Genomic DNA, 123,592 nt, shown 5'->3' on the forward strand with positions numbered 1-123,592 from the left:
CAGGGCATGAGCGTGCTGCAGGAAGGGGATTAGAGCGGGGAGTGTCCGGCCCCGTCTCCTCCCTGCTGCCGTGGCAGCTACCAGTGGGCATCCCCGCCATCCCCCTTTCCTGCAGCATTTTGCAGATCCTGATTTATTTTTTAATTAAAAACCAAGCGCTGACATCCCTGTGCCCTGCAATTTTATTTCTGCGGGGACACCGGGGGACACAACCTGCTCTCGGCAGGGGAGCGTGGCAGCACCAGGAGCGGGCGAGCCCCAAGCGCCGGCAGGAGATGCGGCTGCATCTGGGGCTCTCCTGTAACTCATCCCAAGCAGCTTACACCAATGCTTTATGGATTTATTTTGGAAGCATTTCCGGATCCTTGAAGCCCCAGTTCGAGCCCAGTCCGCCCCAGCACTGCCCTTCTTTGCAAGACCAGGCAGCACCCCCAGCTCTGCAGCTTGAAGCTGGCCCCTCTCGATGCTGTCTGAGCATTGGCCGTGCTCGCACCGCAGGACCCGTCGGACAAAACCCGGCACGAAGCTGCCTTCAGACCGAGGGGCCGTATGCCAGCAGGTCCCGGTCACTGCTTCAGGCGGTCACAGCTCGCGACAGCCTTAAGGCCGCTGCTCTCTGCGGGGACACGAGCCCATTTCGGGTGCGGTGACCTCGATCCTCTCCAGGATCAGCACCCCAGGAGGTCCTGTCCTGCTGCCTCACAGTGGCCTGAGCCCCATCGCATTGCTGCTGCTGTGGGGCAGCCGGGGAGCTCCAGCAGTGCCACGGGGACCTGGCTGTCCCCAGGAAGCCACCCCACCAGGGCTGCCAGAGAGCCTGGAGCTGGCTGCAGGCAGGCGGAGGAGCAGCGTGCAGCCCATGCCGGGCACCGCCTTCCCCTGGCTTCAGGGCGCTTCAGGTTTTACTAAAAAAAACAAGAACTGCCCCCCGCCCCCCGCCCTGCGGCCCCCCGGTGACGTCCCCAGAGGCCGGGGGGCGAAGGTTTCCCACAGCGTTTCGGGCAGCCGGAGCAGAAGGAAGCTGGGGTTTGAGCTGGGGCCACCAGCCCAGCGAGGGGCTCGTCAGTGCCGTGGCACGGAAACGATCGCTGCTTCCTTTCTTTTTTTTTTTTTTTCAGCCGTGTCGACTAAAGCAACGCAACCATGCCCCCGTCCGCGGCCAGCGTTATCCAGCAGCCCCGGGGCACCGCGCAGAGCCAGCGATGCACCAGCTGGAGCCCAGCGAGGGCACAGCACAAGCAGAGGGCAGCGCCCGGCCCCTTGTCCTGGGCACAGCGGGCTCCCCGACTCCCACACCGGCTCGGAGCAGAAGCAGCCTCCCCCGCAGGGTGCGGGCGCAGAGCGGAAGAGCCTGGCGTATTTACGGGTCGGGGAAGCCAGCGAGTCGCGGGGCCGGCTGCCGTCAGCCTGCATGTGCCCGTGCCCCAGCCGCGGGGGACGAGGGACAGGGCCCTGCACAACGTGGCTGCAGGGCAGAACGGCGGTGGCACGGCTCTGCCCCAAGGGACACACACCGGGACCCAGCCTGGCTGCGGTGCCAAGGTGGGAGGAGGCGTCCCCAGCTCAAGGGACGTGTTTCCTGGGAACAGAAGCAGCTCCTCAAGTCCCTCCTTCGCTTAGGATCAGGAGTTTCTCCAGCTGGCACGAACGCAGCACACGTGGGAAGAGGGAGGAGAGGCCGGGAGGGCTCTCAGCCCGCTCCCGTTTCACTATGCCCCTCCGGCACAGCCCTCGGCCACAGCCCCACATCCCTGGTGCTCAGGAGGGGAACACCCTGAGCACCCTGCCACCGCCTTCTGGAAAGGGCCTGGCTCCAGCTGGGGGGCTGGACTCCGCAGCAGGAAGATGGCTGGGCGGCTGCGCTGGGACAGAGCCCGCTACCAGCCCGCGTGGAGTGGCAGCAGAGCCGTGCAGCCCCGCTCTCCGTGCTCCTTGGAGCTGGCCAGAAGTTACTTGGGGCAGCAGGAGGGCTTGAGAAGCGTTGCCGCGCGGCCAGGCTCGCTGCAGCAGGCTGCAAGAAAGCCAAGGCGGCCAAGACGACAACTATTTACGTAAAAAATTGTGGCGTTGAAGACAAAAACAAGGGGTAGAGACCTAGCCCAGCGCTAACATGGTGCTGGCAGTGGCTCCACCTCCTCTTCAGGCTCCCACCCCCAGGCTGCACCTCGCGGGCCTGACCCCCAGCAAGCTGTTCACGTTACACCGGGACGAGCCACCCTGCCCCGCGTCGGGCCCCAAGGACAGGCAGGAGGGCACCAGCTGTCCTGTCCCCAGGGCGGCCGCGCAGCCTGCGCAGCCACGGCAGCCCAGCAGTTTTATTGCGGAAGGAGCATTAAAAAGCCCTTGACAGAACCAGGAGCCTCTCCCTAGGAGGGAAGCCCCCGGGCACGGCCCCTCCACCTGCTCCCCAGCGCTGCGCGGGCCAGTCCTAGCCCTAGGGAGCTATTGCACTCTCTTGTGCGGGCGGCCAGAGGACTGCTCTCGCTGCTTGGGAGCGATTTCTAGCACTGGTTTGGCTCCGCTGCCAGCTGAGGTGACGTCCTCAGCAGAGAGGGGCTGGATGATGTGGCCTGCCCGGGTGATGACGCGGGGGGCGGTCAGCTTCTGGAAAGCACGCTGTGTGTTCCACGTGGAGCCCACGGGCGTCCGGATGCTCTGCTCGAACTGCTGGTGCCTCACGAAGGGGAAGGGCAGCTCGCTGACCTGCAGGGAAACAGCACAGCGGGGGTAGCACCACCAGTGACCTGGCCCAGCACCCTGGCGCTGCCTTCTTCCCACGCTGACACCGATTCCAACCGCACCACAGGCAGCTTGCACCATGCACCCAGTCCCCCGTCCTGCCGACCTCCTCGCTCCACGCTCCAGGACAGGTGGCCCAGCAGCACTCAAGGAACAGACCTGTAAATTCCCCCCCTACCACTGCGCTCAGGGTTGTCAGAGCTGGAAATTAAAGTCCCTTCAGAGGCGGGGATTCAGGAAGTTTAGGGGACGGGCCACATGCCAGGCCAGCCCAGGAGCCGGCGCGGCACCCACCTGATGTGCCGCCGCATGGATGTTGCGCTGCTCGCTCATGATGACGTGGGGCAAGTGCTGGTCCTTCCTGGGAGGTGCTGGGGGGGGCTTGATCAGGAACCTGCCGGGGGCAGACGAAGACGTCAGGCCCTGGAGCTGGGCTGAAGCACGCTGCCGCAGCCCGTGCGCGCTTACCGTTTTATTTTCTTGGCGCTGGGCTTCAGCCCGGTGCCTCCCCACTCGCCCCAGCCCGGCAGCACCAAGTTCACCGGCTGGGGCTTCGCGTCCCGCTCCGCCTTGCTCTTCTCCCGGTGGAAGTCGGCAACTACGTCATCCCCGGCAAAGGCCTCGGTGATCACCCCCCGCTGGTCGATGCCACCCTCCTGTGGAGACAGGAGTCAGTGCCCGGCAGCCAGCCGGCTCCTGGCCCAGGAGGACCGGGCCCGTCCCGCTCACCTCCTCCTCCATGACCACGGGTAGGCTGGGGCACTGAATCTCCTGGGGCTTTCCAGACAGCACGGACCGCAGGCTAATCATTTTCTTCTCGGCTGTCGGTTTCTTGGCAGGCCGGGCCCCAGCTCTGCCTTTGTCCTGCTGGTGTGCTCGCTCTTCTGCTCCCGCAGCCGCTGGCTTCTCCTGCTCCTCCAAGGGCTCCTTGGAGGCCAGAGCCTCGACGTCCTCCATCGTCTGCACGCGGTCCAGCTGCTCTGACAGCAGGGTCTCCTCCTGGGCCTGGGGAGGCGGCTCGATCCCTGCACTCACCTGCTCCTCGTCACAGATGGGGTGCACGGAGCTGTCCCCCGGAGGGTCAGAAACTGCCTCCGTCTCATCAGTGCCTGTGCATCAAGGCAACAGAGAAGAAAACAGCCACCCCATGAGCAGGGAGGGAAGAAAGCAGGGCAGCTGTAAGAAAACACAGCCCTCGCGACCCACCGCGCATTTGCCCAGCCCTGCAGCGCATCAGACATCGCGCGGGGCTGCGAGCTCCTCACCGTGCTGCTCAGGGCTCCCTGCCCGCCGCTGCCGCGCGTGCCGTTTCTGCTCAAAGTCTTGTAGCAGGGCCTCCTCCTCCGACACCTCCTCTTCCTCCTCCGACATCTCCTCCTTGCTCTCTACAGCACCAGGCACTGCAGCGTCTTCAAGACCTTCTCGCACCTCAGGTTCCTTGGCTGGGTCACTGGGCTTGCCCAGCATCCAGGGATTTGCTCTGCTGGCACCCGCAGGGACGGTCACAGACGTGAGGTCCTCCTCAGGCACATCACCTGGCTCCTCCTCGGGCAGCTCCACCCGCACCTTCTGCATCAGCTCCTTGTTCCTGGCCAGCTGCTCCTGCATGGCCTTGCGGGCCTGGGAAAGGATTGAGACAATTCTAACACAGGCCAGAAACGACGTGTCCGCTTTCTTTGCCCCACCTCAGCTGTTCTCCCCTTCCCCAAGCTCCATCTCACCTCCAGGTCGTACTTGGCCATAATGGCCCTGGAGCGGGCCCATTTCCCCTTGTTCTGGTGCTTGAGACTCATCCGCTCCTGAGGCAGAGGAAGAGGAAGCATCACAAAGAGCACCCCCAGCGAGGGCGAGTTCCCAAGGGATGAGGGAGAGGCAAGCGAGCAGCACCTCCATCCGGAGCTGCTCCAGCTCCTCCAGCTTTGCCAAGGCGGCCTCAGGGTCCGACTTCTGCAGCAGCTCAAACTCCTTCAAGGCCTTGCGCCTCTTGCTTTTCTTCAGCACGCGGTGGTACCTGCGGCACGAGGGGGCAGGCACTGAGACCTCCTGGCGCGAGCACCCAGCCTCCTCTTTAGGAAGGCAGTGCCGTTTCGGGCGGCACAGCTTCCCGGCAACGTTTCAGCTGGACGCTCGGCCTTCCTCCGCCCTTCAGCTGTCCCCACGCACCGGGCCCCAGCGCCCCGAGCCCAGCAACGTCAGAGTCTTACTTCTTGCTCTTGATCTTCTTCTCTCGCCGAGCCTTGGCTTCGTAGTAGGACTGCAGGACCCGAGCCTTCTGCAGCTCTGCTCGCCGCCGCCGGGCCTGCCAGGGAGCGCAGCGTAAGGGCAAGCGCAAAGGAAGAGGCCACCACGGCCAGCACAGGAGTGAAAAAAAAAAAAGAATCACCCACCTCCTCCAAGCTCATTGCCTGCAGCGAGGCTTTCTCCTGCGGCGTCAGCAGCGGGTCCGTGATGGGCTGCTGCGTTTTGTGGAGCAGTCCGAAGATCTCCTGCTCCAGGGGAGTTCGTGGCTGTCGGTGGGACAGATCGCACAGCAAGACAGGATGAAACAAGGAGCAGTGCAGGAGCCAGCACCCCCACAGATCTCCCCATCCCTTCCGATGCTCGAGCAGGCCCATGGGAGGGCGCAAGCAAGCAGAAGTCCCAGGCCCCACAACGCCGTGTCCAGATGAACCGAGAGGGAGCTCCGGGCGGAGGAAGTGGTGCTTGTTAAGCTAGGAGCCTGGTGGGATCTGACCTTGCCCTGACCTGGGAAAGCTCTCCAGGGGTGGGAGCCTCTCCTGCCAAGCAACACGGCCCGCACGGGAACTCGGATTCAAAGCCCAAAGCATGACCGAGACTTACAGGTGGGCACTATTTGGCAACCTAATTCCCTCCTCCACCTCCAGAGGTGGCTGAGGCCCGTGAGCAAGCACCTGGCTCAGCGCAGAGACGGGGCACCAGCAGGCTCAACCCACGCGCTGAGCGCTAAGGAGCGGGGAGGAGAAATGCACCCGAGGGGTGAGAGCCCCCACCTTCCATGCCGAAACCACTTGCTCCAGGGGGGCAACCGCCACGAGCTCCTGCTTCAGAGGGAAAACCAACTGCTCCGCTCGGCGGTTCTGCAGGACCACCGGCTGCCATTTGCCAACGTCTTTGGAGGTCTTGACGTAGGCAGCCTCCCTCACGACCTGCAGACGGGAGCGAGAAGGGAAAAGGGTGAGTAGAGAAGCTGACCTGCAGAACGAGGAAAGCCAGGCAGCCTTAGAGAGAAGTAGGCGGCACCCGGGGGCTCAATCCAGCCGCCCCTTACGGCTGGAACTTCTTCCCCCTGCTGCCCGCCACCCGCGCGGACCCGCGTACCCTCTCCCGCTCCTCCTTGCTGAGGGGCAGCTCCACGGCCTTCTTCTGCTTCGCTCTGCTCAGCTCCTTCTTCACGCTGCTCAGGGCGGACTGGGCACGGATGGGCTGCAGGAGCTCAGCCAGGACCAGCTTCTCCCCGGCACCTACGTGAGGTCATCCCGCACATCGACACGGACACACCGCGACCGAGCCGGGCAGCGTTCCGAGCTCTGGTGCCGTTTGTTACGGGCCGCGACGCCTTCAGCCCGAACAGCCAGCGCGGCACCTCCCCGGGCGGCCTCCTCCGCCCGGCCTGGAGAATCCGACCACCTCCCGGGGGGCGAAAACCTGGGGGGAGCCCCGAGCCCCCGGAGGGGCCCTCACCTTTACAGCTGACGTTGAACTCGGACGCCTGCGCGCTGGCCTCGGAGCGCTCCGCCAGCCTCCGCCTGCGGGAAAAGCGAATAAAGCAGAGGGCGGGAGGTGAGAGAGCTCCTCGAGCGCTGCCGCCGGCGGCTCCCCGTGCCGCGGCCGAGGCGGAGGAGCCCGGGGCGGCGGGAGGGGGGCGAGGCGGGGCTGGGGGCTCACCGCTTCCGCCCGGACAGGGCGCTGACCGCCTCCAGGAGCTGCCGGTGCCGCCGGTCGCCATCCTCCGGGCCCTGCTAAGCGGCGCACGCGGTCGCGAAGGCCGGGACCGCGCGGCCTGGGCCCGGCCCCGGCCCCGATCCCAACCCCGGTCCCGGTCCCGGCCCCCGCCACCGTGCCACCCCGGAGCCCGGCGCTGCCGGTCCCGCCGCCGCCGCTCACCTCCTCCTCGCCGCCGCTGCCCGCCGCCTCCACGCCCAGCCACTCCTCCGCCATGGCACCGGAAGCGCGCCGACGGGCCGCCGAGCGGCGCCGCTTCCGCCCCGGCCCGACGCCGCCGCCCGCCAAGCTTCCGCCCGGCCCGTGACGTCACGGCTGCCGGGGCAACGGGGCCGTGCCGCGGCCGGACCGGGGCGGGGAGGAGGAGGGGGCGGGGCCTCAGCTGCTGAGCGACACCGCGCTCCGCCAATGGGCGCGCGAGGAGCGGCGCGGGCGGGCCAATGGCGGCCGAGCCCTCTCCCCCGGCGGCGGCGGCGGCGGCGGCGGCGCGGGGCGTGGCGGCCCCTCCCGCGGCGCTGGGGCAGGAGCGGCGCGGCCCGGCCCGCACCGGCACGGGGGTGAGCGCCCCCCCGCCCCCCCCCTCCCCCCTTTCTCCCTCCTCCCGGTGCCGCCCGGCGGGGCCGGTGCTGGCCGCGCCCTGTCCCCCCCCCTCCCCGTTCCCCTTTCCCCGTTCCCCGTTCCCCGTTCCCCGTTCCCCGTTCCCCTCCCCGTTCCCGGCGGGTTGCCATGGCGACCCCGGGGGGGCTGCGGTTGCCACGGCGACCCCCCCCCCCGCTGAGCCCCGTGCTCTCCTCCCCGCCCCCCCCCCCCCTCCCTCCCGCAGCGCCCAGCCCAGCCCGGCCCAGGCGGGCCCCGAGGATGCCGGGGGCAGCGGAGCGGCGGCGGCGGCTGCGGCGGTTCCCGGCCGAGCGGCGGCAGCAGCCCCAGTGACGGCCCCGCCATGTCGGTGCTGGTGGCGAGGAAGAAGAAGAAGAAGGTGGTGCGGAGATGGGAGAAGCTGCCCGGCAGGAACACCTTCTGCTGCGACGGGCGCATCATGATGGCCCGGCAGAAGGGCATCTTCTACCTGACGCTCTTCCTCATCCTCGGCACCTGCGCCCTCTTCTTCGCCTTCGAGTGAGTCCCCGCGGCGCTTCTCCCTCGCCCTTCGGCAGGGGTTTGGGGCGAGGCCGGGCCCTCACGGGGCTCCGGGCCCCCCCGGGACGCCGGGCCCATGGTCACGGAGCGGTCCAGGGACCCGCGGCCCGAGCACCTCCCTGCGTGGAGCCACCCGGCTCGGGGAGGCGACGCTGCCGGGGAAGCAGTGCAGCCGAAGGCACGGAGCCTGCTGGCACGGGGAGGGGGGTGAGTGCTGGTCCCGCCGAGCTGGCAGCCGCTGGGCAACGCGCTGCGGCGATGCTGGGCTGAAGCAGCCCCTTTTCTGCTCGAGGCCGGGCGCCCGGGGAGGCCCTGCCTGCCCCTTTAGGTCAGGTCTGGTCCCGGGTCGGCAGCCTGGGGGGCTGCAGCCGAAATCCCAGGTGCTCCCAAAAGAGCAGGAGCTTCCCCATAACTCTCCCGGCTCCTTGAGTTGCTTGGAGAAGCGAGCTACCAAAAAACGGGAAATCGCAAGGCTTCGGCTAATAGTGCTGGTGTTGTGGGGAGAGGGCAGGCCAGCCCCTTTTTGCCCGGTCCGGAGATGGGTCAGCCTGAACGACAACGAGACTTCCCTCCCTCGGTCTCCGTCAGCATGTTTGTTTTGATCTTGGGGAGGCGAAGTCCTCAGTGGTGTTGGGTAACACAAAGGCTCTTTAAGCCAGGAAGGCAAAAGGAAGAACCTGCTGGCTGGTTAAGCCCTGGTTTTTCCTCCAGGTCTATAAAGCACTCAGCACGTGCGCTGGCCTCCGAGGCATCTGCCCCAAACCAGGGAAGTTGTCTCTGCTTCCTCTGGTCCAGCATCGCCCTCCTTGCTAGCGGATACTGCTGGCAGCCTCGCAAAGGGCTTTCTGGAATGCCCTGCGGAGGCCTGCCACGTCCCAGCAGAAGCAATGAGGTGCATAACGTCAGGTACAAGACTGGTTTTTCTGCTTAGTCGTTGTGTAGCTTCGCAGACGGGCGTCATGCAACCGTAACGCAAGGTGTTGGGGTTCCCCAGCTTGAAGAGCCAAAATTATCCCTGACTCAGCCTGAATTCACGGGTAAGAAATGACACTGCTGTTTGTTTGTTTTATTTCACATCCGAAAAATGGCACTCAGGCTTCCTGCCTTGCAGGAATGAGTGTTACCACTCCAGAAACGCTCGTCGCGAGGGATAATTGCTCGCGCTCCCTGCGGAGCCTGTCCTCGTGGGACAAGCGGAGCCGCGTCCCGCTCTGCCCTGTCTGCCCTCGCCGCTGACCGCTGCAAGCCCCGCTGCGGTTTGTGGGGCAGCGGGAACCGAGCCTGCGTTCCCAGCCCCGGCAGCGTGACGGAGCTGTGCGTCGGGGAGCAGAATCGTCTGTGATTTTGGGTTGTTTGCTGATGAGTGGTTTTGACTGGGGAGGTGAGGGAAAGGTTGGAGAAATCTGAAATGCTGACTTGATGGTCTCAAGGCGCTGTGTCTTAATGCTTCCTGTCTGAGCGAGGTAGCTTTGTTGTGAAATTGCTTGTTTGTGGGTTTTTGAATTTGGGGTAGGAATGAAACGCTGTCTTCCAAACCAGAAACGCTCCACAAACGGTGCTGAGAAGACAGTCGGCTCGGCTGCTGGAGGCCTGGCTACCCTTTGTGCCTTCTGCCTGCGTCAGGGTGCTGTTGCATGAGGGTCTTGGCTTTAATCTTTTTGCCGGGCGTGTTACCCGTTCACTTCAGCTTGTGGCCATTTCTTTGGCGTTTGCGCCGAAATTCAGTTTTCCCCTGTGAAGTTTGTTCCACGAAGGAACAATTTGGGTCGTTAGGATTTGGTTCTGGAGAGCAGCAGACGGGTGGGTGGAGGAGTCCTTTCAATCCTCGTACGCTAACTGCAGGGGTGCCTGTGTTTTCAGTGCCTGTTCCATTCAGCTGAATCACTTGCGCAGTCACACCTTGTCTAAGCAAGGCTCGGGGATGCCTCAAGCCAGCAAATGCCTCGCCGCGCGACGCGAGCCAGCGACGGCTTGCTCCTCGCCCTCCGGGCTGCGCCGGCCCGGCTCTGATTACAAACGCCCTCGCCGTAGAGCCGGTGGTGACTGGCATCGCACGTCACGAGATAAGCTGCCGCGCTCCTCGCTGACGGAGTCCTCCCGGCCGCGAAATGACAGCCTCTCTGTTGTGGCTGCCGCTGGCGGCTCCGGTGCTGCCGCCTGATCTGCCGCATCTCTGCTTAAACGCTCCGAAGCCAGCTCGGCCCCGTGTGCGGGAACCTGGCTGTTTTTCTTCTCTCCGCCTCGGAGCTGCGGTCTTGGAGTCGCATCCGTGCCTCTGTCGGGGAGCGGAGGAGGCCCCGAGGACGGACCCAGCTGCTGGCGCCGTACCTGGAGGTCGGCTCCTCCCTCCCCGATAAAGCAGAGGCGCTGCGCTGGCTTCTCGGGACGTGCCCGGCAGCCTCCGAGCGCTCTGCCCAAGGGCGCCTCTCGCCACCACCCCGGCAGAAAGCGGCTGCTTCAAGGCTGAGGCTGGTCCCCGAGGCCTGGGTTTAATTGGGTCTGCTCTCTGACCGTAACTGTGTCACGTGAAATCGTATTTAATAGCCCGTTAGCGTCGTTTTACACGTTTATTGGGTGCATAGGCTGTTGTGTGAGGGCGCTCAGCTGTCTCACCGTGCCCGTGGTGTCTGGACACGATGAGAAGCCCTGGTGAAATCGCTGTGGGACGGAAGATGAGGGGCTGGGGTATCCCCTCTCTGGCTGCCGGGGGTTTCTCTTTCCAGTTTGCCAGTGCAGCTGTAGCGGCTCTCCTGAAGTGACAGGCACTCGCTTCTCCAAAGCGGCCGCGAGAGAACTCCATTTCTTTTGTCTTCAGCTTTTCGACACAAGCGAGACGTTTGTAAATGTTACAGGCAAGATAGTGCCTACGATGCCAGGCTCCTGGCTGCACGAGGGGGCTGCTGTTTGCTTTTCCAATAACCAAGCGCGTGTATCTTTTTTTTTTTTCTCTCTACATCCTTAGCTATGTAGAGATTGAATTTTGTTTGTTTTCTGATAAATCGGAAAACCTAGGCTGACCCTTTGTGCGACTTCGCCTTCTGATTAATTTTCTTTCCTAAACCCCAAAGCTTTTGCACTAATAGGAAGTGCTCGTGAGATGCCTTTTGTCTCTGCGTAGGTCCGTTTCAGACGTCGTCAAAAGCTGCACAGAAGCCGATCGGTGCTTCTTCTTATTTCTTCTCTTGATAGAGTCGAGCTTGTTGGCACCCAGAGCTGGTTCTGTGCACAGTGGCTGCTCCCGTGCTTTTGGGCTGTCTGCCCTTTCTCTTGCACTGTACAGGAGGCATCTTTGCTCTCCCTGCTGCGTCCGTGCAGGTCCGGGTTCTGCCAGCTCAGAAACACGCGGTGCGCTTGGGCTGGGTCCGTAGCGAGCGTTTTCCACGTCGCTGCCGATCGGTGGGGACGGACCCTGCCCACAGCTCTGGCTGAGCCCGAGCGTAGCTCGGTGAAGGGGCCCCGAGCCTGCGGCACTGCAGTGCAGCCGTTACGCAGGTTTTCGGAGGATGGGGTTTCCACGCTGACAGTCGGCACGTCAGCTCCTGGAAGTCTTCCCAGGGCTGGGAGTTGCAGGTGACTCTGAGCGCTCTGGTGAGGGTTAGATGGTTGGTGAGGGTATTTCTTTGCTTTGACAGCGTTCAGGGTGAGCACGTGGTGTGGGTGTGCGTTGGTTCGTGGAAGTTAAACGGGTGATTTGCAAGCGAGGTATAAATGAACGTCACGCCAGAGCTTGTGCTGAGCCCTGGAGGGACCCAGAGGTGGGATGCCCGGCCTGGTGGTCCCGGCCGAGTCCTGTGCTGCTCAGCGCTGGCGCGTTCATTTTCCCCTTCCCCTGGACTTTGCTTAACGTGCTGGGTACAGCAGAGCTTCCAGTGGCCTCAGAAGCTTCAGCAGAGCAGTCCGCGCTCCTTGCACTCGCTGCACCTCCGTCTGTTGCTTCTTGCTGCTCCCCCCTTCCCCGTTGTAATGATCCCTTTGTCTGAGCCTCCCCCCTCCCCCCGTCGTGCATTGTGATAGTGCTGTTGTCTGATATTAGACGGCAAAATGCTCAAGAGCACAGATATCGCCCTGGGAGGGGAGGAGGAGCAATATCCTCACATCCCAACAGTGTGTCTCTGTTGGTGCTCAGCTCTCCCAAACAATGGATCTTTAAAATATCAGCTCCTCAGCAGTGTAAATGAATTACTGCGCTTAATCACTTTGCAGACGAGGCGTAGAACGAAGACTCCAGGGCACTCCGGATACCTGAGGTTGCTTCTTTTTCCTCCTGAGCCGGGGGCCTGGCCTGCCCCGTGCCTGTGCCGCAGTGGAAGAGCCGGAGAGAGGCTGGAGAATGCCGTTTCCCTTGCCACAGCGGAGAGGACAATCGTGCGCTCGTCTTCTGTCTCCTAAAACTGCAGGCTTCTTCCCCTTCCCGCACCACGCTCCGCAGTGCAGTAGCGTCAGCCTGGAGGCTCCTCTCGCTGTGCCTGGGGGCGCGTGTGCCTCCCCAAAGGGCTGGTTTCTTTGCAAAGACGCCCAGGGAGCGGGGCACGTCCCATGCTGGCGCTCGTCTGCAGGCCATGCAGGGGCTGATCCCGTTTGTTCTCAGGTGCTGCTGCGTAAAGCTTTCGGGTCTGTGCCTGGCAGAGCACACCCAGAGCGGATCGCGTGCTCGAAGGTAATAAATCTCTTTGCTGGTGGCACGCTGAAGAAACTTCTGAAGGTGTCAGCGTGTATCTGAGGCTGGGAGCCCTGGCATGGTTTCAGCTCAGCTTTAACGCAGTTCACGAATCCTTTTTCTAAGCCTGTAATGTGTTCCTGTTGTTACAGCGGTTATAAAAGCCGGCATGTCAGCTGAACAAGGGTCAAGTTGCAGCCCTTGGAGGCAGACCGTGCACAGCTTTTGCGGGAATAAACCATATTCCTTCCCAAAACGGGATCCAAGGTTGCTGTTTAATCGCTGGCTGACTTGCAGCTCGCTAGCTAGACTTTGTCCTTACAGAGGGAAGGCAAAGTTATCTTAGGCTGCGTTAAGGCGGTAAGCCCAGCCCTCTGACTGTTCAGCCTGGCTTTGCAAAAGGAGAGAGCGCTTTGCACGTGGACGGCTCCAAGGGTTGTGTTGTTCTGAGTAACTGCGGCGTTTGTAGTGTCTAAAATTAACCACGGTGGTTTGGGGGACGGGCCCCGTGCCTCGCAGTGGCCAAAGTATACCGTAGTGTATGGCCCGGGGCGTGCGCGTGTGTGGTCTCTCTACTTCGTTGCACACAGAGGATAGTTGCTGGAGTCAAGCAACAGCAAATTAAAGTCCGGTGAGCCGTCCTGCAGTGGGTGGTGAGTACGCAGAATTTGTTGCTGCAAAGGAAGCAGTTGGAGCTAGAAACTTCAGAGAAGCTGTGGGTGTGAAGGCTATCCAGAATTAAACAGTTAATGCTATGGATGTCGTAGAAATCCCCCTGTTTAGGATGACAAGTCCACTGCGGAGGATAATCCTGTGTCGTTCACCAGAGCAGCCTTATGCTTTCCTGGAGAACAGCAGTGGATGGGAGCAAGGGTCTGGGCTGGGTCCGTCTCTGCGGACTCAGAGGCATCAGGAGGAAGCTGAAGAAATGAGATGTGCGAGGAGAGGTGGAATTCCCGAGCGTGGGGGGGTTCAGGCGGGGTTAAACCAGAGGAAAGCTGTGTAAGACCGTCACCCCATCATAAGCAGGGTTTTCTAAAGAAACCGAGGTAAAAATTTGTTTTTTATTGGCCTGATGCCACTCTAAACCATGACTTCTGTACGGGCCTTCTGCGTGGCCTGTGCTGAAGTGCCCATGGAGACATTTATGGGTGTCCAGGAGTATCATGGGGCATAATGAGATTATTCTCCTTTGTCTCTTTGTACCACCTCAATCAACAGGATTATCAACATGAATTTCTCCTCGGGCCTTTCTGTGTTTATAAACTAAACAGTCTTCAGGCTGAGTGTCCTCTTAAGCTGATGTTATCTTGAGGCAGGCGTGGGAAGAGACTTCCCGCTTCATCTGGAGCTTTTGAGTCCTGTGCCTCAGAAAAGCCGAAGGAAGCCTGACGTTTTGTTGCACACGCACGTTGCACTTGTACGTGACCATTGCTGAGAAGCACAGGGTGCGGTTAATCCGTGGCAGGTACTTTCTGTGGCACTGGATGCTGCCCGTTGAGGGGACAGCCAGAGATTCCCACCGCTCCGGTCCATGCCCTCTGGCTCTGGTGGTGGGTTCTCAGACAAGGCTTTGGTGCTTCTCCTTTAGCTGCGTCCTTGGCAGCTGCTGCCGTGGATGTCTTCTAGGCAAGATCCCTCTAGCTGGCTGGTTGCGTTTCTGTTGTCACCTGCGACTCTGAGCAAGACAGGAGCTGGAAACAAAATGAAATGCTGGAACATATACCGTGTTCTGGCTGGTTCAAACCGTGGTACTTCTCTGGTCTTAGCCGGCTGCTAGAGTTGCCCCAGCGATGTTGCCCTGTGGTGGAGGGATCAGAAGGAAGCGTTGAGCAGCCTGTCTTCTGCAGGTGTCACGGGGCTCAGAAGAGTCTGCGCTCTGATGTCTTGCCAGGGTTTTAGACCCTGGCGCAGGCAGGCCTTGCTGAGGTCTGGTTGATTGCCTCCTGACGTTCCTTTACAGGTGTCGGTACCTGGCAGTCCAGCTCTCTCCAGCCATCCCCGTGTTTGCAGCAGTTCTCTTCCTGTTTGCCATGGCCACGCTCCTGCGGACGAGCTTCAGTGATCCCGGGGTGATCCCGAGAGCCCTGCCCGATGAGGCGGCCTTCATTGAGATGGAGATTGGTGAGTGCTGCAGCTGAACGGGTGGTGGCTGGAAAAGCCTTGGTGGTTTTGGTATAGTCTAGATTCTCTGCAGAGCCTTTTTGTCCCTGTTGGGGGGCACGACCCCCAAAAGTGGGAATGGCCCCAAACTGAGCATCTTACTGCCTACTGGCTAATTCTGCTTGGCCGAGTCTCAGCTGGTACAATGTTCCTTTCCGGGAACCTTTTCATGCAGTTTTCTCTCTTGTAGCTGTGTACATACAAACTCAGTTTGCTCTTGGTAAGGGGTGCAGGAAGCTTGACGCAGGCCCTTTGGTCCAGCAAGGAGAGAGGATGTTTGGTGGATCCAGGTCTGCTTGTTGTTTTGGTGGTTTTTTTTCTCCCCTTACGCTCCTGAAAGCTCTGGCACCTCATTTCCAAGTTCCAAGCTGCCAAGTTGGCTCTGGAGTGTGTGAGCAGAGGTGTAGCCACTGGCTCTAGACCCAGCAGGCTCTGATCCATCTGGTAGAAAAAGCAAGGAGGAGAGTTGTAGCTCTCGTCCTGTTGTGTTGTAGCAGCAGGTCTGATCTCTGCTTGGTTCCCTCTCTCAGAGGCCACAAATGGGACCGTGCCGCAGGGTCAGCGCCCGCCCCCGCGGATTAAGAACTTCCAGATCAACAACCAGATAGTAAAGCTGAAGTATTGCTACACATGTAAGATCTTCCGTCCGCCCCGTGCCTCTCACTGCAGCATCTGTGACAACTGTGTGGGTGAGTAGAAAGGGCTGGGGCTGTTCCTGCAGCTGGGTGCTAGGTGAGAGCCTTTGGAGGAGAGCAAGCGAAGAGCTGCAGCAGGTCTCGCTCCGTATCCTGCCTCATACTGCGCATGCTTCCAGCAGCGATGGAGGAAGTCCAGAATGGTGTTGTCTGAACAGATGGGGACGGCCTGCCTCATCTTAAGCCCAAGGAGCTTGAGATTTGCTCAGAACCTGAAGCCAGATGGTTCGTCTTTGCCAGCATCTCTTTGGCAATAGCTGGTCTAATATAAGTCTAAATTATCCGTGTAAATGCAGAGTCCACTTCTGAGTTTCACTGACCTGCTGGCCTTGCTGGGCTAGAGGATTCCAGTGGAGAGCTGCAGCTTCTGTGAAAGCAGCTCCTTGCACCATCTTGGAGACTATGCTCTTTCACCGAGTGCCCCTTTTTTGTCCAGCCCCCCGCCCACCATAGCAGCTCTTTTAGCCCTTGTATGTGCCTGCCCTAATTAGCTCATATTCGGCATCCCTTCTCGAGGAAGAAATCCCATTCTTCTGGATCCCTCTCCTTCAGTACAGGTTCCCAGCCCTTTGAGCACTTACGCAGTCTCTTGAACCTTCTAATGATCCCGATAGGAGTAAAGCAGCATGCGGTTTAGATGAGAACTGCTGAACTCCCAGACCTTCAGCCAACCTGTGTGCAGCTTTAATAGAAGCTATTATACCTCAGGTCTGTGGGAGAGAAGACATGCATGGGGTGAAGCTCTTAAACTCTACCTTAATGCGCCGACTGACTCAATGGAAGAGTTTTGCGCTCTCTTACCTGGCTTCCACCGCCCCTTCTGATGCAGGGACCTGAGCTAGCGGAGGGGTGGACTCAGTGGCCCAGAGGGTCCTTGTCAGCCTTGTACGTTTCTGAGTTCAGGGCACTGGAATAAGCACCTGGAAGCAGTGCTGATCTCCATCTTCACTTTCACAGAGCGCTTCGACCATCACTGTCCCTGGGTGGGCAACTGCGTGGGGAAGAGGAACTACCGCTATTTCTACCTCTTCATCCTCTCGCTCTCACTCCTCACCATCTACATATTCACCTTCAACATAGTCTACGTAGCACTAAGTGAGTCTGGCTGTGGGGAGGTGGGTGGCTGGGCTGGCCGAGGGTGAGGGAGGATGCGGATGGTGTTCCTGACCCAGAACTGATGGAATGGGAAAGGGAAATGAACTTGATGCGGTCTCCCACAGACCAAATGCCTCTTTCTTTGTGTTGCCAGAATCTCTGAAGATTGGGTTTCTGAACACGTTGAAGGAAACCCCAGGGACATATCCTTCCCCAGTGCCAGAAGGGTTGGCTTCTAAGTTGGTGGGGGAGTGCAAGCTGCATTATGGGGGGACTGAAGTCTTGATGCTTAGGCTTTGCTGAGTTTTCCAGGGCATCACCCCCCTGCCTCCTTGATTACAAGACAAAGAGCAATTTTTGTGATTTTTGGAAGGGGGGTGAAACAGAGAACTGTCTAGGTGAAGAAGAAGCAGGGCTGAATGTAGTGACTCAGCTCGGGTGTGACTGTTTGCCTGGTCCCCAGTCCTTAACTGCTCTCACTGTACTGGAGGTGCTCATCTGTTTCTTCACCCTGTGGTCGGTGGTGGGGTTAACTGGGTTCCACACCTTCCTGGTGGCACTGAATCAGACAACCAACGAAGACGTAAGTACAGTCTCTTTGTTCCCCTGAGCCACCCCTGTTCCTCTTCGCTTCCTCTGTTTGCCACAGCGGCATCCACCTTGCTGACGTGACCTGCTCATGCTGAGGCTGGTGGAGCAGACCTGAGCTTGTGCCCTGTCCGTTGCAGATCAAGGGTTCCTGGACTGGGAAAAACCGTGTGCAGAATCCCTACAGCCATGGCAACATAGTGAAGAACTGCTGTGAGGTGCTCTGCGGACCTCTGCCCCCCAGGTACGCTCTTGAGGAGCTGCCCCGCCATTCTTGCCCCGTCCCCCCGAGCCTGGGGTCCCGTGGAGCTTTCCTTGCTTGGGTGCAAGACCTGGCTGCCTTTCTGCCAGCGCTGTGTGTGTGGAGGGCTTCTGGAAGTCTCTTGGGACAGAGCCAGATCCTCTGGGGAGGAAGGTCTTTTGTTGCCTTTCTTGCATATTTCCAGTGATTCACGCGTGTGATGCGGTCCCTAACGCCGTGTGTTTTTGGGAAGCAGTGGAGGAGTGACTTCCCTTCCCTGGGACAGTGTATGTAGAGGAAGCTCAGGGTGCTTGTTTCGGTGGGCTCCCACCCTCTGAACTGGGCTGCTCTCTGGGGGGCTTGGTTTTCCCAGGAGGAATGTAGGCACTCCTAAGATTAACTAGGAGTTAACTAGGATTGGGCGGAGCACAGCCTGTTTTTGGAGGGGGGAACGCCTTCCCTTGACTTTTGTCTTCCGCCAGCATTTTTTCTGCTAGAAAGAAGCTGGTGCAGAAGAGGTGCGGGTCTCTGACAGTGGGATTTTGTTCTTTCAGCGTCTTGGACAGACGGGGCATCTTGCAGCAGGAGGAGAGCACAGCTCAGGAGGAGACATGCACACGGGGGTCCAGCGCTCAAGAGCCCACTGCTGCTCAGGGCCCTGGTGGGCAGGAAGAGGAGAGCAGCGCTCAGCAGAAGGACGGCAGCCTTCCTCACCCGAGTGCCGTGAGTGATCCCCTCTGGATGGGGTGCAAGCGGGCTGCTGCTTTGTCTTTGAAACTAGCTCCGCTTTGAGGGCAGGGTTGAACACGAGACCCTTGGTGGTCCTTTCCTTCCTAAACTGTTCCGTGAACACGGTGTGAAGGGGCTGGGCCCGCTCCTGCTGGAGTGTGAGCTGCCTGTTTCTCTAGCACAAACAGACCAGAGTACTGCTGGAGCAGTCCAGTGCTCCAGATTTTCACGAAGCCGATGTGCTGCCTGCTTGGTGAGGCCCCTGCAGGCCTTGTTTCCCGTTTTCCCAAGCACAGCTGAGAGCTCTGCTCCTGGGGCTGGAGGCAGGGGCTGCAGGGTAGCTGGGCCACATCTCTGTGCACAGATACTCTGCGTGTTCGTGCCAAGTCATTGCTGTCTTCTCTTCTCCAGGTCCCTGTGCCGTCCCTGAGCAAAGCTGAGATGCCAGAGGAAAAGCAGCTAACGACTGGGGAGCTCCAGCTCCCATCCCAGGACGCTGGGCAAGCAGAGCACTAGCCTCTGCTTGAAAGGGAGAACTTTCTTGTTTTGTCTAATCAAAGCTGGAAGTGATTGAGGAGAGGAGGAGATGGGCTGGATGGCAGGCAAATGATTCCTCATGGCCGTTTTGCTTTAGTCATTATTCATCTCAATGCGCAGGTGGTGTGGGCTGGCGCTGGCCATGCATGGTGGCAAAGGATAACGAGCACGAGCAGCCCACCGTGATCACTGAGGGACGCTCACCACCACCGGGGCTGGTCTCCCTGCAGGCCGAGGCAGGACCTCTTGCTCTGCAGGTTGTCCTCAACGCTAAATACTGGCTTGGTGGCCTGAGCTGTCCCTCCGTCTGGCCCTGACTGACCTGATGACTTGTGGTCAAGCAGCTCAGAAACGATGTTAGGGTCGGCCTGCTCCCTGCTGCTGAGGAATCCTGATGGGAAGGAGAAAGTGATTAATGGCAGTAACGTCCTCTCTCCCCTCCTCCCTCCTTCCTCTAATCTGTGGCATTGTTTTATTGGTTAACGTGGCAGGGGTTGTCAGGAGACATTTTGGTGCCAAAAGGGCCGAAAAAACTGGGAAGGTATTCTGCTGGCGGTGTTTCTTAAAGTAGCTTCCTTCCCTTGCTCCCTCTTTTCACGCGACTCAGCAGGTGTGAGAGCAGTCGTGGCGTGGGCCCTCCCTCGCGTCCTTCCCTGCAGCTCACGTGGACGGGGCTGGGGGAAGGAGCGGGGCAGCGCCGTCTTCCTGCTGCTCGGCTCTGCCCCGTGCCTGCCACAGCGTGGCTGTGCGCAGGGTGTGCCAAGCTGCAGGGGAGGACCTGCCTGCGTTGCTGCCTCCCAGACTTGTGCCAGGGCTGGACGTGCTCCCGGGTGCCTGCGCCGAGCACGGGCTCTCCCGCCCTTCCCCGCTGGGCTGTGGCACGCCGCTTGGCCGCTGCTCTGCGCAACCTCGGCCCCGATTCTGTGTCATGTTGTCGTGTCCCGTGTCCCCTCCCCGCCCCTTGCCCTGCATTTCTCAGCCATCCTTGGCTGGCTTTCAGAGCCTTGAATCTCCCCCGGGCTTTGCCGGCCGTCTTGGCTGCGTGGTGTCCTCCCCAGCAGAGGAGGGAGGAGAGGCCGAGCGGTGGTGGAAACCCCTGTGCCGTGGGCTCCTCTTCCACTGCAGCGCTCCCTCCCCGGGGTCTGCCGATGGCCGCTGCCGGCCCCTGCAGAGGCTGGAGATGGAGGGGAGGCCGCGATGTGCCCTGGCAGCTCTCCATCCCCTGCCGGGTGTGCTCGGTGCTGCTGCCTCCCGTGGACACGCAGCAAATGGACGGCGGGTGGAGATGTCGCAGGAGGGCCCTGCAGGGGCGGCCCAGCTCGCTTCTCCGCCTGGCAGCGTGTTCCTCCTTCCGTGCCCTCCCGCATCGTGCTGCTTTCAGTACCGTGCCCTGGAACAGAGCCGGGGGAGCAGCCCTGCAGCTGCTCGAGCTGCTCCTTGCCAGCGCCTGAACGAGCTCTGGGTCCCACCACGCGGGGCTGGAGCCGCTGACACCCTACGGCCAGACCGGCTCCGGTGCCCTCGCCGGTCCTGTGCACAGCCCGCGGCAGCGAGAACTGCCCCTCCTCTCCCACCTGCCCCAACGCGCTACTGACCAAATCTCAAACTCGTTGCGAAAAAAGTGTATTTTTTTGGTTTTACTAATCTATTTTCTAATGCGGTGTGTCGAGTGCTGCCTGCTGGGGCCGTCACGGATGCTGCCTGCACCTGTGGTTCCTGTCTGCTCTGTTCAGGTTCTTGTGAAGGAAGTGGGGGTAGGGTGAGGGTTGGTTTTTCTTTCTTTTTTCTTTTTTCTTTTTTCTTTTTTTTCTTTTTTTTTTTTTTTTTGAAACAATGAAGGAAACTTAATTGGTTTGGAAAATGGCTGAGCTGTAGCCTCTGCCTCTCTCTGTCTATGCCTCCCAAAGCGGGCTGCCTCCTTCTCCGTCCCCTGGGGCCTTCCAGCCTCTGCATCTCCCACATCCACAGTGTGCTCGAGCCCGCCCTTGTCTTACCTGTGTCCTGCTGTCCCCGACAACGGGGGCCATGGGTTGCAGCAGGAGGCTGTCCTGGGATGCTGAACTACCTGCAGCTTCACTGAAAGGACGCTGCTTCCCTCCCTGGCTCTCTTCCCCAGGCCTTTGGGGCAGGTAGGAAGCAGGCTGAAGGCCAGAGCACGCCTTTATTGAGATCAAGCGCAAAGGAACAAACTTGGGGCCCAAAGGTCTGGCGCGGTGCGGGAGCTGGAGCTGGATGAGTGCAGCTGTGAGAGCTGGGGCCGGATGAGCGCTGCGGTACCACCGAGCCCAGGGGTTTGTTACCCGTGGGCTCCTCTACTGGTGCCTTCCCTGACCAGCTCCTGCTCCCTGGCCCTGGCAGCGCTGCAGCTCCCCTGCCTGGGGGGCAGCCGGTGCTGGGAGGGGGGCACCTGCCTGTCTGCAGGGGGGCCATCCTGTGGGGCCCTGGGGACAGCCTCGTCCACCTCCGGGCAGCGCGGTGCTCGGCCCCGCTCCTCTGCGATCCCTTCCAGAGCAGGCTGCTGAGTGTCAGTTCTCACCCCAGCCTTCCTGCTGAGGCTGGGCTGCTCTCAGGGCTTGGCTGAAGCTCTCCCAGCAGCCTCCCGCTGTCTGCTTTGGCTGTGCAAGGAAGTCGATGGGGGAAGGCGGCACCCTCCCTGCTGCTGGTGGCGTTTCCTCGGTGCCTCTGCTTGCTTGCACCCATCCGCTCAGCAGTGGGTGTGCTCTGTCCGTGCCATCCCTGTCCTTGCAGGCTCCCCTGCGCTCATGTTTGCTCAGCCCAGCCAACGAGGGCTCCTGGAGGAGCTCCTGAAGCTGTGGACAAAATGGGGCAGGCCCAGGAGGGGCGGCCCAGCCCCGGCTTGCAGACCTGCGGCATCGCCTGGGCTCTCCCGCGGTGTCCGGAGCACCCACTGCGTGGGACAGTGAGCGTGGGGCAGTGGTGTGAGGCAGTGCAGAACATCCTGGGGCAGCAAACCTCGGGGGCTGAGCCCGCCTGCAGAGCAGGTCCTGCCATGGGGTCCCATCCCTGGGGCTTGCCTGCACCCCGGCAAGCTTCCCCTCCTGTCCACTGCTGGGCCAGAGCCGGCAAAGCGCTTTGGGGGATCAGGAGGACTCTGCTGGGGACGGAGCCCCCAGCTGCCCCTCAGGGCCTGCCAGCTCGGCCTCCTCCCGGCTGCCGTCCAGGGTCTCGGATCCTTCGAAGCAGCCCGAGTCCCGCGGGATGTCCCCCTTGGGCTCCGAGGGCGAAGGCTGGGCTTCAGAGCTGTCACCTTCCTCTGACTCGCTCGCTGCTGGGGGAGAGAGGACAAAGCATCAGCGGGTGCCCGGGCTACTCCCCGCCAGCCAGCGTCGGGGACGGCGTGGGACGTCCCCTGCCGCCTGCCCAGCCCTTACTGTCATAATCCAGGAGGAGCTCGGCAGCCGTGAGCAGCTTGGCGCGGTGCTGGGGGTCCGTGATGTTCAGCTCGTTGAGGTGGGTCTCCCGCAACTCCTTGAAGTCCTCCAGGGTCTGGTAGCCGTTCAGTAGCAGGGTGGAGGTGTGCTCCTGGGGCGGGGGGGGGTGGGGATGAGACATCCTCATCTTCCTGCATTGCTCTGCTCCTCGTCACATCCCCTCCCCGCTTCTCCTGGGCTGCCCGGGTGCCCTGTGGGTCCCCGTCGCTCACCTGCAGGTTGATGCGCTCCAGCAGCTCGTGGAGCGTCTTGGGCTTGGGCCGCTTGCTCTTGCCCTGGCCCCGGCTCTTGCGGGCGGGGGCCATCTCCTCGGGGATGATGTCCACGTAGATGAACTTGAAGGAGCCCACCTTGTTGTTGAGCAGCCCCGTCCAGGTGCCCACGGGCGGCTTCTCGATGATGCCGATGATGTCCCCTTTCTGGGCCAAAGACGACAGGGGTGTGAAGGAAGGAGCAGGGATGAAGGAGCCACCGCCACACCCCGCTCCCTCAGGGCCGTCCCCAGCCCTGCCAGCCCCCAGGCTCACCCGCAGCTTCAGCGAGTCCTTGTCGTAGGGGCTTGGCGTGAAATCCGTGTGGACGCGGGCCCTGCCGCAGAAGGGGCCTGTGTAGGCCGGGCCGCTCTCCTCCAGCCGCAGGCTGTCCCGGTTGTTGGGGCTGGGGCTGGACGCCTCGCTGCCTGCGGAGGGGAGAGGGAGGGGGGGGGGTCAGGACAGGGTCCTGGGTGAGGGGCTGGGGGCCGGCTGGGGGCCGTGCTCACCGCTGGACAGCTGGCGGCTGATGGCCGGGTGCGCGTCTTCCTCCATCTCCAGGTAGGACAGGGGCATCTTCTCGTGGCTCGGCTCCTCCGTGCTGCTGGCTGGGGACAGTGGGGACGGGGACCCCTCCTCCTCCGCCTCTGCCTGCCGGGGGGAGCGGGCTTGGTGCCAGGGAGCAGGGTCTGTGGCCCTGCACCCCTGGACACCCTGCTCACCTTCCCCTCGGCCAGCGCCTTCACCGCCATCCTGCCCATCTTGCGGTTCATGGTGCGGGAGATGACGGCCCGCCACTTCTTGCCCAGCTTCATCCCGCTGCTCCGCGCCGCCTCCTCGGGGGCAGCGCTGCTGGGCTCATCCTCAGGGATCTGGAGGGGGGAAGGAGCGGGGAGGGCGCGCTGGGGCTGCAGGGCTCCCCGGGGAGCAGGACCCCAAAGCCAGGCACGGTTTGGCCGGTGCTGCTGCTGCAAGCCCCTGAGGCTGCCCCACAGCACCTGGGCTGCCAGTAGGGCTGGTGGCTCAGGGAAGGGGGCTCAGGAAAGGGCTGTGGGTGAGGACGGGCACTCACATTCTCATCCAGATTGAACTCCTTCTCGCTCGCCACAGGGGAGCTGACTTTGGCCTTGGCAAAGTCCTTGAAGCTGCTGGAGCGCTGGAGGGAGAGCTGGGGGCAGATGGAGAGGGGTGAGGGCTCCTTGCGCCTCCTGCATGAGGTCCTCCCCCCTTGCTCCCCAAGATCCTGCATGCATCAGAGGTGCCTGAAGCCCTTCCCAGCCCTTGACCACAGACCTGCGCCTTCCTCGCCTAGTTCTCCTTTTTGTCAGCTCAACCGAGCATCAATTACTCTTTATTTTTGCTCCGCTCCCAGATCAGTGCCGCTCAGCCCACCAGACCCAGGCAGTTTGAACCCTCTGCGTCTCCTTCGCATCTCCTTGAGCTGAAACCTCTTCACACTGCGGTTGCCACCCCGGCCTCGCTGCGTGGCCGCTCGCCTGGGAGCGTTGCGAGATCGGCCCGCGGCGGGGAGGAGCCGGTGTTGCAAGAGCAGCCGGCGCTAGAGCAGCGCCGAGCAAACCGCGAGCTCTGGGGGGGCACCGGCTGCCCTGCGGGCGCCGTGCCCTCAGGAGCTCCGCAGAAATGGAGCGAGAGGGAAGTGAGAGCAGCGGGTGCGGCCGGGTTGGGCAGGGGATGCCCAGCGGGGGCCTGCCGGGCTCTCCGGGACACCCCTGCTCCAGGGGAATGCTTTACCCAGATTTCCCCCGGCAGCTGGGAGCTTCCCAGAGTGGGGCCTTCCCCCTCCTGGGCACATGGTGGCTGGCAAGAACCATCTGCCACAGCCACGGGCCTGGCGGTGCTGTGCCGGTGCCGTGCCGGTGCAGGACTGCTGGAGGAAGCAGCCGACACACGTGACGGGGCTGCAGCCTTGCACTGCCTCGACCGCAGACACCTTGCTGGGAGCTGTGCACCCGGCAGCCCGCGCGGCACCGCCGTCATCCTCTCCCTGGGCAGGAAATGGCAGCGGTCGCCCACACCGCGGGGAGCAGCAGGGTGGGGGAGCCTCTGCCCCCTGGCACAGCCCCGCCGGTCCCGTTGGTCCCCCTGCCTGCGCCCACACTAACGTGGGGGTCTGAGCATCCCCGACCCACTGCTGCGGTCACTGCTGCTGCCTGCAACGCCTCGGGGATGTGATGCTGCCTGCCTGCTGCTGTTTGTGAGCTGGGAGCAGACGGGGGCACTGGGTTGCAGCCGTGTGTCCCAGGGCCAGAGCAGGGCGTGGGCCAGGGCAGCTGCAAGCAAGGACCGTGCAAGCAAGGCGACAGTGGCTTTGGTGGCAGGGCCTGGCTGCTGGCAGTGCCATCCCCGGGCCCCAAGGGGCTCTGCCCCACGGCCACCCCAGATGCCCAGACCGCATCACCCCATCCTCCCTGCCCCAGGTCCTGCTGGTGGAGGGTGGGCATCCTGGGCTCTGCGGGGACCCCCAGGGCAGCCTGGTCCGGTGGGCGCTCACCTTCCTGTGGCAGGGCTCCTTGTCGCTGGCGTTGGAGGGCTTGCGGCGCAGCATGGTGCTGGGGCCCCGGGGCAGAGCACAGCGCTGGAGCAGCGCCTGGCAGGGCACGTACCGAGGCGCCGGCACTGAGGCCGGGAAGCGCACAGGAAGCCAGCGGTCACATGAGAGGTGCTTGCAGCGGCGCAGCTCGGGGCTTGCTAGCTGGGCCAGGAGGAAGGAAGACCTCCTCGAAGTGTCTGCCCTGCCCAGGGCCCCCGGGAGGGGTGCCAGCCTCGCGCCCTGGTGCCCACCACCAGTGCTGCTGATGGGCTCGGTGTCCCCCCTGGGCAGAAGAGGAGGGTCCCCTGCCTGTCTGCCGTGCCCCCTCCCTGTGTCCCTTCAGCCTCCTTGGCCAACCCCTTCATGGGACGCTGGGGCTGGGATGTCCCCTGCATCCGCAGGTCTTCCCTGCGCTGCGGAGGGGCAACTGGCCCCAGGTGGGACGGGCACACCGGCACCCTGCCCTGGCACACCAGTGCCTCACGCCCCCGTCGGTGTTGACACTGTTTAATTGCAAGGATGAAAATAAAAAAAAAAAAAAAAGGCAAAACGAGGAAGTGAGCGGTGGTGAGAAGAAGCTGCCTCGGCAGGGGGAGGAGTCAGGATCAGGCCTGCAGCTCAGCGAGCAGCACGGAGACGAGCGAGCTGATGGCCAGCGTGCCCAGCGTGGCGGCGGCGGTGGTGCTGGTGCTGGCCAGCGGGAAGGGCTCGGTGTTCCTCTGCAGCCAGCGGTACTCCTCCTCCAGCTGCTGCCGCTGCAGCTCCGGCCCCACACGTGCCCGGATGGTCTCATAGTGGGCGTTCAGGTACTTTATCTGCAGCCGGGTATCATAGGCAGCTGCAGAGGACCGTCCTCGTGGTCCCAGCCCATTCACCTGCCCCAGCCCTGTCCCCAGGCCCCTCTGCACCTCTCTGTCCATGTGTCCATCCCTGCCTCAGCCCCGTTTGCCCACCCTGGCTCCGTTTGCCCTGGTTTCCCATTCACCCACTCCCAGCGCCCTGTACCTGCTCCTGCGACAGGAGGCTGACGTCGATGAGGTTGCGGTCGTAGGGCACCAGCGACACCACCTCGAAGGTCAGGAAGGGCTCCTCCCCGGTCGGGTGCTGCTGGGGGAAGGCTGTGAGGTGGGTGCCCCCCCACTCCTTGCCTGGCGCAGCGCCCCCGGCACTGCCTGTCTAGTGATGGGAGCAGGGGAGGGGCCCGTGCCACCTCATCCCCTGCCACCCCTGCACTGTGCCCAAGCCCCCCCGCCCTCCCCTGTGACCCCCAGCCTGATGCAGAGCCCTGGGAACGAAGGTTGGTCTGGGGAGAGGAGGCAGCTCCAGGCTCCTCGGGCAGCTGGGTGAGCAGGGACAGCGTTACCTTGGTCTGCGCCTCCACCACGAGCGCGATGTCCTCGATGCGGATCCCGAACTCTCCATCCCGGTAGTAGCCGGGCTCTGAGGACAGGAGCAGTGCCCAGCAAGTCCCACGCCCCAGCAGCCCCCCCAGCCCATCCCCGCCAGTGGAGAGCCCTGGACTGGCTCGCGAGCAGGGCAGAAAGCTGGGGACCCACTTCCTTGGCATAGCCCTGCGACACCAGGGCCATCCCCTAGAGCCTGAGGAGGCACGGCTGGCAGGACCCGCGCTGGGTGCACCTACCGATGGACGTGAACATGCCCGCAGTCAGCGGCACGTTGTTGGACTGGAAACCCACGGGCCCTGTGGGGGACAGCGGGTGGGTTACGGGAAGGGGGAGACACACTCAGGGGGTGCCTGCCCGCAGAGAGCGGCAGGGCTGGGCTGCGACAAGCCCCCTGTGAGCCCTGTCCCTGTGTCCCGGAGCTGGCCCCCAGCACCTACACTCATGGACCGAGAGGAAGTTGCCGATGCCGTGGCCGGTCCCGTGGCCGTAGTTGAGCCCCACATCCCAGAGCGCCCGGCGGGCGAAGGACTCCACGTTTCTCCCTGGAGGATGAGGACGTGGGATGGGGCTGGAGAGCGGTGAGGGCACCCCCTGCCCTGCTCCCCCCGTGCCAGACGTGGCACCCACCGGCCGTGTTGGGCGGGAAGACGAGGCGGGAGAGGTCAATGTTGCCCATCAGCACGCGGGTGTAGGCTTCCTAAGAGCGGCACGGGGGTGCTGAGCATGGTGCTGCATGGATGTCCCCGTCCCCCGCAGCACATCCAGCCTCAGCCTCTGGCAACAGCCCCAGCTCCATGGCTGGGATGGCCCAATGGTGCCAGCACCTTCTGGAGTGGGGTCGGGGTGCCCCAGTGCATGGTCCGTGTGATGTCTGTGGTGCCATCCCTGCAAAGGGGGACATGAGCAGGGGCCCTGACTCCTGCAGGGCTGGGCGCAGCCACGATAGGGGCACGGTGGGACGGGGTGGGATACGCACAGGTACTGCCCGCCGGTGTCCGACAGGTACATCTCATCCACCGACAGCTTCCGTCTGCTGGTGTTGGATGGGCTGGGGAGGAGAGGGGGGTGAGAGCCCCCGCCATGGTACCCGGGACGCCCCGGCAGCTCCGCATCCCCAGCCCCTGACCCCACACCTGTAGTGGGCGAGTGCCGCGTTGAGCCCGCTGGCAGAGATGGACTCGAAGCTGGGCCCGTGGCTGTGCTGCTGGGCCCTGGAAGGCAGCGGGGGGCGAGATGCCGGAGGGGTCCCTGCCACCCTGTGCTGGCACCCCCCGGGTGCAGCGGTGGGTGGGCGGCACTGACCGTCGGAGGGCATCGATGTGGCGGGCACCCAAAAACTCGTCCACCTGCCCCTGCGGCACCATCTTCTCCAACCACAGCAGGTACTGGATGACAGCCACCGCGTCCCGAACCTGGGCACAGCCCATTGGCATCGGGCGGGAGCATGGTGGGGGGAACAGCACCCAAAGGAGCCCCCCCCCCCCAACTTCTGCTGCTGGGTGAGGAGATGGGGACAGCCCTTACGTGAGCAGCTCGCAACAGCTCCTGCTCCTTCTCGTTCTTCACAGCCTTGGCCAGCATCACCGGGGAGTAGCTGTCCTCCAGCAGCTTCTCCTGCGAAGGAGACGGTGGGGCATGGCCACCCACCCCCTGCCCCCAGCCCCAGCAGCCGGCCTCCGGGGAGGCCGCGGCCACGGGCGGTGCAGCCTCACCTGGGGAACGACGCTGTAGAGGCCGTAGGTGGTGTACTCGGTGCCGAGCCAGACCGTGACGTTGCCCTGGGCGTAGCGCTGGAGGTGGGCACGTGCCTGGCTGTAGTTCCGCAGCTCCACGCAGAGCGGCCCGGGGCAGTCAGCCCGCAGGGACTGCCGTGCCTCTGCCGTCAGGCGCGCCTCGTCCACGAACAGGCTGGGGGCAGGACGTGGGCTGGCTCCCCCGGCCCCCCCCGGCCCGGCCATGGGGGCACAGCAGTGGAGGGGAAGGGGCTGGGGGCTTGTGCCGGGAGGTGGGGGGGGGCTGGACCCCGGGGTTTTTTCGGGAGGGATGAGGCTGGAGCTGAGGCTGTGCTGGGAGGGATGGGGCCAGGCTTGGGAACAATGTGGGGCTTGGAGAGGGGGTGCAATGGGGCTGGACACAGTGGGGTGTGCCAGGCTTTGGGGAAGGGTTGAAGGGGGGCTTCATGGGAGAAGGGAAGAGGGTCGGGGCAGGACCCTGGCAGTGACCCGTCCCCACAGGTAGGTGCTGCCCACCTTATGTTGGTGCTGGTCAGGAGTGTGTAGGAGTAGAAGACAGGGTTGTAGGGGATGTCATCTCCACGGAGGTTGAAGAGCCCTGCCGGGGGAGGGAGGCATCAGAACCCGTGTCCACCAGTGGCCCTGCTGCCCCGGCTCTCGGCAGTGCCGCAGCCCTGGCACCGACCGCAGCACTGCCATGGCTACTCACAGGCGGTCTCCTCCAGCCCCGAGAGCAGCACGGCCGTGGGGCTCCGGGTGTGCTCCTCCATCTGCTGCCGGATCCCGGCCACCTTCTCCTGCCAGCTGCTCCCTGGGAGGGGGGGGGTGAGCCAGCGGCTCAGCTTGTACCCCCCGCCCCGAGGCCAGGGGGTGTGGGTGGGGGCAGGCGTACCCGTGAACTCTGCCGGGAGGCTGTAGATCTCGCTGGAGGCCGGAGGGGGTCTCTGGTCGCCCCACACTTGGTCCACGAGGTTGGTCTCCATGGGCAGCAAGGCCCTGCCAGAGCCCTGTAGAGCCTGGCTGTAGCTGTTCCAGGTGTCTGAAGGGGAAAAGCAGCCCATGGGGGGGGGGGGACGGACATGCAGCAACGACCTCCCTCGCCACACCCAGGGGCCGCTCGTGCGCCCCATCAGGCAGGGCCCCCCCCCCGTGCCGACCAACCTTACCGATGGAGAAGAGGAACGGGTCCAGGCTGACATTGCCCCCTGCAGGAACCGACTCCAGGATCCACTGCCCGATGTACTTGATCCATGCTGCAAGAGAGAGAGACGGGTGGTGGGGGCCCAGGAGCGGGGACCCCCCCAGCCCCCCGCCCTGCCCGCACTGACTTGTCCTCTGCAGCTCCCAGTTGCAGTCCAGCTGCCGCTCTGCCTGCGTCCAGTAGCGGCTGTCGGTCCACAGGGCCGCCCTGTCCTGTGTCACCACGACGGTGCCTGGGGTGGCAGCGGGGACTCAGGCATCGCCTCTCCCCTTGCCAGGCTCCCCCAGGTCCTGCAGATGCCCCTGGGGACCCCCCAGGGTGGGAAGCCCAGGGGCCGAGGGCAGGTCCCCGCGGTGGCGAGGATGCTCTCACCCGCAGAGCCGGTGAAGCCGGTCAGCCAGCCCAGACGGGAATCCCGCTCGGCGATGTACTCGCTCTGGAGACGAGGATGGAGCCATGAGAAGTGGCTGGGGGTGCTGTCCCGCAGCCTGGGGCACGGGGGGGCTGCCCCCTTACCATGTGGGCATCCGTGGAGGGCACGATGTAGGCGTGGATGCTGTGGGCGCGCATGGCATCCCGCAGAGCGGCGAGCCGCGCCGTGGTGTTGGTGGCCGTGGGGGGCAGGTACTGGTGGCACAAGGAGGGAGACAAGGGTTTGGGGGGGGAGGGAGCCCTGCATGGGGCTCCCCGGGGGGGGGGCGGGTGCTGTGCAAAGCAGGGGGTACTCACCGGTGGGTCCACAGAGCAGTCCCGAACGTCGGTCCTGGGGGACACGGCCTGTTGTGAGCATCCTGGGGTGCAGGCTGGGGTGCAGGGGGAGGCCAGAGCCTCAGCAGGGGCTCCAGCTCCTGGTCAGCCCCAGGCAGAGGCGCATGCCCCTGGCATGCCTTGGGGAACGGACCCCTGGGCACAGCGGGATGGCCACGATGGACATGGCGGGATGGTCACAAGGCACAGCTGAAGCATTGGGGAGCAGGCAGGAGCCAGCCCCGTGCTGAGCATCCCTGGGGCTGGGACCTGTCTGGGAGCCAGGGGTGTGCCCTGGGGGCTGGAGCAGCAGAACAGCCCCCCAAGGGAAAACCCACCCATGCTTCACCCCCACCAGGCAAGCAAAACACTGAGGTGCACCATGGATGGGGGTCCCTGGTTCTGGTCCCCACCCCCACCCAGCCCTGCCACGGGGACATCTCCCACATACATACCCTGGAGAAGGAGCAGCCAGGCTGCGATCCACCGGGAGGGCTGCATGGCTGCTCGGCAGTCCCCGAGCTGCTGGCAGAGGAAGGGACGTTTCGGCAGTGCCGGGGGTGACAGGTCCCTCCTCCTGCGCCTTTGCCCCAGGGGCGGAGGGATGCTGGATGACAGAGCCAAGGCCCCCGAGCAAATATGGGGGGGTCGTTGCCCTATTCACTGAGTGCTTCTCCCTTCTAGATAACCAGATAACAGTAAACAGCCAAATCCGCACAAAGTCCAAAGATCCTCCTGGAAGCAGAGGTGGAGCTGTGCCAGCTCAGCCTGGCACGTCCCAGCTGCCCGGCGTGCTAACCCAGCACGAAGAGCTCTGTGGGGTGCTGCGTCCCCTGTGCCCCCAGGGAACCCCTTGTCCAGAAATACCCCCCAGGGGAGAGGCTGTCCCGTGGAGCGGGGTTGCGGGCACGGCACCGTCCTCACCCGGCTCAGCGAAACGTCAGCGCTCGTCGGGTTGCGCTGAGATGGGGATGCGGTGAGGGCATCCAGGGTGCTGTGCTATGGCAAAGGGGCTGGGGGGCTGAGCTGAGCTCCTGAAACTCTCTCCAGTATGTGTGTAAGAGTTTCTGGGCAGCAGAAATATGTGCAGGGCCTTGAGTGTAAGCACATAATGCCTTCAGCACTAGTGAGAGTGCGCGGTCTGGCTAATGGAGTAACAGGAATAATAAATTCAGCTCCCGTTAGTGTGCTGGGTTTGAAACGCTGGCCAAGGAGACAAAAGGAATATTTTAGCATCCTGACAAGATAGGAGGCAGATTTGGCAGCAGCGTACGGAGGGAGCGTGCTGGAGGTGAGCAGGCTGAGCTATCCCATGCAGGCAGGACACCAAACCATGCGCATGGCCTGGGGACCAGCGCCCGCACCCGAGGGCGGTGCCGGCTGGGCTGTGCCCTTCGTCCCTCCGAGCCTGTGTGCTCGGGACCGCCGTGGTCTCCACCTTGCAAAAAGAGCTGATGCGAGGCATAACGAGCCTCGAGCCCGGGGCCTGCCGCGTTTATGGCACACGTATTTCCTCTGGCTGGTTTAATGACCGCTCCGCCGCTGCTGAAGAGAAAGCCCGGCTGCAGCGGTGCCCATCCGAGGGTGGTGGGGGGAGATGTGCAGTGCCAGCCCCCTCCAGTGCCGTGGCAGCAGAACCTCGTGCGGCAATATGCAGGCTGCTGGACGTCCGGTAGGTCCTACGGTAAACAAACAGATGCTTTACAAGCAAACCTCCCTGAGAAGACACCAGCTGGGCAGCGGGCTCGGCGTCCCTGCGGGCTCGGTGCGATGGGCGGGGGGGGGCTCTGCCGGCTGGCCCCTGTCCCGGGGCATCTCCCACGCGAGTTCTTGCCCCCTGTCCCGGCCCCCCCCGCCGTGCCACCCCCCGCAGCAGGCAAGGATGCTGCGCCCCCGGCCGTGTCGCTGGGGTGCTGCCGGCCACGAGGTGGCACCACGACCCCGCCGCGGGCCCCTGTCCCCTGTCCCCTGTCCCCGTCCCCTGTCCCCTGTCCCCTGCCCCAGCCCCTGCGGAGCCCGGCGGGGAGCGGGGGGCAGCAGCAGGAACCGGGGGCATCGCCCCCGTGTCTGCAGCCACGCCGAGACCGGGCGCGGTCGCGTCACGGATGGGTCCGTGCCCGCTCCTGCCTGGGCCGGGGTCACCTCCCCGGGTCCCCCCTTTGGGTTCTCCTCGGGTTGGGGCGGCGGACGGGGCATGCGGGGGGGAGACCGTGCCCCGGAGCTCCGAGCAGGGGCAGGACAGGGCCGGCTGGGGGGCAGGGGACAGCAGCGACACCGAAGCTGCCCGCAGTCGTTACGGGCACGAAAAGTTTCTCGAGGATGCGTCACGCAGGTTGTCACAGCGACCATCAGGCAGCGCTTTGCTTCCATCCTGGTAACTAGCGAACCGCGCTAATCACCGAATCACCAAATCATCCAGGTTGAAAGAGACCTCCAAGATCATCCAGTCCAACCTCTAACCTAACAAGTGCTCCGCTAAACCACATCACCAAGCTCTACATCTGCTGCGCATCCTCCCTCAGCTCCGGCCACCCCCTGGGGACCCCCCAAGGCGCTCACCGGGGGCCGCCGCGAGCCAGGCAGCGTCAACCGGACGAGGCTCATCCACCGCCGCGCGTCCGGTGGGGCCCGTCCCTCCCGCGGGAGGTTTCCTCGAAGACGGGGCCGGAGGAAGGCTTGGGGGAGACATCCTCCCTTTGTGGGCTATTGTTAGCCTTCCGCCACCTGCGGGGCCGCGGCGTGACTCAGGCCGGGGTGATGCGCCCGAGCAAACAGGACGCGCGCGGGGCGGGAGGGAGCCCGCTGCGGCCCCAGGAATGCGGAAGCAAGGGCGCTAGATATTCTGATATCCAGAGAAAATCCCCCCCGTGACGGAGAGGCTGGGAGCCCCTGCCTGATGGACACGACGCGGGGGGCACGGGGGTCGCCACCCTGTCGCCAAGGCACCCCCAGCTCCTGCCTGCGTGGGTGTCTCGGCTTCCACCACGTGGGTACCTACAGGAGCTGTCGCATCACGGCTGTGGGGACCCCCCTGTGGGGCGTGGAGCTGTGACTTCCCTTTGTCCATCTGCGGATCCCCACTCGTGTCCTGGCTGTGCCTCAGTCGTTACCGCGTTGGTGACCTTACAGGGGCAGTTTTGGGGTGTCTTGTGTGGGAGTCTTGCACCTCTGCTGCCCTGGTCTGCACGGAAGCGTTGAGGTCGGAAGGGACCTCTCCAGGTCACCTGGTCCAAGCCCCTGCTCAGGCGGGGACACCCAGGGCAGGTTGCCCAGGACCACTTTCCACCTGCTTTTAAATCTTGCCAAGGAGGGAGACTCCGTAGGCTCTCTGGTCACCCTCACAGTAAAATGGGGTTCCTGAAGGTCAGACATAACACGCCGTGTTTCAGTTTTTGCCTGTTGCCTCTTGTCCTGTTGTTGCAGTCACCATCTTCAGAAGAACCCATCTCTGTCCTATTTGCACTCTCCTCTCAGGTCTTTATAGACTTTGGTAAGATTTCCACGTGTTCCACACTCCACACATGCAACCCCTGGTCCCGCCTGAGCCTTCTTTTCTCTACGTGGAAGGGTCCCAGCTCGCTCAGCCTTTTGCCATGGGAGAGATACTCCAGGCCCCGAGTCACCCCTCTGGCCCTTCGTCAGACCCTGTCCTGTGTATGTGTCTCTGTGTTGCCCTTGTACTGAGGAGCCCTGGACTGGGCATGGTGCTTCAGGTGTGGCCTCACACCTCATCATGCCTCACACCTGAAGCATGTGGCTTCAGGTGTGGCTGAGCTGGGGGGAAGGCTCACCTTCCTCCACCTGCTGCCATGCCTGCTGCAGCCCAGGACACTCCTGGTCTTCTTTGCAGCAAGGGCACAGCCGTGGAATGATAGAATCACAGGCTCACAGAACGGTTCAGGTTGGCAGGGACCTCAAAGCCCACCCAGTTCCAACCCCCTGCCATGGGCAGGGACCTCTCCCACCAGCCCAGGATGCCCAGAGCCCCAACCAACCTGGCCTTGAACATCTCCAGGGATGGGGCATCCACAGCTCCTCTGTGCAGCCTGTTCAGTGCCTCACTGCCCTCACAGTGAAGAATTTCTTCCTTACATCCAATATAAACCTGCCTTCTTTTAGTTTAAAGCCATTACCCCTTGTTCTATCACTACAGTCCCTCACAGGGAGCCCCTCCCCAGCCTTCTTTGTTCGGGGGCCCCAGAGCTGAGCACAGGGCTCCAGGTGGGGGCTCACGAGGGCAGAGCAGAGGGAGACAATCCCCTCCCTCACCCTGCTGGCAATGCTGCTGTTGGTGCAGCCCAGCACACGGTTGGCTTTCTGGGCTGCAAGCGCACGTTGCCAGCTCATGTCGACCTTGTGCTTGGTCTCATGAGGTTGGCACAGCCCCACCTCTCAGGCCTGCCCAGGTCCCTCCGGATGGCATCCCTTCCCTCCTGCGTGTTGACCGCACCACACAGCTCGGTGTTGTTTGCAAACTGGGTGCACTTGATCCCACTCTCTGTGTCACCGACAAAGATGTTAAACGGTGCTGGTCCCAGCACTGGCCCCCGAGGAACACCGCTTGTCACGGATCTCCACCTGGCCACTGAGCCGCTGACCGCAGCTCTTGGAGTGCGACCATCCAGCCAATTCCTTACCCACCGAGTGGTCCATCCATCACACCCATTTCTCCCCAGTTTAGAGACAAGGATACCATGGGGGACAGCATCAAGTGCTTTACACAAGTCCAGGTAGATGATGTCAGTTGTTCCTCCCCTATTCACCAGTGCTGTAACCCCATTGTAGAAGGCCCCCAGGTTTTTCAGGCACGATCTGCCCTTAGTGAAGCCCTGTTCGCTGTCACCAATCACCTCATTTTCCACGGGCCTTAGCACAGTTTCCAGGAGGATCTGCTCCGTGGTCTTGCTGGGCACAGAGGTGAGACCGACTGGCCTGTAGTTCCCCAGGTCTTCCCTTTTTCCCCTCTTAAAAACGGGGTTTACGTTTCCCCTCTTCCAGTCAGAGGGAACTTCACCGGACCGCCACGACTTCTCAAATATGACGGAGAGAGGCTTAGCAACTACACCCACCAGCTCCCTGGGGACCCGCGGATGCATCCCATCGGCTCCCCCGGCCTTGTGCCCGCAGCCGGCACGCTCAGCCCGGTGCCCCCCGGCCCCAGCCGGGTGCCCGGCGCGTCCCGGTGGGTACCGGGGCTGTGCATCCCCGGAGCGGCACCGGGAGGGCCGGGGCCGGGACGGCACCCCGGGGGGGGTTGCCCCAAGCCGGGGGGTCCCGTCTCCCCACGAACAGGCTGGGAGGGACCGCGGGGGGGTCCCGGGGGGGCTCGGCCGCCGCGGGCGGAGGGGGCGGAGCGGGGCGGGCGGCGGAGCCCCCCCGGGGCGGGCGTGCGGCGGGGCCGGGCCGGGCCGGGCTCTCGCCGCCTACAAATGCGGCGATCCCGGAGCGGGGCCGCCACCGCCGCCGCCGCCGCCTCCGCCGCTTCCCCCCCCGCCGCCGCCGCCGCCGCCGCCCCGAGCCCGGCGGAGCCGCGCAGCCCCGCGCCCGGCGGAGCATGGCGGAGCGGCGCTGGCTGCTGGCGCTGCTGCTGCTGCTGCTGCTCTGCCTCGCCCTGGCCGCCGCCGCGGGTGAGTGCGGCGCGGGGGAGCGGGGCCCGCTGCGGGGCGGAGCGGCCGGGGGCGGCCGCGGCTGGCGGGGAGCCGGCGGCCCCCGGGGGGGAGGACAAAGCGCTTTTCAGGGCGGCAACAAACCTCGCTCTGTCCGCCCCGGGGCAGCGGGGCCGGGCGACGGCCCGCGGAGGTCCCCGGGAGGCGGCCGTGCCACGGGGTGCCGGGGTCCCGTCGGACGGGCGGCGGGCGCAGCGCCGGCCGTGCGAGCCGGGGCTGGCAGCCCCCGAGCCCCCGGTGCCGGCCGAGGTCCGCTGCGGTGGGGACCGGGCGGGCGGGGAGGGGGCTGCGGGGCGCCGGGGGGCCGGGCGGCTTTGGGGTGGGCGGGGGGAGCCGGGGAGCCGAGCCCGAGTCGGGGCCGCGCCGTGCCCTCGGCGGCGGCCGCGCTCCGTGCAGGTGGCCCGGGCGCTCCGGTGCAGGAAGCGCTCGGCTGGCGAACGGCTTGAATCGCGCCTGGACTGGGGGCGATCCAGGAAACGGTGCCGCCCGGCCCTGCCCGCTTTGGGCCGAGCGCCGCAGCATCCCCATCCCTCGTGCACGTTCGGGTGGGGGGGACACGGCTAACGCTCTTCTTGCCGTCCCAGGGCCGGTGCCGGATGGGACGGGTCCGGAGCAGGGCCGCATCCGAACCCTGGTGCGGCCGCGGGGTGCGCGGCGCGGGGCCGGGCAGCGGGCGGGCGGGTGGCGGAGGCTCCGCCGGCCCCGGCCCCGGCTGTCCCACAAGGGCCCCATGCCCTTCTGACCCAGGTGAGTGGCGGTGGGGCTCGGGGGGGGGGGGGGACGCGGGGACAACGCGCGGTGCTGCTGGGCTGGGGCTCATCCCACCGCACTTCGCTCTTGTTGCAGGGTCGCCACCAGCCCTCCAGGGACGCGTGCCCCGCTGCCGGCCCTGCTCCCTAGCCCGGTCTGCTCGGCCCTGAGCCCCGTGCGTGGGGGTCCCACCCGTGAGCCCCGGGCTGGCGTCACCTCCACCGCCGTGGCTGGCCCCCGGGCCATGTCCCGTGGGTGCCGCCGGGTCCCCTCGCCGCCTCCCGGGCAGCTCACGGCAGAGCTGGGGCGCTGCCCCCGTGCCCCGTTCCCGGCTCGCCGGGTCTGCGGGCTTTGCGCAAAGCACTTTGTCGGGCGGAGGAGCTCCCTGCGGCCCCGCAGGAGCCCTGCCCCGTCCCCGTCGCCCACCTGCCCCGGCAGCGTGGCTGGGGAGGGTCTATTTATTCTCGTGGTGCTAACCCCGCGTGAGCTGCCCTCCCCTCCCTGGCGGCAGAGCCACCTCTGCGGGACCCCCGGGGCGTGGGGTGCCCACCCGTGGGGTGCCTGTGGGGGGGTCTCTGTGTGAAGCACTAACGTATGCCAAAGGAGGGCCTTAGTCGTGGTGCCGGGCCCTGTCGGTCACCGTGTCTCTCGTGTCTGTAAAGATTTGTTCTGTGTAAATACATCTTTATAATAAAGAGCTATGATGACAATAAACACTTGTTTTTGGCGCGGTGGCGGCTGGGTGGCTGGACCGGGGGCTGGGACAAGGTCTGCAGCCCTTGGGGCCGTGGAGAGATGCTTGGTGCCCTGCGATGGGGACAACCTGTCCCGTCCCGGTCTCAGTCCCTGTCCCTCCGGGTGCTGATGGTGTACCCGATGCTGCAACGGCAGCCGGGGCTGGGGCTTGCGCATCTCGCCAGCCAAAAGCAGTTTCTCGTTGCCGTGGTTACTGGCAATCGGTGCCGGGTGGGTGCAGCGCCCGGGGTGGGGAGAGGGGCCTCAGCCTGGGCCGGGCCCTGGGGGGGCACGGGGCGATGGGACAGGATGGGATGGGCGCTGCTGCAGCTGCTGGAGCTGCCCAGGTTCTGTGGGACCCTGTCCTGGGCACCTTTGGCTCTTGTGCCATCATGCCCTGGGGCTGCCAGACCTGCTCCCCCCCCCCCAGCCTAACGCCACCAGCCCCGCTGGCCACAGGGGAGCAGCTGTGGGTGCCTGGCCTCTGGCACCCCCCTCCCTGGCATCCTTGTCCCCAGCATCCCTGTCCCTGGCATTCCTATTCCTGGTGTCCCTATTCCTGGTGTCTCTATTCCTGGCGTCCCTGTCCCTGGTGTCTCTATTCCTGACATCCCTGTCCCTGGAGTCCCTGTCCCTGGTGTCCCAATTCCTGGTGTCCTCCTCTCTGGTGTCCCCATCCCCATGGGCCCCGGCAGGTGAGCAGCTGCAGGCACCTGGTCCCTGGCATCCCCATCCCTGGTGTCCCGGTTCCCTGCATGCTCGTTTCTGCTCTCTCTCTGTCCCTGTTTTCCCCCTCCCTGGTCCCTCACATGCCCATGGAGAGGGGCAGCAGCTTAGGGTTGAGGGGGTCTTGCATGTGGATCGGTGGCTGAGCCCTGCAAAGGGATGGGACCCCCTCCTGTCTCCCCCAGTCCCCCGGAGCGGTGCTGGGCTCCCCGAGCTGCTGGGGCGCGGGAGCCCCAGGAGATTGAGAGCCGGGGGCACCATGTTGGGGGTCCCGCAGGCAGGCGCAGGGGCGTCAGCACTGGTGGGGAGGGGGTTAATGGGGCCACGGAGGGGCGGAAAGGCTGCAGCTGCGGGGCTGGGAGCAGGGGCCCGGGGGAAGTGGGGCTGGGCCCAGCTGGCCTCCATGAGCTCATCCTTGGGGAGCGGGAGGGATGCGCTCCCCGGCCACGCGCCAGCGCGCTCCCGCCAGGCCGCACGCCTGCGCCCGCCCCGTGCATCCCGTGTGGGCCCCGCTGGGTTTTCCCCTCCCGCGGGGCCGGGGGCTGCCATGCCACCGGGTGCCGTGATGGGGGAGAGGCAGGATGCGGTGCCCTGGCCGCAGCCCAACCGCCCCAACCCTGCTGGCCCCATCTCTGCCCTGGAAGGGGGAGGCCGGGGAGGTCCCCCCGGTTGGGCTGTGGCCAGCCGGTGCCGGAGGAAAAGGCTCCTGGGCCAGGAGAGCGAAGGAATCTCTGGCTTTTCCTGGCTTGGCCTGCTGCCTGCAGGCAGGTGGGGGCTGCCGGGCTCCTCCGCCGTCCCCGTGCGCCGCGTGCCGTGCACCGTGCCAGCTCCCTCGCACGCTGCCGGCAGCGGCTGCCGCAAGTGCAGAAGCCGGAGGGGCTGTGAGGTCTCAGCAGCTGGGGGCAGAGGCCGGGAGGGTGCACAGCTTCCACCCCAGTGCCTGGCCGCTGGGCACGTGTGCAGGTGCCTGTCCTGGCACGGCCAGGACGGGGGCTTTGCTGGGTCCAAGCTGGCCCAGTTGGGAAGCAAGGGTGCTGGGTGTGCTGGGAGAGGGGATGGGAGCGGGATGAGCCACCGCTGGAGGCCTCTGTTTCTTGGGGACCTCTGGCTGCATCCCAGGGGATGGCCAGGGCTCAGCGCTGGACACGCAGGCTGGGCAGGGGATGGTGGCTGTGCCAAAAACACAGGTTGAGCCACACCACTCACAGCTGGCACACACCGCTGGGGTGCCACCAGCCACGCCAGCCCCACCACGCAGACACTTCCAGCACCGTGGTGGGTGCTGGGCACGTTCAAGCCCCCGTCCCCATGCACTGCTCAGAGCTCCGAGGCCCTCCAAGGAGTGCCACGGCCATGGCCAAGCCTTGAGGATGCACGGGCCCAGCCCTCAGCCCGTCCCACGGGAGCCGCAGGGCTTCGCGCCCTCTCCGGCATTTCCGCCGGCAGTGGTAGGAATGCAGCGGCCACGGGAACAATGCCGGCACCTTGCACCAGTCCCCTCCGTGACGAGGCCAGGAGCAGCTGCCTGGGCACAGCCCTGCACTCAAGGAGCAGGCAGGAAGCAGATGGAGATGACACTGGTGGCCGTTTCCTGCGGCAGGATGCGGCCGGCTTTCTCCGCTGCTGCTCCAGATGCCGAGCCAGCGGGGCTGGAGGGCCCCGTGCCGCACTCTGGCACCGGGACCCCGCTGCGCCCCCCTCCCCAGCACACGGGGGGCCCTACTGAGAACTGTGTGCCACCGAGGCACTCAGGGACGCTCAGCCGCCCGGCCCTTGTGCCCAGCTCTGCCCGTTCCCCCTGGGGGTTTCCCCCCCCAGCACAGCCCCGGAGCCGCAGCCCTGCGTCACTCCCGGGATGCTGCAGCCCCGCAGCCACTGCTACGTGAGGGCCAGCAGGCTCGGCCTGAGCCCTAAGCCCACGAAACCACTGCTTGCACAACTGAGGTTTATTTGGAACAGATGGATTCCCAATAAATTATGTAATTTAAAAATTAAAAAAAAAAAAAATTATAATAATAAGAGCCACAAGGTCCGGGAGCCCCCAGCAGCGCAGCCAGGGCACGGGGAACACGGGGCAGCACAAGATGAGGCCAGGTACGTGGGTCTGGGGCTGAGCACAGGCACCGTCCCCACATACCCCGGCTGAGGCTTGGCAGCTCCCCCCCGCAGCCCCACAGGCAGGGCTCTGCTTAGTGTTTCAGCAGGGACAGGCCCTCCCTTGCGCCCACCTCTCCCTTCCTGAGGGCTTCCCCTCCCCAGCTGCACACCCCCCAGCGCTTCAGGCCCCCGGCACGCTGCTCCCATGGGACCTGGGGCTCGTTCCCCGTCCCCCCCCGAGGGATGGATGGAGGGCACTCGATGCTGCCTGCGCCCTCAGACCCGGTCCTGCAGCAGGGATGGGGGGGCAGGAGCCGTGTCCTGCTCCGTGCCATGCACAGGGACTGCCCTGGATAAACCACACCTGGATAAACCTTCCCCTCACAGCCCTGCTTGATCCGGGCTCCTCTACGTCAGCCACCAGTCCCCGCACCCCAGAGGGCAGCCAGGGCACAGGGGGAGAGGGCAGAGCAAGGCGCTGGTGCCAGAAACCCAGGGGCCGGAGCAGGGGGATGGGGATGCCAAAACCTTACCCCAGGAGGGAAGGAGAGGAAACTGCACCGCCAGAGGGAAGGGGCCACGTGTCCAGATAACCCTCGCGGCACTGCCAGCGTCCTGCTTTCATAGCTCAGGGACCGTGGATCAGGGTTAACCCGGGCTGCTGCAGGGCAAAGGGTGACACATGCCCAGTGCCAGTCTGGGAGAGCACAGGGCTCTCACCAGTGCGGCCAGTGCCCACCAGCACACAGGGATGCAGCCTGCAGGCTGAGCAGCAGCCAGCTGAGCCACGGCCCTCCAGAAGCACCAGCAGCCTCCGCCCTTCCCTGCGATGACTCCAGGGAGACGGGGGTGAAAAGGGGAGAGAAGCGTGGGTCGGGGAACTGGTGACATGGCTAAGGGACAAGTGGGCCGCTGGCACCACGTCTGGGTACCGGCAGATCCACCCAGCTCCAGGGGAGAAAGCAGGAGGGTCCTGTCATGGATGGCAGTGCAATGAGCACGCAGGTCCTCTGCGGCGTGGGGCACAGCAGTGGGAAAGAGGAGAACGCTTCCCTTCCAACTGTAAACACGGCACTTGGAGTAGCTTGGAGCCTTCTGCCCTTCAGGAGCCGCCAGAGGCCCAGCCTGGGCACGAGGCCGGCAGCACGGGGCCCCAGCTTTGGCACGCGGGCAGGAGTCACTCCTCGTCCCCGGCAAGCAAGAAGCCATAGAGGAAGTTGATGGCACGCTGGCGGTCCTGCTGGGTCTGCTTTGCCATCAGGTTGGGTGGAGGCCGCAGGAGGAGGCTGGTGAACAAGGTGGCTGCAGAGGCAGAGTTGGTTACAGGTCGGGAGCGGAGGCCTCGAGAGGCGCCAGGGAGGGGTCGCATTTCAGGGAGAAGGCAGAGAGGAGCCTCGGTCTTACCGATCATGGTGGCACTGACGTTGTTGTCTTCCGAGTATTTGAGCAGCTCTCGGAGGAACGACATTAGGTACCGAAACACGCTGCGATGGCAACGAGGCAGCTGAGAAATCACCTGCAAAGAAAACAGGGATGGGAACGCTCCCAGCACATGCACATCGCTCCAGCCTGGCCGAGCTGTGCCACCCTGCACTGCAGCTGGGCAGCCTTCCCCCTCTGCTGCCTCGAGGCTGCTGCACGACCACCAGGCACTGCTTACAGTCCCAGGAAGAGAGCGGCAAGCCACCAGCTGTAGCCTGCTGCTGGTGACAGCACCACTGGGCTTCAGCTCCTGCTGACACCACCTCTAGGAGAACTGTCACCGGGTAAAAACTGACACTGCCCTGGGGCTGCTTCCCTCTCGTCTTCCAGCTGGATCCAGCTGCACAGTAGCAGCACGAGGACCAGGACAAGAGGTTTCCCGAGGCCAGCTCTGAAAACATTCCTAGCTTCTTCCTCTGCCCAAGGACACACTTGGCCTTGCTTGCTGCTCCGCCAGCTATTTTTAAGAGCCACTCTGTTGCCGTCCTTAGAGAAAGCACAGGAACTGCAGCACTGAGCAGGTGCTCAAACCCTCGAGACTGGTGAAGGCTCTCTCGCTCCCTGGGGCTACTATTCCCAAGGTGCTCAGGGTGATACCACCCACGCCTGGGGGCTCTTTGGAAGCCACCAGCTCTCCTGGGACCGCTGGAGGAGCCACAGTGCCAGCCCTTGGGCAAGAAGAGAGCACTGCCGGAGCACCCAAGCCACTCTTTGCTCACCACAAAGAGCCTCTCCCAATGCTCCATGCCAGCCCACGGGAAGGCAGCAAGCCCTGGGCCCACGCCAGAGCTGACAGCAGCAGGGAAAGCTCCCCCGAGCCTGCCGCAAGTGGATGGAGGCAGGGGCAGCGCCGTACCTGTCGGCAGAGCCGGCTGTCGTGCGACCAGTCGAGGCAGCGCTGATACATCTCGTAGCAGATCACCGGCTCTGGCAGAGCCTCCAGGAAGATGAGGAGTGCTTCAGCCACAGAGTGGTTACTGCCCGCTGGGCCAGAGGGAGTCAAGGGGCACGCGGAGCAGACTGACCACCCCCGCCTCTCCTCCTTCCCATTTGCTTTGCTGCTGCTTCCTCCCCGCAGGTCCTGCCGGTTCTCTGCCTAACTGCTTCCCGACACCACTGCCCCTCTCCTCTGCTCTCCCCCACCCACACAAAATGCTGGTACATCCACCCTGCGCTGCTTTTGCCCTCCCCCAAGCCCCACCATCAGTTCCTGCCCTTGGCACAGCCTTGCAGAAGCTTCCCTAAGGCTGAGTTAATAGCGCGTGTTCAGCTCTGGAGGGACAGAAGGGAGCCAGCCCCCAAGCAGGGGCCCTTCCAGAAGTCAGACAAGCGCTCCTCAGAGAGCGATCTCACAGCAGAGCTGAGATTCAATGGGTTCCTGGGAATGCCAGGCGCAGCAAGGATACGGATTGTCTCGGGGATACTGGTGTCCAGGCAGTCGATGATCTGCTGCAACTCCTCTTGCATGCCTGGAGTCTGGAACAGGTCCTCCTGCCAAAGACAGCGGTGTCAGCACAGGGACAGGAACAGTCACACCTTCCTCACAGATGCTGGGGCACACAGGGACAGCAGCGTGGAAGCTGGAACCCCAGCCAGTGCCTCTAGCAGAGGGGAAAAGCCCTGCCTTACAAATACCCCGCTGGAGCTGATCTCCAGGCGGAGGTCCCATCCCTCACCTGGTGGCAAGCGTGCTTAAACAAGTGGTCCACCAAGAGCCAGATCTCCTTCGGCACCTGCAGCGGCATCTCGCTTGCATCCTCACTGTTCAGGATGCTCATGTGCAGCGCGGATTTCTCCTGGTGGCAAAGAGAACATCAAGTTTCAGGGAAAGCTCGGTCCCTCTGGAAGGGTCTGGAGAAGGGAAGCAGCAGCAGCACCCAGGACGCACCTGGCCCTGCTTCGGCACGTCCCTGCCCCACAGAACCACCTGCCTGCTCCGCCACTGAGCAGCAGATGACAGGCTGAGGCACAGCTCAGGGGAGCTCCCCCCAAAAATCAGCTCCCAGGACAGGTCCCTGGCTGTCCACGATGGCCTGTCTGTGTTACAACTCCCCCCGTCCCCAGAGCGTAATGGGTCTTGCTGCTGCACTGGCTTCCACGGTTCAGTTTAAGCCCAGCCACTGCTCTCCTCTGACTGCACAGTCAAGGACATGTCTTTACCGACTCCTGCATGCTCTGGTGGTGCGTGACTGAAGCAATGCAGTTTTCTGAAGTGTGTTTCCTGATTTTCCTAAGGAGAGGTGTCTGCCGAAAACAGAACGCCCTGACACCATCGTCACATTTTCCTGCTTGCTCACGGGAGGCAGCTGACTACCTCAACCGCTTAGAAATCCCCCCCACACCAACCTTTAACAGGATCAAAGTTTTCTTGCTTGATTTTATCCTCGCTTTATGATCGCTCGTGTCCCTGTGTGCTCCCAAAGAAACACCACGCACAGCTCTCCCGAAGCACGCACAGCACAGCCACACAGAAGAGACCGGCACAAGCAGGAACGCAACCAAAGGACACCAGCAGAGAGGAGCACCACAAGCCTAACACAAAGCGCTTCATTTTTGCTGGCAGCTTCCACGACAACTGTGATCTCTGTCCCTCTGCAGCGCACGCAGCCGCCCACAGCCAGCCAGGGCTGCGTTTGGGTTCCCCCGATCCCTCCGACTGGCACGAGCCCTGCCGACACGGGCACTGGCCACGCAGCACAGGACAGGCTCGCCCCACACATCACCGAGTTTTACCCAGCGAGCAGACACCGGGTCCTGGCCGCACACCCGCCTCACTCATCCAGGCACACGGGGAAGGCTGGAAAGCAGAGCGTTAAGCAAGCGAGTTACTCACAGCTTCCCTCTAAGAGCTAAGGCGAGAGCTGTGGATGCTCTGGGAGAGCTAAAGACTCTTCGACAAAAGATCCCCGCTCCAGGCCATGTGGCGCTGGAGCCGAAGCCCAGAGCAGCGCTCCTCGGCCAGGCTGCCCTCGGTGGGACTCGGAGAGCTGTGGAGCCCCCCGGCAGGAGCCTTCCCCGCCGGCTGGAGCAGAGGCAGCAGCGCGGGGCCGTCCTTGTGCATCGGGCGGGCACCGAGCGCCCTCTCCTGCCGCGTGCGAGGAAGGGAAGCACCGCCGAGGAAGGAAGATGCGCTGCAGAAGGATGCTCCCAGGGGCCAGCATCAAACTCCTCCCTCCCCCGCTGCTAGGAAGGAGCCTGGGGGCTTCATCTGGTTCAAGCCCCTCTCGGAGAGAGGACACCCCCCCCCCCCCCCCCATACCCTGACAGCCTGGAGAGGGGGAAGTCGCCCAGCCCAGGAAGCCTGCGCAGTCAGCTCGCACCGGCTACCAAATGTTTGAGCTGGCGCAGGACGAGCAGGAACAACGCTGCCATGCGCACAGCAGCGTCTCCACCTCCCACCTGCCCTTGGAATTACAGATTTGTCTCGTCTGGGCCCCAGCGCAGACCACAAAGTAAAGCAGCAACCCCACTGTGGCATCGGTGGCTATCGGTGCTGGCAGCGCAAGCGCTGCTCCTTGAGGAAGCTGAGGAACACCTGCCTCCTACACGAGACCCTCCCGAGGTCTTCGTGAGGGCATGCCAGGATGGAAAGAGCAAAAGATTTCCGTTTTCCGACTCAGCATTCTCCTTGCATCTGAAAAGGCTGCTCTGGTGAACCTCACCTCACGTGCACGGTTACAGTTAATTCAGGTATGTCACAGGTTGCCAGTCTTTTCTGGAAGTATTTATCACTACTGCCTGGATCAGGACAGTATTTTTTTTTCCCCCATAGCAAATTTTGTGAGCTTTAAGCAGCTCAGTTGGGCTGGCCCCATCTTGGCTACGGGGTCACTTTGTGCTCCTAAATGTTCTCATCTATTCTGGGCCCACAGCTGCGCTATGAGGCTTTGCTGGAACAGGCACTCCCTCTGGACCCACCTCCCCTTCCCTCTTCAGCAGAAAGCAAGGGAAAAAACTCTCATTCTTTACAAACAAGTCATCGAGATGCAGACTTCCCCAGCAATTGCTTGCATTACCTTTTCTAAGAAGCTGTCTTCTCCCTGAGAGCATTGGGAAAGAGAGAAGAGGAAAAAGTATCGTTAAGAGAGAGAATGATCCCAGATTAAGCAGAAACCTACTTTGCATTATGAGAACCCACCAAATGCCAGTTCCTTCGTACATTTTGCTGACGTGGCCAAAGTTAAACCTGTGGTAGGAGATTTGCCTGCCAGTTAGCAAAAATCCTGCTCACATGATGCACAACCTTGTCAAGACTTCTGTGAACTCCTCAAAGCAGCCGTGCAGCAGCACTGTTCACTACTGAGCAAACAGCTGGACCACAGGCAGATGAGAGAGATCTGACAGGAAGAAGTTCCCCTTCTTGAATCCTCCTGGCCAGAAATACATGTTCCTGTATTGTTTCTGCCATCTTCCCCTGTGACCGGGCCAGAGATAAAACATTCACCAAGCTAAATCTGTAGTGCTGAGTGCGTGGCAGCTGTGGAGCTAGCAGGCCCCCTAAGCAGCTTTGTGTAGAGTCACGGAAATGAGCGTTTGTGCTCAAAACCCGAGGCTGCTTGTCTGTCTCAACCTAATAGCATTAACACTGCGACGAGGAGCACGCCAAGGCCCCCTCCAGGTTGTCCAATCCCTCAGACGATGCTGAAACGCAGCGTCCACTCGCCAGCGCAGTGCTGGCTGGCAACTTAAGATGCCGTTTAGTGGAGTCCACAGGAGGAAACAAAAGCAGGTTGCCCAAGCTGAGTTTTGGCAGAACGACCTCTCAGGGTGGGAGCAACCAAAGTGCATTCAAGGGCTGGGCTGGACAGACAGCTGCAGCAGCCATGACACAGGGCATGCTTAGCGGGGAGCAGCATCTCAAGCTCTCCTCCTGCTTCTGCAGTGTCTGCTTCCTTTGGAGACTTGCTGTGTTTTAACGCAACCAGAATAGACCAGCTTGCTCCAAATAGGAGCTAGCGCAGGTTCTTCTTCCACGGCACCAGAGGAGGGACTGCAGTCACTGGTTTGGGACACCAGAGAGCCACGCTGCACAGAAGAGAGGTTCGTTTGGTAACTGGGTGAGTCACCTACCTGACTGCCTGTCCTGCTGTTCACCTCTCTTCCTGTAGTGTTCAGCATAATGAGCTCTGTGAGACAATGTGCTCCTAAGAAAGATTTTTCAAGACGCTTTTTGAAGCCCACAGGAGGATCCCAAGAAAAAAAAAATAGGATGAGACGCTAACACTGAAATCCCAAAGACAGGATGCTCAAGTGCTAGCAGCTTCTCCTGGGAGAACTCAGAGAGCCATTTCCAAACAAGCTCACACTTACACGTTGCTATCCTGCATCAGACTGCCCCTCAGACACTTCCTGACCTGCATTCTCCAAATCTCCCTCTGCTGAAGACAAGACATACCATCTTGCCAGGCCAAGAAAAATGCTTGGTGCAGTGAATGATAAACTCTAACACTAAGCAAGTGCAGGAGAAAGAATGGTTCTTAACACACACACACACACACACTTCTTTGCACAGTCAACACATTTGCTAAATACATGTAAACCAGACCTAAATGCCTCTGGGCTGCACGGAACAGAGTCACCATTCTCCCTTGTAGAAAGTGCTCAGTTTTTCCTGTCTCCAAGAATTTCTCAACTCACAGGTATGATCAAAGACAACAGACCTAAAATAGCTCTAATGTGACAGTAGCTTTATAATCTTAAGTGACCAAATTTTGCTTTGGGCTGTTATACTTGTATTCCTTGAGCTTGCTTAACGTGTTCCAATTGAAGTACTGCAGTCAAAGTGACCTCACTTGCAGAAGAGACTGTTTCTTTACTGCAAATGCTGGGACAGAGCGCCTTCATGTCTTGCTCTTCTCTGATTGTTTTGCTTCCTGTGCTTCTCTTCACTGAATAACAGAAGAAGGAAACAGAGGTAAAGGAAGCAGAAGAGGCCCCAGAGTACAGTTACTCAGAAAAGCAACGGTGCATATCCAGGAGGGCAGAAGCTAAGAATCTAGGCCCAAGTTCCTATCCATCAAGCAAAAAGTCAGTGCTGAGCACCTGGAAGCAGGAAGAAAAGTCACCAAGACTACTGAAATGCTCCAGACCGAGTTTGACGCATTTCAAAAAAAGAATGATTATCAACCAAATCCTGAAAAGCATGAGGAGCTTGAGGCCTGCATTAGTTGCTTGAATTGAGGAGGCAAACACTGTGTCTTGCCATCTGGATTCTGCTTAACCTAATCTTGTGATTACAAAAATCAGAAATCTAGCATAAAAAAAAGCACAAAGGCCTTTTTGCATGTTGGGCCAGTGAGAAAAGTGGATGCTTACTACAAAAGGTGGGAACCGGAGGAGGGAGAACGGGTGGGGCAGCTGCTAAAGGGAAGAGAAAGGAGTTTAAGCCAGCAGGAGAAGGCCCTGTCAAATCTACAACTGTGAAAAAGCAGCAGCTCCCTGGGCAAAAACAACAACAACAAACCACACACAGAAGGACAAGAATCTAAGATATGAGAAGAGACGAAAGGATGTCACAGAGACTGAAAGAACTGTGCTAATCCACCAGGTCAACAGAAATCGAGCTGCACACTCAGCAAGTTTGCAGATGACACCAAGCTGAGGGGTGCAGTTGATACACCGGAAGGAAGGGATGCCATCCAAAGGGACCTGGACAAGCCTGAGAATTGGACCCATGTGAACCGAATGAGGTTCAACAACAAGACAAAGTGCAACGTGCTGCACCTGGGCCGGGCCAATCCCAGGCAGGAGTACAGACTGGGAGAAGAACTCACTGAGAGCAGCCCTGCACAGGACTTGGGGGTTCTGGTGGATGAAAAGCTCGACGTGAGCCAGCGGTGTGTGCTTGCAGCCCAGAAGGCCAACTGCATCCTGGGCTGCATCAGCAGAGGAAGGGCCAGCAGGTGGAGGGGGGTGATTGTGCCCCTCTGCTCTGCCCTTGTGAGGACCCACCTGGAGTGCTGCGTTCAGGTCTGGGGCCCCCAGCACAAGAAAGATGTGGGGCTGTTAGAGCAGGTCCTGAGGAGGGCCATAAAGATGATGGAGCTGGCGCACCTCTCCTATGGAGAAAGGCTGAGAGAGCTAGGGCTGTTCAGCCTGCAGAAAGGAAGGCTCTGGGGAGACCTCATTGCAGCTTGTCAGTATTTAAAGGTCAGTTATAAAAAAGATGAAGAGCAACTCTTGGCTCAATCAGGTAATGACAGGCCAAGGGGGAATGGTTTTAAACTAAAAGAGGGGGGATTTAGATTACAGGTTAGGAGGAATTTCTTCACTCAGAGGGTGGTGAGGCACTGGAACAGGTTGCCAAGAGAAGTTGTGGATGCCCCATCCCTGGAATTGATAAAACCAGGTTGGATGAGGTCCTGGGCAACCTGATCTAGTGGGTGGCATCCCTTCCCACGGCACAGGGGTTGGAACTGGGTGATCTTTAAGTTCCCTTCCACCCCAAGCCATTCTATCATTCTACGAAATGAAAGGGCCTTCCTGGCTGAACAAGAATGAATAAACAGACTAAAACTCAACAACTGCTAAACCATTCTGAAGCAAGGCCAGGGAAGGCCATCAGAAAAGAGGAATGAAAGCAGGCTGAAGCAAGAATCAATGGGGCTTCACCTCCAAAACAGCCATGAAATACCAAAAAGACAAAAGATGACTAGGGCACAGTCACACCACCTCATAGGCATACAAGGTTTCAGAAGGATGAATGCTGATGCTAGGGGCTCGTGATGCTTGTAGAGATGAACAGTTATCTCTGCGTTGCAGAAGAGCTTGCTCACTGTGGTGTGACAGGAACTGGCCAGAGAGGCTGCAAGGCTGGCCACTTGCTGAGCTGTAGTCATCAGTACACTTAACAGCAACAAATTCCTTTCTTTGGTCCTGCTTCTGTCTATTCCTTCCCTTGAGCAATGTGAATACCAAAGCTGTCCAGAAGGAAAAGGATCCTGTAGCACTTTACATGGCCGAAGAAGCCTAGGCATCTCAGAGGAGATCATTTCAGTCACACTGCTTAAGGCACATCAGAGCCACTCAGCTGAGCACGCCAGCAACAGCAGGGCAGTAATGCAAACAAAGATGCTGGAATCATTGTTTTGTCTCACCACCACGTAATACTTAGGACTTAGTCAAGGAAATCACAGACAAAGTACAAGCTACCAAAAGCTATCGGTGGTGGAGGGGAAAATCACAAAAGACCACCTCAAGCTCTGGAAGAAGTAAATCAGCTTAGAGCCAGCATAGCTGATCCATATGGAAGGCATTACTCCAGCTTTTAGGAGTAAACAAAAGGAACATGCTCTCTCCCTAAGGGACCTGCAGGGCAAATCTGGCATGCCCATTCACAGCAGCTTGTGCTCCAGAAATGCTGCTACTTACCAGGTCAATAAGTTTGGTGACTGGAACTTCTCGGATGGGTTGTCTCATCCGGCACAAAGCCTCTAGGGAGGTGCCAAAGCAGCTGGGCAGGTAGCTCCCACTGATGGTGAGGAAATAGTCCTTCCCTCGGTCCAAGTGAAGGACAAGAATATCCTCAATTTTATCCTCGCCCGAGTTCAGAAGGGTTACAGAGTCCTTACTGACGTACACATCCAGGGAGATGTCCACACTCTCATCTGCAACAGGCAGGAGCTGTCATGAACACACAGACACTCTCCTCAAGGGGTAACAAAGACGTATATGGCCAACCTCTGTTCAGTGGTTTGTGGGGACAGGACAAGGGGCAATGGCCACAAAATGGAGCACAGGAAGTTCTGCACCAACATGCAAAAGAACTTCATGGTGAGGGTGACGGAGCACTGGGACAGGCTGCCCAGGGAGGTTGTGGGGTCTCCTTCTCTGGAGATATTCAAGGCCCATCTGGACGCCTACCTGGGCAACCTGCTCTAGGGAACCTGCTTTGGCAGGGGGGTTGGACCCAATGATCTCTGGAGGTCCCTCCCAACCCCTACAATTCTGTGATTCTGTACTACAGGGACAAAGGCCACAAAACTGAGAAGACAGGCAGACAAGGATGATGGCAGAAAGGGTGAGACCCAGGAAAGAGGGGAGGGACTGATGAGAAGTGGCAGCCTACACCAATACGCTGGAGAAACAGTGGCAAAACTCACTTGGCTCCAAGTAACCTTCACAAGGCTCAGCCCGAAGCCATGGCTTACAGTACTGTCTATCGTTGAGCTTTGGGATGAAGGAGAAGTGACAGGTGACCTGCCCGTTGTTGGTTATCTGGAACTTCTGCTTCTGCAGCTGACGGAACTTTACATTCTCAAACTCAAACTGCAGAGAGGAGAAAAACAGAAATCATGTTAGCGGCCAGTACAGGACACACAAGATAGCCACACAGACTCCACAGTGGCAACCCACAACCAGAAAGTGCCTACGTAATATAGAACTTCTAGCAGAATACCTCTCAAGAAGCCAAAGTAAGATATCCCTTTTAATCCGATTCCTGATCATAAGATAACAGATAAAGTTCAAATTTCCTACTATTAAGTCCCAACACTTCTAAAACTGCTGTGTTTGGGAAGTGGGCAGTGATTCAGATTTCATCCTCACTTCTCTCCTGCTTAGCTCCAGCGAAGGAAGAAAGTCATTCTCCATTCTGTCCATCATACGAACGATATCTTCAAACACCTTTCGATACCTCTGGTCATCCACAACCTTTACCTGTGGAAGATCAGAAAACACTCAGCAAAGTTTCTGACCAGCCTTACGAGAACTCCTGTGATCATGAGTAAACTGCAGAAGTGACAGGTTTCTCTAAGTAGTTGCTGTGTGTACCTGAGGCTCTGAGAATTTGCATACGTGGGGGCCTCCAAGCTGCATAGACAACTTAATGCAGATTTTATCCCAAGAGATGTGTTACTGGGGTGTTTCTGGTCAAGGGGTCACACTACTGGGAGATTACTGGGGGTGATCTCTGTGGGACAGCACTGGCATCTTGCAGCATTCCTCACCATTCTCCAGGAGAACAAAAGTTGTCCTTTAAGGAGACTTGAGCAGCCCAGAAAGCAGGAAGTAGCCAAAACGGACATGGACCATCCCCACTCAGTAAGCTAGGAACCCCAAATCTGTTGCCAGCCAGTCACCATCAAACAAAACCAGATGTAAACCAGTGACACACTCTCCTAACACAACATTGCAACAGCAGGCACAAGTGATTACAGTTTTCTGCTCCGTCTCTTTGGGGAGGACAGAAAACAGTAGCTCACTCATTCTAGTGCTACATACCATAGGGTATACCCCAGAAGCTAAGCAGCACCATTAAAGTAGTCGATGGGATTGCCTTCCTATTTACTGCATCACCACATCTGCTAGGGTAAGTGACAGCAAACACCTGCACTGCTTTGGTATAACACTGTCCCAGCACTACGGCCAGGCCGCACTGCACACGAAGACCGCAACTGCTGAGTCGTTTGATGAGCAGATGCTGGCACAGCTGCCAAATCGCAGCACACCTACCAAGTGGACACACCTTATTTTTTATTTACTCTGTCCTCTTGCAACAGCATTCACAGACGTGCCTTGACTACACAATCACCTCCCAAAGGAATGCATGACAATATTGTGGTCCTGCCCTTGCATATAAAAAAAAGTTACCCCGATGTGGAAAAGCGCGCTGACTGGCTTGTGGTCACTAGTCTTCAGGTCCATATGACTGCGATAGCAGAGCTGATTTATGTTCCCACCCCTCCAAAGGATTCGGTCACACCATGCTGGCACACGACACTTTCCACTACAAGGAAACACAAGTTACCACAGGAATCCAACAGCTCTAATATGGATATAAGCTCTTTCTCTTCCTGGCCACGCAGCTCCTTCCACCCCTATCATCAACGAGCACATCAGCAGTGATGGAGTGAACTCCCACACTCCCCTCAACTGGAATATGATGGAATTTACTCTGCTCTCTTCCCTTTCCCTCTACAGCAGCTAGAACTCCCGTCCCTTCCAGGATGACCACAAACAGGTCTGTTTCCACAGTCCGAGCCCATGTGTAGTGTGACCCAAACTGCGCTAGTTTCTTTTGCTGCCAGGCCTTTCTGCACATTACAGCTTGACCCATCACCCAATGTTTCCACTACAGAAAGTCTACTCAGCTATTACAATTATGTTATGAAATCTGAATCCTGGGTTATCCTTCTCCAGATTAACTACTGTGCTCATTCACAAACACGGGCAGAGTAAAATCTAATTGCTATATGGCTTGAAACTGCTTCTTGGGAGTTTCTCCATTTAGACCAAGCTTCTGCAGCAGAAGCATAAACATCTGTGGGAGGCACCTAGCAGAGAGTGGCAAGCAGGAAGAACTGCTGCTATCCCAAGGTAGCCACCCCTGCGGGTGTGCAAGTCAGGAGCCAGGATGACTCACAGAGCACGTTCCTTTCTCTCTTCAACCCCTTTTATACTGTTTTTCTCTGGAAGCAGTAAAAACCCCTCCAGTGCAGGGTCACCTGTGAGATCACTCTTTACCCGCACTCATGTATCGGAATCATCAACAACTGAGGTTAAAACGTGCCTCCTCCACATATACAGGATCTGCTTATTCCAGAAAGTAGGGGAAACAAAGGAGTACAAATTGGTCTGTATACTCCAGCTATCACCGTAACACTGAGACGTATTTCTACCTTTAGGAAGCAGGAAATGATGTTTTACAACAAAAATATTTTATGTTATAGGTCAACATGTACATTGGCAGCAGATTTACCTGGAATCCCAGCGATCTGTTTTAGAATCATATTTGTATGTGGGGATGAACTTAATCTCTCCCTCAGTGAAATCTGCAAATGCTTTCTTATGAATACGCTGAATATTCAGCTAGAAGCAGAAAAAGATCATTTTAAAAACAAACTAAACAACGAAAAACCAAACCACCCCAAATGACCTACCCTCCCCAGCAGTGTCAGAGAGCAAATCTATAGGCTGCGCAATTGCAACTTGTCACCAAGGGATTCATCACAGATATCACACAAACCACCTCTCAGATCTTACACCTTTAACAAAGATAAAAATTCAACACATCAGTGGAGTGTTTTTCAAATAGACTGAATACAAATTGGCACAGCACTGCTTGCCATACCATACAGACAGCATATAACAAATTAAGGGAAATACTAATTGTTCCTCTTGTGCTAAATGCCTTCATTCGTTTTCAGGCTCAAGCAACACCATCATTAATATTTCACTGTCAATTGTTTAGAAAAAGCCTCCGGAAGTGTGCTCAGATGACAACCTGACACTGCCTTCCTTTTCTCTTCCACTCTGCTGCAAATTTTCCTCATTTTTTTCCTCCAAAAAAATCTAAGCTACAGTTGTTTTCTGCCTGAAGCTCTGTAGTACAGCAGGCATGAGCTACAGAACAGAATCAATCAGATTTACTGTTAAATTGTGTGCCAGAAATGCTATTACACTGTTTTTGTTCATATTTCACAGGCAGAATCTGTCATCTTAAAGGCAGATCTAGTGCTACCTTAGCTTCCAGTGTGTTGCAAAAAAACCACTGAGTGGTGAAGACTACAGCACAGAATTTAGGTCAAACTGTCTGAGCAGACAAGTACTGGTCTCCAAATCAATACCTTTTCCAGGACACTGATTACAACAGCTATTGTTGCAGTTACAAATTTCTATGTTCCAGCTTGTACTGAAGAGAGAAATCTTCCAGCGAGATGCAAAGACACTTTGATAGTAACTGCCTGCCTGAGTCATTCTGTTAACCCCAGTATTGTGTACAAGCTATTTTGGTCCAGAGAGCTGATGTCACCAAGACACTCAAGAGCTCTGTCTAGGTTCTAGCATCTATGTCTACAGACACTTATCGCAGAGCGCCTGCCAGATCCTCCCAAGTACAGGCACATCTCAAGCCACAATGGCCTCACAAGTATGGAGCAAACATAGGCGGGGTTCACTGACCTGGTCATATGTCAACAATTTCTGAAGCTCATTCTTACTGATAAGACTTTTCACCTCACTGGCATCAGGGATACAAAGCCTGTAGTTCAAGTCTCCTAGCCAGATGACAACACTGAAAACAAAGACAAACATGGAAAAGAAGAGCCAGAAGTTAGTATCGTAAGCTACATGTGGAAGAAGGGGTGGGTAGGAGAACAGACATTTCGTTGCTGGTGATGAAGACTGAGACACACGGAAGACAACAGGAGACATGAAGGACCAAGTCTGACAGCAGAAATTTCTAGTGGCATCTCCTTTGGAATCCCACATGGGATTGAAGACTTGGTTTAATGGGAAATGCTTGTGTTTGCCTCTGTCTGAAAAAAGCCTTGAGAACATCACCAGCTCTGTAATGAAACAGAACTTGCACATCTCACGAAAGCTTCGAAACCTCCCAAGCTGCATAAAATCCACCTAGTACTCAGGCTCTTGTCTATAGAAGAGGGCAACAACAGAACTCGTTCCTGCTGGTTAATCAGTTAGGCAGGCTCATGTGCATGTATCTGCACGCTCGAACCTCGTGCGATACCATGGTTTTACCAGTTTCTCACTGCCTTTCTTTCAACCAGATCAGCATGCTACTTTATCAACTACCTAGCAAACCCTGACTGATACAGGATTTGCAAAAGCACAGATAGGACAAAAGCTCAAAGGGAGCCTATCTTATCTATCAGCCATATCTCATCAGCAACTGCTCTTATTCTGCTCCTCATTGGACTTTCAAACAGATCTACAGCCTTCCCACTACCACCAGCTAAAGAAACACTGGTAGTATTCTCTCTTTAATAAATAAAGGTTTCCTTCAAGGATTAAAGTCTAAATGCTTCTAGTATCAAAGCTCTTCCTGTTTATAACCAAACCTCAAAAGTTCCATTAGTGGATTATCAAGGATAATCTAACGTTTGAAGTTTTTTCTTTATTTATCTACTCTATATTTTGAGTTTTTAATGGTTTAATTATTACCTGTAGAAGTATTAATTATTTGTATTAGGTTTAAGAAAACTTTATTTATATGCTTTGTTGTACGCATGCTTGGGATTGATTTGGATTATTCAGTAGCACTGTCACTCCATAAAAAGAAAATATAATTGAACCAAGCGTTGCCTACATGCCATCTGATGCACTTAAATTGAAACAGCAATTGTAAATACTCGTTACTCAAAAAAAGCCTAAAAAGTACACACAATGCCCATTCTGCTATCCCTTTTCCTCCCATATTTATATTTTATTTCCCATCACACGAAAAACAAACAAACAAAAAAAAACCACTCAGCTTCCTCAAGCCCTGTAATGCTCAGCCACTGACTCAGGAATGCTGCTTGCTTGAAATGAGAAAATTATATGCAACGTGTGAGAAAAGGGCCGTTACAGACAGGTTGCCTGAGTCACCACGGTAAAAAGGTGACCAGCTAGCTCGACTGCAGGAGCTCTAGCACACAAGACACCTTGGCATTTTCAGTTATATTGTTAATTAAGCCAGAAAACTTATCTGTGGAAAATCTCTTGTTGCTGTGATTTTAACTCGATTTTTATTATTCAACACCACTTCAAGAAAGGTGGACAGTAAAAGAAACTTACTCGTGTTTCATGATGTTGAGCTGAGGTAGTGTATCGTCAGGGGGTACAAAACTCATCCGAGCACAGATATCCTTATAATCCTGATTTCGGCGCTCAAAGTCCTCCACGTGAGCAGCTAAGTGGGAATTGACAACGCAGAAGGTCGTGTTGTGGAACACGAATCTCACCGCCACACCGCCCTTGTTGCCCTGGGGAGAGCAGGCATCAACAGTCGTTAGAGAAAAGGCACCAGGGAGAAGACGGGGACGGCACAGAGATGAGAACAAAACCAGACCGTGCCAGTTCTTGCATGGATAGACTGAAGCTAGAAACTGGCCTCAGTGACTCACCATCTTCCCCATGATTCCAGTTCCCACAGACTCTGTCATGATCTCTCTGACGTTACTCAGCTGATCCTTCCTAGCAAACACGAGCAGCATCATTCCAACCAGACGGACCATTTGCACCTGTAGCAATAAAAGAAACCCGGAGATCCCAGCAGGGCACTGCCTGCTCTGCCTCATGTCCTCCTTCTCGGTATCTCTTAGTCCCTCATCGTGTTTTGTACTCAACCCCTGCTTGCAACAGCACCCAAAGGGCCTCCTGTCCCAAAGCTAGCTTCTGGAGGACAATCTATCACCCTCCACTTGCCATCAGTTGTGCTGAGCTTACTACATTTCCCACTCTGGTGTTTCCCTACAAGCAGGGCTGTCTTGTGAGGTAACAGACACTTCACAGATGTGTAGCAGATCTTTTTGTGAAGTCCCAGCCTTTTACAAATTATGCTCTAACCAGCAAGGCAATCACAGGAAGATCCCAAGAGAGCTAGTTAGGCATGTTGCAGAGAACTTCTTGTTGTGACTGTCACTGAGGGCTGCAGCTCCAGCTCATGCTTGCTTACTCAGAACTAGAGCAGAAAAAGTGACATACCTTTGAGGGGAAGGGACAGAAAAGTTCTTATTTCCTGAGGCAAACGTGGCTGACATGCAGAGTATCAAAAGGCAGTGTCTCTGAGTTGTACCAACTGTTTGCTTTTCAGAAAACACCTTTTCTCTAATGTAAACAGTCTCTTTCTGGAGTTAAGAGGTTCTTCTCTGCTGCAGGGCTCAACCCCCAGGTCTCAACACAGTGCTGACGTGCGCTGTCCCAGCAGGATTGCAGGTCTGCTGCTGGTTCTTTGACACACGTGATGAGGCCTAATCACCCCGAGCACTGCTTACACGCTCACTTGAGAGGCATAAACATATTAAGATGTGCTGGGATTAAGTCTATGCAGTGAAGGAAGAAGATGAAACCATAGCACAAAACGGGAAGAGGCAGAGTACTCAGTACAGTCTGCAGGAATGACATTTACATGCAACCACAAGTCTTATCTATGGTTTCAGTCACTTCCCCCTGCCTGCGGCCATATCCTGTTCTCTCCCTTTTGCAAGGGTGGGAGAAGTTTGCCTAAAAACTCACGTAAAACAAAGACACAGGAACATCAGCCTCTCTGCAGTTCATGCCATGACCCCTGGCTCCTTCACCATGAACTTCAGCTCAGCAAGGTGCTGGTTTCCTGCTTTTGGTTACCTGTAATGCATGCCACGGAGCTCAACGCAAAACAAGCAGGACAGGGGCGTGACAATGAGTGCATTGGCCAACGAGGAAGGGGAAACCGTATTTAGGCTGGTACCTACAGCAAGAAGGTTTGCTACAGCAGAGATGAAAAACAACAGCTTGCTCCAAAGCAACCAGAATAAAGACCAGGTGCCACAACTGAAGCAATTCTGCCCCAAGGCAGCAGCCTCTGGAATATTTCTCCTCATAAATTATTTCATTCCTTCAGGGAGAAGCTATTCATTTAACTTACCAGCTCAAGACACACCTTGTTTCTAAAGCACAACAGTGAGAATAATACAAATAAAGAATTTGAACCCGCCGCTGTGATTTTATTGAGCATAGCACTTCCCTGTTACCTGCCTCTTATTTTATAGTTACTTTTACCCGTCTTTGTAAATTTCTGCTTCAAAATACAATGTTCTACTACAACAGTGGGACAGAAATAGACTCTCCAGATTTAATTCAGTGTATTTGATACACAGACTTGCAGACACATGTCAAATACGCATCCTTGATTTCTACAGTCTCTGCTCTTTGGGTCAGGTGAGGAAAGGGAAAGACCATTTCTGTTTCCTTTCCAGCCATTCCAACCCTTTGACAAACCCCCATATACTGAACAGAACTCACTTTCTTATACTTAGCCTGAGGGTGCAGGGACTTCTCCACAGCAACCAGCCATTCTTGCTCCTTTGAAGAGTCAAAGTAGAAAAAAGCCTCCGTGCTGAGGTCCAGCTCCTGGAACCTAAAACCAAGTCAACTCAGCACATTCCACCTCTCCTACAGATTGCCCTCTTTCTACAGGAAGGTCCCATATGAAACGTCCAGGAATCTCTCTTCTTGGTAGAAAAGCTCCTCATTCTTTCTTGCTAAAGCAGCAGCAGAATTTCACCGCAGTGCCTTGGAGACCCTAATGCAATACACCCCAGAAACCCTCTCTCTGGGAGAAGTATTACTTTAAACTGAGGACAACCGGAGAGCTCTGTGGGTACCTCAAGCAAAATCTATTTTGCTATGTCACAGCTTAACTTGAAATGCTGCCTCAAACAAGTAGCTCTTTCCCCCTAGACAGCTCTTCTGAGACATAGCTCAGCTTTTTGGAACCCCTGAGAACATGACGGGAACTTCAGATAAATACAGCACACCAGCATCCCAGCAAAAGCAACAAGAAATCCAGCACCGTAAGTAAGTAGAAGGTTATCACTTCTCACCCGATGCAATACAAGTCCGGAGGCTCTGTGTCACATGCCAGCCAGGGCTCCAAGCTACTGTCTGGAGACTGCCCATTCACGTTCCACGTTCCCACAAAAAATCTACAACACAAAAGCAGCTGAACTGTCAGAAAACCCAGTAACTAATGCAAAAGTCGGGTCCCTCCAGTGCACACAGCAACATTCAGGCTCGGAGCAGACAATACATGAGCTCTCTCATATCCTATTTTCAGTTATCCTATAGCTTAAGATATTAGGATAACTGAAATATTTTCAGTTATCCTATAGCTGACTTTACCTGTACAGGGTAAAGTCAGCTATAGGATAACTCAAAATATTTCTAGGCTTGGCTCATCTTTAGTGATACCAATTCTACAGTAAGCTACAAAACTAAAGACATTTCACTGGGGCCAGCAAACATCTGTCTCTTTTAAAATCATGTTGTACGGGGTGATGCCAAGGCAGTGTGGTGGGACAGATCCCTTTTCCGTCTTTCTGCTCAACTGCTTCAGTCTCACTTGGAGGTCCAGAGATCTGACACACATAAAGGAAATGATACCAAAGGAGAAGCTGTATTGCAAACATTCGTTCCTTTTCAGTCTGCGCCAACCCTCATTTAGCCACCCAAGTTGTCAGATTTCAAACCTGGGCTGGACTTGAGCTCACAGAGGAGATTATAAAGGTTTGTCTCTATCTATGTACGCTGTTGCTTAGTCTCTAACCTGAAGTTCTCAAGGTGGACATACTCCTTCTCTCTCTTGGCAAGCAGATGTTTGATGAGGCCTTCTCTTTGTCCTGACTGGGTGTTGGGCAAAAATATTTTGCGCATAGTGTTGGTCACTTTTGGCTGGTCCCTTGATGTACCTTCTCTCTCTCGGTGAAATCTCGGAAGGAAGCAAGAGCAGAATTAAAACTGGTTCTGCTGTCTAGGAAAAAAAAAAAAAAAAAAAAAAAAAAAACACAAAAAAGGGGAAGATATTCACCATGGTACTTACTGCCTACTTGGAGGCACAGGAGGAGGTGGGGGATCCCGGCGAGATCCTGTTTGGTGGTTTTGCATGTTTCTTTTCTTCTCCAGGCTCATAGCATTGAAGTCATCCTCAAACCCCAGAGCTCCTATAAAGACAAAGCCAAGCACAATACCGTGAAAAACAATTTAATACAGCTCAGAACAAAAAGGAACGAATCTAACTCCATGGAATGTGAAAGAGCAAATGATAACAACAATATACCAGCTCTGATGACACAGGGAAAAAGGTGCACAGGTGACACAGAGAAAGGGTACTAACCACAGAACAAGGCAGAACGGAGCTTAACACATGCAAACCAAGGCACTAGGCAGAAGACAGCACTGGAGAAGAAACAAATGGTCCAAGGCAACAAAATCCAAGGACCAGGAAGTTTCATTTTGCACAGGATAAGGTGAGGACAGGAAACAGGGCAAAAGGCAGACAGCTGAGTGCAGCGTCAGTCACAGCTCCCTGCCACTGAGGGCCCAGTTCTGTACATACCACAGAGCATGCAAAGGTGACAGTCACTTTAATACCTGAAGGAGAGGCCTGCAAAAGACTTGGGAGGTTCTTCTCCACCTGATGCCAGCTGGTTGAGTCCTTATGGTCCGGAAGAGAAGATTTTAACTGAGCTGGAAAAAGAATCGGCCCTATCAGAAACTGCTGGTGGTCTGAGGATTTCACAAGTACAGCCATAGCTCTGCTTACCTTCCTGTATGCTCTGCACCTCTGAAAGGAATCCCAAGCAACGCTCCTCATCAGGGATTTCAAAGAGCCGCTCAGCTGTCTTGTCCCCTTGTATCCGGATCTTGCAGCCTGCTTCAGGCACAAACACAGACTCACAGAGTCACAGCCACGTCTGCTTCACAGACGTGATGCCCTCAGAGCAACCACGCTTACTATATAGCCTCTGAGCTCTTCAGTGGCAGGCAATGTCCAGCTACTGTTCCTGATAGGAATTGGCACCTAAATTAGTTTCCCTGTGCATCAGAGATTACCCTGTTTGGGCTATCACCAATCTTGTTTTCCTGTTTTTAGGAACACTTCTCCCCACTGCTACCTCACAGAGAAGAACTCTAAAAGTAGTAAGAAAAATGTATTGAAATAGAAAGCAGAACAAGTGATGAGAGAGTGCGCCGTCGCATGCACACTGATAAGGGCAGATGGTAACTGAGGCTCAAGAACAAGTCAAAGAAACAGAAGGGGAATGAGAATTGTTCTGAAAGCAGGAAAAATTTAAGAAGTTAAAGTTTAACCAGTTGCCAGTCCTTCTATCTGGGCAGTTAAAACCATGACAACTGGAGGTCTATAAAAGCCAGACAACCCTAGAGGAAATACGTCCCCTGCCTGCTCAAAAGACAAACACAAAGTAGGGAGGAGAAGTACGAAACAGACAGTAAAAGACGCATGTATCAGCGTCCAGCAGGCAGCCTGTTTCCTGAAAGGAGATTTAGCCACACGACTGTCTATAGTTATAAAACTTACTGTTTGTAGCTATATCAATCAGCAGGGTTTCTTCTGCCTCTGGAAGAGAGGAGAAACAGCATCAAGAGAGCTCATGCTTAATGCTGCAGTAACTGAGCACTCAAAAAAGCACGTTGCCTGCGTCTAGCCACAAGCGTCCTAACAATCGAACAAAGGGCTTTCATTTACATCTCTGCTCTTAATAATGGCTCCTGCAGAAAGAATGGTCATATCTGGAAGGCCTGGACAGTCATTTTCCCCTGTCAAAGGGTCAGAGGGGAGACTGCTAATGATCAGAGTCCTCACACCTTCGCATGTTTTGTTTCGCTCGGGTATAGCTCCTTTCTGAAAGGCCAGCCTAACAACGAACTTCAGAGCTTACACAGCAAAAACGACGGGCAGAACTGCACTGAATCATTGGGCAGCGGGTTTCTGCCGCAGGGGGGTCAGTACCTTGCACGCACTTAAAGCGGCTGTTGATGGGGATGTAATCCGGGTCGGCGTTTTCCCTCTCCTGCGAATGGATAACGATCCTGGAGACAGAGAGCGGCCCGGTGAGAACGCAGAAGTGGCTCCCTCCCGGTGCACGGGCGGGCACCACCGGGAAGGAGAGAGGGAAGGGGAGAGGGAAGGGGAGAGGGAAGGGGAGAGGGAAGGGGAAGGAGCTCGGCCCCGCGGGAGCAGCCCCAGCCCCAGCCCCAGTCCCCGCCGCCCCCCGGAGGGCCGCCCCCCGCCCCGTCCCACGCTCTCCCGGCCCGTCCCGGCCCCCACGGGCGCTGTCGGCGGGGCTGCCCCGGTGCTCCCCGCGGGGCCGGGGCCGGGCCCGGTCCCGGTCCCGCCGCGCTCACCCGTAGCGGCCGCCCCGCTGCGCCAGGCTGAGCGCGCACGGCTCCCGCCGCCCCGCCCGCACCTCCGCCCCGGCCAGGCCCCGCACAGCCCCCGGCCCCCCCCGCCGCCCCCTCCCGGCCAGGCCCCGGCCCGCGGCGGGCGGCTCCATGGCGGCGCCCCCGTCTCCCGGCGACCCCGCGGCGGGCCCGCCCCCACCCGCAGCCCGCCCGCCCGCCCGCCGCACTGCCCCCTGGCGGCGGGAGGAGCGAGAGCGAGGCGCCGGGAGGGGCGGGGCTCCGGAAAGCCACGCCCACGCAGAGCGCCGATTGGCCGCGGCGGACGCTCATTTGCATGCCGCGCGGGGCAGGACGGGAAGGTTCGGGGTTTGAAGCGCGGCGCGGGGGCGGCGGCGGCGGTGCGGCGACATGGCGGGGCCGGGGGAGGACCGGGACCGGGACCGGGACCGGGACCGGGACCGGGAGCAGGACCGGGAGCAGGACCAGGAGCAGGAGCAGAACCGGGACCGGGACCGGGAGCAGGACCAGGAGCAGGACCAGGACCAGGAGCAGCAGTACCGGCGGTGAGCGGGGGGCCGGGTCCCGGGGTGCTGGGGGTGGTGGGGCCGGGTCCCGGTGTCCCGGTGCCGGTGCTGACGCCGTGCCCGTCCCCGCAGGCTGGTGAGCGACGCGAAGGAGGCAGCGGGCAGCGGGGACCTGGAGGCGGCGCTGCGGCTGTTCCAGCAGGCGGCCGCCATCCGCCCCAGCGAGAAGCTCCGCGGCCGCATGCAGCGGCTGGAGGCGGCGCTGGCCCAGCTGGCGGAGCAGGAGGAGGAGGAGGAGGAGGAGGAGGACGAAGGCCGGTTCGTGGACGTGTGCGGCAGCGGGCTGCTGCTCTACGGGGAGCTGCACGCGAAGCTCTTCCAGCACCAGCGGGAGGGAGTCGCCTTCCTGTACCGCCTGCACCGGGACGGCCGGCCCGGCGGCATCCTGGCCGACGACATGGGTCTGGGTAAGACCGTCCAGATCATCGCCTTCCTCTCGGGTATGTTCGACGGTGAGCTCATCCAGCACGTCCTGCTCGTCATGCCCACCACCCTGGTCGGCAGCTGGCTGGCCGAGTTCGCTCGCTGGACCCCCGGCCTGCGCGTCAAGGAGTTCCACGGCAGCAGCAAGACGGAGCGCACCAGGAACCTGGAGAGGGTCCAGAGGAGGAACGGCATCGTCGTCACGAGCTACCAGATGCTCATCAACAACTGGAAGCAGCTCACTAGCTGCCACGAGCAGGACTTTGTCTGGGACTACATCATCCTCGACGAAGCGCATAAAATCAAGTGCCCGTCCAACAAAACGACAAAGTGCGTGTATGCGATTCCTGCAAAGCATCGCATCCTCCTCACGGGCACTCCGGTACAGAACAACCTGCAGGAGATGTGGTCCTTGTTTGACTTTGCGTGCCAGGGCTCTCTCTTAGGAACAGCCAAAACATTTAGAATGGAGTATGAGAATCCTATTACTAGGGCCAGGGAGAAGGATGCGACTCTAGGTGAGAAAGCACTGGGACTTAAGATATCTGAGAATCTAATGACAATTATAAAGCCATATTTCCTCAGAAGAACTAAAGAAGACATCAAAAAAAGTCATGCTGACAAACCAGATGCCCTTCTTCCTGAGGATCCAAGCGAGGCTAGTGCTCCTGTCATGCCATCTCTCACTAGGAAAAATGACTTTGTTGTGTGGGTGTACTTGTCTCCAACGCAGGAGAAAATCTACAGGAACTTTCTCTGTCTAGATCACGTGAAAGAAGTGCTGATGACAACCCGGTCACCTTTGGCTGAGCTGACTGTCTTGAAGAAGCTGTGTGACCACCCCAGGCTTCTGTCCGCAAGAGCATGTACCCAGCTGGGCTTAGATGGACAGGAATGCTCAGAGCAGGATCCCAAGAGTGAAGCAGGTGTGCTCTCAGGTGCCAACAAAATAGATCATCTGTCTGTTGAGACCCTGATTCAGGAGTCTGGGAAAATGCTGTTCCTTGTACGGCTTCTAGAAAGACTGCGAGAGGAGGGGCACCGAACTCTGGTGTTCTCGCAGTCGAGGAAGATGCTGGATATCATAGAGCAGGTTTTGTCTCGCAGACAGTTTAAGATCATGCGTATTGACGGCACAGTGACCCACCTGACAGAACGGGAGAAGCGCATTAGCGCCTTTCAGAGTAACAAGGACTACTCCGTCTTCCTGCTGACGACACAAGTCGGTGGCGTTGGCATAACCTTAACAGCAGCCAACCGAGTGGTGATCTTTGATCCCAGCTGGAATCCAGCTACAGATGCTCAGGCTGTAGACAGGGCTTACAGGATTGGGCAGAAGGAGAATGTCGTGATTTATAGACTGATTACCTGCGGTACAGTGGAAGAGAAAATATATAGGCGACAAGTATTTAAGGATTCATTAATAAGACAGACTACTGGTGACAAAAAGAACCCATTTAGATATTTCTCCAAACAGGAACTAAGGGAGCTTTTCACATTAGAAGACACCCGAACATCCACAACTCAGATCCAGCTGCAGTCTTTGCATGCCACCCAAAGAAAGACTGACCTGCAGCTGGATGAACACATCGCTTATTTACACTCTCTGGAAATGTTTGGCATTTCTGATCATGACTTAATATTTACAAGAGAAATGACTCATGAGGAGCAGGCTGAGAGTGAAGAAGCCCATCAGTACATTCAAAAGAGGGTACAGAAAGCCCACGAGCTAGTTCAGTTAGAGTCTCAGCTTAGAGATCTGAGGATGGAGGGGATCAGAAATGCTGTGGAGGAGACTTGGTCAAGACCACCAGAACTGGCTTCCCAGGCAGAGAAGAGGTCTCCAGGGTTGAACAACATAAATAACTTGGTTTCACCACCAGTAGCTGATAAATGTGAAAATGACAAAGTCATTGATCTTACAGAGGACATGGAGGTCCAGATTCTTGATGTCAGCTCTAAAATGACAAGTCTGACCGTTGATGAGTTGGGTGAAGAGAAACTGGCACAAGAGATGTCCAGTATGGATACAGAGCTCCTTACTAGCAGCAAGGTAGTGGAACAGCTTGATATACAAGGGTCTGAGCAAAATCTGGACTCAAGCATTATACCGTTATCACCTGGACTTTGTCCACTTGATAAAGAGAGCCCGAGTCTTGAGCAGAAGCAGTGTTCTCCTGTTCCCCATGTAAATTCAGATAGCTTGACTGAGGCCGGGAATGGCCTGTCTGGGCATTCTCAGCATTTTGCTAACGAGTCGGGATGGTCAGCCACACCGAAAAGGTTAAAAGATGCAGAAATGTCAGTTCAAGTACTTGACCCGCTTGGTGTCTCAGAGACAGAGGGGAATGACGTTCCTGAGCTAGCTTTATCTGCCACACCACCAAACCTGCCAAATGTTGTGCCAGAAGTCCATGCTGGGATCCAGAAGTCTCGTGTGGTGGAAGCCAGCTTGGAGGAAATGTCTGTGCCATCTCTCCAGGATCAAGTTGACTTCAATCTGGTCTTGGAAGAGTCTGAAGATGGATGGCAAGATGCCTCAAATGGGGAAAGATCACTGGAGCACCCAGAAGATGAGGGCTTCCAACTAAAAACAGGAAGTCTTTGTAAATCTCCAGCAAAAACTTTAAGTGAGAATGGTAACTCTGGAAGCCCCTGCCATGCAGCTGAAGAAGATCCAAATAACTCCTTGCAAGGGAGTGAAGTATCAGAGGAAAACAGTGTTATCTTCATTTCAGGTAGAAAGAAACGTGCGAAAAGAATTGTTTCAGATAGTGAGGATGAGGACTATTCTGTTATGATCTCAGAGGAAGAGCAGTCTGATAAAAAGTCCTCTCCCTTGAACACCCCTCTGCATCAATTTCTGGAAGGAATTACTGCATCTACTCCTAAAAGCAACAGGAGTCTAACAAAAGCCCTTTTTTCTCCCAAATTAACTAACAGTGGTAACAGGTCTACAGCTTCCAGGAGATCTCTAATCAACAAGGTGGTAGATGAGGTTGAGGATATTGGAGAAATCATGGGAACCACTGATGAAGAAGAAAACAGTGAGGAGCAAGAAGACCTTCTGGAAGAAGAAGCAGAAGAGTGTAGTGCGGAGTCTGTTGAGCCTGAAGAAGAACCTGCTGGCGAAACGCTTAACTCAACCGAAGAGTCCTCCCATCTAGAGGGTATGCAGTCTGAGCAGTCCGAAGCAGATGAGACAGAGTCATCTCAGGAGGAATCCACTGGTGATGCTGAGCTTCACTCAGGTGAGCAGATAGAGTACTGCACCCAGGAAAGGGTCTCTGAGAAAGAGGACGGTCAGAATTCCTCTCCTTCCTTAGGTACATACAGTACCTTGGTAGACAGAGGGAAGAAACTTAAGGATGACGGAAATCTACAAGAGGCACTGAACTGTTTCCTACAAGCTCTTGACATAAAGAGTGGAGATCCTGAAGTTATGCTTATGACTCTAAACTTGTATAGACAGCTAGCCCAGAAATGAAATCTGTATACCTTTGTTAAATAGTTGAATGTAATCTCTATACTTTTGTTAAATAGTCTCACTTTCTTTGTCTATGCTATGTCACTGACTTTTTTTTTTAAGCTTAAATGGCTGAAAAAAATACATGCTTCTTTCAGATTATGTAACTTTCTGTCATGGCTAGTGAGCAGATCCAGCATCTCTTTCTGTGTGAAGAAGCATCTAAGAAGCCCTTAGTCACATTTCAGGTGCTGGGAAAGGGACGTCACTGTGGACTCAGTTAACTAAGATGAAAACAGTTCATGTTCTTGTTATTTAATTAAAAAAAAATTAAAAAAAATCTGTGCCTAAAATGCCTCTCCAAGCTTGCAGCTCTGGTTTCCCGTTTCTGGCATTCTGAGTCTCTCCTGTCCTCACAGGAGGCTGAAGGTGCAGCTTAATGCAGTCTAAGTTCAAGCTGCTGTAGTTCCTCCTTCCTCGACTTAAATAAAGCCCATTTGCCTGCCTGAACCTTGCCTGCCATTTGGGTGCGCCAGATGCTGGTGCAAAGAAGAGAACACAGCTACCGCAATCTGTTTTTGAGTTGGCCTGAGAATGCATTTGCTGTGGTGGAGGTGGGGGGGAAAAGCTGATTGCTGCTATAAATCCTCCATGCAATGGAGGCCAGCGCACCATCTGCCCGGTGCCAGGTCTAACACTGACATGTAGTACTGCAGAAACCCTTTTGCTCAAATCCCTGCCGGACTGTGGTTGCTGTAGAAGGGTTGTAGAGCTGGGGGGGGTCGCAGAAGGACTGAAATAGCAATTAGGCCTTGACTACTGAAAGGTGCTGAACATTTGGAACCTTTTAGTATTTCTGGAGGAGTCTAAGGCTTCAAAGCAGGCTGTGGTCTATCCTTGTAGCCCCCCCTCTCATCCTTCCCTATTAGTATGGTCAAAAGCCCGTCCATACACAAAGGCAGCAGGAGGGAGACGTACCTGTCTTAAAGTTGTGGGCTGCCTTTTCTCTGGTGAGGTGGTCCTCTAACGCTCTTCCCATATATGGTTTAGCTGTGGTAAATAAAATATTTTTTACAGGTACTATAGGCACAGTGAAACTGAAGTGGGTTCCTAGTTTTGGACCATGCAATTTTAAAATCAGAAGAACCTTGTTCTGGCTTTTAGCAATGCTTTGTTCATCTGACTTGCCCCTCTGCCACCACAAGGGGATAAACTTGGCCTGGGGATGCTTGCAACTATCACATTGTATTACCTTGTAACAACATGGCAGTGAATTTCAGTGCTTCCTCATCTATGTTAAATGCCTAGCAGGTTTGCCTTGTATGTTACAGTGTGATAGCAAGGGACACTTTCACACCTTGTTGAGTTCTGCAGTTTTTGAAGAAGAAACTGGTATGCTGAATTTGAATTCTTTGTACTAGGTAACATATCAAATACAAACAGTTGTCCTGTTAGAACAGGAGATATGCAATGTGTTCTTCCTAATAGGTAGAACAAAGCCCTGGTAGCCTGGAAACGAGCAGTTTATTAATAGAGCATCCCTTAAATGAGGCCGCATCTGCTCTCATGCTGTAGAAAGGCCTGTCTGCCTCTCATAACAAAATATTAATGAGGTAGAGCTTTGTGAGTGTTGGTTGGCCTGTGCAAGCCTCCCATTCTCTTAACAAAACAAACACCTCAAGAAGCAGGGCAGGAGAAAGACCTGCCCTGACACACCAGGATGCTCACCTGCAGCAAAGACAGCATCAGTTTGAGTTCTGCCTTTCAGCAGGCAGAGGATCAGCACATTGGGATATTTATTACTAAGGTCACGGAGGTAGGAGACACGCTGAGCTGCTTCATTCACATCCGTCATGCTGTCATTTAGCCGGTTTTACCAGAAGGACAAGGTGCAGTCTGCTAGACTTCATACACGTACTGCATGCTGAGCAGTAGAGGAATTGATGGAGTGACAAGCATTTAGTGTTTTTTCTGCTTCTCTTCCCTTATTCAAGTTACAGTTTCTTCCCTGAGCTTTGATTAGATAAGGTGTGGACGACTTTTTATGCAGGGGGACTCCTCTTGCACCTTCCCCCTCCCTGCTGCTGCTCAGTTAAGCCTCCAGCCTTCGTAAAGGTCTGGTAACTGAAAGAACAAGGAGCCTGCCCTGGGCAGCGGCTGTGAGCTCTAGCTGTAGCATTATTCTGCCTCTATCACAGGGAGGCTCTTCCCAGGTTAAGTCTGAGCTCTGGAGCAGAACCTATAGCATGTGAACTGTCCACATTCTCCCTGGTGGGGGTAAGGGTAAATGCCCAAGGGAACCCCTGTTTTCAGGTTGGTTAGATTTGCAGAGGAAAGCCTGAGCTTTCAGTTGGACAGATCATGTCATTTCCATGTGCAGTTGCAGCCCAGAAAGCCAACCCTACCCTGGGCTGCACCAAAAGCAGCGTGGCCAGCAGGGCGAGGGAGGGGATTGTCCCCGTCTGCTCTGCTTTCGTGAGAACTGTGTTCAGCTCTGGGGCCCCAGCACAAGGAGGACATGGATGTATTAGAAGAGTCCAGAGGAGGGCAAAAAAGATGATCAAGGGGCTGGAGCACCCCTCCTACAAAGACAGGCTGAGGGAGTTGGGGTGTTGAGCCTGGAGAAGAGAAGCCTCTGGGAGAACCTTTTAACAACCTTCTAATACCTAAAGGGGGGGGCTACAGGAAAGCTGGGGACGGACTTTTTATCAGGTAGTAATAAGACAAGGAGTAATAGCTTTAAACAAAAAGAGGGCAGATTTAGATTAGATATAAGGAAGAAATTCTTTATTATGAGGGCGGCAAGGCACTGGAACAGGTTGCCCAGAGAAGCTGTGGATGCCCCATCCCTGGGAGTGTTTAAGGCCAGGCTGGATGGGGTTTTGAGCAACCTCATTTAGTGGGAGGTGTCCCTGCTCATGGCAGGGGGGGTTGGAATTAGTTGATCTTTAAGGTCCCTTCCAACCATTCGATGATCATCACCTCTGCAGCTGGAAGAGAAGAGACTCACCTGCAAGCTGAAGCTGATTTAAAGCATGAGGCACTAATTTGACCTTTTTCCATGGAATGCTTTACCTCTCTGTGCAGGGTCCTGTACTCTGCTGGCTGTACTCTGCGCATCCTGCCACAGCGGCAGGCTGGCTGTCTCCAAGCACACTGCTGCTTACAGCCAATGTGCTGTAAGCTCTAGGTGCCTGCGACACTCTCAGAATTCAAGCAGTCAGGAACTTAATGGTCATTCACGCTTTATTTTCTGCCTTCCACCATGATAATGTGGTACCCGAACTTTGTTTTGACAGGAGGGTCCGTATACACCGGTTTGTCCATGCTGCTCACAGGCAAGGCGAACGCAGCTTCCTGGAAGGGTCCCACCATGGAGCCTCTGGTCATCCAGCCCAAGTCTCCCTGGAAGAAGGAACCACCAGGGTCAAGGAAGGGCTCTGCGCCTCGCCCTGCACCGCTTTTAGGGCCGGACAGGCCGAGGGGCCGCTCGGGGGACAGCCTTACCCCCTGCCTGGCCTTGTCCTCGCTGTACTGCGAGGCCACCTCGCTGAAGCGCACCCCGGCCTTGAGCTTCTCCATGGCCTCCATGGCCTTGCCGTGCTTCTCGCACAGGATGTGCCGCACCTGGGGGGGCAGAGGGGGGCCGTGGCAGCCCGCTGGGAGCGGCACCGCGGGGGCCCCGGTGCCGCCGGTACCCACCTTAACGGAGCTGCCGCCGCCCTTCGGGCCCTGCGCCTTGCCCTCGCTGCCGCCGCTCTCGCCGCCTGCCAACGCAGCGCCCTGAAGCCGGGGCGGGCCTCGGGGAGCCGCTACCGGCCCCGGGCCCGCCGCCCCGCTCCTCGCCCGGCCCCGCTCCCCCGGTCCCACTCACCCTTGCCGGCCTTGCCGCCGCCTTTCCCCTTCGGAGCCATGGCCGCCGCCGCCCCGCCCCGCGCCGCCGCCGTGAGGCCCCGGCCGGCCCCCGGGCCTGCCCCCAGCCCCCAGGCCCGCCTTTTTTTCTTTTTTTTTTCGCTCTATCTTTCCTTTCCTGCTTTCTTTCTTTCTGTTTTTTTTTTTTTTTCTCTTTTTTTTTTTTTCCTGAGTTTTTCAGCCTGGCTCCTAATTACAGGCTCAATTCTGCAACCCCGCGAGAGGGAAGGGCGCAATGTGCAAGCAATGGGAGAGGGTGAAAAACAGCACAACCAACAGCCAACAAATAAGCACAAGGAGAGCAGAGCCTCTTTCCAAGTAAAATCCAGCACGGGCTCTGGGCAGGGACCCGCGCTCCCTGGGCTGGCACGGATCGCCCCAGCCCTGCTGAAGCTGTGCCCTCAGCCCCCATCTCCCCGGTGCTGCCTGGCCCCAGCCGCATCATTCTTCCCCCACACAGGGAGAGGCTGGGGCGTGCCAGAGCTGGCAGAAATACACGAGGAAATAAAGCGCAAACTTCCCAATCACCCCGTTTCTTCAGCAGGCACTGTCTGGCCCTTTCTTGCTCCGAGGAAGAAGGGGGCTGGTGTTTCTGCTTAGCCCTGCCTTCTGCCACGCTGCCCCCAGCCCCTGGCTGTCACTGGCCTGCTGCCTCTCGCCATGGCCTGGTGAGGACTCACAGGGGGGATCTGCTTGTGCCATGGGGATCTGCGTGTGCCATGGGGATGGTGGCACTGTCGGCAGCATGGGGACAGCGCTGGGGTGGAGCCCCTGCCGTGTGGGTAACCCCTGGGCGTGGGCAGGACGGTGGGAACCCCCCAGAGTAACGCGGGTGTGGACCGGAGCACGTCCGCCTGTGTTTCTGGACCTGGCTGTGTTTGGCCAGCAGCTGTAGGACCCCCCAGCAATGGAAGCTGCAGGTGTTTGCAGGAGGCGCAGCTCCACCCTGCTTCTGCAGGGTGCTTCAGTGCGATGCCAGAGGCAGAGGCAGGAAAGGAAATTTCTGGCATCCCCTCTGGGCAGCGATGCCCTGCTGCAGCCCCTTCCTTCTCACATCATCAGGGCCAAACACTCCCCATGCCTCCAGTCACCTGAAGTCCACGAGATGCTTGTCCTGGGAGGCTGGTGGGGACCCGTGTATGGTGTGGCTGGTGGAGCATGGCTCCTTGGGGGACGCAGTGGAGTGACCCTGGGGTCTGTGTTTACAGCAAGGGCTGGAGAGCTCTCAGAAATACAGCACTGTCAGGGGCTTTTGAGGGGGTGGGTTTTGGCCTGAGGTCATTGCACAGGCTGCAGACACTGGGGCGCCCGCTCCCCATGCAGCAGGGAGGATGCTTTGGCTGACGAGAGGGAACAGTTTGTGGCTCTTCCAAAACAACCTCATTTCCAAACAGCCTCCTTACATCTTCCCAAAGTAAATCTCTGTGTTTCCAACTGAACTCATACCTGGGACCTTTGCCTGGGAAACTCAAGGTACAACGTCAAATAAAAGAGAAAAAAACATCATCACCATTGTGCATTAGAAAAAGCCATTTAAAGTACCACATGCCGAGTGACCAAACAGTTTCAAGCTAGCTTTGCTGCGGGTGCTGGAGGGTGCCTGGGGCTGCTGTCCCACTCTGTTCCCGAGGAGCAGCAGGAGCTGCCAGCCCAGTGCCACAGGAGGTGCCGGGTCCCGGGGCCAGCTCAGCAGGGTACAGTCCCCGCTGCGGTGCTGCATGCCTGCCTCTTCCCTCCTGCGAGCAGCCTGCCTCCGCTGGGGACATGGGGGCCTCAGGTCCCAACACTGCCTCTCTGACGGCGGCTCTCCCATCGGAGAGGAACCAAAGAGGATTTGCCGAGGAAGAAATGAGAGCATGAGAGAAGCCCCAGCGAGACAGCCAGGACACCCCTTCTGCAGAGACCTGAGTGCCTAAAGCTACCGCTCGCAGCAAGGCTCCCTCTGCAGCCATCTCGAGCCCTTTGTGGCCAAGAAGGGTCTGTGCAAGGTTAGGGCTGGCTTTTGGGGCTGTTTGCACCATCCAGCTCAGGGGCAAACTCTGTCATGACCCTCCGAGCCAGCGGGTTTGTGGTCTTAAGCAGTTCAGCTGCAGATGGCCGGGTACCAGCACTGGTTTTACTGCTCTTCTTCTGGAGCAGGGCCTTAAAATCTTCATTCCTGCTGGAGGACTTCCCGGTGCTGACCACTGCTGCAGGGGACTCACTTGTTGGTGAGCCCGACGTCTTCACGGGTGAGTGGGAATTGGGCCGGCTGCCAAAGGTGTCACCAGGCTCCTTCCGCCCCAGAACCTTTCTCTTGGACCTGAGCAACAAAGAGTATAGTGGTGGGAGCAGCCCCAGGCAGGAGCTGCCACCGCTTTGGGATGTGGCGAGTTCCCGCAGCGATGGGAAGGGCAGCACTTAAGGGGTGCAGTGCATGGCACCAGCCCAGCCCTGCTGGGGCAGGAAGACAACCTGACCCGTCCATCGAAGGGTGGGTGATGTGCTGAGCTTTTGCTCATGTTGCAAATGCTGTCCTGGTAGACAGGCCCCAGTTTGCCCCAAAGCTGATAGATAAATGGTGGCCCAGCCTGGCCACAGGTCCTGTTCTGCAGGCTCTGCTAAATTCATCACAGTATGGTTTGGGTTGGAAGGGACACTTAGAGACCATCCTGTCCATCCCCCTGCCATGGGCACGGACATCTCTCACTAGATCAGGTTGCTCAAAGCCCCATCCAACCCAACTTTGAACACAATGATGGGGCACCCACAACTTCTCTGGGCAGCCTGTTCCAGTGCCTCACCACCCTGACTGTGAAAAATTTCTTCCTTAGATCCTCAGAAGTGCACAAGGCAGCAACAGCCTCCCAAGGGCTTGTTCCTGAGCTTGAGCAGCAGCCCCAGCACAGAAAATTTCAGGCACCAGTGATAGGGACAGAACCACATTGGCTCTGGAGGGGCCACTTGGGTGGCCGTGCCCACCACCGCATACCGGCCCTACCTGTGGATGACGGTGAAGAGATCCTCTGTGGTACGGGATGCCACAAAGACATCATCGTCCTCCTCTGCGATGGAGTCGGCTGTCTTGTCGCTGGCAAAGCTCTTCTCCTCTGTGCCGGCCTCAGACAAGCTGCCTGTTTGCAGGGAGGAGAAGACAGCCATGAAATGCATGGGATGATGGGGAGGGAACCCCCTGCCCCCTCTCCCTGGGGTATAACATGGAGGACCAGGTAGACCCTTACCTTGCTCCAAAGGGGTCTCGCCAGCTTGTGCTGTGCCCGGGACCTCCGTGGGCATTGGGTCATCAGTGTCAGGGTGGCAGCAGCTGGGCTCTGTGTCCAGCGTGATGATGGGGCTGGGGGTGGGTGCCGGGTCCCCCGCACCTCCTCCCTGCTGCACTGGGGCTGGGGCGAGCGGCAGGTAGAGCACGCTGGGTTTCTTGGGCACCGGCGGTGGCACCTTGGCCTTCCTCCGCTCCCCCTCCGGCCGCGGCTCATCCTCCAGGCTGCCCTGTGAGAGCCGCCGGGGCTCCCCTGGGCCCCTCCTCGGCTCCCCTTTTCGCAGCACTGCCAAGCCGTCCCTGGTAGCAATGCTTGGTGGGGACGTAGGGGACAGGGGGCCCTCCTCCCGCAGGGCCAGGGGCTTGGGCAGGATGCTGGGGGGCCGCTTGGCCAGTGGCGGCTTCTCTGCCACCGGTGGCTTCACCTTCCTCTCCGGGCCTGGGCAGGGGACGCGTGGTGGATCCTCGGCATGCTCCAGGCCGTCGGCATTGTCCTCGGGCTCGGAGCGGCTGATGGAGCGCAGGCGGACGGAGCGCAGGTCGGATTGGGTGACCACGGGCATGATGGGCTGGATGGGGCTGGTCTTCTGGGCCAGCTTGGTGCCGAAGGTGGAGTCGGAGTGGTGCCGGCTGACCTTCGTCTTCCCCTTCAGGGAGATCTTCAGCCCCGAGAGGTCGAGGTGGGCGGGTGGTGTGAGAGGGAGGTCGAAGGACAGCCTGGACTTGGGGCTCCTCTCCATGGGGGATGTGGGTGGCAGTGAAGACTTCCTCTCAGGGACTAGTGGCCTCACCCGCACCTGGTGTGGGGAGTGCCCGAGGATGGCCGACGTGGGGACGGTAGGGGTGGGGGTCTCTGACTGGCTGGAGTACCCGCTGGACGGGGACATCAGCCCCGTGGGCCTGCCCGGGGAGGAGGTTTTGAGGTCAGCCTCTGCCGAGAGCTGGGAGGGTGTTGTGGCTCTGGAGATGGAGGGGGACGTGAGGGACTCAGAGCTGCCCCGTGCCTTGACACACTCAACAGCCGTGGTCCCCGTGGCCGTGCTTGAGCCGGAGAGGGACCGGTAGGGATCGCCGGTCTTCCAGTCTGCCAGATACCACTGGTGGGGGGCGGCCGGGCCGTCGGGCTCCCTGCCCTGGGGGTCCGCATGCACCAGCCGGTGGCTGGGGGGGTCCAGCGGGATGCACAGGCTCTTGGGTCTCTGATCCCTGGGCAGCCCCAGGGCAGCAGGGCCATCCTGCCCATCTTTGATCAGCGAGACGCTGCGGGTGGGCGGCGAGGGCTTCTTCTTGGCCTTCTTGAGGGAGATGCTCTTGGAGCGCCGCCGCCGCTGGCCATCCGGCTCCGGCCCCAGAGAGATGTTGTCGGTGCTGGTGCTGCCCTCGGAGCCAGCGCTGGGGTAGCCCAGGGCGCAGTTGGTGCTGCCGCGCCGGGCCTCGGCGTAGGCGATGTCCACGGAGCAGAGGGACCCTGAGTCAGTGGGCACCGACAGTGACCGCTCGCGGAAGCGGCACCCTGCCCGCTCCACCCCGAGGCGTGCCGGCTCCGACGCCGGCTCCGGCTCCTCTTTGCTTGTCGGCGAGAAGTTCACCCTGGCCTCTCGTCCATCACACCTCCGGAGGCCCCCAGAGCCCGGGGGGGACTCGGGCACCGCAGCAGTGAAGGATCCGGGCCCGGCGCTCCCCACACGCTCCTCCTGGGCGATGAAGAAGGAGGCCGCCCGGTCGGTGCCAGCGGGTGAGCCCATGCCAGAGCTGCCCGGTGAGGCGCCCTGGCCAGCAGTGGGGCTGGGGGGGCCGGCGTAGCTGAAGGAGCTGGCGCCCCAGGGTGAGGGAAAGGGGGTGCCCTGAGGCCCATTGCAGGTGCCGGGGGTGGCCATGTTGTCCATAGGGGTGGAGGGTGGGCAGCAGCGTGCCTGCAGCGTCCCCCCGAGGTCACTGAAGGTCTTCCTCAGTGGGGCAGAGAGCGGCTGGCGGGGGCTTATCTCCTGGGCGGGCTTCCCCCCGCTTGCGGGCTCGAAGCTGCAGGACAGGGACTCGGTGATGGGCGGGCGTGTGGTGGTCGCAGGGCCGTTGGCGTTGACGCTGCCTGTGAGGACAGACATGGGGTGAGCGGGGGCTGGCAGCACCCCGGGCATTGCCCCGCAGGTGGTCGGTGGCACCATCCTGCCCCACCGCCCGTCTCTGGGGCTGTATCGCTGCCCATGCCTGAAACACACCCCAGCTGACTGCAAGGGAAGGGTTGACAACAGATGTTCTCCTACCTCCCTCTACTGGGGTGGCCACATCTCAGCTGGGGACAGTCCCAGCCCGTGTTAACCCTTCTGCTGGGATCTGGTGGCTGGGATGTGCCGTAAGTGCGTGGACAGCTCACCAGGGTAGGAGTCTCCATGTGTGGGGACACTGACAGGGACCAGGAAGAGCATCACCACCCAGGCCAGGGAGGGACAGGATGGCTCCCAGTCCCACCTCATCTCAGAACAACCTGGTGGGAAGGGACCTGGGGACCTGGGCCCAGCCAGACCACGACGACCGGCGTCCAGTTGAGCTCTGGCCATCTCCACAGGACGAACCATGAAACCTTGCTGGGCTCCTGACCCAGTGGTTGACCACTGTCACAGGGAAATCCCTTCCTCTCACTCCGTGAGAATTCCCCTTGGTGCCATGGTTTCTCCTCCTGTCCCCACATACCTCTGAGCAGAACCTGGCTCTGATTTCTCTGCACCTTCCCTGGCACGACAAAGTCCCTGAGCCAGGCTGGATTCTGTGCTGGTGGGGTCAAACACTGTTCTGTGGCTATGCTGGGGGTGCCATAAGCACGCTCAGCCACACCAGCACCCTCATCACACCATTGTGGGTCTGCCCGCAGCTGGCGAGGACAGGCATGGGGTCAGGCTGGAGCTGTGGAGCTGAGCCACCACTAGGAGAAATCTCAGTAGACTTTGCTCCCCATAACCGTGCTGAACCCCAACTTGGGGTCTGGGGGGTGTCCCCTATCATGACCCAGCTTTGGTGCCAGGCCAGTGTCACCAGCATGCCCAGCACCTCAGCTGCCCTGGAGGGTGCAGAGCCTCTGTGGTGGCCTTTACATCCCCATGGCCGGGGCGTCCCAGCCCCCTGATGCGCCTCTGCCCATCCTCAGGGAGGCTCTGGTGGGTGCCAGCCAGGCCTGGGCACTCCTGGGGCAAGAAAGGGGCTGCGCGGTTCTTGCTGTCACCTTGGTCTCGCAGGGACATGTTAGGGAATCCGATAATGGTCCGTCTACGCCGCAGGGTGGACTTGGGGTTCATCGCGGTCTCTGTGTTAAACAGGGAGTGACGAGCACTCGCGTGCCTAGCAAAGTGCTGCCCTGTAGCCAAAACAAACACGCTGTGTACACAGCCCAGCGCCATCGCTGCGACCGGCAGGACACGGCCACCGCGGCCACCACGGGCGTCCCCTGGCTTGCTGGTGGGCGGGGGGGGGGATGAAGGAGCACGGTGAGCCACGCGGTGCGAGCTGCGGTGGGGATGGAGGCACGGTGGGGATGGTGGTGCCAGCTGGTGGGAACACGGAGATGCTGCGGATGGGGGTGGGATGCACAGAGAGCGGCGGAGACAGGCCCCGCTCTGAGCAACGGGCTCTGGTTGGTGCTGGTGAGGTGGGACCCCGCACCGCTGCACCTCGTCACTGATGGGACCGGGCTGCTGGGACACACTGGGGACACAGGCATGGGTAACAGAAGGGCGTGAGTAACAGCAGGGGTGTCTGCACGTCTCTGCATCACGGAGGGAAAGGGCAGGATGACATCTTTTGCTTTCACGGGGTGCCTCTCGCTCGGCTGCTGGCCCCAGGGCTTTGACGTGCCCATGGGATGTCTGCAAGGGCCGGGCAGCTCTGCGCTGCTGGGAGCTGCAGCCCCACGAGGACAGACAGATGGACGGATGGACAGACGGAGCGTGGTGCGAGCCAAGGTGACAACAGAACCGGCTGGTGGGGCAGCGTGGCAGAAACGAGAGACCGGATGGCAGCGTGGCTGGTGGATCGGATGAACAAAGTTGCAGATGGCAGGAGAGATGGCAGGGAATGACACACACGAGCGTGGCACTGCTGTCCCCTATTGTCCGCACGGGGCTGGCAGGGACACGGGCTTGCAGCCCCAGCTTGCCCTCCCACCACCCTGCATCCCCCTGGGAGCAGCATTTCCCGGCTCCCGGCCCCGCTGCCCTACCCGAGACATTGATGGGGACAACGTTGGTCTGGACGGAACAGGACTGGTGCCACTGCTTCTCCTCCACGGTGGGCAGGGGGAAGGCCCTGGGCCAGGCTGTCTGCTTGTCGGGGGTGGTGGGGAGGCTCAGGGAGGCGTCGGGTGGCCTCACGCCCAGCGCGGTGGCACCGCTGCTCTCCTCGTCGTTGGCTCGCCGGCTTGGGGGCTGCAGGGAAAGGCATGTGTCCGGCCAAACCCACCCCAGGGGAATAGGGGGGGACAGAAACGGCCACCTCTGGTCCTGCTGTCCCAGCAGCCGTGCCAACCCATTTTCTCCACCCGATGCTGGGGCTGTACCGCCCTGCCCCGCTGCCCCACGGAATGCTTGGGCACGAGGCTCCTTCCACAGCAGGGCCCCAGGACTCACCATAAGCACAAACTCGAGGCGCTTGGAGGGCGGGGGACGGGGCGAGGGCTCCGTGGGGGTGCTGGGGGACGGGTGGCCGGCGGCGCGGAAGGTCTGCCCGGTCACCCTGCTCTCGTACTGCTCCTCATACTCCTCTGCAAGGGAAACGGCAGGACCCTGCTCCAGCTGCCAGCTCGGTGGCAGGAGAAGCACAAAGGCGTCTGTCCCTGGGCTGTCTGTCTGTCTGTCCCTGCTCAGCACAGGTGGCTCAGGATGCAGGGAAGGGGAATGTGCCCGTGCTGCCAGCAGATCCTGCGGAGCGGGGCCAGGGCTGAGAAAGCACCAGCTCTGAGGGGGCAGCAAGCCCGGCTGGGGATGGCCAGCAGGGAACTGAGCATCTCCCGCCCTGTAATTGTTGAGCTAATTAATGCTGGTCGTTATGGCCTCGCACGGAAACCAGGTCTGCTCGGGCTGGCTTAATGAGATTACAAGTTGGGCGAAGGCCAGGCTGCTGATCTAATCGATGCCTGTAAAGCATCTGATCTGAGGCTGCATGACGTCGCGATGAAGAAACTGGAAGGAAACAAGATCAACAGCCACGCTGATTCGATTAAACAGCTTGGCAGCCCCGGCCCCCTCCTCGCGGGCAGGAACGCGCCGCGGGGCTGGTGGGTGCTCAGCAGCCCCAGGTGCCACTTCTTGGCCGCGGTCACTCTGATGGCTTCAGCAGGGACCTGGGAGAAGACCAGTGCGGAGGACGGGCTGCTGGAGGCTGGGACCTCCTGGGGACCTGACTTCTGCAGCTTGGCGAGGTCGAAGGAGTGGCTTGGACAAGTGCATGTGGGGAGATGGCCTCGCTGCAGCACACCCAGAGCCGTGCCCGTCCCTGCCACCCCAGACCGCCTCGCCCCACTACCTTGCAGCAAGCTCTGGAGGTTGAGCTGAGCCTCCTGGTGCAGCTGCTCCATGCCCGGCGGGCGGCCGGCAGCCAGGAAGACGTTCACGGGCTGCTGCCATGACAGCTTGGTGTGGGCGGCTTTCTTGCTCTCAAGGTCCAGGTTAGAGGTGGCTGCGAGCAGGAGGGAGCAGAATGAGAGGGAGGCAGGCGACCAGCTTTCCTGCGAGTGCTGCTGCGGGTTCGGGGCTGATGCTGAGCCAGCACAGTGTGCTCATCCTGCCTGCCTGTCCCTCCAGGAACACAGGGACGGGGACGTGTCTGTGTCACGCCCCAGCAAAGCCACCCCCGCAGGCTGCAGGAGCAGAGCCCATCGCCACCGCTGCTGCTGCTGCAGGCACCGGACACGCTCCTGTGGGCGGACAGAGACAGCCAAGCCGGGAGCAGGGTGAAATTGGGGAAGGAAGAAATCACCCTGTCACCCCGGGTGATTGCACAGCTGCTCTTGGGTGCAGGAAAGGCAGCGCACAGCGGTGAAGCAACCTCCTTGCTGCAGAAGAGCAGAAATTGCAGCCTAAAAGGAGGGTGCAAAGGGACACGGCACCATTTTGTCACGCTTACTTCATCCACCAGCCCCAGAAGAGGGGATGCATTGCCCAGCATAACTCACATTTAGCAGGGAAGGGTGGCGAGCCAGCAGAGGATGAGGGCTTTCTGATGGCACCGGGGTCCAGGCGGGCTCTGTGTGCACACCCATTCCTATTTCCTGCGTGGCAAACACTTCCCCTCGCCCCTGCACCGCGGGTGCCTGTCCCCAGCGAGCGCGTCAGCGCCTCCGGCCGCAGCACCCGCTTCGTGCCAGACCCCACCCAAGCAGGCAGAGGAAGCAAACGGGGTGGGTTTGGTGAAAGGGGACTGCACCGCAACGGGTCATGGCTGCCCAGCACCTCCCTGCACCGGCATGCTGCTGGGGCCCCCTCTTCCCACGCTACTTGAGCCTGCCGTGGCCACCTGGGCCACTGCGGCCCCAGCCCGCCGTGCCCCGAGCATCGCCCGTGCTGCCCACCCTGCCCCCAGCTCCAGCAGAGCCGAGCGGCACAGCCTGCACAACACCCAGCATCCAAAAGCAACGTGCCTGGTCCCTAGCCTAGTTACTTTTATAATTTGTGTTACCATAACGACGTGCCTTAACACAAGCCCTTTTTTTTTTTTTCCTTTCCTTTAAATAATTTGACTTGTTTCCATATCAACCAAGAGGTGTCGGGGTGTGCGCGTGTAAATCACACCAAGGCTTCGTCGGCTGCAAAAGCCCCGTCCCAGAGGGCGCGCACAGGACAGTGCTGAGCCCAGAGCAGCCAAGCAGCCGGGGATGAAATTTCCCCTGCTGCGGGTGAGTGCAGCCCCATTTTTTCAAGCAGGAGCACGGCTTTTCCTCCTCTTGCCTCCTAGTTTGGTGCCCAGAGATGCAATGCCCGGGCAGGACGGAGGTCTGGGCAGAGGTGACGGACGGCACAAGGAGCACAGGCCATGCACGGAGCAGGCTCTGGGCATCCCACTTCCCCCCTACCCCACAGACCCCGTAGCCACTACGCAGGAAATGAGGGACACCCCAAACCACAGCCCCCCCCCCCCCCCCTCCTCTTCCCTCCTCCACCTGCCTCCTGCCCCGAGCAGGGGACCTTACCTCCACCCCGGCACCCTCGGCACCCCCAGGCACCCACCCCGCCGGCTGCAACCCGGCGGGCAAACGGCAGCACCGAAACTCGGGGCCGCCCTTGAGCAAAGCGGAAGCATGCCTGGGCAGCCGGCGGGGGGGCCCTGCAGCCATCCCCCAGGGCAGGGCTCCAGCACCGTGACACCCTGCCCGCGCCAGAAAGCCCCCCCCCCCGGCCACCCCAGCACCCTGTGGTGCCTGAGGGGCTGCGCTGCGCGCACACGGCTCAGGGCTGCGTGCAGGAGCCAGCGTAATGCCCTGGTGCTTCGGCTTTTGCTCCCCGGGTGCAGGTGCTCAGAGGGTTTTTTTGGGTGGGGGGGCATCATGCGGTGGCTCTGCAACGTGGTGCGTGGAGCCGGCAGCGTGGCCCTGCTGTGCTCCCAAGGGCCTGGCTGTTTTTGGAAGGGAGAGCACAGCCGGGGGCTCCTGGCTCCATCCCGCATCCCCCAGCACTTCTGACACAAGCCTCACTGGGGGGGGGTCACCTCGCAGGAGCCAGGATGCCTCCCAGGGGATCGTCCTGCTCACAGACAGCTCTGCCCCTCGCCCCAGGGCCGGGCAGTGTCTGCGTGCAGGGCCAAGCAGTGGCTCCGCGACCTTGGTGACAGTTTGCAGAGTGTGAGTGAGTGTTCAGGCTTGGGCGAGGGTGGTGCCTGTGGTGGCACCAGGTCCAGGACTCAAGCTAAGGGGATTTTGCTCCTGCTTTAGGACCAGAGTGAAGCTCGAGCCAAGGTCTGGTCCCTCCTAGGACTGCCAGCTGCAGAGCACAGCCTGTGTGCTCACCCCGCGCATCTCCTGAGTCACCCCCGCTCCACGCCAGCACCCACATTTACCTACTGCCCAGGCATCCCGAATCCACAGCGAGATATTCGACAGAGCCATCAGGAGCTGTCTGATTCAGGCCGAAGCTACCGTAAGATGACGTCTCCTGCCGGAAACCGCACGGCCAAACTTTTCCTTCTCAAGCGCGCCCCAGGCCAGCGGGCAGCACCGGCAGCGCAGCCCGTGCCGCTCGGCTCCTCGCTGCCGCCGCGGAGGTACCGCGGGAGCGATGCAACGGCAGCGGCAGGCGGTGCACCATCAGCAGGGCAGCCATGGCAACGGGCATCGGCACAGCGGCATGCCAGCTGCCGCCCGCCCGAGTGCGCCGGAGGATGAAGGCTGCGAACTTCGAGGCTGCGATCGATGCCGACCAGCAACCCAAACGCCGCAGCGCCGGCGACGTTATGGCACCGGCTTCGAGCGAGCGCCCCGACCTGCTGCCGGCACGGCGAGCGCTCTCTCCCGGCGCGTGCGGCCCGATGACATTCCCCGTGATCTGGAGCCAAAGCGCACGCTGCTCTGCGACGAGCAGAGAGGAAGAGAAAATAGCAAACAGCAGGAGCTGGCAGCCGCCGCGGAAAGCGCCTCCTGTCCCAAGCTCACCCCATGCTGAACTCGGAGCCACCGGTCCAGCTGCCCCGCTGAGACACGGAGCGGCATCCGTGCGTGCCGCAGCCCCAGGCGTGGACGGCCGCCCAGGCCCAAACGATGCCCCCAAATTGAGAGCAACGTCCCGCTGAGAACCCCACGCCCCGTGCTAGGAGAGAGCGATGAGTGCCAGGCAGACGTTGCCACAGGCGCTTGCCGCGCGCGGGATGGAGCGTGCCCGAGACACGAAACATCCACGCAGATGTTTTGCCAGCTGCTGGCTGAGGCCAGGGCTCCAGGCTCCTGAGGTGGGTGCCCGTGCCAGGACCCCAGCACACTATGTCTGCCCCTCCTGGGGCACTGCACGGCACCTGGTGGGGCTGTGACATTAAATAATCACACCAGCCTGCTGCAGCAAATTTGCCCGAGGCTCCAGGCTCTTCTTATTCTCCCTGTTTCACATGCAATCAGCTGATTTTTGTACTGACAGGAGATAACAGCACTGCAGAAGCTGTTGGAAGGGGTGGGTGGGTTTGGCAGCTGTGAGGGTCACTCAGCTCACAGAAGGAAGGTTGGATTGCATGAGAGGTTTCTGTGAAAAGCACCAGCAGCCAAACAGTTAACGCCACCGTCCATCGGTAGGGCTCAGAGTTAACACCATGCTAGGGCAGTCCGCCTGCCCAGCCCTGTGGTGAGATCAGACAAAACAGATAAAAGCCCTCTTTCTCCAGCTGGATCCCAAGTGGTCCATGCCTTGTGTGGGGCGAGAGCGGAGGGGACGCGTGTGCTCCCCGTACGTGGTGCCAGCTGGACACCGGTGACCCTGCTGGGGGTCCTCCTGCCAGCTCGGTCCCCGGCTCAGTGTTTGTGGGGGCACGCAGGGCCACCGTGCCGCTTTGGGAGCAGTCACCACAGCAACCAGCGCGCTGTCACTCGTGCAGTGACAGCGGGGACGTTGGGAACGGTGGCAGGGAAGCGAGCAAGCCCGCAACATTGCTGGTTTTTGTGGCTGCCTGTGAGCGGGAGCCAGCCAGGTGCGTGGCTCCGGAGGCAGGGAGCCCGGCCACCCGGTACTGCGGCCACCCCGCGCCGTGCCCGTGGCTCTCCCGGGGAGGCTGCGGTCCCGCGCTGGGAGCGGGCGCTTCCAGGAAAGCGCCGTTTCCCCTGTGCCCTGCTGGTTTTGCACTCCGCGGGGCCAGGACAATGCGAGGAAGTTGCCTGAGAGGGGAACGTGGCCAGGCCCCGGGACAAAGGGGCCCGAGATGTGAAATCAGCCGCAGCAGGAGCAACAGTGAGGGCGGCGAGGCTCCTGGCCGCTGCACCCTCAGCGTGGCCTCGCAGCCCGTGCCGGGGGGATCTGCACCGCTGTGGCTTCGTCAGAGCGAGGACACCCCAGATGGGCTGGGGAGCAGTAGGGAGGGCTTAAAAGAGAAGGGGACCCGTCGCAGCCAAGGCCACGCTGGGAGAGCGGGGACAAGATCTGCAGCATTGGGCAGCACTGACTCCATCCGTGCCTATCGCACGGCCTCTGAAGATGAGAGCCTCCACGTCCCTGTTCCCCGACTGGGCACCCCAAACCCCTGCAAGCGCTGCTGCCCTCCTGCCTTACCTTCCCGGTGCCACGGTGCGAGGAGCCACTCCACCTTGGCCATGGCTGCAGCCGGCGCTTGGGACTCCGTGCAGCAAAAAAACACGGCGAGAAATGAGCTGCCTCCGCCTTCCCTGCCTCCGGCCCCGTCCCCAGCCCGGAGGGAAAGGAAACGACCAGGAACTGGCTGTTTGAGTCAGCGCCAGCAGCCCATTGTCACAGCCCCGTCCCCTCTTCCTTCCCATGTCACAGCTTTCTGAATTCACTCGACTTTCACCCTGGGTGCCGCAGGAGCTCCCCATGGCTTCCTCTTGGCTTGCCTCCTGCTGAACACCACAAGCGGAGACTCCGCAGGGACCACTTTCCAAGCACCCCAAGGATTTGTAAAGCGGAGCCTGATTTTCCTGGAGGACTGAGGCCCTTGGGAGCCAGGATTGCAGCAGAGATGGGAATGTAGCTCCAAGCACTGGATTGATTTGGGACGGGCTTGATTTTTGAGACCGGGGCAGAGTGGGGAACGTGTGCCTTGCACTCAGTGATGCTGCAGGCCCAAAGGATGGGATGCTTCGAAGACAGCAGATGCCAGCAGAGTTAATTTCCCCCAAGCACTTGCAACCCAGGCAGCACTTGCACATGGCTCTGATAGATGGGGAAGACAAGCAGACCTGCTCCGACACGCACCAGCAATGGCCACGGACAACACGGCAGCAGATTCCCCCGGTGCCCCTCCACCAGCCCCTATACGATGTGTGTCAGAACAACTCCTGAGCATCTACTGCTGATGGTTTCCCGAAAACACAGTGACCTGAGAGCCCCCACCCCATCGCTGGCAATAGGGGAATATCAAAGATGCTTTTTGGCCAAGCGGGAGCTTGGACTCCCAGGAACCCAGGTACAGCTTTGCCAGCCCTGGTAGGAGAAGCACGATCAGCTCCAGTCCCCTGAGAGCCATGAGCGTCAGCTGGGGCAGGAGACATGGGCAGGGTGCAGGCCAGCATCCCAGACCCTCAGGCCCATCCAAACCCCGTGGCCTGGCCACTACCCACATCCCAAGCCAAGAGGGCACCGACACTGTGTCAGGCAGCGCAGCATCCTTCATCCCTCAGCCCCCAAGCGCACAGCAGCCCCTCCTGACCTAAAGCTCTCTTTTGCCCTATTTCAGTCCTCTGCGCCACCCGCTACAACAGCAGCTGCAAAATTATACAGAGACAGGCTGTACTTCCACCCCCTCTGCCCGCTCATTATTAAGCTGTGACAGTCACTTGGGCTGTGACAATCACTCCACGTTTTTGTGCGGCTCCCAAGCGATTTGCCGGAGGTCCCTCCCAGGGCTGCCAAGTTCCCCGCTGCTGCCCGCGCTGCCACCTCCCCGCTCTCGAGCCTGCAGGAGCGCGCAGGGCAGCGGATCACGGCTGGTCCTGGGGCCCAGAGCCCTGCCAGACCTCAGCGTCCCAGCTTTTCTGGCATTTCCAGGCGCTGGGCTGGGTCGCAGAGGGAAGCCGAGCTTCCCGGTGTCTGGAGAGGGTTGCTGAACTGCCTGGGCCGGCCAGGTGGGGACAAAGGAGTGACCAGACAGGTCCTGCTTGTTCGACCCAGCTTTTTGAGAGGGCAGCTGTGCTCGGTCGCCCCATGCTCCCCCCCCCCAAACGCCCACTGCAGGTTTGCTGGGCTTTCCGCCTGACAACTCGTGGTGAGAGACCCCTCAGAGACACCCGCTGCCTTCGCGGCTGGTGGGAGGTGGGGGCTGGGGGTGCTGGGGGCTACGCAGGGACGGACTCCCCGCCTCGGCAGGGCCCAGCTCTAGGGCCAGTGCATGCAGGCCTCTGCAACAGAGATGGCTCCTCACGAGCTGGGGCTGGCTCCACGAAGACGGGGGCTGGCTCCGTGCGGTTTGGGGCTGCCTTCTTGCACCTGGGTGCTGGTTCCATTCAGTTCGGGGCTGGCTTCTTGCAACCCGGTACTTGCTCCCACCAATTCAAGGCTCGCTCGTTGCAACCTAGGGCTTGCTCCTTGCATTTTGGGGCTCGCTCCCTGCAACCTAGGGCTTGCTCCTTGCAATTTGGGGCTCGCTCCCTGCAATCCGGGGTTTGCTCCTTGCAACCTGGGGCTCGCTCTCCGCAATTCGGAGCGTGCTCCTGGCAACGTGAGGCTCGCTCCCTGCAATCTGGGGCTTGGCTCCCTGCGTGCCAGAGCTGGCTCCCCACAGCCTGGGGCTCCCCCTCCCGCAGCTCGCCCCTCCCCCCAACCCCCCGGCGGCACCCGTGCCACGCACTGGGGGACGGTGAGGAGCGGGGCGGCGGGGTCAGGGCCCCGCGGCAGCCCCACGGCTCACCGTCCCCGGCAGCGAGGCGCAGCTCAGCTGGAGGTGACCTCACCCGCGTCCTCCAAGCGACCCGCAGGGACCAGGAGGCCGCGGCCGAGGGCGAGCCGCCCCCTCCCCTGCTGCCGCCGCCGGCTCCGTCCCAGCCCGCGGCGGGGGGCACCGGCACCAGGCACCGGGGGGAGCGAAGGGGGGGGCGCGCGGGGAGCGGGGCCGGTGCCGCCCCGTCCCGTCCCGTCCCGTCCCGTCCCGTGCCGCCCCGTGCCGTGCCGTGCCGTGCCGTGCCGTGCCGTGCCGTCCCCCGGTACCTGTTGCTGAGCGCATCCTGCCCCGCCGCTGGCTGCGCGGCGCCTTCCGCTGCGCGTTGCCCATCCTCCGGCGCTGCTCGCCCGGCCCAGGTGGTCACAGCTCCGCCGCCCCCGGGCCTCTCCCCGCCGGCTCCATGCCTCCCCCGCCGAACCGAACCGAGCCGAACCGAGCCGAACCGAGCCGGGCCGGGCCGGGCCGAGCCGGGCCGGGCCGGGCCGCACCGAGCGCCCGCCGCATCGGCGCGGCGGCCGCCGGCCCGCCCGCCCCCTCGGAGCCCGCCCGCCGCGGCGGGGCCGCGGAGCGCGATCGCGCCCAATGGCGGCGGCTGCGGGGGGCGGCCGGGGGCGGCGGCGGGGTGCGGGGGGGGGGGGGGGACACGGGCACGGCTGCCGGGGGGAGCGGGGAGGGGGCGGCCCGGAGTGCGGGGATGGGGGTCCCGGGCTCGGCGGGAGGCACAGCCCGGTGAGGGGGGGACCCCGTGGCGGACAGGGTGCCTGGGGGGGCTGCGGGGGTGGCACCGCTCCCCGGGCCCTCCATGCCAGACGCCGCCGAGGCGGCTCTCCGTGGCCGGCCCCGAGGGGAGCTGGAGCCCTGCGGTGGTGCCGAGGGAGCAGGGAGGCTGCGGGTGGGCTCTCGGGGACGCTGCCCCGTCGGGGAAAGCCCACGCGAGGTGCCGTGCGTCGCAGGGGCCATGGGTGGTGGGGAGTCGGGCCTGTGGGTGATGGGGTGTCTGTCTGACAGTGACCCTGGGAGGTGTGCTGGGAGAAGCAGGGAGCGCCCAGCGACCCGAACGCTGCGCTGGGACCCGGCTGGCAAAGGGCCCTTACACCCAGAGGCTGGGGGTGCTCGGTGCCTGCTCAGCCGACCTGCTCCATCCTGGGCCAGGAGGGTTCGAGCATCCCTCACCCGCCGAAGCTCAGCATCTTGTGCAGCGACAGAAAGGACCAGAAAGCGCCGGGAGGTTGTTATGGCAACAGCCACAAATTGGATCAGTACTTGGCGCAAGGAGCGGCGGCGTGTGTGACTGATGCGGGAGCAGGTGGGTGTGACAGCTGCGGCGGTGCGGGGGCCCAGCTGTGCCACCCCCGGCTCACGGGGACGAGCCCCCACCTCGCCCAGGAAAGCGAGGCACCAAGGCAAGCCCGGGCGGCTTGCAGAAACGCCGTCCCAGCAGATATTTTCTCGGAGCCCCCTGCCCCAGCACGCGCCCTGTCCCAGGCAGCGGGGACCCCGCTCGTCCTCCCCTCCTGCGGGGATGCCCCACGCCCGTCTCCTCCTCCGCTGCTGCTCTCCGCTCCCACAGCAGCCCTCCCCTGGCGCAGAAAGCAGCTTCTTTGAAGCAGCCATAAACACTCGCTAAGTGGATGAGCTGATTATTTTCTGGCCAAGAGACCACGTTAAAAATAAATAAATAAATAAATAAAGTAACTAGCGACTTGGATGAGCTCATTGGAGAACAATGGTTCGGGGCCCGAGCCAAGGACAGGGAGAACGGGACCGGGGCTGCGCAGCCCCATGCTGCTGAAAGCAGGCTGCGGCGTGCGTGGCGCCCAGTGCCGCCCAAGGCCAGGCGAAAGGGGTGCTGAGGGGTGCCCACCGAGCTGCAGGGTGCTGGCAGAGCTCGGGAAGCCGAGCCCTGAGCCTGCCCCTCCCTGTGCCTCCCCACCGCCCCCGAAGGTGACCTCCAGAGTGGCCCCTGCGAGGCTGGCCTGGCTCTGGCACGGCTCTGCCTGCAGCTCCCAAAACGCCGGGCTGAGGCTGCCGTGCCACCTCGTGTCCCCTCTGGGTTCTGCATTCCTGGGATTCCTCCAGCGCAGCAGCACAAGTTTCCTTGCTTGGCAGCCCGGGAGCTGTACGAGTGTCCCCCGTGAGCTTCGCATGCCCCAACAACACCACCAGCACAGGGCATGCTGTAAGGTCTCTGCTGCCCATGCAGGGGTCAGGCATGTGCAGACTGCCAAGGGGATGTGGGTACCCGAGCCCTGAGCACCCCACCAAGCTGCGCCCCAATCCCTGGGCACCCAGAGCTCCTTCCAGCTTGGGAGCAGCAAATGCAACCAAAAGCCACTGCACAGGACAACCAGCACAGACCCAGACAAGTGCCACATGCTGTGATATCCTCACCACAATGTATGAGCCCACTGCGGGGGACGTGGTGCCAGTGACCCTGCTGGGGCGCAGGGCATGGCATTGGCATGCTGTCCCCCACATGGCCACCGACCTTGGTCACAGCACCTCTACCTGCAGCCACCACATCGTGCCCAGCATGGGGGAACCCACGTTGAGCACCCATCCTGTGGCCGGGAATGTGGCAGTAAGGGAGGGGCACTCCGGGCACCTCCCATCCCGATGGGGACCCTGGGGATGCTCCCTGCCCAAGCCAGTGCCAGCGGCAAGGAGGAAGGGGAAGAGAAAAAGGAGGAAGAGAAAGAGGAGGAGGAGGCGGCGCCCAGCCCCGGGTCTGGGCACGGCTGTGGGGCACTGCCCAGGGCACGGAGGGCTCTGCATCCCTAACGGCCCCACGCCACGCACCCGCTGCGCTCCCTACCCTCGTCCCGCAGAGCTGCCAGCCCCCTCCCTGAAGCAGGACAGCGAGTCGGGTGGAGGAGGATGATAAAACTTCTACATACCCAGCTCGGCCTCCTCCTCTTTCTCTCCCCGCAGGGATGGGGGCCACGGGCTGCTCCGTGCCCCACTGGCTGCCCTGTGCCCCCATGGCACCCTGGCACCCAGCGGGGTGGCTGCGCGGGGCGAGCTGGCTGCCGGCCGCCGCTCGAACTCGGCTGCTAACTCGCTCCAGGTTTGCTGGGAGAAAGGCTGCATGGAAATGCTTTCCCACCCCAGCCCAGGCCCTTCTTAAAGACATAGCTGCACTTCCCCGCCGCAGACGCATGCCACGGCGGAGCCATGGAGACGGCGCGGGGATGGAGCGTCCTGCTGGCCGGGGGAGCAGGGGATGGGGGCCACCAGGTTGGTGGGGCTGCAGGAGAGGAGATGCCCCCGGCCACCCCACCAGTGCCGTGCCAGCGTGTGTAGTTGCCGTGAGCAGAGCCAGCCTCCCCTCTCCGTTAATTAATGGGGTTCAGGCAGCAGGCTGGAGGGATTTGCTCCAGACTCTATCCTGCAGCTCCCCTGGGCTCTGTCATTTGCTTGGTGACATCCCTTGCCCTGCCCTTTGGCCCCACCGCTTTGGGGCACATCCGTGGTGCAATGGTGCCAGCTCTCCTTCCCAAGCACCGCAGCGGGTCCCCTGCAGAGGCAGGGGACGATCCTGCCGCCCTGACCTTACCTCCTGCTACCGTTGCTTTGCCTGTCCCACGGCTAAACAGAAACCTGGAGTCACCAAGCAATTTCCACCAGCACAAATCCCCCCATGACCTTTTGGCTGACTTCTTCCAGCCAAGCTCCTCTGCGCAGGAGCCTCCAGACAAGCACCCTACAAGCAGGAAACCATAAGCCACTCTCATGCACACAGCTGGGGTGTCCACAGCCTGCCCTGGGGCCCAGCCGAGGCAGGGAACGAGGGTTTCACGTCTGAGCTGATGTGCCCAGCTGAACTGACCGTGCGTGTGATGTGTGCAGCATGAAGCAGACCTGCTGCTTCTAGACCAGAGCTGGAGAGAAGAAACAGCTCCTTGCCACCACCGTGCCCACTAGCCTAAAGCCAGACATCAGCTCTAACATGCGCGGGCCACACGGAGCTCTGTCAGGCAGCTCTGCCAGGGCCCAATGCCAGTGGCACCGGGTACCTGGGGAGCACGGGTCTGCAGCTGCTGGCTGCAGGGGTGCCGTGGGGTTTGGGGATGGGACGTGGCCATCCCCGTGAGGCTGCTGAGGGCACGGGCGGGTGGCACAGAGCCAGCTGGCACCCAGCTGTCCCCACGTATTCACCTCTGGGAATGGGTGTAGGGGCTGTGCCAGGTGTGTCCCAATCCTGGTCAGCAGCAGGGAGCTGGGTCCTTGGGCGAGCAGCTCCTGCCTTTCAGCTGTTATGGCCTCAAGACGACCTCTGCTGTGCTCGGTGGCTGCTGCACACACCGCGTGGAGGCGGTCCTTCATGTTTGTACAGCGTCTGGCACCTGCAAACGCCCCACGACAGCAGGCGCTGGAGGGATGAGCTGCTCCAGCCCAGCAGTGCGGGTCCTTGCGGCATCACACCTTGGTCCAGCGCCCGGCGACGGTCCTGTGTGAGCGCTTTTACTTTCCTGAGTGTTACGGAGATCTCTGCAGCTGGAAAGCAGGTTGCCAAAGTGAGCGCCAGCTCTTGTTTGCACATGAAAGTGAATGCATCCTTCAGACTGCTTAAGATGATGCAAGCCTCTTTGGAGACATAGTTGAAACTAATCCATGTTCCTGTGCAACGCAACCACTGCCACATTCACAGCCAGTGCGATGTTGTAAGCGCTTCCTAAAAGCAGCCACTCTGATATAGAAATACTACGGAGGCTAAAGGAGCCTCTACTTGCGACCTGGGGCAGAAGGGAGCACGAGCACCAAGGCTGTGCGACGTTGCAAGTGGATGGTAGCGCCACCCCATGCCTCCACGCACCGCCGGTGGGTGGTTTGGGTCCCCCTGCGAGGGAATTGCAGCCCCATTGCAAGCGGGCAGGGAGGGAGCGAGGTCACAGTGACAACCTGGAGAAGACACCCTCAGTGCCAGCTCCCAGCTCATCCCCGGCACTGCCTCCACTCCTTCCCTGAGGAAACTTCAGCGGCGGTGTCTGCTCCTAACCACCGCACCGCCTACATTTTTGGAGAGCGGGTATCAGCCCAGTGCTATCAGCCGAGACGGGTCTGGATGCGAGATGAGCGTTATTCATTTATCCCCTCGCTCTCCCTGCTGCTCCCTGCAGACGGTTCCCGTTAAGAAGCAGGGTGCGGCTCCGCACTCCGCTCCTCTGGCAGCCGAACCCATCCCAGCCTTGCTCAGCCTCCTTCCTCCCACTTGCGCAAAGGCCACATTTGGGGGAGCTGCGCTCTCCCCTCTGGCGCTGAAATCACCACTGGCTTAGGAAACAAACAGGCGGAGGAAACTTCTTGGAGGCTTGGGAGGCTTCTTGGAGCCACACCGGAGGAGGCTGAGGCCAGGATGAGCAGCTCCGGTTCCCAGGATGGGGACTTCTCCAAACCTTCACCTCCTGCTTGGCATCATGCTTACCCCACGGGGTCATGGCATCTCCTGCCCCTGCCCCTGCCCTGTGCATCTGCATGGTGGGAGCCCTGCGCCACCCCCAGCACTTCCACGCGGGTGGCGGCTCTGCCTATCTCCACCGCTTGCATTGAGATGTGAGCTCAGAGGACGGCAAGCACTGTGTATTTGGGCAGGAGCAGTAAACAGCTCCTCCTGCCAGCACAGCCCAGGGTTCCTTCCAGAGAATCGTCCCCACAACTCCTCAGGGACGATGGTTTAAATAGCTCTCGGCACCAGCCCCCATCCTCTGTCTCACCAAGAGTTATTTCGGGAGTGGCTGGGTCCCCAGGGGTGAGGGCTGAGCGGGGAGCACGAGCCCGTGCCCCCCAGCTGGCACCCAGGGGGCTGCGAGGGGCAGCGCTGGGACGGGCGCGCGCTCTCCCTGCTCTCACGTGATGGCCGATGAATAAGGGCAGAGGAATCCGACAGCCTTTGGCTGCTGTCTTGCAGTGGAAACAACCGCGCTGCCTTGTCAGATTAAGCACTCCCCTGGCCCTTTGCGGCGCGATTCCTTCATCCGGCAGCAATGCGACTGCCCCAGTACCTGCCTGTCCCGAGGAGGAAGGCAAGGCGGCTCCTGCTGCCTCTGCAGATGGACAAACTGCACGGGCACAGCGGGCACCCAAGCTGCCTGAGTGGGCAGGCACTTTTTCGGCACACTTTAACCTGCCTGGGAGGAACCAAAGCCAGGGAGAGGATCCTGAGAAAATCTGGGATGCGCAAACTGGGGGGAGCATCCTCGGGAAGGGCAGAGCCAGAGCCTGGCCCTCTCCCCCAGCATCGCATGGCTGCAGTTTCTTCACTGGAGTTTGGCAATACGTGGAGCGCTACCACTCACTGCCAAAGCCCAGAGACGTCTCTAATCAGCAGCACGTTGTGTCAGCTCCGAGCCAGAGGACGTGACGAACCCAGCCCAGCCGAGGTGACAGCTAGCAGGTGCTGCAGCCCTGCCTGGGACTCGGTCCTGAGATACGAGCCTTCACTGCTCAGCTGCAGGAAGGCTGCTCCAGGGCATGTTTGGTGCTGCCGATTCACCGCCATGTCCCCAGGGACCAGACATTTTGGTTTTATTCTGCTTTGAGAAGAGAAACGTGATTTTTCCCTTTGGATCCTCTTTAAGAAATGGAAAAAGGGGAACCCACTCCCACCCTCCAACAGTATGTTGTTAAGTCTTTGTTCCCCCCGCAAGGGACCTGGCACGGTGCTGTGCCCCAGTGCAAAGCGCTCTCGTGCAGCCCTGGGCTGTCTCTGCTCTCCCCACAAGAACAGGGGTCCAGGAGCTTGTGGGGGTGTTCATGTCCTCCAGACACGTGAATCGATCTCCCCAGCGGCAGACTAACACCGGAGCTCTTCGAAAAACAAACCATAAGAGGAACAGCAGTCAGAAATTTGCTCTTGCACCCCTCGGGCTGCAGAGCAGCGGTGGCAGGTGGATGAGGAGCGGGTGGTGCTGCCCTCGGGGTGGGGGAAATGCAGCCCGCCCGTGTCCCTGTGTCCCACCGAGCTGGGCTCGTGAAATCAAGCCAAGCTTTCTTTTTTTTTTTCTTTTTTTTTTTTTTTTCTCGACGCACCTCCAACCTCCAGCTAGTGTCATTTATGCACATCTGCATGCATGCATATTCATGCCTCTAATGAGGAGATGTGGTAGGAGAGGACTGCCCATCCCTGCTGTCCCCTGCCCGAATCCTGACGCCACCATGGCTGCAATGTCCATCCCGGTGGCACAAAGCTCCTGCGGCCAAAAGCGTTCCCAACCTACCGGCCAGGAGGGGACCATCTGGCTACCATCAGGGCCAGCTCCTCCTCCAGGGGACAGCGGTCCAGCATGTACGGTGACGACACTAGCTCTGCCCTACTGCAGGTGTCAGCTTGGGTGACTGCGGTGTCTCCTCCCCATATTCCTGTACCAGCCGAGGCAGGGGACAGCGGGAGCCTCTTCCTTCCCCTGATAACTTCTTTGCTCCACCAGCATTTGCAAGAGCAGCGCATCTCCCAGGCCAAGGCTGAGCGCTCGGCTTGCATCCGGGAAGCGCGCGGCGAGGGTCTGGCAGTCATTTCCCATGGCTCCACGCAGACGGAGCAGCAAACGGCACTCGCGAGGGGGTTTGCAGAAAGCACAAGAGACACATACTTTGTCAAGGGCCTGAGAAATGCGCTGCGCTTCTGGGGAAAGCATGCTCCAGCAACAACCCCCCCCCCCCCCCCCCCGCAAAGCGTTTGAAAATAAACTTTTATAAACAAAGCCAAAACGAGCTTATTTTAAGCTCCTCCGAAACGGGCTGCCCGCTTGTGACCCAGCGCGTAAGCCTGGTGCCAAACCGAAAGGCTCGAAAAGGGAAACGAGAAGCAGGTCGGGCACAGCCCAAGCCCGCTCGCTGCCAGGGGAGCAGGGGTGCGGGCAGCACGCCCCGGCTGCGGGCCGCCCCTTGCCTCCGGCCGCCCCGAAGCCCTCGGGGAAGCCGCTCCGCGCCCAGCCGCGGCTCCACGGAGGCCGAGAGCGCAGCGACGAGGGGACGGTCGCCTGTCCCCGGAGCCAGGGGAGGCGAGGGTGAGCTGGCCGGAGCGGCTGGCCGGCGGCAGCCCCCGCCGGGAGGGGACGCGCTCGGCCGGCAGCCTGGCAGACGCCCGCTGCGCGGCCCCGATGGGGCGGGGGTCCCGGGGGGGGGGTGCTCGGGGGGGGGGGCTTACCTGAGTCTGCCCCGCGCAGCGGGCGGCCCCGCAGCAGCGCCTGCAGGCGGGAGGCCCGGCGGTGCAGCCGCCCGGTGCGGCGGCCCAGAGCCGCGACGTGGCCCTCGATGTCCCCGAGCAAGGCGAGCGAGTGGCCGCACAGGTCGGCGAGCTGCCGGAGCAGGGTGAGCGCCGCCAGGCTGCAGACGTCCCGCAGCTCGGCCAGCGGCACCGCCCGGCCCCGCCGAGCCACCACGCTCCGCTTGTAGAACGGCATGGCACGGCACGGACCGGCACGGCGCGGACCGGCACGGCGCGGACCGGCACAGCGCGGCAAGGCACGGCACGGACCGGCACGGCGCGGCAAGGCACGGCACGGACCAGTACGGACCAGCACGGCCCGGCCCGGCCCGGCCCGGCATGGAGCGGCACGGCACGGCACGGCCCGGCTCGGCACGGCACTGCGCCCGCCGGCCCTTCAGCCCCGCTCCCCCGGCGGCCCCGCGGCTGCGAGGGCTCTGGGCCGGCCGGTGGGAGGAGGAGGAGGAGGAGGAAGAGGAGGGAGGGGCGGCCGCCATCGGGGATGCTCGGGACCCCCACCCCCGTCGGTGTTTCCTGCCCCGGCCGGTGCGGCGGGGGGCTGCCAGCCTTCCCGCGGGTGCCTGGCCCGGCTTCTGTGGGATTTTGGGTGCGGGGGCTCCGGGAGGAGAGCGGGACCCCGAGGGAGGCAGCAGGGGAAGCACGTTAATCTCGCATTTTTCTGGCATTGCTCTCCCCGTGGATGTTCTTGGCCACCGGCAGCTGCTCTCCTCAGCTCGTCCCCCCTCTCCCCAGCGCACACTAAAGCAAATATTTGTGCTGGCCCCGGAGCAAAAATTCCCCTGGTTTAAACCGTCCGCAACCTGCCATCCCTCTGGGGTCGCTCTGGGATGCAGCGGAGCTGGACTGGCTGCTGCGCTCCCCGCTCGCTGCAGGCCTTGAGCGTGGGGTGCTCCCGGGGCACCCGGCCTCTGGGAGGGCGAAGGTGCTGAGCAGAGCCGGGGGGCTGCCTCCCCCCCACAGCTCAGCGAGAGCATCAGTGAGGGCAGCAAGGAGGGCAGGACCCCTGCCAGCGCTTGAGGAGCCTCTTGCCCTTTCCTAAAAAGGTTGATTTTACCATGTTTTTGCTGCTCTTTTCTTCACACCAATGTTTTTTCCTCTTCTGTAGGAAAAAAAAAAAGTGCATTGGCAGCATATTCCCGTGTCTGCATGGATGTCCCCTTGAGGCGCCATGGCTCTGGAGCACAGTGCAAGGGTGGGTGGCCCCTAAAAGTGGAGAGTGCAGCAGCCATGCTGGGGGCACCCCCAGATCCTGCTGGGTGCACCCCCAGATCCCGCTGAGTGCACCCAGCACCCTCCCTGCAGCCCCCATTGCCTGGGGAAGAAAAAAATCGCAGCAAGCGTAAAGCACCGCGTCCCCCGCGTGCCCTTCCAGCATCCAACTATTTTCAGCACTGGGAATTTCCTGAGCCGGATGCTGTTTCTGTCTAAACGATGACCCTCGCTGCGCTCCTCTGTGCCTTTGCCTGGTCTCTGCTTGGGTTTGTGTTCCTGCACCCAAGCCCAGCCCCATGGGGCTGCTGCGCCACGTGAAGGACACCCCGCTTCCCTTCCTTTGCTCCTTGTTTAGCTCCGTTGGGTGCCCCTGAGCTCTCCTGTAAGCTGCAGAGGGCAAATTCAACGCTGCAGTTGTGGGTTTTCACCTATTTCCCCCAGGCAGATTTGTGTACAGCAGTAAGATTTTGTTGTGGTGCCTCTCTGCCAGCACTGTGCTGGTCCCTGCGTGTTTGCAAGCGGGGAAACTGAGGCACGGGGGTCACATCCTGGATGAGGGTGATGTCAGTCTGATCCTCTTGGCCTGGTCGGTCCCTGACCATGAATCATCTTCTGGGCAAGGAGAGCATCTGGAGCCCATCAGGATCCCTCGCACAGGTCGAGCAGGGAGGAACAGACTGTGCCGAGCTCTGCTCGGCTCCAAGCCTTCCCCAGCCCACCCTGGCCCTGGTGCTGACCTCTCATACTGCCAGAAAAGGAAGAATACACACAGACATTGTGCCTATTTTTGTGGCTTTTCCAACAGAGAGCTGCTTGCTTCCAGATTTCCTTAGAGTAGCCTGGTTTAAGCTGTTCTCCATTCAAACAGCTACTGTCTGCACCAGTAAGTGGGTGCGGAGCGGGGACCCCCACCTAAATGTGAGCGGAGGGCACTGAGTGCAAGCAGCAATCCGTGGGTAATCAAGGGACTCGAGGAGCCGGGGGGATTCATAAAAACATCCCACTGTGCAAGACCCTCCGTAAAATAACAAAATCTGGCTGCTTAGCAATTTAAACTTTTTATTTTTATTTTATTTTTTAACTGTGTGTGTTTTCCTCTAGTCTTCCATTAAATTTTTAGTGAGAAAACTAAAAGGACACTCTAAAAATGAAGTGAGCTGAATAATGGGGTCACCATGTTTTTAGGCTGATCGTGACGCACAGAGTGGGGCTGGCCAGGGCAGGAGCAGCTGCAGGCATGCTTTGGAGCTTCTGGACAAACCCCCCAGGAGAAATCCCATGGGGAAGCAGCATGGGGCGAGTCGTGCGGTGGCTCCCATCCTGCTTTGGTCCATGCTCATGGTGCCCGAGCTGGTCCATGGGGGCTCTCAGCCATGCTGGGTTATGTGCTCTGTTTTTCACAGCTTGCATTCTGCAAACCCTGCTGCCTGCCCAGAGCAGTGGCTGGGGGTCTGTGGGGCACGGACCCCTCTGCGTGGGAGCCGCCGGGGCCACAGCTGGCCGCAGCGGACGTGCAGAACGCCGGCACATGGAGCAACGGGTTCGGCGTCCCGTGGGAAACATGTCACTTGGCTACTGGCCGGGAAGGAGCGTAGCCAGTTCTGCAAACACTGATTGCAACCAGATGCTGCCGGGGATGCTCTCCCCGACCCAGACGGCTCGCCCCGCAGGAAAGCCCACCCTCGCCCCGTGGACGTGATGCCACGGGGATGCTGCCAGCCCGTGCAGGGTTGGGGTTTCCTCGGCTCCCGCTCTTGCGAGCGGCTGCGCAACCGCCCAGCCCTGGCTTTCGCGGCAGGCTCTGCAGCTGGCGGCCAGCTGGACAACCTGGGGAGCCCGGCCCTGCCCTCGCCTCGATGGGAACCCTGAGGAGCACACGCAGCAAGGGCCAGCCAGCCTCGTGCCTTCTCACCCAGCGTCTGGCCACACGAGCGGGGGATCCCAGCCGCTCTCGGCACCCCGCGGGGCTCCCAGTGGGCTCCCAGTGCCCACTGGAGGGTGCTCTCTGCCAAGCTTTGCTTCAGGTTTGCCTCACTGCTTCTGCTCCCTAGCACTAATTGGCAGAGCAGTGCCTCCGAGCACGTCTTCTACAACCATTTGATGCCATTTCCTAACAAAATATGATGCAGATTAGCCCACGCACAGGATTCTTGGTCCTAATCGTTGTAGTAGCTCTTTTTAAATTATCCCAGGGACTGTCCCATGCTGTGAAGCCGGGCTTTGCACTAGCGGAAACTTTTCTCTCTGGTGTGCTACAGTATTTGTTTGCTGAAGTAGCTATTCAGCTACAAAGGCTTCACCCAGTTCCCTGGCTTGATTAGGTTTCTCTGAGATGCTTACAGGCTTTTCTGGATTCAATTAACTCCCCTCTGTGTCATCGACAAACTGGGCTCTGTTTTCCAGCTCCTTCTTTCCAGATCGCTGTTGAAAACATTAACATATGCAGTGATGAGACCCGTTCATGAAAAATTGAAAATTAAGTCCCCTTGGTTGTCTATCTACGACTTTTTATTTTTTCTTTCCCCCATAACGTCATTCTTCTCCTGCCCGCTTGTGCTGCACCTTGCAGGTACCCTGGCTGGTCCAAATGAGCCGTACCTCCTGTTAGAAGTAGGAACACCACTGGGGACATTTTGGAGAGACTGACGAATTTCCCTTCCTGGAGTCCGTGTCATCCCATCTGTGCTCTGTTAGTCTATTTTTAATCACAGCTTAAAAACATTTTCCAGGAACAAATGCAAAGCTTACTGGCCTGTGATCCCTCAGTCCCCTCGAGGCGGCTCAGGTCCAGGTACCCGACTCGCTGCCAGGCGGAGCGGGGGCTGCGCTGAAGGGCTGCGTATTTGTGGAAGCAGATCAGCAAAGTCGCCCCCCCTTCCGTCATGTTATCACACCTCATGGGGTCAGCGTGGGGCACCCAAGTGGTTTTCATGATCTAGGGGGGTGGTAATATTCTAACAATAATCATTATAATTGTTCAGCTCCTGGCAGCCGGCGCGTTGAGCCCTGTGCATGCCTCACGCCCACACACCCCACCTCGGGGGAACTTACATGTTCCCTCCTGCACTTTGGCCAGGCTTCCTCTCCGGTGCAGCCCTCTAGGGACCCGCATTTGCCCTTTCTTCCATCTGTGTTGATCCTTCACATTTCCAAAGCCTGGGAGGACACCATCACATCCCCATCGGCCCAGAGAGCCCGACACTGGGGCTGCTGGGCTGGCTCCTGGCCCCAGCTCCCGCAGAGCCCCACGGAGGAGCCATCCCGCGGCTGGAGCAGGGGAGGGGAAGCTCCCACCCCAGATTTCCTGCTGGGAAGGGCAACTTGGGATGCAGGGCTGCACTTCAGTGAAGAGGTAGTGTGGATTTAGTACGGGCAGCTTGTTGGGCAGCTCCAGATCTCCTTTGATGCCGAAGCCATCCTGGTGTGCAGCTGAGCCACCCCACGAGCCTTGGTGGATGCAGGACACCAGCAACACCAGGCTGCAAGAGGGTCCATGGTGGGGTCTCATGGGGGATTCCTCCCATGGAGGAGACGCTTCTGCCATGTGTGAAGTGTCACAGTGCTGGAGCACAGGGCTGTGCAGAGCTGGGCACCGTGGGACCCTCGGGCTCTGGGCAGGAAGGGGCTCTGCATCACTGGATGGCACCAGCCCCTGTGCAAAGGGACAGGAGCGCCCCAGTCTGTGCCCCAAAACTCCAGCAGCAATGCTCTAGACTCCGGCAGCACTAGTCCCACTATGGGCTTGGTCTGTGGACTGGAGCACCAGCAGAGCCCTCATGGAGGACATCCTGGTGGTGGAACCCCAGCTCCTGCAGCTCCTGTGGTGGTAGCTGCCAGCAGCAGCTGAGGAAGTGCCGTCTGTTAGGGCAGCAAAACCCTGCAAACCCCAACAAGCGACATCGCAGCCTCCTGGGTGGCGGCCCTCCCTGCAGAGGACAGCTGACAGTGAAGACTTGCAGGTCCTCAGTAATGTTTCCTAGGGGTCCTCTTGTCCTGTTCCCAGCAGGAAGGGAATGTTTGTGTGGCTACAGCAGGGATATGGGGAATTTCTCTCACCTGTCTTAACAAGGGGGCATAGGACTGCCCGTAAGAGTGAAAGTCGTGCTGTGCAAAACGCAGTTGTGCCTGGGCAATGTCCCACCACTCGTGCAATCTTTCTTAGTATCAAACTATTAATTAAAACTTTGCAGAACTTGACTATGTTTCTTTCCCTCTATTTTGCAGGATGCTGCTGTTTAATTTTTGGGGACACAGAACTCATTATTTAGCGTGCTGGCAATGATGAGTAAGTGCTTAAATAAACTAGCACAAAATAATAATTATCTGACGAAACCCACAGGCAAAATTCAATCTGCAGGGCAAAGGAACATGGCTCTTCTAATAGACGCACTGCAGGTATTTGCGTCTGTTCAGAAATGATACTTTGAAGCTGCGTGAATACCTGTGATTTTTAAATGAGTCCCAGTACATGGGTCACTTGGGCAGAGCCTGTGTGGATGTATCTTGCTGCACACTCAGAATCACTTATCCTTTTCTTTTGCTGTAACAGGAGGCTCCAGGCATGCTGGCAGTCGTGGCATTTTCTGCAGTGATGTTCTCATTTGCTCTCTATTTCATCCTTAAGATAATGTACTCCCACAACTGAAAGGAGATTTACCTGTGCCAACAGATTTTGAAGATCTCTACCAGTTTAAAAGACGCGCTGGCAGTGACGTGGCAGCAGCATGGAGGGGATGCGCAGCCTCAAGGGCCAGGAGAACCCAGGCAGATCCATTCCTGTGCTCAGGGACAACATGCTGGTGAGCCCAGCTTGGGGCTCTCATGACCCAAGGACCAAAACAAGGGCTGTCACAGGGGTATTTATAGAGAGAATTCGATCCCGGGGTTAAATTATAACTAGCACCCAGTGGAGGCTTCAGCATCTACACCAGGTGCTATTGAAGCTCCCAAGAAGACAGCTGGGAAGGGATTACATCATGGAGTGTGTTCTGCCTTTCGGTTTTGGTGCTCTCTGGTGTCTTTGCCTCTTCTGGAATGGCACTGCCCGTGACACTTGGGATGTTTCTCCATGGGTGACACAGGAGCACATCTGAATATCACAATCCCACAGTCTCAACCTCAACCCTCACCCAGCCATAAACCTAACAAATATCATGATAATTTACTCTCAACCTTTTTTTTTTTTTTTTCCTGAGCTCTGACTCAAAAGCCAACCCACGCTTTAAAATAACTTTGCTTCTGCTTTCCTAACTGCCTAAGTAAGCTGAAGGCAAACCATGGAACAGCTGCTGGCACCGACCTTCACCCTGTTCCCAGCATTCAGCTTTTAACCGAGCAGCCAGCACCCACCTGCAGCCTGCTCCTGGAGCTTAGCCCCATGTCCCCCTCCAACTTCTGCTCTGCTCTTGTTTGCCCTAGCACTGCTGGCACTTTCCTGGAGCAGGCTTTGGTAACAGTGTGTGTGAAATATCCTGCTCCAAATGCCCTGAGATTTTGCCAGTCCACAAAGATGGGCTGCAAAGCACCAGGGACAAGGGCGACCGTTTGTCACAGGGCTGCGTTCCCCATGGAGGAGCACATTGTGTCTTTCAGAGACAGGATCTGACCCATCCTTGCGGGGAGCACAATGTCACGAGGACGTGCCCTCACCTGCAGGACCACCACAGCCTCTTGACACACGGGAGCCAAACGTGCCAACAACTTTAAGCAATACCAAGCAGAGAGGCAGGGCCACATGCGTTAAAGCCCTCCCCATCTCAGCCAGGGTTTGGCAGGGCTCATGACACCACAGGCTGCCTCAGCAGCTCAGTCCCTTCCATTAGCATGCGGTGGCGAGAGGAGTGTCACACCAGGTGATCCATCACTGTCACTTCCGATTACAATAATAAATGTCTCTCGCTTCCTAATTTGCTGTCCTGGTCCTGCCAGCCATGGCTGCGCTCCCTGCACATATTAAATGCACGGAGAACATTGTCATTTCTGTCCGTGTCATTTGCTAAGTGTCTCTCAGCTAGTTAAATAAATGTTGGTTAGAACTTACCCACATAACAATGTGCTGCCTCGTGCTTGGGAAACATGCTCTCCTCCTGCCTTTGCTGTCTGGCTCCTCTCCTGGAGTGTGTGGAGAGGCGAGGGTGGAGGTCGGTGTCTACACACGCACTTGGTGTCCTGTTCCCCAAATAAGTGCCATACTGGGAGGGCTGGAACCCAGCACAGGGCTCTGGAGTCTCCTCCAGCAGCCAGCTGCCACCCAAGTCTGGTGCTGAGCCCTACCCAAAGCGCACCCCCTGGACTTCAGATCCATCTCAGAGGTGAAAGCTCCTCTTCCTGCTTCTGTCTCCCAGGCCCCTTAACTATCTTTCTAGTTTCCAAATCTTTCCCCTAGCAGCACGTCAGACAAGCTGTTCTGTTGCTAACATGTGTTGATAAGGTCACGTACGGCTGCTTGTGCTTTAGCTGTTTTACTCATGAGCAGAAAACTCTGGGACCCGGGCCACGAGCTAAAGCCAAATCAATGAGAGCTGTTGTTGGCTTGCTTTTTCTGAAGAAGTGGGATCATGCGGAAAACAAGGATAGTGGAGAGCTCTTGCATCAGGGCACCCGGCGTTTGACTCCATGCCAGCAAGGCTTCCCATGGGAAATGTCTGAGCAAGACGCGAGAGGCCAAGGAGACGTGGGAGCTCTGCAATGGGAGGCATTCAATCTGCTCTGCTCGGAGGTTTGTATTTCTTTCATCTGCGTCAGAGTTTCAGCAGCAGCTGAGATTTCCCATAGAGGCAAGGAGCTGCGCTATAGCGAGTTGTGGGGTGGGGAACTTTGCGGAAGAAATGTGTGACAATGCATGGTGTTTGCTGATCATCCCTATGGTCACAGACACATAGAATCACAGAACAGCCCAGGCTGGAACAGACCTCACAAGATCATAAGGTCCAACCTATTGTGGGGAAAGGGAGCCTCAATGGGAGGCACCCTGTACAATTGCATCTTGAAAGCCTTCAGTGATGGGAGCTCCACCACATTCCTGGGGAGGTTGTGCCAGTGATTGATCATTCTCACTGTAATTTTTTTTCCTCTGGGAGGAATGCACAGGTGGGAAACTGAGGCACATGGGGTGCCAAACTTCTTGTTACTGATGAGTTACTTGCTGCCACTGCAGAAAGCCAACAACATGTCAGGACTGCCGCTGGCAGTTCAACTAATGCCTCCTTCAGGAAGATGGGTGTTTTGATAGTCTGTTGATCGAGTTTGCTGATTATTCCACAGTTCTAGATGGGCTTGAAAATGAGCTTCTTCATGGGTACGCCTCACTGGCTGGAATAACCAATTTAGTATTCATTAATACATACCTTACATTTCATTCTTTCCCTCAGAGGGGGCTTTGACTTTGATCCAAAGCTGCTGAATTGTGGCCAGCAACCAGCAGGCAGCTTTCCTTCAAATCCTGGGCCAGCTGGAGTCCCATTGGGCAGACTTCAGGCCATGCAACACTCAACAGTAAACACAAAAACACAGCTTGAGACACCTACAGCCACAACCCCAGCTGCTGCGAGCCGTGATCCTGTGTGCCCAGACCATCCAAGGGTCCAGTGCGCACCATGGCACGGGGAGTGGCAGAGCAGAGCTCAGGCCAGCTGCTGGTGGAGGATGTCCTCACTCACCCTGATGCGGAGGTGATGCCCAGCCCCATCCTCTCGCCTGTCCCTTGCCACAGGGACCTGTCCTGTCCCGTCCCCTGTGGGCAGGCCACCAGGATGCTGTGCACTGCTGCTGTCATGCCTGTCCTGACCCCTACTAAGCAGAGTATCCCCAGTCTCCAGAGGCACATCTGCAGCCCTGGACTGCCAGGCACATCTCAGGGGAGTTCAAGGAGACACAGGATGCCTCAAATTTCTATGTATCACCAATTTCTCATAGCTTGTTCAAGCTCTACTTTACTCAGGCATGTTCCTAATGCAGTGTTTGCATGCAGAACTTGTCTCTTTCAGGCAGAGGGCAGTGAATTTGCTTTCAGATATACATTTTCTTAGTATTTCCCTGATTTTCAGAGGTTTAAGCATGGTCAGTTCCTGATTTTCAAAACTGTGAGCTTTGCTGAACTTCCCATCCTAGAAGGACTCAAGACACCAGCAGCGATGTGGGTTTCTCCCCTGTGGTCCTGGTGCATGAATGAGGATGCTTTTGTTCCCCTAGTGTCCTTTTAATTTGTGAGCAAATAAGGAAAATATTGCATATGAGAGAGCTCCGTTATCAGGGCCCTTGAGGCAGGACCTAACTCTAGTGCAGCCTATTGAAGAGACATATAAGAGGGTGATTGACTTTCCATGATTTTGGACATCTGCAGTGGCAATACCCCTCCTTGCACCAGGTAACCTGGGCTCCTTGGAGAGGTGTGGGCCCTTCCAGGGTCTGATCTGCTCGGTTCCCTTCAAGCAGGAAAAGAAGCACCGCTAGGTGTCACTGTCCTGGACGGTACCTGGAGGATGGAGCTGAGGACACATGCACATCAGGGGACAGGAAGCCCTGCAACTCGAGACTCTGCTTTGAGTGGTCAACATGAAGCTGTGGTTTTCCCAAACGAAGCAGGATCCGTCTCCATCATCTCTTTGCCCTATTTTCCCTAGATGAACTCAGACCAGTGATGGGAAAACATCATTTCATAGAGTCAGTGAGGGGTTTAGAGCAAGGTCCCTCTGCTGAAGTTTGGCTTTATATTTATATTCAGTGGCTTTAGCCCTCTTCTATTCTAAACTTTTAATGTGTTGGTGCAACTGTAAATGGCTGAGCAGCAGCCATATACAATGCAGCAATATGTTTAATTAGATATGGGCTACTTTATATGCAACATTTATTTTAAAGACATATTAAATTACCAGCATATTTTCTTCCTGGCTTTACATAAATATTTATAGGGCCCAGGAGGGGACTGCCTCTCCCGGCAATAAATAGTGTTACTTTTCGATATTGAAATACACATTTCTAGAATGGAAATGAATTATTTATCCTCCTGGTGTGAGATGTGTCCAGCACCAAGGCAGGCTGTGGCAGAACAACATTTGCTGTGGACTTCGTTCCTCGGTGGCTCTGCACAGCGCCAACAGGTCCCATCGCTTTTGGCTGGGCAGCTGCACTGGGTGAGACGGTGACAGCTTTTGGGGCCTATCCTCTGGGTGTCACTGTGCAATTGCTCTAGAAATGCTGAGCATCACTGCTGGAGATTTGGCCCAAAGAGGGAAAGGAAAATATTTCTCATCGCTTGCAGCTGACGGCCAAGCGCTCTCGCTTGTTTTGCGCTTTAGTCCGCCTTGGCTCACTCGAGCCTTCCTGCCTTAACTCCTGCTGCAGCACTCGCCAAAACCCTGCCCCCCCTCCTGCCTCTGGCCTGGCTCCTCTCCTTGCAGGATGTACAGGCACCTACCTATGACCACGCGGATTCGGAAGGCTGTGGGCAGCAGAAGGCTGGGGGAACCCTGGCCTCAGTCCTTCACATTTTGCCAAAGAGAGGTGATCTCTTTGAGAACCGTTCATTCATGTCTCAGGTGATGGGAAGCTGCTGGAGAAACCAGCAGCCTGATGATCCAGCCCAAAGATCCAACAGAAGGTCTGTATCAGTGACCTAACAGGCATTAGGTGAAGCCTTTTATCAGCTCTGGGGCAGCAGACCTTCACAACAGGACTCTGCAAGAGGGATGCTACCAGCAAGGGAAGGCAGTGGATTTTGTACTTTGCTAGGGGCAGGTGCAAGGATAGGGACACCTGCCCAAGCCTGGTTGCTTTACCCCTCCTCTCATGCTTTCTAGGGTGCATACTGTGGGCAGAAAGTCTCCGGGGCTGGAAGGAAAGAGTGGGCAATGGCTCCAGCATTGAGAGGTGGGCAGGGAGTACCAGTACTGGTCCTGCCTGTCCTGCCAAGCGTCACCAGTGTCACCTGCAACACTCCAGGAACTACATCCCTAGTGATTTGTTAATAACTACCCTTGATGTTCAGAGTCAGAAAGGCAGAAAGGCCGTTCCCACTCAGTGTCTCCTCTGGGCTGTGCCATGAGCAGAGTCAACTGGCATCTTGTGTGTGGAGATCACTTGGAGCCACCCACCACCCACCAGAAAAATTCCCACAAGGCAGGGCTCAGCTTCCCAGGCAGCAAACTGCAATGGAAATGTTCCTGGAAGCAGCTTCACCTCCAGACTGGAGGAAACCATCTTTCAGGAGCACTTCCCTGCGACCCAAACTGAAGAGATGCGAGGAGTCCCTGGATGTCTCCTCAGACCCAAGGCTCTGTAACAGCCTCTAGTACACCCTGCTTCAGGGTGCTTTTTCTCTCTTCCAGATCAGAACAGAAACACCAAAGATCCTTCGTGGAACAGGGTTGCCATTCTCTGTCCAGTGTTGTTACCACAAGGTCTCTCTGTCCATCTGCACCGCCCAACAGCTCTGTCCCTGGAGGTCCTCCACTCTCCTTCCACTGTGTCACTGCCATATGTCTTGCTGCTATTTCTGTTAATTTCTGAAGTCTGATAAATAGGAGAGAGTGAGTACTTCAGGATAAAATCTCCTTTGTTGGAGTGTGCACTGTTCCCAAATAAATGACGAGCCATAGCTGAGGGAAGGCAAGGCAGGAGAGCACTATCTGCCTCCAGTATCAGGGATTGCTTCTCCCCAGCTGCTGGCAGTAGCCTTGTGGTCAATACTCATTGTAAAATTTGGTTTTAGGGAATGACTTGAGGTAGGAGAGACTTGAGGCTCACAAGTCCAGGAAAAAGGAGCACTGGTGAATTGAGACGAGCTGGCAGTGTGGTACATTCATGTGTTGCTGCTCTTGGGGAACACGCCAGCACTCACACAGCTCCCTGGCACATGTGAGGACCAAGGCCAGGGCGAGAAGCTTTTTTCCACATGCTCATTCGAAACGAATAATGAAAGTACAGGCCATGGGTGCGGCATGGCCAGGCCGCGTGCAGCTTGGAGCTCCAGCAGAGCAGGGTGGCCAGGCCATGCCGCACACCAGGGACCGACGCCTGCACCCCGGCACCCGGCCCGGGACGGCTGGCTGCCGGGCCAGGAGGCACAGCGCCATGCTCACGGAGTTCCAGGCTGTCCCTGCCCTGTCCCACAGGGGCCTGTGTCACTGTCACAGCTGCCAGGGTGAGCCCTGGAGCTTCTCATCCCTCACAAGCCCACGCGTGCTCTGCAGATACAATGGCCGTCATCTCCAGCTGGTCGGCCCTTCCTATGCAGTGCACTGAGACAAGGACAGTGTGCCTGCGCTCCCTGGGCTGTAGGACTTGTGTGTGGGCAGCTGTGGAGTGCTGCTCTCCGTAGGAGCAGAACTTTCTGCTGTCACTCCGTTGGTGGCTCCGTGGGCCCAGTTATGGCACCAGCGAGACAAGCAGGAGGGCTGATGGCCCTCAGGGGGCCTTGCTCACCCTGCCTTCTGCCCCGGCCATCCCGCCCTGCCCTCTGGTCCTTGATGCTGTCTGAACAGTGATCGTATCCCACTAGGGCTTCTCTGCAGGGGAGGAGGAGACCTAAAAGGAACCATGAAAAATATGGGGTGGGGTGGAGAGGAGGACATCCTATTTCCAACCCAGAAGAGGGCTCAGGGGCTCTGTGGAGCAAATGCTTGAGGTTGGTTTAATCTGTAGCTTCTGCTGCTGCTGTGGCTTTGGGGGAACCACTCGTGCACAGACTCCACATGGGCCATCGCCCTTCCCCAGCGTGCCCTGTCCTGTCCCAAGTGTTGGGGTTTCCACCTGGGACCCAGGGCTAAGGTCATGGGACATGGAGAGCCAAACCTTGTGCCTTGCTGTCATGAAAATGTGCGGGTTTTGCTGCTCTGTGCTTTGACTGTACTCATGTTTTGTCCTGAAATGTTTGATCTCTTGTTGGTGATGCTGATAGGGCTGCAGATGGAAGGGGAGAAGGAATGAGATTTAGTAACACAGATGCACCTGAAGGCACTGGATGCCTCTGTCCTCAGTAGGCTTCTGCCAGGTTCAAAGAACAAACATGATTAAACCAGCTGAGCACACTCTTTGTAGTTCTCCGCAAACACTTGCCTGCCTGCAGACAAGAGCTGTGAGGTGGATTGTCAGACCAGCTTTGGAGAGCAAAACCTGGGCAAGTATTTCGCCAGAGTTTCTCTCAGACCACACAACCCCTTTCCCAGAAACCCAGCAGCCACTCTGGCCTGGAAAGAGAACTTTTGCTTTCCCTGGGTTATTCCTCGGTGTGCTGTGCAGTCTGCTGTCACAGACGGTGCGCATCACCCAGTGGCTGGCATCTCCAGCAGTGCCCGCCAGCCCCTTCTGGAGAGCTCAGCTCTGCTGTAACGCATGCCCTCCCCTTCTGTGGGACACCAGCTTGTTGCTTGTGTCCTTGTCATGGCCCAGAGAAATGCAGCTCCTCTCCTCACGTCTCCCCTGGGGCCACCAGGCTCGGGGGGCTTTGAAGAGCTGGGGCTGAAAGCAGATCGAGAGGAAAGGGGCTGCTGGGAAGGCGCAGGGCAGGGGCAGGTTATTTATGATCCCCTTTCATTTCTGTTCTGACACACTCAGCTGCTTCTGAGGCTCCTATGCTTTCAAAAGGAACTTGTTCCAGTTTCTTTTGGGATAAAACTTCATTTTTTGACTTTCAAAGCTCTTTTTGAGGAGCTCATTATATAGAAAGCATCCAGGCAAAGCCACCTCAAACCCCTCAGTGCTCAGGGCCCCTTCTTTCTGTTGTGGATACAAAAGCTCTGACCCCAGAAGACTGCTGGCACTTGCAGCCTCTTGCCGCCCTCCTGGGCATGTAAGGCACACTGTGTCCTGGCTCCTTCCCACTATACTCATGTCCATTTTTTGCCAGAAATCAGCAGCTCCTTGGACAATATTTTTTTTTTCTTTTTTCAGTCTGTGCATCACTGTAGCAATGACGTGGATGGTAAGCACTGCAGGCTTTACCTCCTGGCAGCACATTTTTGCAGCGGAGTCAGCCCTTCCAAAGTGTATCTAGCCCTCAGAGTCATAAAGAGAAGGCTTGTAAATGTAATGTGGGATGAATTACCCAGAAAACATTTGCTGGAGTTGGAGAAATCACAGAGAGGGGTGCTCTCTGGAGCAGGATGCCCTGGTTGGAGCAAGCAACTCTAAGGCAGTGCCTGAGCCTGCAGGCATCCCAGGACACTCGCAACGAGATGGGAAGGAGCACTGAGTGTCAGCCCTGGGCTGCTCCTTGGGGCTGTGAGGACCGGTACCTGCAGCATCCTTTTCCAATGAAGACCATGGTGCTGCCAGGGGAAGTGGCTACATTTGCACAGGTTCCTTAGGGACCTTGGAAGGTGGCCATGCCCTGGGAGAGACGTTCACCTCCGGAGAGTTGGGATCAGGGGGATGGTGTAGATTTGCAGCCCCCATGGCACTTTATGGAGCGGAGGCACCATGTGCAGCAGGGTGAGCTGCCATGAGGACAATGTTCAGGAGCCAAAGTGCTCACAGTCCCCTGCACCTCCATGCATCTGCCTTGCAGGGAGAGGCGAGTTCCCCCCTTCCCTTCCTCAGAATTGCCCTGGTGAGGGTTTTCTGGGGTTTTTCTCATGGCTCTGATTGCCTTTTGGATTTTAGGCAGAGGAAGGGTCAAGAAGTGCTGTGGCAGTAGAAAACTGTCACGGAAACTTTTCCAAGGAGCTGAGGCATGGGGTCAGCATAATATTTCATGGCAAGCACTGATATTTCATTACCAGGGTTGCATGCCAGTCTGACATAACCGTTTCTGCCACACTGCAGTCAGGTGGGTTCATCCAGGTTTTGCTCTCACCTGGGGAATTTATCGTGACTGGCCACCTGTGGCAGGATGGGGCTCCAGGAAGGAAGTGATCAGTGCAGTGCGGCTCTATGAAATATCTAGCATGGCTGGGCAGGGTGGTGGCGGCAGCTCCATGTGGAACTGCACAGGGGACAGAGGGGGTTGTGAGCTCTGTAGATGTAGGTGAAGGACCTAAGGGGGATCAGCATAGTGTTATGTATCTATAAGAAGGGGAGAGGCTATGAATGGGCAATCAGTGAGCTGGGAATGAGCTCTGACCCTGACTGTGGGCAACTTGCTTTCACAATGCCTATGGTGCTGCAGATTTGGAATGGAGAGCCGCCCCACTTCTACACAGGTGGGCCCAATTCTGGTGGGAATGCATAGGATCTACAGTCCATAAAGAATGATCACAGAAGCTCTGGAGGTGATGAAATGCAGCATAGGATAGCGGGTGGGAAATGGGGGAGGGCATTGCAGATTATTTCTGCCTGTCACTGCTGAGCTGCTATGTTCTTCAGGACTTCCAGCCCTGCCTCCCAGCTGCCCATCAGGGCCAGCCAAGCAAGTATACAGCCCACAGGCAGCTTCCCGACCTTGGTGCTGTGCTGGTGTATTTTTACTACTGACAACAGACAGGCAGCAAGTGCAACACTTCCCTCTTCCACCAAGGACCAACAGTACCGTGAGAGCTATGAGACCCTCCGATGAGGTCTAGTGTGTGGCTGGGGCTGGAGAAACAGGGCATGGCCAGCATCTGCAGTGCCAGGTCCTGCAGGGAAGGAGCGAGTCATGCTGCTCAGGCACTTCTGCATAGCTGCTCAGGAGGGGTGGCAGAGCCCACCCTGAAGCCTTCTCCACAGCGGGGTGAGGACTGGCAGAAGATGCTAATGCTGCACCCAGGGCTGTTGGCAGCAGCTCCTGCAGGAATGGAGCAGCAGAGGCTACCAAGGAAAGAAGGCAATGGCAGGGAATGGATGGAACTGTGATTCCTTTTGTCGTGAAATCAATAAATCAGTGATCTCGCACTCCTTTTGGCACCTCATCCTGCTTACAATTCCAGCTGGGAGGCAGGCAGCACAGGGAGCTGGTGTCTCTGCAGTGAGACACCAACACAGCTCAGCTTGCTGAATGTCAGAAGACACAAAACATTTAAAAATAGCATTTGGATGACCTTCTCTGACCCCATTAGTCATCTCCCTCCTCAGAAGCGCAAATGAGACCAGCCTGCACTCCAGCTGCAGGTCTGCTCCTGCTGGTGGGGCCATCAGTGAAGTGGGGAAAGAAGCTTCTTAAGTCATCCTTTTCCTACAGCTTCCCTTCTATTGCCAGCAGCTCCTTCTCCATGGATTCAGTGTTCACACCAGTGTGCCAGTTTAATTCAGTCACTGGTGGTGAAGATAAGAGCTCACCTCCCATAAAGCATGCCTTCCATTTCCTTTCATAGGTGGGTTCACCTGAGATGAAAGCTGGTGTTTATGATTTCTTCTTTTGTATCACAGCAGTTTTATGGCTGTTGTAGCCCAGCACTTTTGGCCATTTCAAACTGAAAATACCCGTTGAAAACAACCAGAAAATGCATTTGATGGTTTAACTCTTGACGGTTTAATTCTTGGTCCCCAGTTAGCATTAGCTGGTTTTGCTTTCAAAATTAGCATTGCAATTGATAACTGAGCATGGGATAACTGCTTCTGGATTGAGCTTCTGTCAGCCTTCATGACAGTTCATTCAGTCACAAGATGATTTATGCAAGCTCAGGGCCTCACAAGTACGATTTTCCATTTTCCTGCCTAGGAACTGCTTTTATTTTATACTCATTGCCTCTTATTCCAATTCACAAATTGATGCTCATTTTTTGTCATTTATTTGTATTAGTTTAGGACTGAGTGAGTGAAACATTCATTAAAGAGATGAACACAAACAGGAGGCATGTGTGCACGTACATCTGGAGCTGCAGCAACAGACAGAGAGCATCCACATCCCGTGGCTCGTGCACACATGGGTAGGCTCATAACTATTTAACTGATTCTCCCTTCCACTTAAGTGATCAGGTAGAAGCCCCGACTGGATGGTGATGCACTAGAAGTGGCTGGGTTTGCTCTCCTGCAAGCCATTGTGTCCCCACATGCGTTAGCCGTGGCAGCAGAGTGGCTTTCACCCGAGCTGTACTTGGTTAGAAGGTACGTGGTCTAGTAGGCTGGGAGGCCGGTGAGCACCTCAGCCCAGAGATGTCCCATCCACCAGTGAGGATTGGAGCCGTGATATGACCACAGGACATCACAACAGCCAGCCCAGTATTTCTGACAGTATCTGCAGTTTAGGCTGGGATGCTGGCAGAAGAGCTCTTCTGCTGGCTCCTTTGGGCTGTGATGAGGTGCTCCCTGCTAGGTGCGGTGGGGTGGAGTGGAGTGAGCTGTCACCTTGGTGTGCTCATCACCCCACCCCACACATGGGGCATTGCACATCCTTCACCAGCTCCAGACAGGACGCACGGAGCCCCGTTTGATTCAGCAAGCAGCAAAAGGCACAGAGAAAGCACTCACCATCCTTAACACAAAGCCAAAAAGCAAATAAAGGGCCCTTTGTCCTTTTCCTCATTAGCGTGTTCATCCCCAGTGCAGGGGAAGTAATTACCCATTTCTTCATGCCTGGTGTGGAGAGCCTCCTCTTCTCCTCCGTGAGTGCCCAAACACCTTGTCTGCAGAGTTAATTGGTGTGCACAGCGGATTTCTTCTTGCTCTACTGCTCTTCTCATTCTCTGAAAGGGCTCTGTGTTTTTTGGTGTTTTGTTTTTTTCCCGGTACCCACGCAATTAACCAAATTGGGCCAATTTTGCCTTTCGGAAGGGATGGCCCAGGGGATGGACAGCTCTCAGAGGTGCACACAGACCCTAATGGTCTCAGTGTTTAGCCCAAAGCTCTTGAAAAACATCTCCTACCTACTGGTAATAACTGATTTGGAAGACATTATTGAATTAATACTATTGATGTCCCCTCTTGAAGGTCGGGCTGGTAATAAAGTCATATGATAGTATTTATACTAACATTAAAATTAGTTACTTGCCATTTTTATGTGTATTAATGATTTGATTGTGATGCTCTTTATAGCTGCAATGGAAGGCCAGTGACTGATATACCTCTGTTCTTTATGAATGTAATTAAGAAGAAAGCACTTTAAGGCATTTATTCACAAATAACACCAGCCAGGATCCAAACCTCAGGTGATACGTACAATCTGCACTGCTTATTAAATGTCATATTCACAACTATGGGTTCCTGCATGATTTACATCAGGTTGCTAGAGTGGGATGCGATCTCTAGGCACGTTCCTGTGTGAGCAACAAGTGGGAGCTGCAAAAGGAGACAGGCACAGCTACGTGGAGTCGAGCGCACTGTGGGCGAGGATCACAGCACCTCACCCCAACTTCCCCTGGGCCTCTCAATCAGTAAGAGACTCAAAATGCTCCTGGATGTGGGTCCTTTGGCAAAGAGCTTCACATGGTTGTGCCAGACGCCTGATACAGCTCCTGCAGCGTTCACCATGGAGGCTCACTGCTCTTCCTGGTGGTGTGTGGGGTGCATCTGAGACAGATTTTGGGGTGGCACAGGCTGCTATTGGCAACAATGACTCTGCTGGATCCCAGCTTCTTACACTTGCAAGCCTGCATTCAATACCACTGGGTAACCCCATCCCCATGATTTGACTGTTGGAAGTTCTCAGAGATACTGGCACAGTAAGAGTGGTCCTGCTAAAGGTGACAGGGACCCCACCCCCAGCTGTCTCCTAGGCGCACTGATATTCAGTCTTTTAAATCCTACAGATGCAGGATATCTTCACCTCTTAGATTCAGAAACTGCAGCCTCAGAGCAAGAAAGTGCCATGCTGGATTTCTGCTGATGCTCTCCCTCTTCTATCAGCCCTCATCTCTCTGATGTCCACCAGCCCACTCTGGTGTTTAAGACATTCCAGTTTCCATACCTAAGGGAGACATTAAGGTTCAGTGGGTCTGGTTGGGAGAACTCCCCCCAGCTCCGAGCAGGAAGGTCATTGCCAGCCGCATGTCACTGGCCATTTGGGATTGAGATCTCAACAGGCTTCATGCAGATGTGTCACTGTTGGTTTTCATTTCTCCATATGGTAGTGGAGTGATCTGGCTGGGCAGTATCTGACAGGCAGTGCACAAGAGCTAAGCCTCTTCTCTCTGGCTCCCCCTCCAGGTGTCTAGCCTCCTTCCCCATGGACATCTGAGATGTCACTGTGAATTTTAATATTCTCTGCTTATGGGTTGCTGACCTTCCACTGGGGTTGGTTCCTGCTGCACAGAGAGTCCCTGTTCTCCCAGAGATGAGGAGAGCTTTGCCCAGCACTCACTCAGCTGGTGCTGGCTCTCCGGTAACACAGCCTGTTCTGTTCTTTGCTTGCCACCTCAACAGGGTCACATTCTTGTCCTGCCTGCTCGAGATGCCTGTGGAGGTGGGTGGACAGTGCTCAATGATGCAGTGACCAAAGGTAGCATTTCCAAGTGTCTTGTGTCCTACGAAGTGGTGAATCTGTGGCGTTTGTCTCCATACATCCCTTACTCTTCTATTCCCTTTGCATGTGGCTCATAATGTCTTATGATAAATCTGTATTTTTTTTTCATTTTACTTTAAGTGGCTTTAAGACACCTGAACTTATTCTGTGGAGCTACTTTTGGAGCAGCTTGGACATAAGCCATTTGGTGAGGTCAGCGGGAATCTGTGATGTATTCTGGACACACCAAATTTGCTTTTATGGTGTTAAAACAAACAAAACAAACAAACAAACAAAACAATGCTGGCAAGTCCCACCTATCTCTAATTCCCCTAGAAGGTTGTTTCTAACCTGTCCCCCACCAACCCTCTGTGCTGTGGAAATTTGGAAGCAGCAGCAATCGGCAGGCACACCCACCATTTTCATGACATACATTTCTGTCACTCACTTCAGTTCACCTGAGATTTTCTGCTATTAGCAACCAGGTTTGTTGCTAATTCATGCTAAGTTCAGGTATTCAGATATCCCAGGCAAGATGAGGGCAGTGAGTTTCGTGAGTGCCCTGCCAGGGGTATTGTACAATCTGAATAGATGGACAGCGAAGCTGGAGACAAGCCGTGGAGGATGACTTGTGGCCTGTCATTTTGAGACAGTAGTGAATACTTGCTTATGTAGAGAGGGAATGATATTCTCTATGTCTGATCAGTACTAAATATTTCACAACTCATGAAGTCCTGGCGTGCATTAGCATATGGCAGAGTCGCCACATTTTTGGCTACTGTGAGAGGATGATTAATTAGTAAGACATTTTTATGTATGAAAGGAAAAACATCACAATCTTTGTGGTTGGCAGCATGCTGATGTTTTACATTTCTGTAAGGAATAGGAGGATATGTAAATTGGCACACTTCCCTGAAATGTTTACCAGCAAACATTTATCCTTGTTTGCTTAAATAAAAAAAAATGCACGTTGCATGTTAGAGTAATAGTATGTTGGACATAGGCCCTTTGGAAAGGGAAATTGGATAGTACAAACTCCCACTGCAATAATACACTTCTCTAACTTTAAATGAAAATATACACATAGTTAGGAGAAAAATTAAGCTTGGGAGAGGAAAGGAAGTACAGAAGAGATTTGTAACAAAGCCATTAAGAGCATTATGAAATGGAAATGGAAATGCAGGTGTATGAAAGCACCAGAAGCAGCACGAGAAAAGGGATTAGGAGAGCGAACCATACTGATAACTAAGGACAGGACTGACAGCTGAACCAGCAGGCACTGCAGAGCCTGTGGCTTGCATCAAGACCACAGCACATGAAACTTGTTAGCAGAGAGCCTTCACCCAGCAACAGGAAGATGGCACTAAGGGAGTGTTTGTCATATGTGCGTTTATCTTCCTGTGGTCTCAGCAAGAGGACAGATGGTGTGTGAAGATGCCCAAACCAGCGAACAAAACACAACGGGCATAAACGTCACCTGAACACCTGAGATTTAGGAGGCGAGGTCCTGAAGCAGAAAATTCTCCCACAATAAGTGTTTGACTCCTCAATCATATAAAAGGCCTGTCCCCAAACCAGTTTTGGGAGCACCTGGGAGCACATGTATTGGGAGAGGTGGGAGAAAGGGCAGGCAGCTAGCACAGGCCACAAAATAGCACAGAAATATTATATTTAAAGGTTTGGGGTTAGAAAAAACAGGCCATTCCCCACCAGATCAGATCAGCACAGAGACATGCACAGTAACGCACGAGCTGGATACAGCTCTCCAAGTTCCCTGCAGAAAGCAACCACAGAAGAAGGCTCAAGGGAGGGTGCATATTAGCCATGGTCTTGCTGGAAGATTGAAGCACCTGAGCCCATCTTTGGAGAGGCCTGGAGCAGGAATTCACTGCGTGTGCCTGACGGACCACTGGTTTGTGTCTCCACTGCCCAAACAGTACTGCAGAAGCAGGCCTTTGCTTCGTGCCCCCAGGAATTTAACAGAGCTCAAGGTCCATGTGCAAGGATTTCTCTTTGCTTGATTCCCCCTTGTTGGATAAGTGGTGGCAAATTAGGTCTTGTGGAGCTAAATCGAGCATTATCTGTTCTCCCTTCAGAACTACTGCTGCAGCCTCTCTGGGGAAATAAAAACTGTTTCAAAATGTGACTCGGATCAGATCGCTTCCCCTCCAGTGCTGGAAACTTCTGGGCTTTGCAGCGGTGTGTGGCTGGGAGAAAGCTGCTGGTGAAGAGCAGGGCTTTGGGGAGGTGCAAGGCCCAGCCAGGGCAGGAAGGCGTTGGGCACCGCTGCTGATGCACTGATGCTTCACCATGCAGTCCCAAGAACTGCTATTTCAGTCCTTCAAAAGTAAATATAACTCGTAGAGAGAAGGCTGAGCAGGACTCAGTCCTCCCTGCAGTGTGACTGTTCCAGGACAGAGGCAGAGGCCCCAGCACAGCCATCCTGGCCCCAAGCAGGCCCCAACCCTGCCACCTCCCCCTGAGGTGCAGGCAGCATCTGTGCCCGCGCTGGCTCCCTGGGCAGTCTCTGGAGGGAGAAGTCAATGTCTGGCAGCAAGAGCACGGACCTCATGCTCGGGACGCCCCATCCTTCTGCGCCATGTGCCACCCCGAGGTGCCTGCTGGGCATGCCTGCCCCATGGGACTCCCATGCCTCCGCCAGCCCCTGCTGCCTGCAAGCACCATGCGGAAGTGGAGGGTAATCCTCCAGTGTGTCAGACCTGGAGGAGGACGTGGGACATCATCTCTCACCCCTCCCCTGCATCCGGAGCGATCCAGTCCAATCCATGAAACCAGGTTAAGGAGCTAACCCTGCTCTGGCAGCAGGATCTCCACAAGAAAGAAAGGGCCAGGCCCGTGGATGGCAGAGCAAGAGCTGTTCTCTGTTATGCTGCCTTCAGATCAGTTATTTCTCCCAGACGAAGAAGAGTCTGTCTTTTGGCAGAAAACCAACGCTGGCAGACAGGAGAAGAAGCATCTGCTAAATGAGACGCATGCAAAGCTTTCCATGTGTTGGTGATTCAGTCCAAGGTTGAGTGCAAACGCAGTGAGCTTCCCAGGCAGCCGGCTGGTGCGTCACGGGACGTGCGGATGGAGCAGGAGGGAGGTGTCCTCTGCACCCGGAGGACACCTGGGCTGAGGCTGGTGCAACCTCCTGGAGAAACCCAGCCTAGCCTTGGGATCAGTATTGCCTGCACACAGCTCAGCCAGTGAAGGATGAAAGGTGGCAGGGAACTTCTTCTTAGGACCTCAAGTGCTGCTCTAAAACAAGGCAAGCGGTCTAATGCTGTATGACATGGTACCAGCAGGAATGATGGGGTGAAACTCAGCAAAGACCGAGTGCCAGGGAATGGATTCAGGCAGTGAGGTCAGGTTGGGTGGGAAGGAGCCTTTGGGCACACATGCCAGTCTGTGGGCTCTTTTCTTCCTTCCCACTCTTTTCCCAAGCTGCCCTCTCCAAAGGGCCTGCCTGCACACGCAGGCTGCATGGGTTGGTTCCAGGTTAGCTGGTGCAGCCCCAGAGCTGTTTAGGGCTGCTTCAGCATCGATGAGGTAACGCTCTGCTTTGCAGGGCTCCCAGAAATCCTGCGTACAGGCTTCTGATCCAGGCATCTGCCTGCAGTGGTGGCCAGGCAGTGGGCGTTAGGGCACATCGCACCACTGAGCATCCCCCTTCCTCCACAAACCCCCTCCTGTGGCTTGGCGCTGTGCCTGCTGTGCAGGGTGGGCTGCATCCCATCGACACAGAACAGTGTGCTGTGGCTAGTTAACGACATGTAATTTACTGCCCTTATGTTTATTGCCAAGGGGAATTATCCAGATTAATCACAAAATTCTGTAATAAAAAAATAAATAAATGAAATAAAAGACGGTCAAGTGATTCATTGATGGAAATTCCTCCCCTGTTTCCAATGAAAGCGCTTGCAGTAATCTCTGTGGCATTGTTTCTTTCAGCTACCTGACTTTAATCCATAAAACACTGTTATGTCTCAGAGGTACCTCACAGGCTGGGGTTGCTGGGACAGGGATAACTCCTACTTGGGGAAGGGTGATAAACCCTTCAGGGTGCATGGCCTCCAGGGAGAAGACTGCAGCTGCTCTGCAGAAACAGCCAGCAGAGCAGTGGGTGCTCAGCAGCACCTGCAGACTCTGTCTGCAGTAAGACTGCAATGATGCATCCTCTTTTTTTCCTCTAGTTCTTTCCAATCTCTTTTGTCACATGAAAAGGTAGGTGTTCTGCATCAAAAAAGATTTTTTTTGATGAGTCACTTCAAACATTTTTTTTTCTCAGCTTTCAGGTGTTTCCTCAATGAAAACCAGAGGCAGTTAACTCCTTTCCAGGTGGTTGTAGCTTCAACCTCATATGTGTGTGAAGGGCAGTATAATGTGCCTTCTTCCAGCCAACATGCCTGCCAGGTTTGCTGCAACAGCCCCAAACACAGTTTTTTTTACTCCCAAGGAGCCTCAACTGCACTCACCAGCTGCTTGCAGAGACCTAGAAATCCCTCTGGCAGTCACAACCAGAAGACTTCTATCCTGCACAGAGGAGGAGAAAATCCTTGAAGTCTGGATACCTCAAGAAACAGCTGATACCCTCTAAAAAAGATTGCATTTCTTCCTGATTCTCTTCACCTGATGCCTTGTAATTGCCATGCTCAGGCAGTGATGAGTTCACCAGAGCAACAGCACCCACGTGCTTTTGCAACTCATTTCTGGTGGATTTGGAAGGAGCTGCGAGCACTGGCCTGGTGGTGAGGCTGGTTGCCCAGGCTGGTGTCTTCTTCGGTTGGCTTCTGGGGAGGCTGCACGTGGGTGAGGATTGGTGCTGGGCTCTGACCTTTGTGGTAGGGGCTCGCAGCCAAAAGCATCCTGTGGCCCCGTGGGCTTACGGCAACATCTCCTCTCCCCCTTGGCTTCTGCAGGCAGCAGGAGCCTGTGGGGACCTATCTTCATCCCTGGCATCCCCTATTCCTCGGGGAGATTATGGCAAGGAGGCAGCAGCTGCTGAAGAGGAGGCCATGAGGTGGTCCAGGAGTGGGTGAGCCTAGAGCGTGGGCGGCAGCACAGGTGGAAGCACAGGACCTCTTTGTGTCCCCAGGCCCAGGCTGAGCAGAGAGCCCTCTGCCCTCAGCCTGGAGGTAGGTGGCCACGAGTACCCCGGGGGCTCCATGGAATGTGTGTGGCCTCTTGTAAAGATGCCCACGCTCCCCAGAACTCTGTCTCCTGGCCAAGGCTGAGATGCACTTGAATGAGACTTGAGTTTGGACGAAGCTGGTTCAAGCAGATCCTCAGTTCTACTTAGTTATGCAGTGCTAAGAATGAATAGCATCCAAGTTTCTGCCAGAAACAAATGTATGTTTGCACAGATTGAAAAGGTTACCTGGTTTCACTCCATCCGAGATGGGTTATTTACTATAAATATGTTTGCACTGGAGTTGTGAAAATTAAGGCATGTTGATTGAAAACCTTACAGCAGATGTTGTCTTAGCATCCCCCAGGAAACTGTCACAATCGTCTTTTCTTAATGTGGAAGTGACACTTGCTTCAGAAACAGTTTGGGAAATGAATGTTGCACTGAGGAGGGGTTTGTGTTGTGTTGCCAGCGTAATATCATATGCCTGTTTGATGCATTAAGCAACATGTAAAAATTTAATCAAAAGCACATTTATTATACATGATAGTAAAAAAAAAAAAGACACCAAAAAACAAAACCAACCAGCAAGGGCTTCTGCTACTCATTAACTTCCTTAAAAATGGCTGGAGAGAAAAGGGAAAGTGCCTGCGCCTAGCAAAAAGGCTTGGAAATGAAAGTGCCGTCATTAGCATCACTGACCTAAAAAAGATTTGGCTTAGGAGTGAGCTCCCCGACAAAACTTCATGTCTAGGGGATCCTAACACACTTGGGGTCTCTGTCTGCTGGGGTCCCTTCCCTGTGCAAGCAGCCAGGTGGGTCCAGGAGAGCTGGGACACATCGGATGGTGCTGGCCGGGACAGGGGCTTTCCCTCCGCAGTGAGGGGTTGAGAAGGTTTGTGAAGGGGCTGGAAATAAAGTGGGCAGGGTTTTATGGAAAAGTCGTGAGTGCAGATGGGAGCTCTTTATGGAGCAAATAAAGGGAGCAGACTTGCTCCCCATGGTGTGCGTAAATATCGCTGAGGCTGAGAGTCAGAAGCTGTGCATGGCCAAGTGCAGCCGAAATGGCTCAAAAGGAGCTGGCCTGAAGGAGAAATCCTGGAGGATGGACAGAAACCCACTGGCATTCCTTCATCCCAGGGCCACAGCACTGGGACAGCAGTGAGAGCAGAGAGGGAAAGGCTACTATCAACAATGCTAAGGAGTTAGAAAATATTTGGAAGAAGGCAAGGTGGTTAAAGAGATTTTTTTTTTTTTCCAGCACAAAAAAATTGCGTAGTAGCCAAGAAAAAAAAATAAAGAAAAAAGAAATGAAAGGAGAAAAGCTGGTGGGAGGAAAATGGATCTGGAAATCGGGTATCTCAGTGTCAGTGGCAAATGGTTTTTAGAGAGAAAATTATTGCAAAATACTGCATGAGTAGGATTTTACCCTGTCAGACAGAAAATAAAGCTATGGGAAGGGCTGAACAGGTTGCAACCATAATTGATTTTGACTGTAATTTTATGAGGGCAGGAACTGTTTGCACAGGCCCTGGCAAAGACTGAATTCTCTTGCTCATAAAAGGAGCTGGGTGACATGCTGCTAGAAAATGACTTATTCCTTGAAAAACGGCATTTCAGATTGAGTAAAATTATTCAAATATCCAAGGTAAATTTAGAAGCGAAACTGTTTAGGGAAAAGCTGAAATGCTTGATTTTTGAGACTTTTTAAAGACAATAATCCCACTTTTCTTTTCATATTAATGTTCTGAAAGGTGGTTTATATTTTATTTCTTTCAGAGTAAAATAAAAAATAAATTCTCTTTAAATGAAATTAAACAAACAAAAAAACAGTTTTAGCTCAATAAGAAAATTGTGACATTTTTGGAGAAATCCAGAATATGTTTTATTTATTTTCTTGGTTTAATGCCAGAGCAAAAAGTAAGTGCTGCGGTGAGCTCTGGTTCATGCACGCTGTCAAAGGACGCAGGGAGAGGGGGTCAGCTGGGTCTCACTGCGGAGGATGTGAGACCCTCTTGTACCAAAGTGGGGAAATGCTGGAAATGGATGTGTCAAGAAATTTCTGAGGGCTAGCTGTCACTGACTGCTGCAAGCGCTGGCCGTGCTGTCAGGGTCTTCAATAATAATTGTGTCCCCTCCACGGGAGCTGCAGCCGGCCGGTCTCCTGCCTACTGGCTGGGTGCGCTGGTCATCTCCAAGGCTTGAGGGGAGAGGGAAAGCTCATTAGCACACAGCACAAATCATTTAAAAAGGTGGTCATTTCTGCAAAATGTGTCCCGGGGACACCCACCGTGCTGGGGCTGGGTGCCAGCTGACAAGGTGATTTGGTCTCCTGACACTCCCCAGAGACCAATGCGCTTATGAAACTTGCGTGTGCAGTTCTGTTGTCTGTCTGTCTGTCTGCCGGGGTCTTTGTGCTGGGTCTGGCTGTGCTGGCATGGGGTGGGTAGAAGGAGTGTGTGAGCATCTGTCCTTGGCTCTATGGTCACATCCTGGAAAAATCTGGCTCACCCAGAAGCGCTCTGCCTGCTCGCTGGGCTGGGAACCCCCAGGCAGGACAGTTTTCAGGCTAGGTGTGTGTGTGGATGGAGAAAACCCAAACTCATGAGATGAGGAAGTTTCCGACCACAGTGTAACAGGAAACAGCCTCTGCACTAGAGATGGGGAGCAGGAGGGCAAAACCTCTTCTGTGTCAGTGTGACACCTCCGTGAATTAGAAGGTGTGCGTGGTGGCGCAACTCTGGAGCCAGCCTGGCTCAGGGAGCTGCTGCTTCGCTGTGCTTCTTAGATCTCCACTTCTGTCCTTTTCCACCTTGTCCATTGAACCCGCAGCAACATCGAGAAGAGCAGTGCTCCAACAGCTGCTGACTCGCTGCTGTCATTGGGTTTGCTGCTGTCTGTATCTGCATGGCAAAGGATACCATTTTCTTGTGCTTAGTTTCAAACGATTGTATGTGCTTATCCCTATTCCTTAATAACAATAATAATAAATAATGCACAGAAGTTTAGCTAGTCTCCTGCGGAGAGTCTTTCAATTTTATTTTGAAATTTTTGTACCTACTCACAGCTTCACAGATATCTCAGATGTGGCATTTCAAAAGCTGTTGCTAATGTGCAGCGAGAGCACCATTCTGTGCAGCAGTGTGTTGGTTTTTGCATGCCTGCTTGAATGCCATCTTCGAAAGATTAACAAAGCACGCAGCTTGAGTCATGATGGGGTAATTGGGGAACATGGAAAATGCTGTGTAGCTGGTATGTTCCCAGTCATATCTCTAATCTGTTAAGTTTGCCTTGACCGTGCAATGATGCCTGGAAATGTCCATCTTAGAAAGATGATCCCTGCAGAGCCCATTGCCCACTTCAGACATGCAGGGAGGGAACTAGGTACCCAAACATAGAGTTTGAATATTGTTTGATGTGATCTGAAGTGTCCCAGCTGCCTTTGTGTCACCTATAGATCCCATGGAAACGTATCCTAAGGCTTCTGCAATCGCACAGAACACCTGTATTTTGGTACCCCGTATTTCTGTTGAAGTCAGGTAGCCTCTGGAAACCCACTGAATTTATTTTAGGATGCTGCTTCATTCAAGACTTGCCACACAACACAGTATTGACGTCAAAGAGACACATTTTGAGAGTGGATCTAACACACACTGCTGAACAGTATTTTGCAGTCACGTTGTTTTTCATCCTGGGGATGCCAGATGTACTCAGGGTTCAGCTTAGGCTTTGTTCTGTGAAGTCAGGTTTAATACCTATATTTGCTCCTTGTTTTATAAGGGGATGCAGTTCAAGCATGAATATTCTGCCCTGCAGGCTGGTTGTGCTTTCAGGTCATGTAGTGTCTGCTCTCTTAGTACAGCTTGTCCTGCCAGCCTATAGAGAAATAAGGTCCTGAAACAAGGCAGTGGATTGCCCCATCTGCCCAGACTGTCAGGCAAGACACTCAACACACACAGGCGCAAGTGAGCTGGAGTTAGTCCTTAACTGAGGTTGTTATTCTTGTTCAGAAGAGGAATAATTGCCACCTGGTCCTCAGCAAAATCCCCAGGGAGAATACACCTCCACGGCCAGCGCTAGAGCTGTGAGGATCCCACATGAGCATCAGCATGTTCCTGGGTGCCACTGCTGGCGCTGCAGGGGACACACAGCTCATGGTGCTTGTGGGCTAGGGGGAGCTCAGATGCAGGGTACATGGGTTTGGGGGCTTCAGCAGCCTCCTCTGAACTGAGAACACATCCTGCCCCAGGAGACAGGAGCCATGGTTGTGCAAAGTCTCCTGCATGTGCTGCTCAGACCTGGAGCTTGTGCCTGCATCCCAGCTCCTGGATTCTGCCAGAATCCCAGGTTACACGCGGCGCTCCCCAGGGTCGGTTTGACAGCCTGATTACAGGACAAATACCACTTGTCAAATAGGTCAGGAAGTTCAGCAAGGCTCCAACTAGTTTTAGGACCCTAGATGCCTATATGCCCCAAGGACGCTGCTTCCTTGATGTCCTTGTGGCCAGCAGATTCCTTATGCTGACTTTTTATATTGCAGTTCAAATGGAAAAGACAGC

At 57.9% G+C, this 123,592-nt stretch overlaps 9 protein-coding genes across 32 annotated transcripts; 3 read left to right on the forward strand and 6 right to left on the reverse strand.

Annotated features, from left to right (window-relative positions):
• Window positions 1-2,262: 2,262 nt before the first annotated feature.
• UTP14A (UTP14A small subunit processome component) lies at window positions 2,263-6,960 on the reverse strand. Of its 2 annotated transcripts, none has more exons than XM_040572095.1 (14): window positions 6,865-6,960; window positions 6,646-6,716; window positions 6,442-6,506; window positions 6,079-6,221; window positions 5,751-5,906; window positions 5,127-5,246; window positions 4,944-5,038; window positions 4,627-4,750; window positions 4,461-4,538; window positions 4,005-4,359; window positions 3,469-3,848; window positions 3,208-3,395; window positions 3,034-3,133; window positions 2,263-2,703 (listed from the first exon to the last, which is right to left on the reverse strand). In XM_040572095.1, the coding sequence occupies exons 1-14, from the start codon at window positions 6,916-6,918 to the stop codon at window positions 2,443-2,445; spliced, it is 2,190 nt and encodes a 729-aa protein (XP_040428029.1). In that variant the 5' UTR covers window positions 6,919-6,960; the 3' UTR covers window positions 2,263-2,442. The 2 variants fall into 2 exon arrangements, with proteins under 2 accessions (XP_040428029.1, XP_040428027.1); XM_040572093.1 differs by having other exon boundaries at window positions 6,646-6,719.
• Window positions 6,961-7,525: 565 nt separating this feature from the next.
• ZDHHC9 (zinc finger DHHC-type palmitoyltransferase 9) lies at window positions 7,526-19,088 on the forward strand. The gene is made up of 9 exons (XM_040572096.1): window positions 7,526-7,818; window positions 14,460-14,620; window positions 15,190-15,348; window positions 16,312-16,449; window positions 16,604-16,652; window positions 16,930-17,032; window positions 17,178-17,281; window positions 17,833-18,001; window positions 18,419-19,088. The coding sequence occupies exons 1-9, from the start codon at window positions 7,643-7,645 to the stop codon at window positions 18,521-18,523; spliced, it is 1,164 nt and encodes a 387-aa protein (XP_040428030.1). The 5' UTR covers window positions 7,526-7,642; the 3' UTR covers window positions 18,524-19,088.
• SASH3 (SAM and SH3 domain containing 3) lies at window positions 18,787-25,237 on the reverse strand. Of its 2 annotated transcripts, none has more exons than XM_040572097.1 (8): window positions 24,760-25,237; window positions 23,320-23,415; window positions 22,970-23,119; window positions 22,757-22,898; window positions 22,524-22,675; window positions 22,209-22,415; window positions 21,937-22,087; window positions 18,787-21,833 (listed from the first exon to the last, which is right to left on the reverse strand). In XM_040572097.1, the coding sequence occupies exons 1-8, from the start codon at window positions 24,811-24,813 to the stop codon at window positions 21,646-21,648; spliced, it is 1,140 nt and encodes a 379-aa protein (XP_040428031.1). In that variant the 5' UTR covers window positions 24,814-25,237; the 3' UTR covers window positions 18,787-21,645. The 2 variants fall into 2 exon arrangements, with proteins under 2 accessions (XP_040428031.1, XP_040428032.1); XM_040572098.1 differs by having other exon boundaries at window positions 18,787-21,830; window positions 24,760-25,128.
• A 53-nt stretch (window positions 25,238-25,290) lies between these two features.
• Window positions 25,291-34,981, reverse strand: XPNPEP2 (X-prolyl aminopeptidase 2). The gene is given in 21 exon segments (XM_040572782.1): window positions 25,291-25,613; window positions 25,804-25,902; window positions 26,162-26,238; window positions 26,441-26,500; window positions 26,642-26,746; window positions 26,832-26,901; window positions 27,029-27,089; window positions 27,181-27,252; window positions 27,338-27,415; window positions 27,507-27,616; window positions 27,729-27,818; window positions 27,917-28,112; window positions 28,454-28,535; window positions 28,647-28,976; window positions 29,104-29,370; window positions 29,511-29,574; window positions 29,655-29,765; window positions 29,868-29,941; window positions 30,341-30,389; window positions 30,392-30,541; window positions 34,868-34,981. Coding segments are annotated over 21 exon segments (2,469 nt in total). The 3' UTR covers window positions 25,291-25,403.
• A 416-nt stretch (window positions 34,982-35,397) lies between these two features.
• On the forward strand, window positions 35,398-37,030 carry APLN (apelin). The gene is made up of 3 exons (XM_040572811.1): window positions 35,398-35,512; window positions 36,136-36,298; window positions 36,398-37,030. The coding sequence occupies exons 1-2, from the start codon at window positions 35,440-35,442 to the stop codon at window positions 36,291-36,293; spliced, it is 231 nt and encodes a 76-aa protein (XP_040428745.1). The 5' UTR covers window positions 35,398-35,439; the 3' UTR covers window positions 36,294-36,298; window positions 36,398-37,030.
• Window positions 37,031-39,693: 2,663 nt separating this feature from the next.
• Window positions 39,694-61,992, reverse strand: OCRL (OCRL inositol polyphosphate-5-phosphatase). Of its 4 annotated transcripts, XM_040572890.1 has the most exons (23): window positions 61,970-61,992; window positions 61,575-61,654; window positions 61,143-61,181; window positions 60,366-60,473; window positions 60,194-60,289; window positions 59,643-59,763; window positions 59,370-59,531; window positions 58,648-58,749; window positions 58,067-58,181; window positions 56,188-56,304; window positions 55,859-56,046; window positions 54,242-54,353; window positions 53,040-53,149; window positions 51,932-52,067; window positions 50,888-50,998; window positions 50,443-50,608; window positions 49,712-49,947; window positions 45,358-45,381; window positions 43,018-43,137; window positions 42,748-42,832; window positions 42,198-42,325; window positions 41,264-41,375; window positions 39,694-41,161 (listed from the first exon to the last, which is right to left on the reverse strand). In XM_040572890.1, the coding sequence occupies exons 6-23, from the start codon at window positions 59,729-59,731 to the stop codon at window positions 41,037-41,039; spliced, it is 2,238 nt and encodes a 745-aa protein (XP_040428824.1). In that variant the 5' UTR covers window positions 59,732-59,763; window positions 60,194-60,289; window positions 60,366-60,473; window positions 61,143-61,181; window positions 61,575-61,654; window positions 61,970-61,992; the 3' UTR covers window positions 39,694-41,036. The 4 variants fall into 4 exon arrangements, with proteins under 4 accessions (XP_040428824.1, XP_040428823.1, XP_040428825.1 ...); XM_040572889.1 differs by lacking the exon at window positions 61,970-61,992 and having other exon boundaries at window positions 60,366-60,476; window positions 61,575-61,848; XM_040572891.1 differs by lacking the exons at window positions 45,358-45,381; window positions 61,970-61,992 and having other exon boundaries at window positions 60,366-60,476; window positions 61,575-61,848.
• A 354-nt stretch (window positions 61,993-62,346) lies between these two features.
• On the forward strand, window positions 62,347-66,796 carry ERCC6L (ERCC excision repair 6 like, spindle assembly checkpoint helicase). Its single transcript, XM_040572893.1, has 2 exons — window positions 62,347-62,529; window positions 62,623-66,796. Exons 1-2 carry the CDS (start codon window positions 62,375-62,377, stop codon window positions 66,458-66,460), a joined length of 3,993 nt encoding a protein of 1,330 aa, XP_040428827.1. The 5' UTR covers window positions 62,347-62,374; the 3' UTR covers window positions 66,461-66,796.
• A 2,875-nt stretch (window positions 66,797-69,671) lies between these two features.
• Window positions 69,672-70,366, reverse strand: PIN4 (peptidylprolyl cis/trans isomerase, NIMA-interacting 4). Its single transcript, XM_040572894.1, has 4 exons — window positions 70,314-70,366; window positions 70,142-70,206; window positions 69,947-70,066; window positions 69,672-69,844 (listed from the first exon to the last, which is right to left on the reverse strand). The coding sequence occupies exons 1-4, from the start codon at window positions 70,351-70,353 to the stop codon at window positions 69,686-69,688; spliced, it is 384 nt and encodes a 127-aa protein (XP_040428828.1). The 5' UTR covers window positions 70,354-70,366; the 3' UTR covers window positions 69,672-69,685.
• A 1,471-nt stretch (window positions 70,367-71,837) lies between these two features.
• Window positions 71,838-101,980, reverse strand: NHSL2 (NHS like 2). 19 transcript variants are annotated; one of them, XM_040572907.1, is made up of 9 exons: window positions 85,953-86,326; window positions 83,831-85,910; window positions 79,119-79,271; window positions 78,224-78,357; window positions 77,818-78,022; window positions 76,825-76,956; window positions 73,573-75,696; window positions 73,332-73,464; window positions 71,838-72,653 (listed from the first exon to the last, which is right to left on the reverse strand). In XM_040572907.1, the coding sequence occupies exons 2-9, from the start codon at window positions 83,871-83,873 to the stop codon at window positions 72,341-72,343; spliced, it is 3,237 nt and encodes a 1,078-aa protein (XP_040428841.1). In that variant the 5' UTR covers window positions 83,874-85,910; window positions 85,953-86,326; the 3' UTR covers window positions 71,838-72,340. The 19 variants fall into 19 exon arrangements, with proteins under 19 accessions (XP_040428841.1, XP_040428842.1, XP_040428831.1 ...); XM_040572908.1 differs by lacking the exons at window positions 83,831-85,910; window positions 85,953-86,326 and adding an exon at window positions 101,651-101,979; XM_040572897.1 differs by lacking the exons at window positions 83,831-85,910; window positions 85,953-86,326 and adding an exon at window positions 98,662-99,924 and having other exon boundaries at window positions 76,825-76,905.
• Window positions 101,981-123,592: the final 21,612 nt, after the last annotated feature.

The sequence above is a fragment of the Cygnus olor genome, chromosome 13, assembly GCF_009769625.2.
Source record: "Cygnus olor isolate bCygOlo1 chromosome 13, bCygOlo1.pri.v2, whole genome shotgun sequence".
NCBI lineage: Eukaryota > Metazoa > Chordata > Aves > Anseriformes > Anatidae > Cygnus > Cygnus olor.

Bases quoted from the DNA above. Each gene is read 5' to 3' on its own strand.
- ZDHHC9 (XM_040572096.1), top strand. From the start codon at position 7,643: ATGTCGGTGCTGGTGGCGAGGAAGAAGAAGAAGAAGGTGGTGCGGAGA. The intron at 14,621-15,189 runs GTGAGTGCTGCA...TCCCTCTCTCAG, and splicing joins CTTCATTGAGATGGAGATTG to AGGCCACAAATGGGACCGTG. The intron at 16,450-16,603 runs GTGAGTCTGGCT...TTGTGTTGCCAG, and splicing joins CATAGTCTACGTAGCACTAA to AATCTCTGAAGATTGGGTTT.
- PIN4 (XM_040572894.1), bottom strand. From the start codon at position 70,353: ATGGCTCCGAAGGGGAAAGGCGGCGGCAAGGCCGGCAAGG. The intron at 70,207-70,313 runs GTGAGTGGGACC...CTGCGTTGGCAG, and splicing joins CGGCGGCAAGGCCGGCAAGG to GCGGCGAGAGCGGCGGCAGC. The intron at 69,845-69,946 runs GTAAGGCTGTCC...TCCTTCTTCCAG, and splicing joins AGGACAAGGCCAGGCAGGGG to GGAGACTTGGGCTGGATGAC.
- APLN (XM_040572811.1), top strand. From the start codon at position 35,440: ATGGCGGAGCGGCGCTGGCTGCTGGCGCTGCTGCTGCTGCTGCTGCTC. The intron at 35,513-36,135 runs GTGAGTGCGGCG...TTGCCGTCCCAG, and splicing joins CGCCCTGGCCGCCGCCGCGG to GGCCGGTGCCGGATGGGACG.
- UTP14A (XM_040572093.1), bottom strand. From the start codon at position 6,918: ATGGCGGAGGAGTGGCTGGGCGTGGAGGCGGCGGGCAGCGGCGGCGAG. The intron at 4,360-4,460 runs GTGAGATGGAGC...ATCCTTTCCCAG, and splicing joins TGGCCAAGTACGACCTGGAG to GCCCGCAAGGCCATGCAGGA. The intron at 3,396-3,468 runs GTGAGCGGGACG...CTGTCTCCACAG, and splicing joins CCGTGGTCATGGAGGAGGAG to GAGGGTGGCATCGACCAGCG.
- SASH3 (XM_040572097.1), bottom strand. From the start codon at position 24,813: ATGCTGCGCCGCAAGCCCTCCAACGCCAGCGACAAGGAGCCCTGCCAC. The intron at 23,416-24,759 runs GTGAGCGCCCAC...ATCTGCCCCCAG, and splicing joins AGGAGCCCTGCCACAGGAAG to CTCTCCCTCCAGCGCTCCAG. The intron at 21,834-21,936 runs GTAAGGGCTGGG...TCTCTCCCCCAG, and splicing joins GCTCCTCCTGGATTATGACA to CAGCGAGCGAGTCAGAGGAA.
- OCRL (XM_040572890.1), bottom strand. From the start codon at position 59,731: ATGAGCCTGGAGAAGAAAAGAAACATGCAAAACCACCAAACAGGATCT. The intron at 56,047-56,187 runs GTGAGTCACTGA...TGCTCTCCCCAG, and splicing joins CTGGAATCATGGGGAAGATG to GGCAACAAGGGCGGTGTGGC. The intron at 49,948-50,442 runs GTGAGTTTTGCC...TGCCTGTTGCAG, and splicing joins TGAAGGTTACTTGGAGCCAA to ATGAGAGTGTGGACATCTCC.
- ERCC6L (XM_040572893.1), top strand. From the start codon at position 62,375: ATGGCGGGGCCGGGGGAGGACCGGGACCGGGACCGGGACCGGGACCGG. The intron at 62,530-62,622 runs GTGAGCGGGGGG...CCGTCCCCGCAG, and splicing joins CAGGAGCAGCAGTACCGGCG to GCTGGTGAGCGACGCGAAGG.
- NHSL2 (XM_040572895.1), bottom strand. From the start codon at position 79,170: ATGGAGCAGCTGCACCAGGAGGCTCAGCTCAACCTCCAGAGCTTGCTG. The intron at 75,697-76,824 runs GTGACAGCAAGA...CTGTCCTCACAG, and splicing joins CATGTCCCTGCGAGACCAAG to GCAGCGTCAACGCCAACGGC. The intron at 73,465-73,572 runs GTAAGGGTCTAC...CCCTGCAAACAG, and splicing joins CGAGACCCCTTTGGAGCAAG to GCAGCTTGTCTGAGGCCGGC.